The sequence below is a fragment of the Bufo gargarizans genome, chromosome 3 (assembly GCF_014858855.1).
Source record: "Bufo gargarizans isolate SCDJY-AF-19 chromosome 3, ASM1485885v1, whole genome shotgun sequence".
In the NCBI taxonomy this organism is placed as follows: Eukaryota; Metazoa; Chordata; class Amphibia; order Anura; family Bufonidae; genus Bufo; species Bufo gargarizans.
Genome location: NC_058082.1, coordinates 561,217,437 through 561,361,615, shown reverse-complemented (window position 1 = coordinate 561,361,615; position 144,179 = coordinate 561,217,437). Strand labels below are relative to the sequence as shown.

Below are 144,179 nucleotides of genomic sequence, written 5' to 3'. Positions count from 1 at the left end.
CATTGCCAGACACAATCAGTGCTCCCATAACATTGCCAGACACAGTCAGAGCTCCCATAACATTGCCAGACACAGTCAGAGCTCCCATAACATTGCCAGACACAGTCAGTGCTCCCATAACATTGCCAGACATAGTCAGTGCTCCCATAACATTGCCAGACACAGTCAGTGCTCCCATAACATTGACAGACACAGTCAGTGCTCCCATAACATTGCCAGACACAGTCAGAGTCCCCAAAACATTGCTAAATACAGTCAGTGTCCCCAGAACATTGCTAGACACAGTCAGTGCTCCCATAACATTGCCAGACACAGCCAGTGTCCCCAGAACATTGCCAGCCACAGTCAGTGCTCCCATAACATTGCCGGACACAGTCAGTGTCCCTATAACATTGCCGGACACAGTCAGTGTCCCTATAACATTGCCAGACACAGTCAGTGCTCCCTATAACATTGCCAGCCACAGTCAGTGCTCCCATAACATTGCAAGACACAGTCAGTGCTCCCATAACATTGCCAGCCACAGTCAGTGCCTCCATAACAATGGCAGAGAAGGGCAGTGCTTTATCAGTCATAGTCTGTACTCTCATAACAATGTCAGTTACAGACAGCTCCCCAGAATGTTTTCAGTAACAGTCAGTGCCCCCTTATCATCGTTCAGCACAAAAGTACATCCATAATAGTGCCAGTCATAGGCTGTGACCTCAATAACAGTGTCAATTAAAGAAACTGTCCCACAATATTTCCTCGTAACATTGCCAGCTACAGTCTGTGCTTCCATAACTAGAGATGAGCAAATAAAAAAAAATTATTATTCAGCCGGGTCGCCAAATTTGTGGGAAAAATGTGGTTCGATTTGAATTTATTTAAGGCGAATCACGCAAAAAAAACCCAGCAATTTCCTGGCTGCAGAGAGCCTGTATAGTGGTGTAGAACACTGTGCCTTGCAGTAAAACACATAGGGAGTCTGCTGTGGTAGTGAAATAATACTGTGAGTCCGTATGACATGCAGATGACAGGCCTAACGCTGGGTTCACACCTGAGCGTTCGCGATGGAGCGCTCTGTATGCGCGATTGTACGGGCGTTTACAATCGCGCATACAGAGATAAGCGAACGCCCATTGTCGCGCGTTCCCGAATGTCTATGTACGGGAACGCGCGACAAAGCGCCCCAAAGAAGCTCAAGAACTTTTTTGAGCGTCGGGCGTTTTACAGCGCGATCGTACGCGCTGTAAAACGCCCAGGTGAGAACCATTCCCATAGGGAAGCATTGGTTTCTCCTTGTTGAGCGTTTTACAGCGCGTAGGAACGCGCTGTAAAACGCTCAGGTGTGAACTTAGGGTTACAGGTCAATGTTAGCATAAAAAAAAAAAAAAAGTGCACTCCTTTTACACCGTCGGCAGCTGATTCCACATAGGTGTCTACAGAACCTGTTCTATTAAACGCTTATACAAACAAAATAATAGCTGATCTTAAGGAGACCAGCTAAAGAAAACAGCATGGAGCCTCATTTAAGAGTCTCAACACAGCAATCCAAATTGCAAAGCTTCCTGGGAAACAGTAATATGCAAAATACCTGTGGAGCCCCAGTTATGGGTCTTAGTGTTGATCACGAATATTCGAATTTCGAATTTTTATCGCGAATATTTTGAAGTTATATATATTCGTAATTTCGAATATTCGAGAAAAAATAAATTCCCTTTTTTTTTTTTTTTATTCGATTAATTTTTTTAATCAGTACACATGATCCCTCCCTGCTTCTAGCTTGTGGGCCAATAAGAAGGCTGCAATATACTTGACTTTAGGAGTAGTAGTGTTTGCGAATTTTGCTCTATATACGTTTTTTTCAAATATTCGCTATATTGCTATATATTACGAATATTCAAAAAAACAAAGTTATAGCAATATAGTGAATATTCGAAAAAAAAGAATATAGAGCAATTTAGCTAATATAGTGCTATAATTATTTTTTTTATAGTTGTAATTTTTTTCCAATCTGAACTTCAGATGAGAAAAAAATTACAGCTATTAGACAAAGAAGATTATAGCACTATATTAGCTAAATTGCTCTATATTCGTTTTTTCGAATATTCGCTATATTGCTATATATTCTTGTTTTAGAATATTACGAATATTCGAAAAAACTAAGTTATAGCAATATAGCAAATATTAAAAAAAAACAAATATAGAGCAATTTAGCTAATATAGTGCTATAGTCTTCTTTGTCTAAGGCCTCATGCACACAACAGTATTTTTTCACTGTCCGCAAAACGGGGTTCCGTTGGTCCGTGATCCGTGACCGTTTTTTCGTCCGTGGGTCTTTCTTGATTTTTGGAGGATCCACGGACATGAAAAAAAAGTCGTTTTGGTGTCCGCCTGGCCGTGCGGAGCCAAACGGATCCGTCCTGAATTACAATGCAAGTCAATGGGGACGGATCCGTTTGAAGTTGACACAATATGGTGCAATTGCAAACGGATCCGTCCCCATTGACTTTCAATGTAAAGTCTGGAGTCCCTTTATACCATCTGAACAGAGTTTTTTCCAATCCGATGGTATATTTTAACTTGAAGCGTCCCCATCACCATGGGAACGCCTCTATGTTAGAATATAGTGTCGGATATGAGTTACATCGTGAAAACTCATATCCGACAGTATATTCTAACACAGAGGCGTTCCCATGGTGATGGGGACGCTTCTAGTTAGAATATACTACAAACTGTGTATATGACTGCCCCCTGCTGCCTGGCAGCACCCGATCTCTTACAGGGGGCCGTGATCCGTACAATTAACCCCTCAGGTGCCGCTCCTGAAGGGGTTAATTGTACTATCATATCCCCTTGTAAGAGATCAGGGGCTGCCAGGCAGCAGGGGGCAGACCCCCCCTCCCCAGTTTGAATATCATTGGTGGCCAGTGCGGCCCCCCCCGCCCCCCCCCTCCCTCCCTCTATTGTAATAATAGCATTGGTGGCAGTGTGCGCCCCCCCTCCCTCTATTGCATTAACATTGGTGGCAGTGTGCGCCCCCCCCACCCCTCCCCTTCCTCCCTCTATTGTTTTAATACATTGGTGGCAGTGTGCGGCCTCCCCCCCCCCATCATTGGTGGCAGCGGAGTAGAAGCATTATACTTACCTGACTGCTGCGATCTCTTTGTCCGGCCGGGAGCTCCTCCTACTGGTAAGTGACAGGTCTGTGCGGCGCATTGCTGTCACTTACCAGTAGGAGGAGCTCCCGGCAGGACGCAGACATCGCAGCAGCCAGCAGGTAAGTATGAAGCTTCTACTATTGCTAAGGCTAAGTAACCATGGCAACCAGGACTGCAGTAGCGATTAAACTGGGACTCCGATCGGAACTCCGCTGCCACCAATGATCTGGGGGGGAGAGGGGGGGGGGAGAGGGGAGGCCGCACACTGCCACCAATGTATTAAAAGAATAGAGGAAGGGGGGGGGGGGCGCACACTGCCACCAATGTTAATGCAATAGAGGGAGGAAGGGGGGGGCGCACACTGTGCCACCAATGCTATTATTACAATAAAGGGAGGGAGGGGGGCCGGGGGAGGGGCGCACACTGTGCCACCAATGTTAATGCAATAGAGGGAGGAAGGGGGGGGCGCACACTGTGCCACCAATGCTATTATTACAATAGAGGGAGGGAGGGGGGCCGGGGGAGGGGCGCACACTGTGCCACCAATGTTAATGCAATAGAGGGAGGGGGGGCGCACACTGTGCCACCAATGCTATTATTACAATAGAGGGAGGGAGGGGGGCCGGGGGAGGGGCACACACTGTGCCACCAATGTTATTAATACAATAGAGGGAGGGAGGTGGGGCGCACTGGCCACCAATGAAATTTAAACTGGGGAGGGAGGGGGGTCTGCCCCCTGCTGCCTGGCAGCCCCGGATCTCTTACAGGGGGCTATGATAGCACAATTAACCCCTTCAGGTGCAGCACCTGAGGGGTTAATTGTACGGATCACGGCCCCCTGTAAGAGATTGGGTGCTGCCAGGCAGCAGGGGGCAGTCTTGTACACAGTTTGTAGTGTATTCTAACTAGAAGCGTCCCCATCACCATGGGAACGCTTCTGTGTTAGAATATACTGTCGGAAATGAGTTTTCACGAAGGGAAAACTTAGATCAGAAAAAGCTTTTATGCAGACGGATCTTCGGATCCGTCTGTATGAAAGCAACCTACGGCCACGGATCACGGACACGGATGCCAATCTTGTGTGCATCCCTGTTCTTTCACGGACCCATTGACTTGAATGGGTCCGTGAACCGTTGTCCGTCAAAAAAATAGGACAGGTCATATTTTTTTGACGGACAGGATACACGGATCACGGTCTCGGCTGCAAAACGGTGCATTTTCCGATTTTGAAAGTCAATGGGTCCGCGAAAGTCAATGGGTCCGCGAAAAAAAACGGAAAACGGCACAACGGCCACTGATGCACACAACGGTCGTGTGCATGAGGCCTAATAGTTGCAATTTTTTTCTCATCTGAAGTTCAGATTGGAAAAAAATTACAACTATAAAAAAAAAGATTATAGCACTATATTAGCTAAATTGCTCTATATTCGTTTTTTTTCGAATATTCGCTATATTGCTATATATCCTTGTTTTAGAATATTACAAATATTCAAAAAAACAAAGTTATAGCAATATAGCGAATATTCGAAAAAAAATTATAATATAGTGCTATAATCTTCTTTGTCTAATAGTTGTAAATTGAAAAATTTGCATTAGAAAATTTGAATCCGAAAATTTGAATTATGAAAATTCGCATATTACACAATCATTACCTTGCCGATTTTTCGAGTAAAAAAAATCATAGAATATAACGAATATTCGAATTTGCAAATATTCGACGAATATTCTACTAAATATTTGCGAAATATTGCAAATTCGAATATGACCCCTGCCACTCATCACTAGTCTTCAACACAGAGAAAGCCAGATATCCTTCAAAGGAAGGAAAACCGAGGAAAGGGGTGTCTCCATTACAGAGATCACCAGATACACCATATTAAGTGGCCCCTATGTCAAGATCCTGCTCTTTTACAAGCTTTAAGGATGTGACGGGGAAGACCTAAGCCGGTTATCCATCCACAGACAGCTGTTTCGGGGTGTTGCCCCTCATCAGTGTGGAGTAGGATTCTGGCTAACCAGGAGCAATGCCTTGGAGACTACTCAAACAAAACAATAGCTGATCGTAAGGAGACCAGCTAAAGAAAACACCATGGAGCCTCATTTAAGAGTCTCAACACAACAGTCTAAATTGCAAAGCTCCCTGGGAAAAAGTAATTCGATTCGGTCGGTTTGCCAAATATAGATTCAATCCGAATTAATTTGTGGCGAATCAAGTTAAAAAAAAACCTGCCATTTCCTGGCTGCAGAGAGCCTGTATAGTGGTGTAGAACACTGTGCCTTTCAGTAACACACATAGGGAGTCTGCTGTGGTAGTGAAACAATACTGTGAGTCAGTATGACACGCAAATGACAGGCGTCGCTCTTAGAATCACTGCACACTTCACTTCTTTGAGCAATTACGGGGCCAAAACTGACCAAATAACTCAAGTGTGAACTCTGCCTTACAGGTCGATGTTAGCGCCAGGTATACTACTATAGCGTGAAAGAGCGCACTTCTTTTGCATCGTCGTCAGCTGATTCAACATAGATTTCTACAGAACCTGTTCTATTTAACGCTTATACAAGTAGAGCCCCCCGACAGAGTGGAGAGGGTGTCAGCAGTAAGTTTGTGTCGACGTCACTGGTTATTTTGCCCTTCCTTTGATCCGTCAGAACAAGAACACCCAAAAAACTGATCCTGTCTGTGGAGCATCCGCCTTCACTTAGTCAGCATTTGGTCAGTAATCCATCAATATTGCTTAAGCCCAAAAAAACAGGAGTGGATCCAAAACAGAGATCACACGTGAATGAAATATTTTCATGTCTACTGTGGTTTGTTCCCACTCCTGCTTTTGGCTACCAAATCATAAGCCAATTCTGATGCAAAATAGGGACCATGTCATGCAGGCCTTACATCTGTTACATAGACAGGATCCGTTGTGCGTCTCATTTTTCCTTGCTTCTGACAGATCAGAAGAAGGGTCAAATAAATGATGATGTCCACCATACCGAAAGGCAAAATAGTGGCCCAGTCATAAAGTGGGGAGGGTGGGAACAGCATGAGAAGTCCACAGAGTGACCCTATGGCATAGTGGTGAGGTGGAAGCAGCATGAGGAGACCACAGACTGGCACAATGACAGAGTCTGGAGGTGGCGGCAGCTGCAGCATCAGGAGGAGGCCACAGAGTTGAACAATGACAGAGTCTGGAGGTGGAAGCAGCATCAGGAGAAAGCCACAGAGTGGCACAATGACAGAGTGTGGAGGTGGCGGCAGCAGCAGCATCAGAAGGAGACCACAGAGTGGCCCAATGACAGTGTGGATGTGGCAGCAGCAGCATCAGGAGGAGGCCACAGAGTTGAACAATGACAGTGTGGAGGTGGCAGCAGCAGCAGCAACAGGAGGCCACAGAGTGGCAAAATGACAGAGTGTGGAGGTGGAGGCAGCAGCATCAGGAGGAGGCCACAGGGTGGCACAATTTCAGTGTGGAGGTGGCGGCAGCAGCATCAGGAGGAGGCCACAGGGTGGCACAATAACATTGTAGAGGTGGCAGCAGCAGCATCAGCAGGCCACAGAGTGGCACAATGACAGTGTGGAGGTGGCAGCAGCAGCATCAGGAGGCCACAGAGTGGCACAATTACAGTGTGGAGGTGGCAGCAGCAGCATCATGAAAACTGAGTGGTGAGGTGGCAGCAGCATCAGGAGACCACAGAGTGACCCGTTGACAGAGTGGGGAGGTGGGTGGCAATACTAGTACCAGCTGAAGATGGTGGGTGAAAGAAGGGGCACTTGACATCAGATGTGTGGCATCAGGTGGGTGGCAGCATCAGAATAGCAGCTGAGGCAGGTAGCCAGAAGAAACCGGTCTCTTTTGTCAAAGTGTTGGTGTGGCACAATAGATTATCTAGTCTGATTCATCAGGCATTGGTGGGTGGAAATCATGGGTGATCCACGCCTGATTCATCTTGACAAATGTCAGTCTCTCCACATTTTGCATGGACAGGCGAGTTCTTCTTGGGGTAACTATGGCCCCCGCCGCACTAAACGCCTGCTCTCATGCCACACTACTGGCTGGGCAGGATAGCGGTTCCAGGGCAAACCCTGCCAGTTGTGGCAACAAATCCAGTTTGGCTGCCCAGTAGTCCAGCGGATTTCCAATGTGGGGTGGCAGGGTGCTGTCCAAGTATGCCACCACCTGCTGGTTCAGGTCCTGCTCCAGGTCTAGATGCTGCTGGTGAGGGGTTCACCCCTTTGTCCTGGTGACTGATAAATAACATGGCATCCTCAGGGCATGAGCAAACGGCAGGTGTTACTCATGAGCTGCCACTGGCTGACATGGAAGTTACACAGGGGAGTACTCCTGTCCGCTTGGATCATCAAGAAATTGTTTATGGCCTTTCTCTGTTCGTATAGACCAGCGGTTCTCAACCTAGGGGTCGCGACCCCTTTGGGGGTCGATCGGCCCTTTCCGGGGGGTCGCCTGAGGGCTGCACGATTGTAGCGTTACATTACCCTACTACATGAGATTTCCCTACCTCCTGACTTCCCGTCGCACTGCTAATGACGTGAGGAGGCGTTCCTGAGTTTTGACGATCTGCGCATGCGCAAACCGACAGTTTATGAAAAATCTCAGCGGAGTTCAGCTTCACACCGGGACACTGCGCATGCGCCGGCCGGAGTTATCCGCGCTTGCGCACTGGGCCGTAATATTTCCCTACTAAGGCTCTCCTGCGCATGCGCAGTGTCCCGGTGTAAAGCTGAACTCCGCTGAGATTTTCCATAAACTGTCGGTTTGCGCATGCGCAGATTGTCAAAACTCAGGAACGCCTCCTCACGTCATTAGCAGTGCGACAGGAAGTCAGGAGGTAGGGAAATCTCACGAGGTAGGGTAGTATAACAGTACAAATAGGAGAGAGATTGTTTCACACAGGAGTAACATACTTTACACGCAAAGACAGTTATGTGCGCAGTTTAGGACACATGAGGGGACACATAGGGCCATGAGGGGGACCAGCATAAGATGCTATATGTTTTATGCTGGCCCCCCTCATGGCCCTATGTGTCATAGCACACATCCCCTATAACAGCGTACTCCACAGATCCACCCCATAACAGTGCCATCCACAGGTCTCCCATAAGTGTCCTTCACAGATCCCCCATAACACTGTCCTCCACAGATCCCCCATAACAGCATCCTCCACAGATCCCCCATAACAGCGTCCTCCACAGATCCCCCATAACAGTGTCCTCCACAGATCCCCCATAACAGCGTCCTCCACAGATCCCCCATAACAGCGTCCTCCACAGATCCCCCATAACAGCGTCCTCCACAGATCCCCCATAACAGCGTCCTCCACAGATCCCCCATAACAGCGTCCTCCACAGATCCCCCATATAACAGCGTCCTCCACAGATCCACTATATAACAGCGTCCTCCACAGATCCCCCATATAACAGCGTCCTCCACAGATCCCCCATATAACAGCGGCCTCCACAGATCCCCCATATAACAGCGCCCTCCACAGATCCCCCACAACACAGCGCCCTCCACAGATCCCCCACAACACAGCGCCCTCCACAGATCCCCCACAACACAGCGCCCTCCACAGATCCCCCACAACACAGCGCCCTCCACAGATCCCCCACAACACAGCGCCCTCCACAGATCCCCCACAACACAGCGCCCTCCACAGATCCCCCACAACACAGCGCCATCCACAGATCCCCCACAACACAGCGCCCTCCACAGATCCCCTACAACACAGCGCCAATTACAGAACTACCTAACACCTTGTAATAGACTGGCATACATCCTGCATATCAGATATTTACATTACAATTCATAACAGTAGCAAAATTAGTTATGACGTAGCAAGGAAAAAAATGTAATGGTTGGGGGTCACCACAACATGAGGAACTGTATTAAGGGGTCACGGCTTTAGAAAGATTGAGAACCACTGGTATAGACGGTCCAACATATGCAGGGTGTAATTTCAACGGGTGGAAACATCGCATATCAGCCTATGTTGGGGGATGCTATTCTGCCGCTGCAGCTCAGGGAGGGTGCACTTTGCCGTCTACGAGTGGCTGAAGTGCATGCAAAGTTTCCTGGCCATTTTTAGGATGTCTGCAGATGGGTGGAAGACTTCAGGAACCTCTTGACAACCAGATTGAACATGTGTGCCATACAGGGCGCATGGCTAAGCCGTCCTTGACGCAGCGCCGACACCATGTTCTTCCCGCTGTCGGTCACCATGGTTCCGAGTTTGAGTTGTCGCGGAGCAAGCCAGGATTCAATTTCTTGATGAAGGACATGGAGCAGTTCCTCCACTGTGTGACTCAGTTCGCCCAGGTAATTGAGGTGCAGAACAGCTCTGTGCACTGCACATGTGGTATGCTGGAGGGGCACTGAATTGTACCTGCAATGGAGGCTGAGGACACAGTTGAGGATGCAGACATTGTCGCAGGACCAACGGCGTCAGAACGTGGAGGCGGAAGCGGCGTCACCTGGCCAAGTTGCTGGTGTGGCTGTGCAGGAACCACATTTACCTAGTGGGCCGTAAAGGACGTGTATTGTCCCTGACTGCAGTTCCAGCTCCACACGTCGGCGCTGCCGTGCTCTTTGGCAGACACTGACAGGCTCAAGGACTGGCCCACCTTCTGTTCTACATACGTGTGCAGGGCTGGTACTGCCTTTTTGGCAAAGAAATGACCGCTTGGGACTCTCTACCTCTTCTTGTCATTAGCCATCAGTTCTCTGAAAGGTGCAGAGTCCAGCACCTGAAAAGGGAGGGAGGGCAGCACCAGCAACTTGGCACATTCAGCTTCTGCGCCATTGGATGAGGGAACGCATACTGTTGTCTCTTGGCAATCGCTTCGGTGATCGATTGCTGACGGAATGTCTGACGAGGAGAAGGAGGAGCATCAGGACCAGCAGATGATGGGAAGGACAGACAGCTCCCTTCGGCTGAGGTGGTGGAATCTTGACTACCTGAAATCGGGTGCGTACCACTGGGTAATGCAGCGGTTGCTGCGGCAGGATAGACCACCACATCGGAGCCACAGTTCTCCCAGGCCACTTTATGGTGACACTGCATATGTTGATGCAGTGCCATGGTGCCACCATTGGCACCCTGGCTACACTTCACCTTCTGCCCACAGATTCTACAAATGGCCATGTTCACCTCATCCGACGGCTTAACAAAAAACTGCCACACCGCCGAGTAGGTGATTTTACCCCCAACACTCCACACTGACTGACTGTTACTGCCGCTGCTTCCGTGAACTGCTGCATCACTACTTTCCGGGCAGGTAGGCTCCTGCAAAGTGCCTCACGGGCAAGCTGCCACCCTCTTCTCCCGATGATGATGAAGCCCCTAATTCACCCGGCTCCCAAGTGCGATCAGCTACATGTTTATCGTCGAGTACTGTCTGCACGTCACTGATGTCCTCTTTAACGGTCTCTGGGTCAGGAGTCTGACCGCTCGCAACTTGTCCGCCTACCAGAGGAAGCGGTGGATGTCTCCTCCACATCTTGGCTGGCCAGTAGCTGCTGACTGTCCTCTAGTAGCTCGTCCTCGCTGTGTAGTGGGGCTGAGCCCACAGCATCTAATACTTCTCTGGCTGTGGGAACAGAAAAGGACAGACACAGGTTGAGGACAGGTGAGGGCACAGGGCCTGCTCCCGGGCCATGCCAACTAAGGGTTGTGTCTGAAGAACCCACAGACTCTTGGTTGGGGGTGTCTGATTTCACTTGGGATGAAGTGGATGACCGAGTCAACCATTCAAGAACTTCTGGATTGCTGGTCAAGACACGACCGCTAGATGACACCTGGAGCTCAGGCCTCTCGCGGCGACTCCTGCTGCCATGCCCCCTTACTCTGCTGCGACCTGTGCCTGCGCCAGAAACATTTAGGCCTCTGCCACTCCCCTGTGCAGGGCCTGGCACTTCTCTGTCTGACATACTGTTAGATCAAATAAATGAAAAGGAAATTAAAACATCCCAAAAAAAGTCTTTAATTTTCTCACCACCACACAACGGCTTGGGCTACTTTCACACTAGCGTTTCTGGGTCCGCTTGTGAGATCCGTTTCAGGGCTCTCACAAGCGGCAAATATATGTTTTTTTGCCACTAATACACGCCAAAGAGGGCTGTAATTTTCTCACTGCAATTTGGATCCCAAGTAAGTGCAGCAAGGTGTAATAGGATTGTTCCTATTACCCAGGCTGTAACCTCCCCTACTAAACCCTGTTCTACATAAATGCTGTGGAATGATTCCTCCCTATCCTTTCCCTGAACTTCTATTCAGCAAAATACAATTTTTAAAGTCTTCCCTAGCACTGTCTCTAGCGCCTGCTGACGTCTCTCCCTGCACTAAGTACACTGGAAAATGGCAGAATCCAGGATGGCTGAGGCTATTTATAGGGCTGTGACATCACAGGGCTGGCTGCTGATTGGCTGCATGCATGGCATTATGGGTGATCCCGCCTTCCCAGAGTTCCTTGCTCCATGTCCTAACGTGCAGCAGCCATTCTAGGAAAAATTGCGATTCGTTACCACAAAGCGTAAGGAAATTCAGATTCGGTGCGAATCAAATTTTTCCTGAAATTCGGATCGAATTCCTCTTCGTCAACTTCTATTCGCTCATCTCTACCCATTACATTATCTAACACCTAAACGGCCCCATGACATTTTCAGTCTCAGCGCCCTTAAAACCTCGCCAGTTACTTATGAAGCCATTGTTTCTCTCCGTGCCACCGAATTATTGGCAGGTATTGTCATTACCCCATAATGCCATATAACGGGCTTCCTTCCTCCCTGTTACTGCCTTGCTCTATTCTGTATAGGCAGAAGGTTACATATTGAGGAGAGGGGGGTACTTATCTGATGACTTGTAGCCAAGGTTGACACAGGAAAGACGTGATTAATGGATCTCATGAGGGTGTCACCATAAGACCTTGGAACAGGAGCAGAAATCCAGGACCACCCCACTGAACCAGGGAAACGTGGGAGACATTTCTTACGAAAAATGTATCTTGTTTGCGGAACTAACAGGAGGATCAGCAAATCAACCATCACTCTCGAGGAGACATTTCAGGTACTTACCATATTAAAGGCTCCCACCCACACATGATGGTATGTTCGCTTCTTTTATCATCAGATCTCTGGTCCATGGACCTTACTCCGTGTCTGTAAATTTCCAGCAGATGTGGAAATCACCATTTTTGTTTTTGTTTTGATTTACGTGATTAAATCAATTCATGCATTTAGTGTGCAACTTTTAAAAAAAAAAAAAAGGTCATCAATATCATATCTGTGGGGTCCGGGATCTGGGACCCCTGCCGATCAGCTATTTGAGGAGGCTGCGGTGCTCGGAGCACATTGGCCTCCTTGTAGCTTACCAAGCATGGCGACATCAATTGAATAGTTGCTGCGCTTGGCATTGCAGCTCAGCCCCATTTACTTGAATGGAATTGAGCTGCGCCGAGGTCATGTGACCAATAAACGTGACATCACTGGCCTAGGAAAAGGCCTAAGCGCTCAACAGAGCGCTGCAATGGCTGAAGTTATCACTTGCATAAAGATTAAAATGTGGGAACCGATTTTCACAGGACAGGTATCATTTTAATCAGCAGGATCAACCCCATCAGACAGTATGCTTGGTTTATTAGGGTTGAGTCTTCTGACAGGCACTCTTTTAATGGGCTAAAGTAATAAATTATGAGAAATGAAGGCAAAAAGTAGGCAAGCTTAATGGAAATTTGGGAAAATGGCATGGTCATATAAGGCAGTTTTAATCTTAAAGGGTTAAAGGAAATTAGTTTATTGCTTAGAGATGAGGGAATTGATTTTAATCAAATCCAATTTGACCCGAATTTTCCAAAAATTTGGGTCAAATTTGAATTGGTTATTTGATTCGGATAGGAGTCAGCTATTTTTCACATCACGAAACTAAAAAGAAGAAGATAAAGGATCACATGACCCCAGATTGCGTATGCACATTTGCTGACAAAAATGTAAAAATTCTGAGACAATTGAAAATAAATTAATAAAAAAGCAGTTTGTTTTTGAAGAATCGGCCATGCGTTTACCCATTGTTATAACTGTCACCGTCACAGCTTACTGATGCTAGCTTGGCTTTAAAGAGCTTGAAATGAGTTGCATACCATCCTAGGAGACCTCCGAGTGTCATGTACAACTTTAAAGGCAATTGGAGCTGTTTCAGTTTGGGGTGAATTTATTCAGACCCATATTGAAGCGCCTGACAGATCTGGCTGAATCGAATCTGAATTAAATTTCAATGAAGTTGCTTATTAGTTACAAAGCTCATCAACTAACCCAATACAGTTGTGGCAAATAGAAACTACTAGAATTACACAAACATGGAAGTGACATAGCTACAGCTTTACTGAAATAACTCAAAAGTGAAAAAATGCTGACGTGAAGAGTTTTTTGGAATGTACGGCACCAGCAAATTGTTGGTTGCCAGTACTGATGCTGTAAACAAAACGGAACCCAGAGCCACAGTTGCTAGAAGCTTCCCTTTTTTATTGACTTTCAGGCTTATACTAGCAACCTTGTGAAGATGCTTTAGTTTTTGGAATTGATATTCAGCAGTAATAACCAAACTCTGAAATGTAATCCACACAAGAAGATAAAAGTCTGCAGACTGCAATCAGGAAGTAGAGTGTGTGGCTGAGACCACATGGTGTGCCTTGGTTGTCTATGCAGCTCCGACATAAGAGCGGTGCCCGCCAGGGAAAAGAAGCTGATCCAGCAGAGTAGAGAGACAATGGGAAGGCAGAGACAGATTCCTGATCCTATTAAAGTGGACTGGGTGTATCAACATCACCAGAGTGCTAAGAACTTGGACAAACACTTAAAATACCTTTGCTATGAGACACAACTCTCCCATCTGTTAAAGGGAGGTCTAAGTACTGGACTGGAAGGTTTGCCAATGCTGGAGTTATTCTACCGTTGTGGACTGTTAATAAAAAAAAAAAGGAATGCGTTAATAATAATTAGTGTTGATCGAGCACCAAAGGGCTCCAGTACAACACTTTGGGATGCTCGGGTGCTCTACAGAAGTTGATGTGCTAGCTGATGGTGCTTGCGAAAGTCCAGGTGCAGGGTGGGAGGCATCCGGGTCTGTGTGTTGGACAGGGGATTGGCCAGCACTTAACACAGGGGAAGAGGAGGCAGTGGTGTGACCCGCAGAAACTGATTGTGGACCCAGGAGTCCAGCCCACCTATTAGGGTGCTTTGATGCCATGTGGCAGATCATGCTGGTGGTGGGGAGGTTGCTAGTTTTCATGCCCTTGCTCATTTTGGTACAGCACAGGTTGAAAATGACAATTCTTTTATCGTCCGCACTTTCCTCAAAAAAGCACGAGACTGCAGAACACCTACCCCTTAGCAAGTGAGATTGCTGCAAGAGTGTGCTCCGGGGAACAGTTGTGGGCCTGTTTGGTGTGGCCCGCCTTCTCCCTTTTGCTACCGCACTGCCTCTTCCAGCCTGTTGCAGTGCTTCGGATCCCTCCCCCTCTGTACTGCTGTCCTCGCTTAGCTTGCCACCTTCCCAGGTTGGGTCAGTGATTTCATCGTCCACCACCTCCTCCTCCACTTCCTCACTCTGGTCATCCTCCTTACTTATTGACCTAACAAGAACCTCACTTATTGACAACTGTGTCTAATCCTCATCATGTACCTCTTGAGACACTAATTGCCGTTGTCTTATTGGCAACTGTGTCTCACCATCATCATCATCCACCTCGCGAAACACTAATTGCCGTTCCCCACCGTCATCTATTTCTGACTGTGGATGCTCAAGAGTTTGGGAATCAGTGCACAAGATCTCCTCATGTCCCTCTTCAAGCGGGCTTGGCGAGAGGGCAAAATCAAGGAATGGCGAGGAAAAGATCTCCTCGGAATATACGAGTGTGGGATCACTTGTTTGCCAAAACTCTCCATGGTCGGAGGAAGGAGGATCAGGGTGAGGATTCTGTTTACCAGACTCTTGACTACTGAGACTGGACTTTGTGGAAGACAGGGTGGTGCTTAACCGACTGGAAGCATTATCTGCTGCAATCCAACCGACCACCTGGTCGCACTGGTGTGAGTTTGAGAGTGGTGTCCTGCACCGCCCTGCAAACTGGGACATGAAGCTAGGTATCGTGGATGAGTGTGTTTCTTGTGCTCTGGCAGCAAGCACAGTTTCACTACGCCCAGGGCCACAGCCTCTGCGTGCACCATCAGCAGCACGGCCACTTCCCCGTCCCTTACTGCTCGCCTTGAGCATATTAAATGATCTATATGTGCTTGCAAGTATGTCACACGTACAGTAGCGCAGGTTTTGGAAGTGTATGCGCAAAATAATTAAACTAAATGTCACAGATATTTAGGATGCGCAAACGTTATACAGAAGAGGTAGCACAGGTAATGTCGCTGTCACTAGCCGCGAAAAAATTTAACTGAATATCACTGATATTTATGATGCGCAAACGTTATACAGGAGATGTAGCGCAGGTAATGTTGCTGCTGTCAACAGCAGTAAAACAATTGCACGCAGTTTAGCGCACGTTGCGCTAATATATTTCACAGCCAGATAAAACAATAGTCCCTGAAAGGACTGTTGGGTCTCTAACACCTTTCAACACTCAAAACTCCCTAAAAAAAAAAACACAATTCCGGTCCCTACACTATCTGTCCCTTCTGCTGCAGCTCGCCCTGACTAAGTCTGAGCCGAACCATGTGTCATCGGGTGCTATATAGCACCCGATGACGCTTTCCGGCCAGCCAATCACTGTAATGCCAGTAACCAACATGGCTACAGCATTACAGTGAGTGGCACTACTTCCCCGCACGTTTGGCCAGGAGACTCGAGAAAACACATTGCTAAACACCGCAATGTGCCGAGCAATGCGATGCTCGAGTGGAAAAGGTTTTCGGCCGAGCATGCTCGCCCAACTCTAATAATAATCTGTTAAATGAGAGTTAGCTGTTTTTTTTTGGGTTCCTCATGCTATAGATCTGCTTTTGCCTACAAGGGCCTAGGCAGCAGAGATATGAGCTGTCCTTACTCTTTAGGGCTGCTTGTGCCAACAAAGGTTTTGGGAGCTAAGATATGACCAGTTGTTTGCTGATTTCCTCACTGCCGAGCTGCTATTGCTTGTAAGAGTCTAGGAAGCTAAGATATGAGTAGTTGTTTAGTGAGATCCTCACACCTTACAACTGTTGCACCCATCTGAGAAGCTGCGATATGAGCAAATATTGGTGGGTTTCTCTCACTGTAGAGCTGTTTTACTTATAAGGGTCTAAGAAGCTGAGAAACATGAAATGGTGGGTTCCTCAAACTTTAGTGGTGTTTTCACTATATGAGTCTCAGAAGCTGAGATATGAACAGTTGTTTGATGGGGTTCTTACACTGTAGAGTAACCAAAAAGTATCTTGGGAGCTCATATATGAGCAGTTGTTTGGTTGGGTCCTCATACTAAAGAGTTGCTTTTGATGACTCTACAACAACAGAGGTATTCCAATCACAGACAATGGGGGCATATCGCTAGGACACAATGGGAATGGAGCAGGGAGAGCTGTGGCTGGAGGACCCCAGATTCCCCAGGGTCCCTCCACCACCAAGCGCTCCCATAACAGTGAATGGCAGCTTGTCTATTTTCGGCTGCCCCATAGAAATGAATGGGTGCAGTGCGCCCCCCGTTCATTTCCCCGCTTTAAAAGGCATTCCGTTTTGCTTTACGTCATAATAGAAGTCTATTGGAATCATAACGAATCCATCCGGTTCCCGTTATGATTTCCATAGACTTCTATTATGACGGTTCAAAACGGAATGCCTCTTACAAGCTTCTGTTTTGACGTCCGTCTTATGGAATCCATTATTTTCTGCTATAACCATGTTATAATGGAAAGCCATAACGGAATACATAACGCTGATGTGAACCCAGCCTTAATGCTACTGTACACAATCACATTCTAGAGAAAAATGTGCTTCCAACTTTGTGGCAACAATTTGGAAACTCCCTGACAATTTTTATTTAGCCTGAGAGAGCTCCAAGGAAAAACGAGTCTTGACTTGCCTGCAAAAAGCCCTGACTTCAAGCTCATTACATTGACTACACGCCACATCAGACCTTGCTAATAAATTAGTGGCTGCAAATCCTCACAACAGTATTCCAGAAACTATTGGAAAGACTTCTCAGAAGAGTGAAATCTGAAGGAGTCCATACATTTGACGTAACCCTTAGGCCTCTTTCACACGGGCATTCCGGATTTGCTCCCGATGCGTCGCATGTGCATTGCGGGAAAACCGCGCGAGTGAGCACGCAATTGCAGTCAGTTTTGACTGCAATTGCGCTCCGATGTTAAGTTTTTTCCGCGTGAAAAAACCCTGAATGTGGTACCTAGACCCGAACCCAGACTTCTTTACTGAAGTTTGGGTTTAGGTTAGGTGTTCTATTCATTTTATTATTTTCCCTTATAACAAGGTTATAAAGGAAAATAATATCATTCTTAATACAGAATGCTTAGTAAAATGTGGATTGAGGGGTTAAAAAATATAAAAAAATTAACTCCCCTCATCCAATTGATCGCGCAGCTGGCATCGTCTTCTTGCTTCTTCTTTCAGGACCTGCAAAAGGACCTTTGACAACGTAATCTTCTATCTTCATTCAGCAGGACCTGCACTGACGTCACCGCGCTCACCACGTCATCAAAGGTCCTTTTGCAGGTCCTGAAAGTAGAAGCAAGAAGACGATGCCGGCTGTGCGAACAAGTGGATGAGATGAGTTATTTTATTTTTTAACCCCTCAAGCCACATTTTAGTATTATTTTCCTTTATAACCATATAATAAGGGAAAATAATACAGTAAATTGACTTTTATCAATTTACTAACATCATCTCCTAGCAACCATGCGTGAAAATCGCACCGCATCCGCACTTGCTTGCGGATGCTTGTGATTTTCACGCAGACCCATTCATTTCTATGGGACCTGCGTTGCGTGAAAAACGCAGAATATAGAACCTGCTGCGATTTTCACGCAACAAACAAATCACCGCTCATCTGAACAGCCCCATTGAAGTGAATGGGTCCGGAATCAGTGCGGGTGCAATGCGTTCACCTCACGCATTGCACCCGCGCGGAATTCTTGCCCTTGTGAAAGGGGCCTTAGAGGGTCAGACAATTTACTGCTTTTTCATTTTTGTTTTTTCTCTTTATCTTCCCAGAGCCATATCTTTTTTTTATTTTTCCATTCACATGGCTATATAAAGGCTTGTAAGGGACAAGTTGTAATTTGTTATGGCACCATTTTCTATTGCATACAATGTAGTGGGAAGATGGAAAAATTCTAAATGGGGTGGAATTGGATTGTTTTTACAGCGTTAACTGCAGTAAAAGTGACCTGTTACCCTCTGGGTCAGTACAATTACAGCAATATCACGTTTGTATAGTTTTCCCTGAAATACTTAATACTGATTTAAACTTTTTTTTCTTTTTGTTGCCATTTTCTGACCCCCATTACTTTTTTATATTTATGTCTATGGAGCTGTGTGAGGGATATTTTTTTTTTGTGGGGGATCTGTACATTTCATTGATAATATTTTGGGGTGTGTATGACTTGATCACATTTAATTCAATCTTTTTTTTGGGAGGTGAAATGACAAAAAAACGGCAAATTGGCTATTGCGAATTGCATTCTGTAAAGGATATTTATCCATTACAGAACACAGCATTCAGTATATTACAATGCAGTGCTGCCACCTGCTGGTCACAGTTAACCACAGCATCTGAGGGGTTAAATGTCGCCGTTATTGTCAATCGCAGATATTAGCCCCGTGCCTCTACTGTTTGAAACAACGGAAACCCAGCAACTATGGCGCCTGCTGCGTTCACGAGCAGGAGCTATATTTAAAGTGACAACTTCTTCTGTACATGTTTGGCAGAGGTTGTCAAGGAGCAGAGGCGTTGCTAGGGTCTCAAAAGATCCGGGGCCCAAGCCCCAATGAATATGGCCCAATTCTCTGTCGACCAATATTCCTCCGTTTACTGTCCTCAGAAATTATAATTCCTCAGCCCCTCCACCCATGTAAATAACATTATTTTTCTCCTCCGCCATAGAGTCCCTAATAAATACCATCACACATCTCTCTAGCCCCCTCCAAAATATAGACCCATGTAAATAACATCACACCATCTCTCCAGCCCCCTCCAATATACAGTCCCATGTAAATAACATCCCTCTCTATCTACAGCCCTCTCCAAAATACAGTCCTATGTAAATAACATCATCTCCTCCCCAGCCGCCATCAACATACAGTCCCATGTAAATAACATCACCCTCTCTATATTCAGTCCCATGTAAATAACTTTCCTCCCTTTAGCCCTAACATACAGTCCCAGTAAAGAACTACAACTCCCAGCATTGCTCTGCCTCTCCCTTCACTTACCTCTCCTCATGTAGCAGACATCACCTCAGCTTCTTCCCAGGACTTCTCATCCCTGCTGAGCCGTCCTCTCCTGCACTGGTCACATGATGGTGACATCATCACAGGTCCTTTTCAGCTACTGCATTTAGAACTGATCACATGGACTATGATGTCCTTCAGCTCTTGCAGGGCATTAGATTCAATTGTATTGCCGTACTGAGGATGGCAATATAGTTTGGTCTATCTGGCAGGCAGGACATTCGGGGCCTGGGACAAAACATCAGGGGCCAGGGCCCGAATGTTTTAACCTAGCAACGCCCCTGTCAAGGAGTTAATGAAAAACATCAAAAGCAATCAAATCTCAAAAACTGTTTATACTGTACTATATATAAATGCAGATTTTGAACTTTGTGTATGAAGTAAAAGTGTGTTTGCTGATCGGACAACCATTCATCTTCCCAGTACAGTTTTAGAAAAGACACTTCTTGGTGGTTACAATGGTCCTCAAAAACAATGTTTTTTGAGGCCCATAGAGTTGAGAAATTAGCAATAACCTCTTCCTCATGTCTAATAAAAACCCTGGCATCATCAGTTTTACAAATTTAGAGTTGTGGTGAAATTATTTTATCATACAGACATTTTAGAAGTTAACAGAATATTTTTAATATACTCTACCTTGGAGGTCCTCTCTATAGGATCCTCATTTTTAGCCAGAGTGGAGAGCATCTCTTGATCTGGAGGACCTGTCCTGTCCTGTATTATACAGACAACCCAAGGATGTGAATGAGCTCTGTGTAATGCTTCATTTCACCTGTGGGGGCACTACAGGTCAATTGTACACTTGTGCCCAGATTTTCCATCACATTTCTGAGGACCTCAGCAAGGAGACAATTTGTGATCGGCTTATTGTAGAGATTATCCAAACAGGACAACCATTTTTAGCAGATCATTCCAATGGTAATGCCAAGTGTCCTTGATTTACAGTATATAGCAGGACAGAAACCATTTAGGAACAAATCTATAATAATGGTAATGCTCCGAGCAATTCATCTTTGCATTTTGTTCTGTAGCATTTCTCAATAGATCTGGAATGAGAATATGTAATATTATTGCGAAACAATGCTAAAAATAATTTTAAAAAGTTCTGAGTACATTCCCCTGATATCAAAACAGTGTACCACTTACAGAAGTTTCATCAGACGAGGCAACCCCTCCGAGAATGCAGTCACGACAGCAATTAATAGATGGTCATGGGACCAAGCCTCTGATGTAGCCATCTGATTTTTCTGGTGAAACCCTTGTTGAATTAGCCAGTTTCATTGCAGTGGTTGGCAATTAGCCATCTAGACAGTATGTGCTTGAGTCCACCAGAGTGTCTCATAGAACATGGAATACATCAAGGGCTTGAGTTTCGTCTGACTCATAGACGGTTGTCATGAAAGGAAAAGGTCATGCCCATTATGATGTCAATGTATCCTACAAGGGCATATGGACAGGGATTGCCTTTATGAGATTATCCTCACCCTTGAAATATTAGGATTTTACACTGCCCATCTTCTGATTAGGCCTCATGCAGGTGACTATATCCATTTTGCGGTCTGCAAATCGTGGATTCTCGAAACATGGATACTGGCCGTGTGCATCCCAACATTTCTTTTTAACTCCTGTAGAAATGTCCTATCCTGTTATATCTTTTTTTTGCGGGGCCGCAGAATGGACATATGGATGCAGGTAGCATACAATGTGTTTTTCGCATCCTTTGCGGACCCCTTGAAATGAACGGGTCTAATCTGCACAAAATGCGGATGTGGACTGACTATACGGTAGTGTACATGAGGACTTATTGTTGTCCTTTCTCTCCAGATAGAACCACATACCTTAAAAAAAAGTTAGCTAAGATCCATAATATCCCTCATGCACCTAGCCCCCACATTTTTATCCAATTTCTAAAACTTGTGTTACTGTTGTATGATGGTTCTATTGTCAAATGTTGGATTTTCCTCATGCCAAACATGGTGGGATCTATGTTCCCCAAACAGTTCAACTTTTCTACTGCAAGAAAATTTACACTAGCACATCCAAAGTCACAGGTGTACATCCATAAAGCTAACATACAAACAGCAAACAATATATGGCAGCACACTGTTATACATGCAAAGAATAGAACTAGGAATTAGAGATTATTCTAAATTACCGTGGTACTATATCTACTTTACATGAAAAATTGAAGCTCTTTGCGACCATTTTTGATCAAACGTGTGTCGAGCCCATCTACCAACATCAAGGTGGCTTCTGAAAATGGGTACCTAACACTAACAGAACTGCCTCTTCTAGGCCTAACTTAAGCCTACAATGTTCAGGGTGGTAGTAGATGGGCCCAACACGAGTTTGATTTGCATTTTTCATATATAGTAGGTATAGTACCACTGTAATCCAGAATAATATCAAGTGTACCATGGGTCCTGGGCTGATATCCAGCAGCACCACTGTTTTGTCCCGCATTTTTACGTGCAAGGGTGTCTGAGCTGCGGCCACGCAATTACCCGTTAGATGACAGACGTGATTGACAGCCACTCTCCTCTACCTCTAGCAGTAATGGATAGAATCTGAGAAAACTCAGATTCCATCCATTTTACCCTTTCTGCACCATGATTATTGCAGAAAGAGGGATCAGGCTTTATATATACTCTCTCTCTCTCATATATATATATATATATATATATATATATATATATATATACACACTCCTAAACATTGAAATTGAAACAGCAAGAAAGACAAAGTAGATGTGTGTAGGCAGCAGTAATGATGGTCGTAATCCTCCCTGAGTCTCACTGTAGATACACTTTACGGTCTTTCCAAACAACCACGGGAATGCAATTCCATTTTTATTAACACTTTCTTTGGATGGCCAGTCTGTCTTTCCACTTACAGTAAAGCCTTTTGCCATAGATGAGCATTACTTTACTGTCTTAATTCTGTGCAGCCTTGGTTCTCAACCATCTGTTCTCTATCCCTTAGTCTTTCAGTTCAGTTGCTTCTCTGGCAGTTTTCAGTCTCAGTCCCCTGGAGCACACACATATACATGCTCACTTTAGACCTGCAAAGCCTCTCTAGGCTGTTACTACCAAGGATGCAGCCAGACTGGTCCGTGAACCAGCCACAGCACCAGAGGAGGTAGGACCAGCCTAACCAAGACTGCTAGTTTTAACTGTATGCTGCCCCTACATAACCATTAGGAATTAACAGTTCAGAATTGAAAAGAGAACATGCTACCATTTCAGTACTTAGGCAATAAAGTACAACATTTAACTTTTTAGCATGGAATTGACTCTTTAGCAGTGAGCTGCTGGGTCACTGCACCACCTCTTTCAAAGGCTATAATGGTGCACAGTAAGGAGGCTGGAATGGAGATATAGTCTTTTCAGCGATGAGTAGAATTGAGCGAACCTGCATTTTGGCAGGTTTGGGTTTTAAGTGAATTACATAATGGATTCCGTTCTCACAGAATCCATCGCATAAGTCAATGTCGGCATGCCGCATAATGCAAGTGTATGACCAGCTCCGAGGGCTCCGTTCTGCTGGCCATACACTTGTATTATGACGCATGCCTCTTAAGGTATTCCGTTTGGCATGCCAGCATTAAGTTACGTTATGGATTCCGTGAGCACCTGTGGACCTCTGGCTGTTGCAAAACTACAACACCCAGCATTCCCGAATGGCCTACAGTTATCAGCCTACAGCAGGGCATGGTGGGAGTTGTAGTTTTACAACAGCTGGAGGGCCGCAGATTGAGCATCTCTGCATTACGTAATTCACTTAAACCCCGAACCTGAACCCGAACTAGAACCTGCCAAAAGGCAGGTTCGCTCAACTCTAGCGATGAGTCCCGCTTTTGTCTCGGAAGCAGTGATAACTGGAGCTTGGTCTGGAGACCACATGGGCAATGCCATGAAAAGGCCTTCACAAGGGAACGTCACACCGTGGAGTATGCGGTGACATAATATACAGTAGCCAGACCACTATAGTCCTCATTTTAGATACACTAACATCTCAGTGTTACATTGATTTGGTTGTAGGGTCTTTTTCCAGAAGGACAAGACCAAGCTGCATGTTGCTCTGAGCAGCCTGCATGGTTAAACATGCTACCATGGTGTCCACCATTTCATGAATCCATCACAGCTTCAATTCCATTTTTCTGCTAATATAAAGGAACAGAAAAACGCAATTCATGTGTGGATGTGAACTCAGCTGTAGTGCTACAAAAATGTATTAAAATAAATTCGTTTTTTGATGAGGATGAAAGTAACCTTTAACGGAAGACATCAGGCAAAACGTATACAATGTGCTATACCTAGTGCTAGACTCGAGGGGGAGGAGCACGACACAGGTTCAAATAACGCCAAAAAGAGAAATCCTTTGACGACCAATAAGAAATTATTATAGGAAATAATTCAAGGGGGAAAATACAATGAACACATACTTTTTGCCCTCTATACTTCTTAAAGGTTTAGCAATGATAATCGTCTGCATTTTATCCCCAGTTTAGCGAGTTTAGAGAATTTAGATAAGATTCTCCTAAGGCAGTGTTTTGGAAGGTATTGTGTTGGTGTATGTATAATGCATAGGGGGATGCCTATATGGAATATCCCTTAAATAGGAGAAGTGTCTGACCTTGGAGTTTAATGTCTAAGAAAATGCACTAGATTCCAAAGTTATAGTGTTGGGCGTGGATCCTTGCCCCGCCCCTTGTTAAGTCTAAAGAGTTTTAGTTTGGAGTTAGCTAGGAGAGAAGAGTGAGAAAACAACTCCACGTACTCCATTCCTTACAAGAATGTACTAAAGCTACAGAGACTCGGCAATCTCTGAATGATCTACAGAAAGAAGGAAAGAGAGAAAGGTATCCTGCTAACTAAGCTATATAGACTTTACTGCAGTGAGGGGAATACTGTTAAGATACTCTTCATACCTGGTCATGACTTGACCACTAATATCTTAAAAACATGTATGTGCGAATTACAGGCAGGATTGCAAAAATGAAATTGCCAGCCATAGGTTCTGCAGGAAGAGACTTGAGAGTGACAGAGAGGAGATCAGAAAAAGGAGTTCCGGCACTGGATAATTATTTGTTGCGTTGTCTTCATTTTTCCATTTCACATTAGGTTACATATGATGGACATCCCCTCCCGCCACCTCCGGTTAGGTCGACATGTTTCGAACTGCAATGTTCTTAATCATAACCTCGTGGTGTATCCGGTTTCAGGGAATCTTATGGACCTCATCCTCCAATAGAAAGTTACTGAGAGAGAAGGGTGGAAAAGAAATCTGGTTAGTGGGGGAAGGGCGCACAGACCAGGTGAAGGGGATGAACAAAAAAAGTAATAGAAGGAAGAGAGAGCTATGATCTCCGAACCCAACACATCACACCCAGAATCCTATAACACCAGCTCTATTTATACATTGTGCAAAACATATGCATTTATCGCAATAAACATAAGTAGAAAAACCAGCAAATACAGCTAAAAACTTCTCCATATGTACTTAACAGTTAACAATTACTCCTGACCGTTGTGCACGTCTGATCTGCAACTACAGGAAACGTTTGGTTGAAGTTATTGCTGCCAAAGGAGGTTCAACCAGTTATTGAATCCAAGGGTTCACATACTTTTTTCACCTGCACTGTAAATGTTTACATGGTGTGTTCAATAAAAACATGGTAACACTTAATTCTTTGTGTGTTATTAGTTTAAGCAGACTGTGATTGTCTATTGTTGTGACTTAGATGAAGATCAGATCACATTTTATGACTAATTTGTGCAGAAATCCATATAATTCAAAAGGGTTCACATACTTTTTCTTGCAACTGTATAGAGCTGGTGTTAGAGGATTCTGGGTGTGATGTGTTGGGTTTGGAGATCATAGCTCTCTACTTCCTTTCTTGTTCATCCCCTTCACCTGGTCTGTGTTCCCTTCCCCGACTATCCAGATTTCTTTCCCACCCTTCTCTCTGAGTAACTTTCTATTGGAGGATGAGGTCCATAAGATTCCCTGAAACCGGAGGTTATGATTAAGAACATTGCAGTTCGAAACATGTCGACCTAACCGGAGGTGGTGGGAGGTGATGTCCATCATATGTAACCTAACCGGAGGTGGTGGGAGGTGATGTCCATCATATGTAACCTAACCGGAGGTGGTGGGAGGTGATGTCCATCATATGTAACCTAACCGGAGGTGGTGGGAGGTGATGTCCATCATATGTTACCTAACCGGAGGTGGTGGGAGGTGATGTCCATCATATGTTACCTAACCGGAGGTGGTGGGAGGTGATGTCCATCATATGTAACCTAACCGGAGGTGGTGGGAGGTGATGTCCATCATATGTTACCTAACCGGAGGTGGTGGGAGGTGATGTCCATCACCAGTACAGCTAAAAACTTCTCCATATGTATTTAACAGTTAACAACATTCTGTGTTCTGTAAAATAAACGCACAATGTGAATATAATCCAAACTTCGATTAGGACTAAAAACTCAGGGGAAACAAACAGTAAGAGGGACACCCCTGCAAAATGTGAAAATTTGCGGTGCAAACAACTGAGTTTGATAATTTCATACATACCGACACTTTCTCAATTGGAAGTCACATTAATTGTAACACGACAGGTGTGATTTATGCCATAAAATGCTCTTCATGCGATCTCATGTACGTGGGAAGTACAAGTAGACAATTCAAGGCAAGGTTCCGAGAGCATCTTAAATATATCGTCAACCGCCTAGTGACAGGCATAGCTAATGCAGCAAACCATTTTATAGTGGAACATAATCACAATACAAATAGCGTATGCATTTGAGAAAGTGACAGTTCCTCCAAGAGTATCAAAAGAAAGACCGACACTTCACTCTTGGTCAAAGTAGTGAACTACTTTGAACAAGAGTGAAGTGCCGGTCTTTCTTTTGATATTAAAGTGGGTCCTCCTACCCTGGACGCGAGCACCACGATTCTTGAGAGGAGTGCCAACTGTTTGAACTTTTGTGCATCTAGTTCCTAACTTCAAGAAAAAAAAAATACTTTTACGTGAGACATACTGGATTTTTAGATTAAACACGAGGTTTCCATCAGGACTCAATTTAAAAAAAGAATTGATGCACTTCTATTAAATGTTGCAATATTTTATTTATAATGACCGATATGGGAAATCAATCCTACAGGCCATGTAGTGTCACTGTTAACTCAGAGAGAGAACTACACAGGGAGTATGTTTTTATTCTCTCTTACTGTTTGTTCCCCCTGAGCTTTTAGCTGTTAATCCTAATCGAAGTTTGGATTATATTCACATTGTGCGTTTATTTTACAGAACAGAGAATGTTGTTAACTGTTAAATACATATGGAGATGTATTTTCTGTACTTGAATTTTCATTTTTTTCTACTTATGTTTATTGCAATAAATACATATGTTTTGCACAATATATACAGTTGCAAGAAAAAGTATGTGAACCCTTTGGAATGATATGGATTTCTGCACAAATTAGTCATGAAATGTGATCAAGTCACAACAATAGACAATCACAGTCTGCTTAAACTGATAGCACACAAATAGGGATGAGCGAACTCGAACTGTATAGTTCGGGTTCGTACCGAATTTTGGGGTGTCCGTGACACGGACCCGAACCCGGACATTTTCGTAAAAGTCTGGGTTCGGGTTCGGTGTTCGTCGCTTTCTTGGCGCTTTTTGACGCTTTCTTGGCGCTTTTGTGACGCTTTCTTGGCGCTTTTTGAAAGGCTGCAAAGCAGCCAATCAACAAGCGTCATACTACTTGCCCCAAGAGGCCGTCACAGCCATGCCTACTATTGGCATGGCTGTGATTGGCCAGAGCACCATGTGACCCAGCCTCTATTTAAGCTGGAGTCACATAGCGCCGCCCGTCACTCTGCTCTGATTAGCGTAGGGAGAGGTTGCGGCTGTGACAGTAGGGCGAGATTAGGCAGATTAACTCCTCCAAAAGACTTGATTAATTGATCGATCTGCAGCTGTGGGTCATTGAGCTGCTGAAATTCAAATGCTCACTGTTTTTAGGCTGCCCAGAACGTTTGTCAGTCACTTTTTTCTGGGGTGATCGGCGGCCATTTTGTGTCTTGTGGTGCGACAGCACAAGCTGCGACCAAGTGCATTTAACCCTCAATGGTGTGGTTGTTTTTTGGCTAAAGCCTACATCAGGGTAAAGCTGTCACACCAAGTGCATTTAACCCTCAGTAGTGTGGTTGGTCAAGCTGTCACACCAAGTGCATTTAACCAGCAATAGTCTGTTCATTTTTTGGCCATATACTACATCAGGGGCAAGCTGCGCCCGTCACCAAGTGCATTTAACCAGCAATAGTGTGGTTATTTTTTGGCCATATCCCAGTCTAATTCTGTCAGTAAATCCATACCGGTCACCCAGCGCCTAAATACTAGGCCTCAAATTTATATCCCGCTAAATCTGTCATTACCGCTGTACTGTTGTGGCTGGGCAAGTTATTTAGTGTCCGTCAAAGCACATTTTTTGTTCTGGGTTGAAGTACAATTCCCAATTTAGCAATTTCATAATTTAGTGGTTTCTGCTGTATCAGAGCTATTTGAAATTTATCCCTAAAAGGGTATATAATATTCAAGGTGCACATAGGGTCATTCAGAATAACTTCACACACACGCTACTGTGCATTTCCAAGTCTAATTCTGTCAGTAAATCCATACCGGTCACCCAGCGCCTAAATACTAGGCCTCAAATTTATATTCAGCTGAATTTGAATACAATACATTGGGCCAAATAATATTTTTGTTGTTGTGGTGAACGATAACAATGAGGAAAACATCTAGTAAGGGACGCGGACGTGGACATGGTCGTGGTGGTGTTAGTGGACCCTCTGGTGCTGGGAGAGGACGTGGCCGTTCTGCCACATCCACACGTCCTAGTGTACCAACTACCTCAGGTCCCAGTAGCCGCCAGAATTTACAGCGATATATGGTGGGGCCCAATGCCGTTCTAAGGATGGTAAGGCCTGAGCAGGTACAGGCATTAGTCAATTGGGGGGCCGACAGTGGATCCAGCACGTTCACATTATCTCCCACCCAGTCTTCTGCAGAAAGCGCACAGATGGCGCCTGAAAACCAACCCCATCAGTCTGTCACATCACCCCCATGCATACCAGGGAAACTGTCTCAGCCTCAAGTTATGCAGCAGTCTCTTATGCTGTTTGAAGACTCCGCTGGCAGGGTTTCCCAAGGGCATCCACCTAGCCCTTCCCCAGCGGTGAAAGACATAGAATGCACTGACGCACAACCACTTATGTTTCCTGATGATGAGGACATGGGAATACCACCTCAGCATGTCTCTGATGATGACGAAACACAGGTGCCAACTGCTGCGTCTTTCTGCAGTGTGCAGACTGAACAGGAGGTCAGGGATCAAGACTGGGTGGAAGACGATGCAGGGGACGATGAGGTCCTAGACCCCACATGGAATGAAGGTCATGCCACTGACTTTCACAGTTCGGAGGAAGAGGCAGTGGTGAGACCGAGCCAACAGTGTAGCAAAAGAGGGAGCAGTGGGCAAAAGCAGAACACCCGCCGCCAAGAGACTCCGCCTGCTACTGACCGCCGCCATCTGGGACCGAGCACCCCAAAGGCAGCTTCAAGGAGTTCCCTGGCATGGCACTTCTTCAAACAATGTGCTGACGACAAGACCCCAGTGGTTTGCACGCTGTGCCATCAGAGCCTGAAGCGAGGCATTAACGTTCTGAACCTGAGCACAACCTGCATGACCAGGCACCTGCATGCAAAGCATGAACTGCAGTGGAGTAAACACCTTAAAACCAAGGAAGTCACTCAGGCTCCCCCTGCTACCTCTTCTGCTGCTGCCGCCTCGGCCTCTTCTGCTGCTGCCGCCTCGGCCTCTTCCTCCGCCTCTGGAGGAACGTTGGCACCTGCCGCCCAGCAAACAGGGGATGTACCACCAACACCACCACCACCTCCGTCACCAAGCATCTCAACCATGTCACATGGCAGCGTTCAGCTCTCCATCTCACAAATATTTGAGAGAAAGCGTAAATTCCCACCTAGCCACCCTCGATCCCTGGCCCTGAATGCCAGCATTTCTAAACTACTGGCCTATGAAATGCTGTCATTTAGGCTGGTGGACACAGACAGCTTCAAACAGCTCATGTCGCTTGCTGTCCCACAGTATGTTGTTCCCAGCCGGCACTACTTCTCCAAGAGAGCCGTACCTTCCCTGCACAACCAAGTATCCGATAAAATCAAGTGTGCACTGCCCAACGCCATCTGTGGCAAGGTCCACCTAACCACACATACGTGGACCAGTAAGCACGGCCAGGGACGCTATATCTCCCTAACTGCACACTGGGTAAATGTAGTGGCAGCTGGGCCCCAGGCGGAGAGCTGTTTGGCGCACGTCCTTCCGCCGCCAAGGATCACAGGGCAACATTCTTTGCCTCCTGTTGCCACCTCCTTCTACTCGACTTCCTCCTTCTCTTCTTCCACCTGCTCATCTAGTCAGCCACACACCTTCACCACCAACTTCAGCACAGCCCGGGGTAAACGTCAGCAGGCCATTCTGAAACTCATATGTTTGGGGGACAGGCCCCACACCGCACAGGAGTTGTGGCAGGGTATAGAACAACAGAACGACGAGTGGTTGCTGCCGGTGAGCCTCAAGCCCGGCCTGGTGGTGTGTGATAATGGGCGAAATCTCGTTGCAGCTCTGGGACTAGCCAGTTTGAAGCACATCCCTTGCTTGGCGCATGTGCTGAATTTGGTGGTGCAGAAGTTCATTCACAACTACCCCGACATGTCAGAGCTGCTGCATAAAGTGCGGGCCGTCTGTTCGCGCCTCCGGCGTTCACATCCTGCTGCTGCTCGCCTGTCTGCGCTACAGCGTAACTTCGGCCTTCCCGCTCACCGCCTCATATGCGACGTGCCCACCAGGTGGAACTCCACCTTGCACATGCTGGACAGACTGTGCGAGCAGCAGCAGGCCATAGTGGAGTTTCAGCTGCAGCACGCACTGGTCAGTCGCACTACAGAACAGCACCACTTCACCACCAATGACTGGGCCTCCATGCGAGACCTGTGTGCCCTGTTGCGCTGTTTCGAGTACTCCACCAACATGGCCAGTGGCGATGACGTCGTTATCAGCGTTACAATACCACTTCTATGTCTCCTTGAGAAAACACTTAGGGCGATGATGGAAGAGGAGGTGGCCCAGGAGGAGGAGGAGGAGGAGGAAGAGGGGTCATTTTTAGCACTTTCAGGCCAGTCTCTTCGAAGTGACTCAGAGGGAGGTTTTTGGCAACAGCAGAGGCCAGGTACAAATGTGGCCAGCCAGGGCCCACTACTGGAGGACGAGGAGGACGAGGATGAGGAGGAGGTGGAGGAGGATGAGGATGAAGCATGGTCACAGCGGGGTGGCACCCAACGCAGCTCGGGTCCATCACTGGTGCGTGGCTGGGGGGAAAGGCAGGACGATGACGATACACCTCCCACAGAGGACAGCTTGTCCTTACCCCTGGGCAGCCTGGCACACATGAGCGACTACATGCTGCAGTGCCTGCGCAACGACAGCAGAGTTGCCCACATTTTAACGTGTGCAGACTACTAGGTTGCCACCCTGCTGGATCCACGCTACAAAGACAATGTGCCCACCTTACTTCCTGCACTGGAGCGTGATAGGAAGATGCGCGAGTACAAGCGCACGTTGGTAGACGCGCTACTGAGAGAATTCCCAAATGTCACAGGGGAACAAGTGGAAGCCCAAGGCCAAGGCAGAGGAGGAGCAAGAGGTCGCCAAGGCAGCTGTGTCACGGCCAGCTCCTCTGAGGGCAGGGTTAGCATGGCAGAGATGTGGAAAAGTTTTGTCAACACGCCACAGCTAACTGCACCACCACCTGATACGCAACGTGTTAGCAGGAGGCAACATTTCACTAACATGGTGGAACAGTACGTGTGCACACCCCTCCACGTACTGACTGATGGTTCGGCCCCATTCAACTACTGGGTTTCTAAATTGTCCACGTGGCCAGAGCTAGCCTTTTATGCCTTGGAGGTGCTGGCCTGCCCGGCGGCCAGCGTTTTGTCTGAACGTGTATTCAGCACGGCAGGGGGCGTCATTACAGACAAACGCAGCCGCCTGTCTACAGCCAATGTGGACAAGCTGACGTTCATAAAAATGAACCAGGTATGGATCCCACAGGACCTGTCCGTCCCTTGTCCAGATTAGACATTAACTACCTCCCCTTACCCATATATTATTGTACTCCAGGGCACTTCCTCATTCAATCCTATTTTTATTTTCATTTTACCATTATATTGCGAGGCTACCCAAATTTGAATGAACCTCTCCTCTGTCTGGGTGCCGGGGCCTAAATATATGCCAATGGACTGTTCCAATGTTGGGTGACGTGAAGCCTGATTCTCTGCTATGACATGCAGACTGATTCTCTGCTGACATGAAGCCAGATTGTCTGTTACGGGACCTCTCTCCTCTGCCTGGGTGCTGGGCCTAAATATCTGACAATGGACTGTTGCATTGGTGGCTGACGTGAAGCCTGATTCTCTGCTATGATATGAAGACTGATTCTCTGCTGACATGAAGCCAGATTCTCTGTTACGGGACCTCTCTCCTCTGCCTGGGTGCTGGGCCTAAATATCTGACAATGGACTGTTGCATTGGTGGCTGACGTGAAGCCTGATTCTCTGCTATGATATGAAGACTGATTCTCTGCTGACATGAAGCCAGATTGTCTGTTACGGGACCTCTCTCCTCTGCCTGGGTGCTGGGCCTAAATATATGCCAATGTACTGTTGCACTGGTGGCTGACGTGAAGCCTGATTGTCTGTTACGGGACCTCTCTCCTCTGCCTGGGTGCTGGGCCTAAATATCTGACAATGGACTGTTGCATTGGTGGCTGACGTGAAGCCTGATTCTCTGCTATGATATGAAGACTGATTCTCTGCTGACATGAAGACAGATTCTCTGTTACGGGACCTCTCTCCTCTGCCTGGGTGCCGGGGCCTAAATATCTGAGAATGGACTGTTCCAGTGGTGGGTGACGTGAAGCCAGATTCTCTGCTATGGGACCTCTCTCCAATTGATTTTGTTTAATTTTTATTTATTTAATTTTTATTTTAATTCATTTCCCTATCCACATTTGTTTGCAGGGGATTTACCTACATGTTGCTGCCTTTTGCAGCCCTCCAGCCCTTTCCTGGGCTGTTTTACAGCCTTTTTAGTACCGAAAAGTTCGGGTCCCCATTGACTTCAATGGGGTTCGGGTTCGGGACGAAGTTCGGATCGGGTTCGGATCCCGAACCCGAACATTTCCGGGAAGTTCGGCCGAACTTCTCGAACCCGAACATCCAGGTGTTCGCTCAACTCTACACACAAATAATTAAATGTTACCATGTTTTTATTGAACACACCATGTAAACATTCACAGTGCAGGTGGAAAAAGTATGTGAACCCCTAGACTAATGACATCTCTGAGAGCTAATTGGAGTGAGGTTTCAGCCAACTGGAGTCCAATCAATGAGATGAGATTGGAGGTGTTGGTTAGAGCTGCCCTGCCCTATAAAAAACACACACCAGTTCTGGGTTTGCTTTTCACAAGAAGCATTGTCTGATGTGAATGATGCCTCGCACAAAAGAGCTCTCAGAAGACCTACGATTAAGAATTGTTGACTTGCATAAAGCTGGAAAAGGTTATAAAAGTATCTTCAAAAGCCTTGCTGTTCATCAGTCCACGGTAAGACAAATTGTCTATAAATGGAGAAAGTTCAGCACTGCTGCTACTCTCCATAGGAGTGGCCATCCTGTAAAGATGACTGCAAGAGCACAGGGCAGACTGCTCAGTGAGGAGGAGAAGAATCCTACAGTGTCAGCTATAGACTTACAAAAGTCTCTGGCATATCCTAACATCCCTGTTAGCGAATCTATAATACGTAAAACACTAAACAAGAATGGATTTCATGGGAGGATACCACAGAGGAAGCCACTGCTATCCAAAAAAATCATTGCTGCACGTTTGCAGTTTGCACAAGAGCACCTGGATGTTCCACAGCAGTACTGGCAAAATATTCTGTGGACAGATGAAACCAAAGTTGAGTTGTTTGTAAGAAACACACAACACTATGTGTGGAGAAAAAGAGGCACAGCACACCAACCATCAAAACCTCATCCCAACTGTGAAGTATGGTGGTGGGGGCATCATGGTTTGTGGCTGCTTTGCTGCATCAGGGCCTGGACGGATTGCTATCATCGAAGGAAAAATGAATTCCCAAGTTTATCAAGACATTTTGCAGGAGAATTTAATGCCATCTGTCCACCAGCTGAAGCTCAACAGAAGATGGGTAACCACCCAAAGCATAGAAGTAAATCAACAACAGAATGGCTTAAACAGAAGAAAATACGCCTTCTGGAGTGGCCCAGTCAGAGTCCTGACCTCAACCCGATTGAGATGCTGTGGCATGACCTCAAGAAAGCGATTCACACCAGACATCCCAAAAATATTGCTGAACTGAAACAGTTCTGTAAAGAGGAATGGTCAAGAATTACTCCTGACCGTTGTGCCCGTCTGATCTGCAACTACAGGAAACGTTTGGTTGAAGTTATTGCTGCCAAAGGAGGTTCAACCAGTTATTAAATCCAAGGGTTCACATACTTTTTCCACCTGCACTGTGAATGTTTACATGGTGTGTTCAATAAAAACATGGTAACATTTAATTCTTTGTGTGTTATTAGTTTAAGCAGACTGTGATTGTCTATTGTTGTGACTTAGATGAAGATCAGGTCATATTTTATGACAAATTTGTGCAGAAATCCATATAATTCCAAAGTGTTCACATACTTTTTCTTGCAACTCTATAGAGCTGGTGTTATAGGATTCTGGGTGTGATGTGTTGGGTTCAGAGATCATAGCTCTCTACTTCCTTTCTTGTTCATCCCCTTCACCTGGTCTGTGTTCCCTTCCCCCACTATCCAGATTTCTTTCCCACCCTTCTCTCTGAGTAACTTTCTATTGGAGGATGAGGTCCATAAGATTCCCTGAAACTGGATACACCACGAGGTTATGATTAAGAACATTGCAGTTCGAAACATGTCGACCTAACCGGAGGTGGTGGGAGGTGATGTCCATCATATGTAACCTAACCAGAGGTGGTGGGAGGTGATGTCCATCATATGTAACCTAACCGGAGGTGGTGGGAGGTGATGTCCATCATATGTAACCTAACCGGAGGTGGTGGGAGGTGATGTCCATCATATGTAACCTAACCGGAGGTGGTGGGAGGTGATGTCCATCATATGTAACCTAGCCGGAGGTGGTGGGAGGTGATGTCCATCATATGTAACCTAACCGGAGGTGGTGGGAGGTGATGTCCATCATATGTAACCTAATGTGAAATGGAAAATAAATACAACTCAACGAATAATTATCAAGTGCCGGAACTCCTTTTTCAGATTTTTTACATATGGAGAGCTAGCCTTGGCTCGTCTTATGCACGGAGGATAGTAGGTGAGCTGGACTTATTTCATATATCCGATAGAGAGGAGAGTATGATCATTTCCATCCTTGCTTAAATCCATACTAAATCTGGGGAGATTTGCACTTTATATTGTGGGAACAGTTTTTCCTCTCTTTGGATGTACTACAACTCTCATTTTGCACTACAGTAAAGAGAGACGTTTATTCTGTTAAATCTGGCCTGCTTACTGAGTACTGCACCGTACGCCGGCATTTTACTGTACACTCTCTACCTTGCACCCATACAAACACTCAACATCATGGGTTCCCCGACTACCATCAGGCAGGAACCCCAAACATCAGGGTAAAGAAAGGGTGTGCCCACCTTTCACTGCACATCCCCAGGGAGCAACAGTGTGAGTAAAGCTACTGTGAGGAATATTTGACTCCTAGGTGGCCCATATGTGATCCTACAAGGAGGTCTGTATTTATCCCACAGGTAAGCTACGTTTATGCCTAAGTGAACACAGTATGGAAAATTGGCCCAGTAATCACCAGATTTTCCCTATCAAATAGTTGAGAGATTATGTTCATGGGAAAGACTATGTTGGTGTGCAATTACATCAATGCTTAGAGTGTAATTGTAGAGCAGATCAGGAGGTTTTATTACATTGAGAACTTTCTTTATCAATGATATGAAAAGAAAAGGAGAAAAACTCTACAAAGTCTGGTCAGGAAAATCCATTGTGAGTTAAGGGGATATTTCAGTTTCATGATAGCGATGATGTGTCATCAATATCAGATTGGTGGGGTCTGACTCTTGGCACCAATCAGATGTTTGTAGAGGCTGTGGTGCTAGTGTGAGAGCTGCAGTCTCTTCAGTGTTTACCTGCTTGCTGTCTACGTTGGAGTGGTGGTGCAGTGTAATTACAGCTGTCTCTGTAATGGGAGAAGAAGGAGTAATTCTCCTGCACCACTGCCACAAGCGAGACGGTGGGAAGGTAAAGACTGAAGAGGACTAAGCGCTCCTGCAGTACCCCAGACCTCAGGGTATCTGCAATTTCTGTTATGTATTATTATGTATTTTCATATGTGTAGGCCATTCATTCCAGCAGAGAAATTATGGTTGGCAGCGGTTGGCAAGTACCTGGCTACTAACTACCCTCTTCCTCCTCTCTTGGTAGGAGTGGTCTGGTCCTGCTTCCTGCCAGAAAGGAGAGTTCCTGAGTAGACAGCAAGGAGATAGGAAGCAGATGGCATAGCTCCTACTCCTAATCCATATTCAGTTCTCCTGTGAGACCATCACTCCAGAGGGGTCATCAGAATCAAGAACACTGCTTCCCAGAAGCTTCAGTGTACAAAGAAAGCAGAGTGATCAGTGAAATCACAGCTTTACAGACCCTGCTGCAGTTGAGGGACTATTGGTCAGACACCCATCGCTTAAACAATCACGAGGTCAGACTAACATGAAGCCTGTAACACAGTGGACACCTATATCCACAAAGTGCCTTCAAGTGCCATTAAATTGCCACATAAACAGCCACCATAACCTTCTGATCTGGTGCCAAAAACGGTACTTTGTAATTAATATTGTTGGATATGCCACAAGTTCTAGTTTGCACTAAATAAAGAGACACTTTAATACTCTTAGTTCTGGCCTGCTTCTTCAAACCAGTATTCCACTGCACTGATCCTCAGGTAGAGGTGGCCTGAGGGAGTACACAGTGACACAACACCTCATCAGGGCCACTACTACTCCCATACTCTGCACCAACTCCTCAGGGGCTTGCTGCATGAAATTAGCATCACAAACAGGATTGTAGATAAAGAGAAGGAATCGGAACAGGATTGTGCCTCCGGGCCTCACTATTGATGGCCTAGACCAGGGGTGGCCAACCTGTGGCTCTTTGCTTCTTCAAGTGAGGCTCTAGCTGTGAAGCCAGGAAGCAGTCAGACTGGCTGACTCTCCACCCCATGCTCAGATCTCTTTTCCTGATTGGACACTGTTACTACTTTGCAGCTCCAGCTCACTCTCCACTACGTCCTGATGCACACAGTGTGAGAACGTAGTACGTGGCGATACGCACTATGACCTGACCTTGTGCTCATCAGGTCACAGTGGAAAGCGTGTCAGACCAACAGAGTAGCAGGTGCCCGAGCAGGAGCCCAGTGCCTGATCAGAAGAGGGAAGAGATTTTTTTAAATTATAGAACTGAGCATGCGGGCCTGATCTGAGCATAGGGGGGTCCAGATCTGGGCATTTGGGGTCTGATCTGAGCATGGGGGGGGTCCAGATATGAGCAATGGGGGTCTGATCTGAGCATGAGGGGGAAGATCTGAGCATGAGGGTTCAGATTTGAGCATGGGGGGTAGATCTGAGCATGGGGGTCTTGTTTGAGCATGGGTTGGTCAGGTCTGAGCATGGGGGGGCAGATCTGAAAGGGGGGGATATCTGAGCATGGGAGGGGGAGATCTGAGCACTGAGGGTCTGACACTATGAGTCTGATTTGTGTTGTCTGATCCAAGCATTGAGGGTCTTATTTTGGGGGTCTGATTTGGAGGTCTGATGAGGTTTGGGCATCTTATTGTAGGTCAGATAAGGATTGGGGATCTGATTTAGGAGCCTGATCTGAGGTTTGATGAAAAATATATTTTTAATTTTTTTCTCTGCTAATGAACAATAAGAAATAAATATTTTAGTAGACCTCAGATCAGATGAAAAATATATATTTTTTAATCTTATTTTTCTTTGTTAAAACCTAGGGCAAAAAATACGGTGACTTTGTGTAAATGTATAGTTTGTGGCTCCTGGTAGTCATACTTTTTTTGGGGGGCTCTTTGTGTATGTAAGGTTGGCCACCCCTGGCCTAGACAGCAGAGTAATCAGGGAAATTACAGCTTTACAGACATTGCTGTAAGGTGAGGGACTATGGCCTAGACACCCATCATCTAGCTAACATCAAGCCTGAATCACAGTGGGCACCTATGTCCACAAGTGCTTGTTAGTGTCAATCTATTGCCATACAACCAGCCACCATACCTCTTTATCTGGTGCCATAAACTGCACTTTGTACCTAATATTGTTGCTATTGGATGTACCATAAGTTATATTTTTCACTAAGTAAAGAGATACATTTAATTTTGGTCTGATTCTTCAATACTACATTTCCACTGCATCGATCCCCAGGGAGCTACGGCCTGAGTGAGTGCACCATGACACAACATCTCATCAGGGCCACTACCACTCCCATCCTCTGGATCAGCTCCCCAAGGGCTCGCTGCACTCACACTACCATCACAGACTCTTCAAACAGCTGATTGGTGGGGACCTCGACCAATCTGAAAATGATGATCTATCCTCAGGATAGGTAATCAATTTTGGAGCATTTATTCCTACAATTCTATGTTGTACCATTCCTCTATTATTCCTACTAGAGATTTATGGAAAAATTGCCAACTTCCCCATACCATTCCCCTCCTCAAAGGTGTGTGTCCCTGCACAGTCTGCAGCACTGATTGCACAGTTTCAGACTGTGCAGGGCCACATTTGGTCAGTGGCCAATTTATCCATACAACTCTAATAGGAATAACAGAGGAATGACACCCCATAGAGTCATACGAATAGAGGCACCAGAATTGTCATGTCATGGAATAAAATGTGAGTACTAAAACAGGTATGCCAGGTGGTGACAGGTCCGCTTTAAAGGGAACCAGATGCTTTGCAATCTATGGGCAGCGAGTGATAGAGCAGGAGGAACTGAGCAGATTGATAGATAGTTTTATGGGAAAAGATTCAGTAAAACTTGTAATTTATTGATCTAAATCCTTGCTCTTAGGAGTCCGGTAGGCAGTCCTATCAGTGATTGACAGCTATTTCTCTACATACTTAGCTACTCATACACATCCACAGATCAGTCGGCTAATATTGACTCCACAACATATATGTGTATTCAGTGGGGAAAGAGGAGAACGCCACTGCCTGACACCTCCAGCCATAGCTTATCTCATGAGAGGACAAAACGATCGGGCAAAAAAATTCGGCCAACATATTTGGTAATAATCTAGAAAAGTATTATAAAGATGGTACATAAAAATTGATAGGTAACTGTAGGATCTAATGATACCTAATACTCTCCAATATTGAGTAATCACTGCAATCGGGCCGATATCACACAGGAACATACCTGGTATACTGTAATATAACCTTCAAAATCAAGGTCAAAATTATAAAGCTGTCCCAAAGAACTTGCCCTACACCTGGCTTATTAGGGGACTATAACCAAAGGACAGACAGAAGTGCTTCCTGTCTGACCCCAAAGACCATCTCTCTCTCTGGAGGACCCGAGGTGTCCATGTGTTACACTAACAGCCCATTGATTTGAAGGGACACTGTGTAACGCTTCATGTCCCCTGTGATGGCGCTGCAGGGAAACTGAACACTTACTGCCAGGTTCTCATACTGATCATGGCTGATTGCTGGAGCAGGACAACCTGTAATCAGTTTATCACCAGAGAACCTTTGTACCAGAAAGGGACTGTCCGGTGTGGGGAACCCCTTTAATCATATGATTTCACAGCAGAGAACAGAGTGCTGAGAATCTAGAATGAATTAGGAAGCTCGGAAACATATGTATGTAATGGAAAGTTTGACCTCTGGTAACTTCTTCCAACACTTAGCTTGTCGTGTGAAAGCATCACTACATAAACATGGTGATAAGAGGATTATCTTGGAAGGGTCCAGCATGTCTACTGTCCTTCTGTTTAACAAATCAAGGTCGATGGTATAATCATCTCCTGGGTTTCTGTAGACACAGTAGAGCATAATAACGTGCAAGACAAAACACCCGACTTCCTGTTTGAGTTGTTCCTTCACCTCCTTTGGACACAGCAATTGTTTTAGTTTCATTTTCCTGACTATTGAAGACGGAATCGAGACGAGACCATAGATTTCTATTGAGCCCGTCCCCTGCAGGGGAAGGGGGGGGGGGGGGGGCAGAGAGAGCGATATGTGAGTGCTTCTCTCTCCTCTTTTCAGCAATCGGTGGGACTCTCAGCACCCAGACCCCCACCAATCAAAACTTTTGATATGTCTCTGTGACATATAAAAAAAAAAATATTTTGAAAACCCAGTGACCCTTTAATTTTATTTTTGGGAGGGGGAATAAATAAAGCAAATTTGCAATTTATGGGGTTTTGTTTTATCACGTTTTTTTAGTTCTCTCTGTGTGGTATAAATTACATTTATTCTGTGGGACAGTACGATTACAGCGATATCAAATTTATATATATTTTTATGTTTTACTATTTTTAAACTATACAAAGACTATAATAAAAGTTTTTGTGTCGCTGTATTTGGAGAGCCATAACTTTTTAAAAATTTTTCCAGGGCTTGTTTTTTGCGGGATGTGGACATCTTGATTGATAATGTTTTATGTACATATGACATTTTGATCACTTTTTATTACACTTTTCTTTTGGGAGGGAGATAAAGAAATAGCAATTCTAGCAAAGTTTTTTTTTAAAATTATTATTATTATATTATTTTATTTATAGCATTCTCATGCTGGTTACATAATAATTTTATAGTTTGGGTCATCATGGAAATAGTGTATGTGTTGTTGTTTTTTGTATATATTATATATATATATATATATATATATATATATATACTGTGTGTGTGTGTATATATATATATATATATATATATATATATATACAGTACAGACCAAAAGTTTGGACACACCTTCTCATTCAAAGAGTTTTCTTTATTTTCATGACTATAAAAATTGTAGATTGACACTGAAGGCATCAAAACTATGAATTAACACATGTGGAATTATATACATAACAAACAAGTGTGAAACAACTGAAAATATGTCATATTCTAGGTTCTTCAAAGTAGCCACCTTTTGCTTTGATTACTGCTTTCCACACTCTTGGCATTCTCTTGATGAGCTTCAAGAGGTAGTCACCTGAAATGGTTTTCACTTCACAGGTGTGCCCTGTCAGGTTTAATAAGTGGGATTTCTTGCCTTATAGATGGGGTTGGGACCATCAGTGGCGTTGAGGAGAAGTCAAGTGGATACACAGCTGATAGTCCTACTGAATAGACTGTTAGAATTTGTATTATGGCAAGAAAAAAGCAGCTAAGTAAAGAAAAACGAGTGGCCATCATTACTTTAAGAAATGAAGGTCAGTCAGCCGAAAAATTGGGAAAACTTTGAAAGTAAGGGCTATTTGACCATGAAGGAGAGTGATGCGGTGCTGCGCCAGATGACCTGGCCTCCACAGTCACCGGACCTGAGCCCAATCGAGATGGTTTGGGGTGAGCTGGACCGCAGAGTGAAGGCAAAAGGGCCGACAAGTGCTAAGCATCTCTGGAAACTCCTTCAAGACTGTTGGAAGACCATTTCAGGTGACTACCTCTTGAAGCTCATCAAGAGAATGCCAAGAGTATGTAAAGCATCAATCAAAGCAAAAGGTGGCTACTTTGAAGAACCTAGAATATGACATATTCTCAGTTGTTTCACACTTGTTTGTTATGTATATAATTCCACATGTGTTAATTCATAGTTTTGTTGCCTTTATAGTCATGAAAATAAAGAAAACTCTTTGAATGAGAAGGTGTGTCCAAACTTTTGGTCTGTACTGTATATATATTAAGGCATTTTTATTTGGGAAAAGGGTATTCAGTTTTGTTTTTGTCTTTTTCATTTTGATACTTTTTTTAACTCCCACTAGGGGACTGATTGTGATCTTCTGTACTGCAGTGTATCATTTCTCTAGCAAAACCTTGCAGGTGCACTTCGGGGCATTCATCAGGCTTCCATGACAACCCATTGGTACTTCAATTGAGTGCCAATGGGGTAACAGAGGGAGGATAACAAGAAGGGCATTACATTTTATTTCTTCTAAATGGCACCTGTCAAGTCTGCTGGCAATTTACAGAAATTAGACTTGTTTGACTCAACTTGTCAATCTCCAAGTTGGCGCCAGAAGTCAAGACTATTAATCCCTCAATGGTTCCAGGTAGTGACATTACAGATTATGGAGTAATGATCTTTATACAGAGCTGCATACAGGAGATACAAGGAGACCCTACTAGTCCATGCCTGGAACTCCATATAGTGTGCTACCATATGGTGCACTGTATGGCACCAATCAGAAGAATAATGAGAAGTACAAACCGGATTCCAAAAAAGTTGGGACACTAAACAAATTGTGAATAAAAACTGAATGCAATGATGTGGAGATGGCAAATGTCAATATTTTATTTGTAATAGAACGTAGATGACAGATCAAACGTTTAATCCGAGTAAATGTATAATTTTAAAGGAAAAATACGTTGATTCAAATTTTCACGGTGTCAACAAATCCCAAAAAAGTTGGGACAAGTAGCAATAAGAGGCTGGAATAAGTAAATTTGAGCATAACGAAGAACTGGAAGACCAATTAACACTAATTAGGTCAATTGGCAACATGATTAGGTATAAAAAGAGCTTCTCAGAGTGGCAGTGTCTCTCAGAAGCCAAGATGGGTAGAGGATCACCAATTCCCACAATGTTGCGCAGAAAGATAGTGAAGCAATATCAGAAAGGTGTTACCCAGCGAAAAATTGCAAAGACTTTGCATCTATCATCATCAACTGTACATAACATCATCCGAAGATTCAGAGAATCTGGAACAATCTCTGTGCGTAAGGGTCAAGGCCGTAAAACCATACTGGATGCCCGTGATCTCCAGGCCCTTAAACGACACTGCACCACAAACAGGAATGCTACTGTAAAGGAAATCACAGAATGGGCTCAGGAATACTTCCAGAAACCATTGTCAGTCAACACAATCCACTGTGCCATCCGCCGTTGCCAGCTGAAACTCTACAGTGCAAAGAAGAAGCCATTTCTAAGCAAGATCCACAAGCTCAGGCGTTTTCACTGGGCCAGGGATCATTTAAAATGGAGTGTGGCAAAATGGAAGACTGTTCTGTGGTCAGACGAGTCACGATTCAAAGTTCTTTTTGGAAATCTGGGACGCCATGTCATCCGGACCAAAGAGGACAAGGACAACCCAAGTTGTTATCAACGCTCAGTTCAGAAGCCTGCATCTCTGATGGTATGGGGTTGCATGAGTGCGTGTTGCATGGGCAGCTTGCATGTCTGGAAAGGCACCATCAATGCAGAAAAATATATTCAGGTTCAAGAACAACATCTGCTCCCATCCAGACGTCATCTCTTTCAGGGAAGACCCTGCATTTTTCAACAAGATAATGCCAGACCACATTCTGCATCAATCACAACATTATGGCTGTGTAGGAGAAGGATCCGGGTACTGAAATGGCCAGTCTGCAGTCCAGATCTTTCACCTATAGAGAACATTTGGCTCATCATAAAGAGGAAGGTGCAACAAAGAAGGCCCAAGACGATTGAACAGTTAGAGGCCTGTATTAGACAAGAATAGGAGAGAATTCCTATTTCTAAACTTGAGAAACTGGTCTCCTCAGTCCCCAGACGCCTGTTGAGTGTTGTAAGAAGAAGGGGACATGCCACACAGTGGTGAAAATGGCCTTGTCCCAACTTTTTGGGGATTTGTTGACACCATGAAATTCTGATTCAACATATTTTTCCCTTAAAATGGTACATTTTCTCAGTTTAAACTTTTGTTCCGTGATTTATGTTCTATTCTGAATAAAATATTAGAAGTTGGCACCTCCACATCATTGCATTCAGTTTTTATTCACGATTTGTATAGTGTCCCAACTTTTTGGGAATCTGGTTTGTATATGAATACCGCATAATGGTTCTTATCAACACAGAGGTTCTAAAAAGCTGTCAAAAATTGGTATGCATGACCCCTTACAGTCAGTATAGTCCTCTCCCCCAGTATCTCTTGTACTACCATGTGTTCTAGGCTGGGGGTGCTGTCACTATGGTTCTTAACGCTTGCCCCACAGAGTATTAAACCATTCACTGGAGATAGGTTATTGAGGAGAGGTCTAATGAGATTTTTGAAAGTTACGGATTACGTGAGAACATTTTGAGAATTATTTTAGAAAACAGAGATTCTTATATAACTTTTCTTGGAAGCCTTCTTCTCTAACAAAGGTCCTCTGTTCTCCACATCGTTAGGATTTGGCTCTCATTGGAACACTTGCCTGTTCTTTGTGGCCTATAGAGATCCCCAGGTGGTTTGGGGGCGTAAGTTGTGCACTCCTGGTCTATGTAGCCCTATGGGCCTCAATTCAATTTCTCCAAAAGGGCCCCCACCTACCACATGCCATATATAACACTGGTGTCTCCTTATGTTGCAGAGGTGCCCCTTGATGCATCAAAGAACCCCTTTAACTACACCTCTGCTACATAATAAAAATTGTAGATTGTTTTTAGAGTAATTTATTTTCTTTACTGCACCCGATCACTTTTCCTACGAAAGAGGTGATGTTACTGGCACTCCTGAGCCATACAATTATAGTATTTACCGCAGAATGTAAACTGATAAACTTCCCATTTCCAAAGAAACCTGGTTATTACTTCCTTAAAGTGTACCTACAATTAAAAAAATTCACTTACCTAGATCCTAATTTGCAACATTTTGGTGCAGCCTGGTTCTTGTAAGCCCAACTCTCCGTACCTTTGTTTTCCATGGCCGGGACAGAAGCAGCAGCTATCATGGTGGCCAGTCATATTAGCTCTCGTTGGGCTTTTTTTTCAGTCACCTGGACACCCAGAAGGTCATGAAATATTATTTCTTGCATTACATGCACTTATATATTCATATGCATCAAAGCCTGTCTACCCGCAGGTACACGTTAGAGTATAACTAAGTAGAGATGAGCAAATTGATTCTGTAGAATCAGTAATTGACTCAAATTTTCGAATCAATTTGGGTCCAAATCGAATCGGATGGTCGATTTTGTCAAATCAGACCCAAATCAAATTTTTTTAAATTTAGTTATCTCTAACAGGCCTTTTCTCAGGACAGCCCTGGGGCCTTGGTGAGAGACGCTCCTCCCTTTCTTAATGAAGTTAATGATAGACATTGATTGCAGTATCTCAGGTGTAGGCAATGCCGTGGGTGGCGAGTGTCAATCACGTCCACAAACATGAATGTGTCCCAAAAGTTGCATGTTTATTTCAATGAGGGTGACGGAATAATTATCTCCTGTGGGATCGGGTGTATTGAAACCCACCATGATTGATTCCCCTTTTCCCTCAACATCTGCCGTGAAGAGCAGACTAGAGGCCCCTATGTACATGAACTGATGGTTTTGGTTGACTTGGTTTCTCTTCTATATGTCACCAGTTTTAGACAGCTGCGGTCTCTCTGCCACATTAGGGAGACAGCACTATTTCCTAAAATGCCACACATAGACTTTTATAGAATAAACATCAACTGACACAATATCGCAACACTGATTTTGTTTCAAAAGTCTGGTCATCTCGATATACGCATATCAGGACATGTCCGCCCAAGAAGAAAGGTAAGGAAGTCATATCTGTAGATGGAATCCACAAGATAGCCAATGACATGACTATGCATTTCGAACTTGGCAGAGTCTGTTTTCAAAAAGAACGAAAAACAGGTTCAAAACACGCAAGCCTTTAAAGGGGTTGCCCAGCATTTTTTGGGCATTATTCATTTTCGATAGCAGCCTGATGTACCTGTTGAATAAATCATACTCACCTGCTTGCCTTTCTGACTCCCTGGGGGTCTTGCGGTACCGCCAACATCCTTAAGTAGCCCGCCACTGCTGGGTCATATGCAACTTGGGTACACGTCACCACTGAGGCCACTCATTGGCTACAGTGCGGCAAGTGACCTAGTTGATCTAGAAGTTTTCAGGGCAGAGACCAGAAGATTGCTGAAGGGAGCCTGGGAAGTGGAACGGGGTGGCAGAGAGCAGGTCAGCATAATTGTTTTTTTAACAACCTAACTGTTTTGCCTCGATTCCAGCTCGGTCAGAAAGGGAAGGGGGGGGGCACCTGATTTAGCAGCTCATATTTGCTTATTGGTAGAAGCTAGAAACATAGGCCTGGTCTTGTTTGAAAGCTGGAATTCCAGGCTTTCATACAAGACCAAAGATAGCATTAGAAGAACATCAGCAGGAGGTATCGCTGTTAGAAATCAGTAAGTAATAAACACTTAAAACCTGCCTTTACTTTCACTTTCAGCTGCATTCACTGCATCCCAATTTCTAACAGCGATATCTTTCCATGTAGTGAAGATAATGCTATGATTTTGGTTAGAGATGAGCGTTTTTTTTTTTTTTCATTCAATCCAAATTTATTTGCGACGAATCGCGTTGAAAAAGGCTATTTCCTGGCTGCAGTGAGCCTTTATAGTGGTGTAGAACACTGTGCCTTGCAGTAACACGCATAGGGAGTCTGTGGTAGTGAAATAATACTGTAAATCAGTATGACCTGTAGATGACAGGCGTCGCTCTTAGAATCACTGCATACTTCACTTATTTGGGCAGTCATGGGGCCAAAACTGACCAAATAACTCAAGTATGAACTCAGCCTTACATGTCGATGTTAGCGCCAAGACGAAGCGCACTTCTTTTACACTATCGTCAGCTGATTCCACATAGATGTCTACAGAACCTGTTCTTTTAAACCCTTATACAAGTAGAGCCCCCCGACAGAGTGAAGAGGGTGTCAGCAGTAAGTTTGTGTTGACGTCACTGATTATTTTGCCCTTCCTCTGATCCGTCAGAATAATAACCCCCAGAAAACGGATCCTGTCTGTGGAGCATCCGCCTTCACTCGGTCAGCATTTGGTCAATAATCCATCAGTATTGCTAAAGCCCAAAAAAACAGGAGTGGATCCAAAACAGAGATGACCGACTCAACCATTCAAGAACCGCTGGGTTGCTGGTCAAGACACAACCGCTAGATGACACGGGAAGCTCAGGCCTCTCGCTGAGACCCCTGCTGCCATGGCCCCTTACTCCGCTGCGACCTGTGCCTGCGCCAGAAACATTTAGGCCTCTGCCCCTCCCCTGTGCAGGGCCTGGCACTTCTCTGTCTGACATACTGTTAGATCAGTTAAATAAAAGGGAAATAAAAACACCCAAAAAAAGTCTGTAATTTTCTCACTTCACCACACAGTGGCTAATACTTTTTTGTGCCACTAATACACGCAAAAAAGGGCTTTAGAACATATAACTGAATCGCTGAATGGCAAATATATTTTTCTTTTGCCACTAATACACGACAAAAAGGGCAGTCATTTTCGCACTTCACCACACAACGGCTAATAATCCCTTTTTTCCAACTAATACAAGCCAAAAAATTTTTAGAACATATAACTGCACCGCACAAGGGCAAATAAGACCAAGAAATATTTACTTGCAATAAACCCTGTTAATGGCTGTATCACACAGCACTTGCCCCCAATAACAAGAACGGTTTTCTGGAATTACAGAGCTGTATAATGGCAACTTGGATCCGCAGTCAGTGCAGCAAGGTGTAATAGGATTGTTCCTATTACCGAGGCTGTAACCTCCCCTACTGAACCCTGTTCAACATAAATGCTGTGGAATGATTCCTCCCTATGTTTTCCCTACAGCTTGAATAATCTTTCCCTGAACTTGTAAATAAGCACAATGAAGTCTTTCCTAGCACTGTCCCTAGCGCCTGCAGACGTCTCTCCCTGCACTAAGTACACTGGAAAATGGCTGAATCCATGATGGCTGAGGATATTTATAGGGCTGTGACATCACAGGGCTGGCTGGCTGCTGATTGGCTGCCTGCATAGCATTATGGGTGATCCAACCTTCCCAGAGTTCCTTGCTCTATGTCCTCACATGTGCAGCAGCCATTTTAGGGAAAAATTTGATTTGTTACCATGAAGCGTGAGCAAATTCGGATTCGGTGTGAATCAAATTTTTTCTGAATTCTACTTTTCAACTTTTATTTGCTCATTTCTAATTTTGGTATTTTCTGAAAGCTTGGAAAAACTGCTTTTAAACCCATATCTCTAGCTGCTACCAATCCAGAGATATGAGCAGCTAAAGCAGCCACCGCTTCTCCTTTAGGCTGGAGGAGGAGGAGGGGAAGCAGTTGCAGAGCTGACAGTGTGCAGGAGGAAAGGAAAAATAATAAAAACATATATAGAAATGTGGCATTATCATAATTGTACTGACCCACATAATAAAATTATGTTAGCTATACCACACAGGTACTGAGGAAAACTGCCACAAAGTTACATCATGTCCTACTGAAGGGTGACTAGCTTAAAACAATTTTCCCAGATCCTCCCTTACTATGTTACTGACAACCTTAAAATCTGAGAAATATTCTATAAGAAGTTCATGGCCATGTACCACACAAAAAAGAACTCACCCTTATAAAAAGATGCAAAACCTGTTCTCATATAGAGAAGATCCGGATCCCCAACACACAGCAGTTCTACAGCCAAGGTTGTGAACCTGATCATCTGCACTAAATGTCCTGTTGGGGGTCTCTATGTTGGAGAAACAGGACAGAAACTTCATGCAAGGATGAGGTCCCACTGCCATTTACCTGTGGCTAAGCGTTTCTGTAGCCCTTTACACAATGAAGAAGACATGGAAGTTCTCATATTAAAAGGTAATTTAAATTCTCAAAGAGCTAGAAGAATTTGGGAATACACATTTATAACACTGCTTGACATCTTGAATACTGGACTGAATTTGTCCCAGGGATTTATGGCGCACTACAAGATCTAAGAGTCTTCTATGGACATAAAGTAGTGGAGGCACCAGGTCCCTGAGATAACATCAATTTAGAGACCATAAAACCTTCACACCCCTTATCTGTAAGATAGTTCAAGGGGTTTTGTCACTTCAGCAAATGGCATTTATCATGTAAACAAAGTTAATATAAGGCACTTACTAATGTATTGTGATTGTCCATGTTGCCTCTCGTGCAGGCTGGATTCATTTTTCCATCACATTATATACTTCTCGTATACGGGGGTTATGACCACTCTGCAATCCATTAGTGGTGGCTGTGCTAGCACACTAAGGCTACATGGACACGACCGTTGTGTGTTTTGCGGATCCGCAAAACACGGATGGCACCCGTGTGCGTTCCGCAATTTGCGGAACGGCACGGACAACCATTGATATAACTGCCTATTCTTGTCCGCGAGCCCGTGCCTCAGCTCTCTAAGACGTACAGTTCCTGAGATATTCCCAAATAATGTATTAGCCAATAGGAGCTTGCAGCTTCATCCACATTCTAACTGCCATTCACACAGTCACATGACCCTTATTATCCAGTAGAAACTCACAGGTCCTTCCGTCTTGATTCACAGTTACACCAGGTTTCCATAACAGCCATTTTTCTTCACCGTTAGAGGTCACTGTTAAGGGGGCATGGTCCTGTGGCATACCTCCCAACCATCCCGGATCCAGCGGGACAGTCCCAGATTTCAGTGGCTGTCCCGTGGCTCCGGGCGGGGTTTGTATGTCCCGCTTTCAGCTGTCTCAGCTTCTATAGGACGCAGAGACAGCTGATCGTATTGGTGAAGTAGGGAGCCCTCTGCTTTTCCCACTAACCTCGTCCTCAGGAGGGAAGGGGGGCTGTGGAGGGTCCTCCTTTGTCTGCAGTCACTGAAGGACCTGGAATGACGTCAGTAGGCGGAGCTCAGCAGTTGAAGGACCTGCGATAATGGCACTGTGGAGGGTCACTGTTAAGGGGCAAAGTGCTATGGATGTCACATTTTAAGGCGGCAGGGTACTGAGGAAGTCATATTAACAGGACAGGGTGCTGTGAAGGTCTTATATTAAGGGGGCGTGGTTCAGTGAAGGGTCACTCTTAAAGGGGAGGGCCCTATGCAGGTCAATGTTAACGGGGCAGGCTTCTGTGGAGGTCACTGGGGGCGGGGTCACTGTTAAGGTGGCAGGCCGTTGTGTAGGTCACTGTTAAAGGGGGAGAATGCTGTCAAGGTTACTGTTAGGGATGCAGACCACTGTAGTGGAGGGTCACTGTTAAGGGGAGGGCTGCTATGGAGGTCAATTTTTAAGGGGGCGGTGCCCTCTGGTGGTCACGGTTAAGAGGTAGATCGTTGTGGAGGGTCACTGTAAAGGGGGCAGGCCACTGTGGAGATCTTTGATAGGGGGCAGGTGGTGTGCTGTGGAGGTCACATTTTTAGGGGTGGGGCAGTGCTAAGGGGTTGGCTGCTGTGGAGGGCACTGCTAATGGGGCGGGGTGCTATAGAGGTCAATGTTATGGGGGCAGGGCCCTGTGGAGGTCATTGTTAAAGGGGTGGAGTGATGTGGAGCTCACTATTAACGGGGTGCTGTAGAGGTCACTGTTACGGGGGACACTGTAGATATAATGACAAACGCAAACATTAGAAATAGATGAAATTTACCCGTGCAAAGCCACGTCATCCTGCTAGCTGTATATTGCTGTTTCTTCATACATCCTCTACACGCCTGATGAAGGGACTGATGATGTGACATCATTGCTTCTACGCTTGTTGGCCATTAAAAGGCATCAAACCTGCAAGACTCTTATTTTGTTTCTCTTAATAAGACCAATAAACTTGTTACACCACACAGTGAACGCCGTAATTACATTTCACAAAATAATGTAAAAATTGCAGTTTTTTTTATTTGTCCCCCTAAAATGAGACAATAAAAGTTATTTAATACAATATATATACCCGAAAATGTTTCCTGAAAAACCTACGACTCATCCCGCAAAATAAAAAATGAGAAGGAAACATTAAAAAGTTATGACTGCTGGAACTCAAAGGGAGAACATGTCACTGGTCCTGATTCATGAAATTAATTAATCTACAATAAAACGTGATATTTTGGGGAGAGTTTTGTGAAGAGGTTAAACAAGTACTGGAAATCAAAAGGCTAAAAAAAAAAAAAAAAAAGCTTCTTTAAGAACATCAAAACAAAGCAACTTTATTGATGGCAACAAATTTTTAAGGAGTTTGCAAGAAAGCTTTGGATTTTAATCCGGAGGAGAGCAGGTCTTTTCTTTATGATGAGGCCCACGCCCCGCCATAGGACCCTGAAGACAGAACTTTCTGTCTGATATCCACCAACCCTACACCCCGTTGCCAGTTATATCCCATAGCCAGTCTATGCAGTAGACTTATATACAGGTACAGGAAACACCTCCAGGAGAGGGCGCTGTCACATAGTAGGAGGTACTGTACTAGGGTGCACTTACTTTTTCCATATCAGTAATTGACATTGTAACTACTGTATCTATAACTTGACAGAAACTATTAAAAAGTCTAGTTATACAGTTTTATACCTATCTCAGACGTTGGTGGCATATCGCTAGGATAGATGTCAGATAGGTGTGGGCCCCACCTCTAGGACCCATCTCGATCTCCAGAATGGGGCCCCCAAAGTGAAGCAGAGTGCACCACGATTGCACTCCCACCTCTCCATTCACTGCTATGGAACTTCTGGAAATAACCAGGGCAATGCCTATAGAGTGGCCGCGCATGCATGGAGCGCTCTCCTTCACTTTACGGGGCCCCACTCTGGTGATTGTAGCTGGAACCTGCACTATCTGACATTGATGGTATATCCTAGTCGCTGTTTGAGATGGGAATACCCTTATCATTTTTTTCTGTGTATTATATCAAGACAAATACTGATACATCTGTTTATTTTTGTTTCATTTTGGTTCATTTCATGTTTCATTTTGATACTTTTTAAAAAAAATTTTTTTTTTTTTGCTTTGTTACATTCATTTTCCTGCTGTGTGAACAGCAATCAGCTATGGATCCACTCAAACATTATTTAAAAAAATGCCCGTGGGGCGTGCTTACTTCTTTGGCATGACTGTATACCCACAGGAATGTGATTTATAGATTATGAGAGTTTTAGATCTGTTCCAAGTTTTATTCAGGACGAGAGGGGAAATTCTCAATCACAAGAGGAACCTCCTCCCACTCGATGAGAGACGTCACAGAAGCTTCAACACTTCCTCACATAAGTTTCATCAATGTCTTATCTTCCAGACACTTCGGATTTGGATTTTCACTCGGAAGCTTTGTGGTAGTCTGACTTGGATATTATAACAGAGGACAGATCCTGAAACGCGTGAGTATTTACAGCTCTTACTTATCAACAAGAATTCAGTTTTTTCTTGTCTAGGGATTACTCATAAACCTGAGCTGGTTTCTGTAGCACTTCTATGACAGTTGTAAAACTAACTCCCAGCATGTCTTGGCATTGTGGAAGTTATAGTTTTTGGATATTAGCAGCGTACAGCAAATGCGTTTTCTAAAATAGACTGGGCTTTTAAAGTTCTCTTCCTATACAGAAGTAGCAGGGCTGAAATTTTTATTAAACTCATTGGAGCTGCACTATAAAACAGAAAGGGTTATGTCGATACAAAAACCTCTTAGGGCATATGGACGTCTTAGATGGTGGCCCCCCCACCCAAGACCTCCATATTTCATCCATTACAGAGAGAAGCAATCACTCTCTCAGATTACACAAGGGGCCATTCATGACTGCTCGTAAAAATGTATGTGGGGGGCAAAAATCTGCTATGTTCAGGGGGCGAAGGACTACAGTATATCTGTATATGGTAATGCTATGGTCTGTAAGAAGACAATCCTTTAAGATAATGCAGTAGGTTTATAACTAGAATGTGATAACACTATGGGTCGTGACCAATGACCACCATCATGGAAACATGCCAAAAGATGGGGGTACGTAAACTGAAACCCCCCTAATTTATGGAGAAAAGAGGCCACGGCTATTAGTAAACCACCCAAACTTCTCCAAGTCTGGTTGGTGGTTTCCATGAGTTGGTATCAATGGTACTTTACTTTTTGGGAATACCATCTTCATGTGATTGTCTGGCTTGGTACCAGAGAAATGTTTTACCGAAATCTCTGCTAAATCTGACAAGGTTTTGGTTGGAGAATTGTTGGTGGTTGTCACTGATCTTTGGTCTTCTCATATTCTTGTTGGTCTTCTGATCTTGGTGTCATTGACCATTGTCTTGGTTGTGTATTGGAGGTGGTGCTACACTGCCGCTCTGCATGGGCCCAATCTGCTGACAACTGGGTGACTACATCAGACATGCAGACCAATGGGGATCTGTCTCTGTCTTCCTCGTGGCAGGTGTTTCTAGGCAGCAGTCGCGCTTATGGAGAAGGTGTCTGAAGATCTTGGGACTCAGCAGCTACAAATTGAGAAGTCTACATTCTCATGATGTTCTGCCCATGCTCGTTCCATCTGATATTTTACAAAGGCTAATAATCTGGTACTTGTTTACAGAACTTTTATCTAATGCTTTAAACTTCACAACACTTTAAAAATTGAAGAAATGTTTCTGTTTCCATTTTACTTTCTGTACAGCAAAGTTATCATCTGATAGTCCAGAATATTTGATAATCCGGCACCAGTCCCCTTGACCTATTGAAACTAGATTAAAGGGGTTGTCTTAAATTCTGATATTGATGGTCTATTCTCAGGATGGGTCATCAGTCTAATTCTTGGGGGTACGACTATCAGTTTCTATAGGAAGAAACCTCTTTCTAGGCCAGTGACGTCATGTTCATCAGTTACATGGCCTAGGTGCAGCTCAGCCCTATTCAAGAGACTGGGCCTGTTCAAGCACAGCCACTATCCAATGGATGGCTCTGTGCTTGGTGAGCTGTGAGAAGGCCACGACACAGAGTCCTCAAAGGTCGACGAGGGTCCTGGGTGTCGGACCCCCACTGAATTGATATTGGTGACCTATCCTGAGGATACATCATCAATATCAGAATTTTGGAAAAACACATTAAAGCAATGTCATTATTTTATTTTCAATATCTGACATCTGACAATATCTGCATAAAGTAGACTGTATACTGTAGACTGTTGCTGTCTACTGTAAGAGCAGACACACTATGGAGTCTTTTCTGTGAGAGCAGTCACACTATGGAGTTGTCTACTGTAAGAGCAGTCACACTATAGAGATCCATATTGTAAGAGTGGTCACACTATTGTGCTCTCTACTGTAAGAGCGGTCACATTATGGAGTCTTTACTGTAAGGCTATTTTCACACTAGCGGCACGGACCTCCGGCAGGCTTGCGATTTTCACAATATAGAGACATCAGTCCCTTCATCAGGCGTATAATAAAAAAGCAAAATGTGAAACAAAAGGTGAATTGACCCTGTACTGATACTACTACAGTCATGTGAAAAAATTAGGACACCCTTTGAAAGCATGTGGTTTTTTGTAACATTTTTAATAAAAGGTTATTTCATCTCCGTTTCAACAATACAGAGAGATTAAAGTAATCCGACTAAACAAAGAAAACTGAAGAAAAGTCTTTTCAAGATCTTCTGTAAATGTCATTCTACAAAAATGCCTATTCTAACTGAGGAAAAAGATAGGACACCCTCACATGTATTCCCTCTTAAATTGGCTCAGATCTCACACAGGTATATCACACCAGGTGCACATAATTAGTAGATCGTTACTCTGCATGTTGAATGAGGCTTGCCCTATTTAAACCTCAGACATTTAGTTTGGTGTGCTCCTGACTGTTGAAGTGAGAGTGAGCACCATGGTGAGAGCAAAAGAGCTGTCAGAGGACTTCAGAAAAAAGATTGTAGCAGCCTATGAGTCTGGGAAGGGATTTAAAAAGATCTCAAAAGATTTTGAAATCAGCCATTCCACTGTCCGGAAGATAGTCTACAAGTGGAGGGCTTTCAAAACAACTGCCAACATGCCCAGGACTGGTCGCCCCAGCAAGTTCACCCCAAGAGCAGACCGCAAGATGCTAAAAGCGGTCTCCAAAAACCCTATCTCGAGAACTACAGCAGGCTCTGGCTACTGTTGATGTAGAAGTACATGCCTCTACAATCAGAAAGAGACTGTACAAGTTTAACTTGCATGGGAGGTGTGCAAGGAGGAAACCTTTGCTTTCCAAGAGAAACATCGAGGCCAGACTGACAAAGACCAGGACTTCTGGAATAATGTTCTTTGGACAGATGAGTCCAAAATTGAATTATTTGGACACAACAGCAGAGGACATGTTTGGCGTAAACCAAACACAGCATTCCAAGAAAAGAACCTCATACCAACTGTGAAGCATGGAGGTGGAAGTGTCATGGTTTGGGGCTGCTTTGCTGCAGCAGGACCTGGTCAGCTCACCATCATAGAATCCACGATGAATTCTACTGTGTATCAGAAGGTGCTTGAAGAACATGTGAGACCATCAGTTAGAAAATTAAAGCTGAAGCGGAACTGGACCATGCAACATGACAATGACCCAAAACATACTAGTAAATCAACCAAAGATTGGCTGAAAAAGAAGAAATGGAGAGTCCTGGAATGGCCAAGTCAAAGTCCAGATTTGAATCCCATTGAGATGCTGTGGGGTGACTTGAAAAGGGCTGTACGTGCAAGAAACCCCTCAAACATCTCACAGCTGAAAAAGTTCTGCATTGAGGAGTGGGGTAAAATTTCCTCAGACCGATGTCGAAGACTGGTAGATGGCTACAAGAACCGTCTCACTGCAGTTATTTCAGCCAAAGGAGGTAACACTCGCTATTAGGGGCAAGGGTGTCCTATCTTTTTCCTCAGTTAGAATAGGCATTTTTGTAGAATGACATTTACAGAAGATCTTGAAAAGACTTTTCTTCAGTTTTCTTTGTTTAGTCGGATTACTTTAATCTCTCTGTATTGTTGAAACGGAGATGAAATAACCTTTTATTAAAAATGTTACAAAAAACCACATGCTTTCAAAGGGTGTCCTAATTTTTTCACATGACTGTATATAATATAGACAGTGCCCATGCATACTGGTAAAAAGTCACTTTAATTAATTGTCATGGAGCTGTTACACACAACAATTGTCACTGAGATCATAGAAAATATTTTGGCAAAGATCTCGGTGTGCAGAGGAAACCCTTTAATCACACATGGAAGATCATTTGGGATGTAGCCTATTTAGTATAAACCCAGTTCGACACAGATTTATTTCTTATACACTGATGGTTTTGGAGGAAACAAGTTGCATTTCTAAAGCCTCATTCACACATCAGTGTTCCACATACGTGTGCTCTTCATGTTCTCCACGGACAGCACACATCCCCATTTATTTTAATGTGTGTATTCACTAGTGATGAGCGGCAAGGGGCAATATTTGTATTCACGATATTTCACGATTATTTTGCTTAATATTCAATTTAAATTCGCGAATTTGAGAATTCACAATTATTTTCTTGATTGCGAAAATCTGCAATGTAATATGCGCGTATTGCGGGCGCAATACAGACGAGGGTCACTTTTGCTACATTTTCAAGTTGCTAGAACTTTCCTGAGACTGGAGAAAATGGTTGGCACTGCAGAACATTACAATAGCTTTATAGGCAGATAGAGTGAAGTGCTCCAATATATTCGAGATTGTGCAAATCGGCAATTAATGATGCACATATTTTGGTGCAATACGTGAAACTTCACATTTTAGCAGGTCTGACTACATATTACTGATTAGTGCACTAAGTATTGTGACATCACAGCACTATGTCTGTAGCTTGTATGTATGGACAGCAGACAAACAGTAATCCCTATCACACTACCTAACACCCTGCACTGGAACCTATCAGCTACACTATATCACTATCTAACCTACACTGACTATCTCCCACTAACTATCTGTATTATATATATGAGCTAACTAACTAATGTAATTACACAGCAAAGCACAGAGCACAGCAATGACACTGCTCTGTCTCTCTCAGAACTGCAAAAAACTACAGAAAACGGCTGCTGGGGAGGTTCTTATATAGTAGGGGGTCGGCAACTTTCCTATTGGTTGCTAGGGATGTTGCTAAGCTCAGACAAAGGCATTGCAGCCTTCTCATTGGCCCACAAGCAAGAAGCAGGGCGGGATCATGGGTTAAAAAAAAAAAAACTAGAATATTCGCAGATATGAATATATAGCACTATATTCGAAATCTTTGCGAATTCTCGGAGTGGCGATATTCGCGTTTAAAATTCACGATTCGAATATTCGCGCCCAACACTAGTATTCACACATCAGTTCTTTATCATGGTCTGTGGGTCCGTGTTTTAGCACGGAAGCATGCTGTATTTTGTCCGTCATGCCTATTATAGTCTATGGGTCTGTGAAAACCCCGGATGCCGTCCGTGTTTCATCCGTGTTTCACTGATGATCAGGAAGAGATGCTTTAGAAAATTATTTTTTAGCTGCACAGTGTCCGTGAAAAACAGATAATACGCACAGCAAAATACGGACACCTGGACCACACACAGATTCTTGATAAACAATCTCAGAAGCATCACTGACCACCTTTTCACAGATTTGAGCATGGACATGGAAGTGTGAATAAGGCTTTATCCTTTAAAACCACTACCTTTCAGAAAATCTGCACAGCAAGAGATTTTCACCTGAGTAAGCTCGTTGAAATGGCTTTCCTCATTCTGTACAGGAATCTGCTTTCTCCTCTGTGTGAGTTTTCAGATGTTCCACAAGATCTGATTTATGGTTAAAACATTTCTCAATATTTCAACACTGGAAAAATACGTATCTGGTAGTTGTATACAGAATTATCTATCACAGAAGTCAACTACCTAAAATATAGCTTTTATTTAAGTAATATTAAAAAATTACCGTAAATCCCTCACATGGGGAATAATGAACTAGACAGACAAACAAACAAAAATGGGCTAAATTAAGGACAGGGGGGTAGGTAATGTTGGTGGAAGGAGGGGGTTGATGTTTGCATTCTTCCGCCGCATGCTCTGCTTATACATCTTCCTCTTAGTTGCATTATCTTTGCACAATCGTTTGTATGTCTGGCTGCTGGACATCGTGCTGCGGGTGCTCCAGTATCTTGGTTTATTTTGTTTTCTTTTTTGGATTGTCATTGTGTATACACTGTGGAGTGGCAGCGTTTCATTTTGTTGTTCTCTAGTTGTCTCCTGACGAACCTAATCTACAAGGGGAAACGCGTTGAGACGAGAACCTTCAGTTTAGACAATCATTTTGTATTTATTTCTGAATTGTATTATATGACCCGGGCATCCATAAGGGTCCATTGTGTGTTGTAGGGGTTTTTAAGGACAGTCAGGTTAGGTACGGGGACAGAGTGCTCCCACCATCTGGGTGCATCTCTGGGCTGAGTATGAGTAAGGGACACCCTAGAGCTGTACTAGGGACCCCTTTTGGCCTGCTCTCCTTCCACCAACATTACCTACCCCCCTGTCCTTAATTTAGCCCATTTTTGTTTGTTTGTCTGTCTAGTTCATTATTCCCCATGTGAGGGATTTACGGTAATTTTTTAATATTACTTAAATAAAAGCTATATTTTAGGTAGTTGACTTCTGCGATAGATAAAACATTTCTCACATTTAGGCCTCTTTCATACGGGCATCGCGTGTTGCGTGAGTAAAAAAAGCGTTTTAATGCGTTTTGCACGCGCGTGAGAAAAATCGCCATGTTTGGTACCCAGACCCGAACCGGGATCAGTGTTGTGTAGATTTTATTATTTTCCCTTATAACATGGTTACAGAATGCTTAGTAAAATGTCCATTGAGGGGTTAAAAATAATAAACAAATTTAACTCACCCCATCCACTTGATCGCATAGCAGATCTCCGCTTCTTTCTACTTTCTTCAGGACCTGGCTAAAAGACCTTTGATGACGTCACTGCGCTCATCACATGGTCCATCACATGGTCTATCCCCATGTGATGAGCGCAGTGATGTCATCAAAGGTCCTTTAGCCAGGTCCTGAAAAAAGTAGAAAGAAGAGGAGATCTGCTACGCCATCAAGTGGATAGGGTGAGTTCAATTTGTTTATTATTTTTAACCCCTCAATGGACATTTTACTAAGCATTCTGTAACCATGTTATAAGGGAAAATAATAAAATCTACACAACACCGATCCCAAACCCGAACTTCTGTGAAGAAGTCTGGGTTCGGGTCTGCCGAACATGCCGATTTTTCTCACGAGCGCCAAAATGCATTAATACGCTTTGCACTCGCGCGGAAATATTGCACATTTTCCTGCAATGCACCCGCATCTTGTCCGGCCCTCACAAACGACGCCCGTGTGAAAGAGGCCTAAGAGCCGTAGCAGCACAGTGCTTTATTCACAAAGATACATGAAAACACTGGAAACATGAATAAAAGTAAATTGTATTACTGCTATATTCACTGTATGAAAATTAGAATCTCCAGGGATTTGTGATCACAAATGCTCCCAAAGGTATCCATGATTATAACACATTTAAAATTACATTTTACATTTAGAAATGAACTCACCCATAGCCTGTTAGTTAAAAATCCTTCTCGGTTACTGGTGGTCGCTGACAGTACAAACTTCTCTGTGCTGTCATCCAAGATTTAATACTACAACTAGAAAAGGTACAATTTCTGGGGAAATTGTGTGATGTGTTCTTGCCTCCACCAGTAGCTTACAACTGGAGTGGGCGGAGTAACTGGGTGGAGTGTAGACTCCGCCCACTTTTATAAATTTTGACCTTTGTCTCACACTGACCCACCTTGCCGAGTTTGGGTGCTGTGAGAATGACAGCTGTTTAAAGGTTTCTTATTGAAGTCAATAGGGAAAATCTGATTGGTTGTTTTTGGCCCCGCCCACTTTTCTGAATTTTAATCCTAATCCTAAATTGTCCAACTGTACCAAGTTTGGGGATCCTGCCATTAACAGTCTAAGAGCAGCGGCAGTTTTAAATTTTCCCATTAAAACATATAGCTGAAATTTGATTGGCCGTTGTAGACCCCGCCCACTTTAAAACATTTGAATTCTAGTCACCTATTAACCGAATATATTAAGTTTAACAACCCTGCCATTAACAATGTTGAAATGGCAGCAATTTAAAATTTTCTCATTGAAGACAATAGGGAAAATCTGATTTGTTGTTGTTGGCTCCGCCCACTTTTTAAATTTTTGAATCCAAATTAATCTATCACCTGATTTCAGAGATTTGAAGCCCCTGACATCAATCATGGAAGCATTTTTCAATTTTCTGCATTTTCTTTTTTCCACATTGAAATCAATGAAAGAAATCTGATTGGTTGTTTTTGGCCCCGCCCACTTTTCAAAATTTTAATCCTAATCCTAAATTGTCCAACTGTACCAAGTTTGGGGAACCTGCCATTAACAGTCTAAGAGCAGCGGCAGTTTGAATTTTTCCCATTTAAACAAATGGCTGAAATTTGATTGGCCGTTGTAGACCCCGCCCACTTTTTAATTTTTTTTGACCCCAGTCACCCAATGACCTACGGTGCCAAGTTTGGGTATTCTGACTTAAATATTGTGAGAATGACAGCAATTTAAAGGTTTCTCATTGAAGTCAATAGGGAAAATCTGATTTGTTGTTGTTGGCTCCGCCCACTTTTTAAATTTTTGAATCCAAATTAATCTATCACCTGATTTCAGCGATTTGAAGCCCCTGACATCAATCATGGCAGCATTTTTCAATTTTCTGAATTTTTTTTTTTCCATATTGAAATCAATGAAAGAAATCTGATTGGTTGTTTTTGGCCCCGCCCACTTTTCAAAATTTTAATCCTAATCCTAAATTGTCCAACTGTACCACGTTTGGGAAACCTGCCATTAACAGTCTAAGAGCAGCGGCAGTTTGAATTTTTCCCATTTAAACAAATGGCTAAAATTTGATTGGCCGTTGTAGACTCCGCCCACTTTTTCATTATTTTTTTAATCCAGTCACCCAATGACCTACGGTGCCAAGTTTGGGTATTCTGGCTTAAATACTGTGAGAATGACAGCAATTTAAAGGTTTCTTATTGAAGTCAATAGGGAAAATCTGATTGGTTGTTTGTAGCTCCGCCCACTTTTTAATGTCCCCAAAATGTGACAGAAATTTCCAGGTTGACCCCATGACTGAGTGACCCAAGTTTGGTGAGTTTCACTCCGAAGCTGTATGAGTGACAAACATTTGCATTTTTCCAATAAAACTCTATGGGAGAAAAAAAGAGGTTTTCGGGGGCCCGCCCCAGGGGCCCGGAGGGTGGGATCGGTTAACAAAGCACAAGCAAGATACTCGGGTATGTGCCGACCAAGAGTGCAAAGTTCGGTATTTATACTCCTAAATCTGTGGGAGGAGTAGCAATTTGAACGTCTCATTGTAGTCAATGGGGAGAATTTGATTGGTTCTGTGTGGCCCCGCCCAAATTTTCCGGTCTCCGAAATGTGCTAACAAATTGCGCGTTGACCCCATGACTAAGTGACCCAAGTTTGGTGACTTTAGTTTAAAATCTGTGCGACTGGGAGCGATTTGAAAATTTTCCCTGTCAAAGTCAATGGGAAAAACTTGGATTTTGGGGGCCCTGTCCCAGGGGCCCGGAGGGTGGGATCGGGTAACAAAGCACAAGCAAGGTACTCGGGTGGGTGCCGACCAAGTCTGCAAAGTTTGGAATTTGTACTCCTAAAAATGTGGGAGGAGTAGCGATTTGAAGGTCTCATTATAGTCAATGGGGAGATTTTGATTGGTTCTGTGTGGCCCCGCCTACATTTTGGGGTCCCCGAAATGTGCCAAAAATTTTCGGGTTGAGCCCATGACTAAGTGACCCAAGTTTGGTGACTTTAGCCTCAAAGCCTGGCGAGTGGGAGCGATTTGAAAATTTACCCTGTCAAAGTCTATGGGAAAAAAGGGGGCTTCCGGGGCCCGCCACGGGGGCCCCGGGGGTGGGATCGCTCCACAAAGTAATAGCAATCCGATCGGGCACAATCTGCACGTTTTGGTAAATTTTTGTCTATGTAGTGTAAAAACTGTGGGAGGAGTTAGGGTGGCAAATTTGGCTATAATAAGAATAAGAATAATATATATGTGAGATAACAATATGTGGTCTTGCTATGCAAGAACACATAATTACTAACTCCAAACACCCCTATGTATAGGACTCACCATATGGTTTATGGTAAATCTACTGTTCTGTATCTGCCGAGTGGGGTGCTTTGGTGGCTCAACACACACATTGAGTGGCCACTACTGGCTCCTGCCTCCAACACTGGGCCTGACACAGCCACAGTGTTGGAGCTGAGAACAGATAAGGATGATGGTGGGGAGAAGACTTAGAAGCTGGTCCAACAGCATGGTGGAACGTTTACAGTCAGACCTACCTCAGAAAGAGAGGGATTTTGAAAGTTGGCAAGCCTCCCTTTGATTTTGGTGGACTTTTCCCTTATGTTTTGGACACTCTGCTTTTTTCCCCAAAAAAATAGAGATATGTTTAGTTCAGTTTGTAACAGACTGCTTTCATACGTACTTTACCATAAGCAAAATTCTCATTTTCCAGATGTCTCTGATGTGACGTAGAAGTAAAAAATTCTGGTAGGAAAATTTGAAAATGCTGGCAACCATATATGATGGAGGTTGAGAAAGCTACCAGAGATACCTCTGAGAAGACAATGTGATATTTATTCTATCCAGTGCTATATGTGATTTCAGTTAGATTTATTCACACCTCATTTTTAAGTGTTTTAGAAACTGTCTTGTTGAAAAATTACACAGGATTTGCATATCTACCCCAGTCACTCTCTTAGATTTTAAGAGAGGGAAAAACATACACGTCCAGCCAACTTTCCAACTCTTTTTGCCTGAAGCTGATTTCTGAATGACAGTGGTACAGTGATATGCTTGGAATTATTATTATTATTTATTCGATTTAATAAACAAGGAACTATTAACAGACTGGTACAGAGGGTTAGAAGACACTGCCTTCAAGAACTTACAATCTACAAGGGAAGGGGGAAAAACACAGTAGGTGACGGTATAGGCTGCTCTTTTGGCTGCGTGGTGGCAGCATGCTTATTGCAGGTTGTAGGCTTTCCTGAAGAGGTGGGTTTTGAGGTTAATTTTGAAGGTTTGGATGTTAGGGGAAAGTCTGATGTGTTGGGGTGGTGAGTTCCAGAGTATGGGAAATGCACATGAGAAATCTTGTAGTCGATTGTGTGAAGAACAGATTAGAGAGGAACAGGGCAAGAGGTCCTGTGAGGATCAGAGATTAAGTCAGAAATGTATGGAGGGGATAGGTTGGGGACGGCCTTATATGTAATTGTATTTTATACTGAATTTGCTGGGCAATGGGGAGCCAGGGAAGGGATTGGCAGAGTGGGGAGGCAGAGGAGAAACGAGAAGAGAGGTGAACTAGTCGGGTGGCAGAGTTGAGAACAGATTGGAGAGGAGCAAAAGTGCTGGATGGGAGGCTACACAGGAGAATGTTGCAGTAATCAAAGCGAGAGATGACGAGGGCATGCACTAGCACGTTAGTTGACTCAAGGGTGAGGAAGGAGCGAATATGAGATATGTTCTTAAGTTGAAAGTAACAGGTGGCGGTGAGGGTTTAGATGTGTGACTTAAAGGACAGGGACTATTTATATAGTACTGCCATGTTGTCCTGATGAATAATAGTACCACATTGCTAATGCCTTTAAAATAACAGTGCCAAACACAGTGACTTTCAAGATATTGCAATATACAGTGTCCTCCATAAAAGTGAAGCTTCCTAGATCCAAAGGTGAAGGCCCCTGGTCATGAATTTCTTTCCCCCTTTATGCTGTCAGTCTGACCTATTTTGGTGTTTGAGAGGTATAGGAGTCTAGGTTGGCAAAAGTCTGTTGGTAATGCCTTAGGGAAAATGTTAGCAACTGTTTTCACATTTCAGATTTATAGGGTATGCCCTACATTCGGTAAAAAAAAGTTCCCCTAGTCATTGGGTTTCTGAAATCTTGAGTAACACTGTCATTGATGATGTCAATACTCAATGTCGCAGGGACATTTGAGTGGCCACAGAGAATGTTTTGAAAAGGGAAGTGATATTTTGAGGAAACTTGAGGAAAAGAAGATCCATTAAAGCTAGTATTACACTTGCAGATACAGCAGGCGATTGTCGGGGGGGATAATACCATCGTTCTTCCCCATACTGACTAGCTGTTTGCTGGCCGCACGATCTGTCCCCAGCAAACAATGCATCGGCTATCGGGCATTGGGAGATCGACGGCAGTATTACACTGCCAGATCATCGCTAATGAGCATTCCTGTAAACACTTATTATACTTCTCACAGAAAGGGTTTAATCAAGTCACCAGCTATGTAGACATGTCAGTTATCTCCACCATAGTTTCTTTTCCTATTGCTGCCAGTAGAAAAATGAGTCCTCCTGAGGCTTGGAGATTTATTTTTTATATACAGGGTGGCCTACAAAAATGTAGCCCATAGTATAACAAGATGAACGAGCAAGTGAATTTTTAATTTTTTTTAAAGATGCTGATAGTGGTTCCCGTTCAGGTCTCTGCCTGATTGGGCAGGTCGGGTTCTGTTGGCTGATACTGCTTGTGATGCTGCAGAAGGTGTTTGTGATGTTCTCCTTGAGTTCATCCAGGGGATGTGGATTTAAATTTCTGAGAAAATTAATAGCCTAAGGCTATAGTGATTCTGTTTTTGGCCTGGTTTTATACGTGATAACTTTTATTATCTCTTCTTTTAAAACCAAAAAAGAAAAGAAAAATAGAAAAATAAAGCCCTAAATACTATTAACAAAGGGCAGCTGCATTTACTGTGATGTTACGTTATTATCATATGTTTTTTGCTTTTCAGATACCGATACTGATTTGACCGTGTTTTAGCAGTAGAAGTGTTTATTTTCACACTATGGCCTCAGAGAAAACGGATCCGTCCCCATTGACTTACATTAAGTGTCAGGACAGATCCGTCTTGCTCCGCACCACATCGCGGAGAGAAAAACGTTGCTTGCACCGTTATTCTGTCCGTGATGGAGACACAACCAAATGGAACAAAATGCATTCTGGTGCCCTCCGTTTAGTTCAGTTCAGTTTTGTCCCCATTGACAATAAATGGGGACAAGACTGAAGCGTTTACCTCCCCCTTCCCCTGCTATTGAGATCCTATGATGGATCTCAGTAGCGGAAAGGGAAAGTGCAGGTGTGAAAGTAGTGCTAGTGTTGAAAAATAGTGTCTGACTTGTTACTTATGTAGGAAGCAAAGAGACTCAATCTGTTGACCATATATGCAGAGATGGTGTGAACATAAACACTTCTACTGTTAAAATGCGATCAAATCAGTATCGGTATCTAAAAAGGAAAAAACATATAATAATAACATAACATCACACTAAATGCAGCTGCCCTTTATTAACAGTAATTAGGGCTTTATTTTTCTTTTCTTTTTTTGGTTTTAAAAGAAAAAATAATAAAAGTTACGTCTTATAAAACCAGGCCAAAAACAGAATCATTACAGCCTCAGGCTATTAATTTTCTCTATTATTGACATTTTCGGGTCTCTTTTTTGATGAGGATTTAAATTTCGCCACAGATAAAAATCGCATGTGGGCAAGTCTGGGGATGTGGTGGCCATAACCCCTTGCTCACAGTTCGCTCCTCCGTAAACAGTCCATGCACCCATGCCAGTGAGGTCCGTGAGGTGCAGTCTGTTGCCCCATCTTGTTGGAAAAAGCAGGACATTTTTTATTCTGCAGCATCGCTGTTGAAGAGCTGCAAGCAGTATCAGCCAACATAATCCGACTCGCTCAAAAATGCAGAGACCTGAACGGGGACTGTAGTTTTGATATGAACGTCAGTGTTGTAGGTTCAGCACAAAGTATTTACTCAAACCACTAAAAGGGTGTAGAGGTAAACCTCAGGGGATGACATGGCTGGTGCCAAGCTGGTAAAATCCCATAATGGAAGCCTGGGGCAACAATATCAAGTGTAGAGCAGAGATGAGCGAATTTCCTAAAATTCATTTCGGGCTGATTTGTCCAAATTAGGCAAGAAATTTGGTTCAGGTACAAAATCAATTTCTACCTGAATTGAAAGTACTGTAAATCCCCGTAAATACCTCTCTCAAAAATACTACTCAATCAAATCTGAAGAAATTCTGATTCTCCCAAATCAGAATAAAAAAATAATAATTCAGGTAGAATTTGGATTTCGATTCGCTCACTGCTAGTGCAGAGTAAAGGGCAAAGAGGTCCCAGATGTTTATTAAAGCAAGAAAAAAACACATAAGATGCTGAAGGGTGATCAGTCACAAACAGGGGTGTAGCTACAGGTTTAGGGGATGCTGAAGTAGCATTCGACTCAGGCCCTGGTGCTTGAAAAGCCAAACTAGTAGTAAGTATTCCTATACAGCAGAAGTCTCATATTATTATTTTTTTTAAGTACCTGTCCATGCAGCTCTGTAGTAGTGGTTAACATTCTGGGCTGTAATGTGGAAGGTTGTCAGTTCAAATCCCATCAGAAACTTTTCAGAAATAGAGGCTAAATTTAATTTAAACATATATACAGTACAGACCAAAAGTTTGGACACACCTTCTCATTCAAAGAGTTTTCTTTATTTCCATGACTATGAAAATTGTAGATTCACACTGAAGGCATCAAAACTATGAATTAACACATGTGTAATTATATACATAACAAAAAAGTGTGAAACAACTGAAAATATGTCATATTCTAGGTTCTTCAAAGTAGCCACCGTTTGCTTTGATTACTGCTTTGCACACTCTTGGCATTCTCTTGATGAGCTTCAAGAGGTAGTCACCTGAAATGGTCTTCCAACAGTCTTGAAGGAGTTCCCAGAGATGCTTAGCACTTGTTGGCCCTTTTGCCTTCACTCTGCGGTACAGCTCACCCCAAACCATCTCGATTGGGTTAAGGTGACTGTGGAGGCCAGGTCATCTGGCACAGCACCCCATCACTCTCCTTCATGGTCAAATAGCCCTTACACAGCCTGGAGGTGTGTTTGGGGTTATTGTCCTGTTGAAAAATAAATGATGGTCCAACTAAACGCAAACCGGATGGAATAGCATGCCGCTGCAAGATGCAGTGGTAGCCATGCTGGTTCAGTATGCCTTCAATTTTGAATAAATCCCCAACAGTGTCACCAGCAAAGCACCCCCACACCATCACACCTCCTCCTCCATGCTTCACGGTGGGAACCAGGCATAGAGAGTCCATCCGTTCACCGTTTCTGCGTCGCACAAAGACACGGTGGTTGGAACCAAAGATCTCACATTTGGACTCATCAGACCAAAGCACAGATTTCCACTGGTCTAATGTCCATTCCTTGTGTTCTTTAGCCCAAACAAGTCTCTTCTGCTTGTTGCCTGTCCTTAGCAGTGGCTTCCTAGCAGATATTCTACCATGAAGGCCTGATTCACACAGTCTCCTCTTAACAGTTGTTCTAGAGATGTGTCTGCTGCTAGAACTCTGTGTGGCATTGACCTGGTCTCTAATCTGAGCTGCTGTTAACCTGCGATTTCTGAGGCTGGTGACTCGGATGAACTTATCCTCCGCAGCAGAGGTGACTCTTGGTCTTCTTTTCCTGGGGCGGTCCGCATGTGAGCCAGTTTCTTTGTAGCGCTTGATGGTTTTTGTGACTGCACTTGGGGACACTTTCAAAGTTTTCCCAATTTTTCGGACTGACTGACCTTCATTTCTTAAAGTAATGATGGCCACTAGTTTTTCTTTACTTAGCTGCTTTTTTCTTGCCATAATACAAATTCTAACAGTCTATTCAGTAGGACTATCAGCTGTGTATCCACCTGACTTCTCCACAACGCAACTGATGGTCCCAACCCCATTTATAAGGCAAGAAATCCCACTTATTAAACCTGACAGGGCACACCTGTGAAGTGAAGACCATTTCAGGTGACGCTCATCAAGAGAATGCCAAGAGTGTGCAAAGCAGTAATCAAAGCAAAAGGTGGCTACTTTGAAGAACCTAGAATATTACATATTTTCAGTTGTTTCACACTTTTTTGTTATGTATATAATTCCACGTGTGTTAATTCATAGTTTTGATGCCTTCAGTATGAATCTACAATTTTCATAGTCATGAAAATAAAGAAAACTCTTTGAATGAGAAGGTGTGTCCAAACTTTTGGTCTGTACTGTATAAGTTTTCAGCCATAATATATTTACATATATTATTATATATTTTGAATATATAATATATTATAATATATGTAAATATATTATGGCTAAAACATCAGTAGTAGTTTCCCACATATTATGCATTCATATACATATATATATATATATATATATATATATATATATCAGAAGTATGATTATATATATATATATATATACATATATATATATTTATATGTATATATATATATATATATATATTAGTAACTACACATTTTTTACAATTACTAAAAAATATATAAATTTAATTTAGCCTGTATTTCTGAAAAGTTTCTGGCAGGATTTGAACTCACAATGTAGAATTACAGCCAAGAACCTTAACCACTACGCTATAGAGTTGTATGGCTATTTACAAAAAAAAAAAAAGTATGAGACTTCTGCTGTATAGGAATACTTACTAATAGTAACTGGACATGCAGCTCTATAGGGTAGTTGTTAACATTCTTGGTAGTAATGTGGAAGTTTGTCAGTTCAAATCCCGCCAGAAACTTTTCAGAAATAGAGACTAAATTATATTTAAATACACTGACTCTAGCATCGCGCTCGAGCACACGTGATATTTGGCGTTCGGCCAAGCATACTCGCTCAACACTTATAACCACTTAAGACACCAGTATTATGAATGCGCAGGGTAGGGGGTGGCCCTAGTACAGATTTAGCATTGAGCCCAGTGAGACACTACATCTACTTGCTGTGTTGAGTACGTCCCCTGAGGCATCAACTCTTCCTGATCTCACAGCTTGGTGTTGCAGCTCTTCTGCTGGGTTCTCTGTTCATAAGCAATACAATTGTTTCAAGCCTCCAGGCTCTTACTCATAACTGTTGAGGTTATATTGGCAATATAATTTTCGCATGCGCAAATACCCAAATGCACTATATGTACCCGAATGCACTATAAAGAAAGTATATTGGTGTATAACACCCCGCTTCAATCAGTTTTTTGGGGGAGACTATCACACCAGTAGAAATTATTTGTTCCAATAACGCTTGTCCCTCTATATACCTGCAGTATCGCAGCAGAACCGCACACAACTGCCGCACAATACAAATGCACTATAATATACCGTCTAACATAGAAAGGATATTATAACATTGTACAAGGAAGGCAATCCATTAGAATATACATAAAGATAAAACATAACCTTTAATAATGTTACTATGAGGGTCCATTCACACGTCTGTAAGTGTTTTGCGGATCCGCAAAACACGGAAACCGGCAATGTGCATTCCGCAATTTGTGGACCGCACATCGCCGGCACTATAATAGAAAATGCCTAATCTTGTCTGCAATTGCGGACAAGAATAGGACATGTTCTGTTTTTTTGCGGAAACTGAAGCACCGATGCGGATGCGGACAGCACATTCCGGCCCCATTGAAAATGAATAGGTCTGCACCCGTTCCACAAAATTGCAGAAAGGATGCGGACCGATTTTGCGAACGTGTGAATGGAAAACATATCCCTCAAAATGAAAATAAATAAAATTATTAAAGTTAAGCAAAAAGCATAGATGTGGTAGGCAATAACAAGTGCTCGGCGGCACTAAATCAGGTGCTCGGCGGTACCAAATCAGAAACCATATGTCCTACCACAATCCGGGGGGTTCCAGTGCACATCCATGAATCCCGGAGGGGAAGCAAAAAACATCCATCCCTGGGCTAGATGATGATGTGGTATTGAAGGACAGGGTGGGCAAAGAACTGTCCCTGATATTGCCCTACAGGGGGGTGCTATTCTGGCCCTGATAGCCTAACCACAGACCACCCCCGTCCGGAACCTTACCCTATATAAAAATGGCCCTAGTAAGCCCCCAGCCCCTAGCCCCTAGTCCCCTGACTTCCAGGTGATCACTATATAGATCTATGTGTTTTTGACTCATTATAAAAGTATATTATAAGTATACCGCACCCCTCTGTGTATCACACCTATCGATAGCACACCTATACCAGTCCTTAAAAGGACTTTTGTGGCCCTATTAGCTAGCATTTGGTGTCCCTAACAGCCTGTCCCTGCTCCACACAGCAACCTCTCCCTACACTGGCAAAACACTGAATGTAAAATGGCGGCCAGATCGGGTTTATTTATAAGGTAGGGGGTATGTCCATGTGCTGAAACGTCTCAATTGGCTGTCCTGTACCACCTGATGGATGTGTCATGGGTCAAAGTTCTTAACAATGTAAAAGAATATGGCGGGCGCGAATATCTCCATATGTTCGCATGTTCGGCGAATCGCGAACACGCAAAGTTCGCCACTAAGCGTCCGCAGGGCGAACCGCAAGGCCATCTCTTCTAACCACTATAACCAGAATACACTTAGCTTCAAAAATTGCATAATTGTGGATAGTCCAATGATAGGCAAGATGAGTTTTAACCTCAAAATATGGCATGGGGCCCTTTCTGAAAGGCAGGCTTTAAGATCCCATGTACAGTGGATATTCCTTAAATGTCCATTGTTGGAATACCCCACTATGGAGTACTGTAACTGGTCTCGGTCATAACCTGTTGGTTGTGCCTATGGCCAGGCTGCAGCAAATGACACCTGGGCTCAAGTCCTGTGCATCCAGTATTGGATAGCTCCTGGATCTTATATATAGCAGATGAATCTTCAAAAAGGCACACAAATTTAAACATTTCTACAGTACTTCTGCAGAGAACATTGCTTTCCTTGATGCAGAGACTTCTGTGATGATGAGTCATTTATGATTCATGCATATTTCATCATATATTCTGATCATGCAATCACAGCCTTCCAGTATCATCCAGAGTGTCCAATTAAACTTTAAGGAAGTGTGTTATACTTTCAGTGCACACAGATTCCAAATTTGTAAAAAGAAAATGTTCCTCTGGCTTTTTTTCTCGTGGTTCCTCGTAATTTAGTGGTGATGGGAACCAGGCTTTATTTTCCAGTTTACCCCTTCTTAGTATGAAGCCACATGGGCCATCAGCTGATCACTTCAGGTCCAAATTCTCTAATTTGCTCTCATCACTCGGTGGGGTGGGGGTAGGCAGGGAAGCTGTGTAACCATATCATACACTGTTCAGTTGGGTCAACCAGGGCTGCAGCTCTCTGATCTAGCTCATGGAAGGGAATTCTGAGCAGGAAACTCCCCGCTAGCAGAACTTGGGCAACCACTTTCATAAAATCATAACATACATTCCATAAGACAACTCAGATTTCTCCTGTGACCTGTGAAGCTCTAGCTCCCCTATAGTTTTATGAGAAAACCATTTCATGTTCATTGCTGCAGAAGATTTCTTTCTAAGCATGCAAAAATCTAAACAACACACAATCACAGCACTATATCCCATAATGACTAAAGGGGAATAGGTTAAGAACATATAATATTTATCATGAGAGTGTCACGACCATGGTCATGGTCATGACTCCTTGGGACCCGCATGCATTTGCCCGCGGTCTGGTATTGTTGTCAACCACAGGTGAGGGCTAGTATCTTGCCTCACGTGTGGTTGCCGCTGGCAACTTGTGGTTGTTGGGCAGTGGAGCAGCCTGAGCTGGTTGCTGGGCGGCTCGATGTCCATGCATGCGGTTGTGTTTGGCAACGTGTGTTTATGTGTGCACTTTCCCTGTCTGGTGTGCACGGGGTTTATTGTGTGTTATTCCCCTTTTAGTTGCTGTCTTCCCTTCCCTGGTGTGTGAAGGGTTAATTCCCTTCCTAGTCTGTGAGCACTGGGTGTGTCTGTGTGGGTGTGGCTACATGGGCTATTTTACCTCAGTTGAGACCTGAGTTCTGAGGGGTACTCCAGCCTTGTAGTAAGCAGTAGGCACTCTCCTGGTCCCATATACCATCTGCCAGTGAGGGCCACCCTTGTGGTCATAAATTGTTATACTATATGTTTATGTCATGTTAAGTTTATATGGTGTCTGTTATTATTGCAGCTATGGTTCTGTGTCCCTGTGTGTTCATGTGTGCTGTGTCCTTTTATGTTTGTGTGTGGACAGCCAGCACTTGTGTCCAGGGATCCAGTCAGTGTGTCTGTGGCAGGTAGAGGTGGAAGTCTTTCACTCTCCTGCCATATCCATAGTCTGTTTATGGTTATATCCCATTGCAGCTCGGTCAGTTTAGACTCCTGTTTCTCTGCATCCAGGAGGACCAGGTGGTCTACCCAGCTCCTAGTTCAGGGATCGGCGGAGGGTGAGTAGGGATCCGAGGTTCCTGAGCATGGGCCATCCTACCTCCAAGGTCGGCTCATGCAGCTAGGAGTCAGGGTCGGATTAGGGATGCGATAGGAGGTGACCTTATTCTGTTGTCCTGGCCGAGCAGCCACTAACATCTCATGTCATCACACGGCTGAGGGTTTTCCCCATCCTCAGCCGTGACAGAGAGAGGTTCAGTGAAAAGCTAGTCATAGACTTCAACCAATCAGGAATCTCCTTTCAGGTCATGTGATGCATGATGCACTGGCAGAAATCCAATGCTTCAGCCCAATACACATAAGATCCTCAACTAATCTGCCAATTTTTTTGGTCATGTTCCTGGTCGGTTTTACACTAATACTTAATTATATTAGTGTGGCCCCCATACATACTAGACTATTGTCAACCAAACCTGCCAATTTTGATAGGATATGCCATAAATGTCTGACAGGAACAGGTCCCACTTCTAGGATCTGCTCCTATCTCAACTCAAGAACTTGGCCCTTCCGTTAATAGAGAGTATGCTGCTCATGCACAATGTCCTCTCCATTCACTGCTATGGCGCTTCCAAAACAACCTGAGCTATTTTCAGAAATCCCATAGCAGTGAATGGAAAGCAAGCCACGCACATGCAACCACCCTTCCATTCACTTCTATTGGACTTCTGAAAATAGCCAAACCAGAGCTCTGCTATTTTTGGAAGTTCCACAGCATTGAAAGGAGAAAGCTGCGCATGTGCGTCTCGCTCTCCATTGACTTTGGGGCTCTGTTCTTAAATAGGAGCGTGTCCCACAGGTGAGACCTGCACCTGTTGGACATTTGTGGCATATCCTATCAATATGTCATAAATATCACAGATGGGAATAAGCTTTTACCGTGTTTGTGTGCACTGAAGAAAATATTCCTAGCGGATTCTAGATCTCTACTCAAGGTGTGCTCAGACTATCTGAACGTTTTCTCCTATCAACTGTGCACCGATGTTGGGTAAGAATCAAGGATCACCCGATTGTCCGTTCTTCTGTAAGATGTGCCTTGTAATGCCTTAAAGGGGTTTTCCAGGAGAAGAATATTGATGACCTATCAAGTCAACGTGGATCAATACCTGATGAGTGGGGGGGGGTCCGAAATATGTTGTTTATGGGGAAGTCAGGGAGTAGGCTGTAGCTAATAACTATTTCATGTATATGGGCAATTGTGGAAGGCAGATGCCAACAAATTTTGGACTAAAGATTAAAGAACACTTGTCAGCCGGATCAACCATATTCCACCAGGCATTGCATAATCTTTATGTAAATCAGGACTTCAGTGCACCAAAGGGTGTGTCCTGATCACTCAGTGTACCTGAGCTCCTCAGTTTTCCAGTGATTGCCACACCCTTTGGTGCAAAGAAGACCATATTGGCAGAAAGAATACAATTTAATTTATTTTTTTAAAGAAAGCCACAACTGATTTTCACAAAGACAGGTATCATTTCAACCTTGCCAGGCATGATACCTGGTTTAATGGGATTCATCCCACTGACAGGTGCTCTTTAAGTCTATGAGCATCTTTGACATTACTGGTGATACTCATGATAGTTCATTCAATTGAATCTGAGTGGTTTTGCATCAAGTTCTTGGAGTAGTTCAGTTTTTTTCATGTCTATATATTTCTTAGGGTGGGTTCACATCAGTGTTATGTATTCCGTTATGGCTTTCTGTTATAGCATGGTTATAACGTAAAATAACGGAATCCATAAGACAGAAGTCAAAACGGAAGCCTTTAAGAAGCATTCCGTTTTGATCCTTCATAATTCAAGTCTATGAGGAGCATAACGGATACGCCATTATCAGGAGTCCAGTCCTGCATAACGAAAACCAGGACGGATCCGTTATGCTGCCCATAGACTTGCATTATGATAAAATGCAAAACGGAAGCCTTTAAAAGGCATTCCATTTTGCTTTCCGTCATAATAGAAGTCTATGGGAATCATAATCGGATCCGTCTGGTTCCCGTTATGCAGAATGGACAAAAAAGTCCTGTCGACAGGACTTTGTTTTCCGTTTTGCATAACGGGAACCAGACGGATCCGATATGATTCCCATAGACTTCTATTATGACAGATATAAAAAGGAATGCCTCTTAAAGGCTTCCAGTTTTGACTTCCGTCTTATGTATTTGGTTATTTTCCGTTATAACCATGTTATAAAAGAAAACCAGAACGGAATACATAACTCTGATGTGAACCCACCCTTAGTATACTGTATAGGTTTTGTCAGTAAAAATACCTAATTACTGGCCATGAAACTGTGACTATAGGAATATTATATGTGTCTGTTAATTATTACCAAGAATAGAGTGAAGCAGGGCAAGGACTTGTTGTTCTACACTTCTTGGAAAACCCCTTGAGGTCATCACAGTCTTACTAAGCCTTGTAACGACTCGTGCTCATATGAGTGTATTACGTATGTGTCACTTCATCAGATGTGATTTCGATTCTTCAGAGTCACCAATGACATGTTCCATGCAGCCATTGAGCTGAATGGAATACCTGGTTTCAGTATCAGATGACGTTACAAGTCTAGAGAGATCAGCTTGATTTTAGTGACTATGGAGGTACAGTACAGACCAAAAGTTTGGACACACCTTCTCATTCAAAGAGTTTTCTTTATTTTCATGACTATGAAAATTGTAGATTCACACTGAAGGCATCAAAACTACGAATTAACACATGTGGAGTTATATACGTAACAAAAAAGTGTGAAACAACTGAAAATATGTCATATTCTAGGTTCTTCAAAGTAGCCACCTTGTGCACACTCTTGGCATTCTCTTGATAAGCTTCAAGAGGTAGTCACCTGAAATGGTTTTCACTTCACAGGTGTGCCCTGTCAGGTTTAATAAGTGGGATTTCTTGCCTTATAAATGGGGTTAGGACCATCAGTTGCGTTGTGGAGAAGTCAGGTGGATACACAGCTGATAGTCCTACTGAATAGACTGTTAGAATTTGTATTATGGCAAGAAAAAAGCAGCTAGGTAAAGAAAAACGAGTGGCCATCATTACTTTAAGAAATGAAGGTCAGTCAGTCTGAAAAATTGGGAAAACTTTGAAAGTGTCCCCAACTGCAGTCACAAAAACCATCAAGCGCTACAAAGAAACTGGCTCACATGCGGACTGCCCCAGGAAAGGAAGACCAAGAGTCACCTCTGCTGCGGAGGATAAGTTCATCCGAGTCACCAGCCTCAGAAATCGCAGGTTAACAGCAGCTCAGATTAGAGACCAGGTCAATGCCACACAGAGTTCTAGCAGCAGACACATCTCTAGAACAACTGTTAAGAGGAGACTGTGTGAATTAGGTCTTCATGGTAGAATATCTGCTAGGAAACCACTGCTAAGGACAGGCAACAAGCAGAAGAGACTTGTTTGGGCTAAAGAACACAAGGAATGGACATTAGACCAGTGGAAATCTGTGCTTTGGTCTGATGAGTCCAAATTTGAGATCTTTGGTTCCAACCACCATGTCTTTGTGCGACGCAGAAAAGGTGAACGGATGGACTCTACATGCCTAGTTCCCACCGTGAAGCATGGAGGAGGAGGTATGATGGTGTGGGGGTGCTTTGCTGGTGACACTGTTGGGGATTTATTCAAAATTGAAGGCATACTGAGCCAGCATGGCTACCACAGCATCTTGCAGCGGCATGCTATTCCATCCGGTTTGCGTTCAGTTGGACCATCATTTATTTTTCAACAGGACAATAACCCCAAACACACCTCCAGGCTGTGTAAGGGCTATTTGACCATGAAGGAGAGTGATGGGGGTCTGCGCCAGATGACCTGGCCTCCACAGTCACCGGGCCTGAACCCAATCGAGATGGTTTGGGGTGAGCTGGACCGCAGAGTGAAGGCAAAAGGGCCAACAAGTGCTAAGCATCTCTGGGAACTCCTTCAAGAGAATGCCAAGAGTGTGCAAAGCAGTAATCAAAGCAAAAGGTGGCTACTTTGAAGAACCTAGAATATGACATATTTTCAGTTGTTTCACACTTTATTGTTATGTATATAATGCCACATGTGTTAATTCATAGTTTTGATGCCTTCAGTGTGAATCTACAATTTTCGTAGTCATGAAAATAAAGAAAACTCTTTGAATGAGAAGGTGTGTCCAAACTTTTGGTCTGTACTGTAAGTCTTTGAGCTTTTACTCTGAACTTTTCATCAGAAACAAAACAATTTGAAGCTGAAATTTTATATATATTATTTGGGGAAATTGGCATCTTTCCCGCGGGTTGTGAGTTCTGCTTTACAGGCTTGTGGGCGTTATGCAAATATTCAGAAATCTCCTTAGTCAATAATAAATTAGTATGAAATAACATAGTAACTAAAGAGACAGAAAAGAGGAAAAAAGGGCGAGGATGGGTATGTGGTTGCAGCATATCATCCTTAGTGTCTGAGTGAAAGTCAAGATGTGAGAGGGGAGAAGTTGCCCAAAGTAAGGGCGCAGCATGGAGCACACCTCATAGGACACAACAAATTTGGCTGAACTCCGTCTAATACACCTTCATCCACCATCCATTATGATGCAGTAGGTACTCTTAGTACATAATATTGACATTGATATTTTTCTTTGTGAAGTCTAGTTCTAATGTGATGTCTGTGCACAAGTCTTATGAGTCAAGCCATGGAGTCATATGCCAGTGATATGGTTCTGAGGTCCATCTGCCAGGGAATATGTTCTGACTGGCAATGTGCAAATTTTAGGAAATCCGATTTGGGTCCAATTCGACCTAATCTGACATCTGATTACTTTCAGACCAGAATCGAAAAAATGCTTCAAATGCCCTGATAAGCAGTGGATTGCATAGTATTCTCTCATTCTCTCTCTCCCCCAAAACTTTGAGTAGGAATCAAATTAGCAAAAAGTTGGACTCTTGGTTTTTTGAAAAATTTGGGTCAACTTTTGATTCTACGGAATCGAATCGCTAATCTCTAGTTCTGACCCCTACTTACTAAAGCTAGTTTCACACTAGTGTTAGATATCTCCGGCAGTCTGTTCCGGCAGGGAGCAGCCTGCTGGAGATATCTGGATTCGGCACTGCCGAACGCTACCTTACACCCGCCAGCCCATTAGCTATAATGGGGACCAGCAGAAATCCAGTCACAACGCGGCACACATGCCGAGAAATGGCTGGACTAAATCTGCTGTTAATGTGGCCTGGCAATGCGGTAGCTTCCGGCAATGTCTGAATGCAGAGAGATCCGGCAGGCTGTTCCCAGGCAGATCTAAAAGCGCTAGTGGGAAACTAGTCTAAAATGTTGTGGTGTCCTTTGTTGCATTTACAACCCCGTTGTGTTGTTGATACACGCTGTTGATCTTTTTGGTTCGACTGTAATATAGATAATGAGTTCTGAAGATTTCACCTTGTTTTCAAAGTAGGAGGGCTGCTGATATTGTGGAAATTCCTCTTTTCTGAGAATCTCTCTGCTGCTTGAGTAGGAAATTCAGGTGGTTGGGTGAAGTCTAGAGAGTAGCTCAGTTTCATTCTGGGTTTGTCGAACATCACAAATTCCAAAAAAACTCTACATAAGTTCTTCCTAAGAGAAGGAAACTTCAGCTAAATGCGAGGCCCAATTTTCATATTTTCATGGGACCCTGCTTCTATGTATGGAAGATTTTTTAAGAACATTTTATACTGGCTGATGAACAGAAAAGAAGCCTTGTAGGAACGTTCATTCAGCCGATCACCAGCTTATATAAACACCCCATTCTGATTGGTTGGCTTATCGGATGTCAGCATGAAAATACTTGCCCTTCTTATACCATCCCATGTAAACAGAGGATAGTTTACTGACATCTTACTAACAATCATTTGGTCCCCATACAGTATAAATTCTAATGCTTTTTGACTGGTGCTCCTTATGGCCCTGCATAGACATGAAAAACTACTGTATTACATAGATCACAGCTCAATTATAACATCCGTTTTCATTACAGATAAATTTCAAGATGATTCAGAGGATGGCGGCTCTGTTGGCATTCCTCTCTTTTATCCTGCCAGGTAAGTAAAAGGTCATCTGGATCAATGGTGTCCATCTGTAGAGCCACAGGTTGACCACTGATATGATAACTGAGGGGCAACCATTAGTTCTTGAAAATTGTGTTTCTGACCAATCTTAAAAGTTTAAAGTGAATTCTTCTACGGGTATTTAGAGATTAATATCTTCCAAATTGTCATAAATGTTCGTAAGAAAATCAAGGCAGGTCGGACCTCATTGAAATTCCGAATTATAGGATCCTGGCACCAAATGTACAGTAGAGTCAGTGGAAACAGATTTATCTGAATTTAAAATGATTATCTAGATTTTTAAGACAATTTTTAATTGCAAACTAACATGTTCTTAAAGGGAACCTGTCGCCTCCCCTGAAATGACTGTATTAGTAATTGCTTCCATTCCCCAGGCAACAACGATTCTAGAGCATCTAAACGGATGCTTAAAATAAAGATTTTTATTTTATTTTTTTATTCTGTTCTTCTGATGGATTGTAAGAATGGAAAACAAAATGGTCATGCAAACTAACCTTTAGATAGTTCTGACATTTTCTGCAGCACTTCACAGACGTTATTGTTACCCTAATGGAGCTCACAATCTAAGTTCCCTATAACATAGGGAGAACATACAAACTTGATGCAGATGTTGTCCTTTATTATATTTGATCTTAGGACCCCAGTGCTCCAAGGCTCCAGTGCTAACCACTGAGCCACCATGCTGCTTTTAGTATAAGTACAAACCGGATTCCCAAAAAGTTGGGACACTATAGAAATCGTGAATAAAAACTGAATGCAATGATGTGGAGGTGCCAACTTCTAATATTTTATTCAGAATAGAACATAAATCACGGAACAAAAGTTTAAACTGAGAAAATGTACCATTTTAAGGGAAAAATATGTTGAATCAGAATTTCATGGTTTTAACAAATCCTGAAAAAAAGTGGGGACAAGGCCATTTTCAACACTGTGTGGCATCTCCCCTTCTTCTTACAACACTCAACAGACGTCTGGGGACCGAGGAGACCAGTTTCTCAAGTTTAGAAATAGGAATGCTCTCCCATCTTGTCTAATACAGGCCTCTAACTGTTCAATCGTCTTGGGCCTTCTTTGTTGCACCTTCCTCTTTATGATGCGCCAAATGTTCTCTATAGGTGAAAGATCTGGACTGCAGACTGGCCATTTCCGTACCCAGATCCTTCTCCTACGCAGCCATGATGTTGTGAAAGAGATGACGTCTGGATGGGAGCATATGTTTTTCTGCATTGATAGTTCCTTTCCCGACATGCAAGCTGCCCATGCCACACGCACTCATGCAACCCCATACCATCAGAGATGCAGGCTTCTGAACTGAGCGTTGATAACAACTTGGGTTGTCCTTGTCCTCTTTGGTACGGATGACATGGCATCCCAGATTTCCAAAAAGAACTTCGAATCGTGACTCGTCTGACCACAGAACAGTCTTCCATTTTGCCACACTCCATTGTAAATGATCCCTGGCCCAGTGAAAGCGCCTGAGCTTGTGGATCTTGCTTAGAAATGGCTTCTTCTTTGCACTGTAGAGTTTCAGCTGGCAACGGCGGATGGCACGGTGGATTGTGTTCACTGACAATGGTTTCTGGAAGTATTCCTGAGCCCATTCTGTGATTTCCTTTACAGTAGCATTCCTGTTTGTGGTGCAGTGTCGTTTAAGGGCCCGGAGATCACGGGCATCCAGTATGGTTTTACGGCCTTGACCCTTACGCACAGAGATTGTTCCAGATTCTCTGAATCTTCGGATGATGTTATGCACAGTTGATGATGATAGATGCAAAGTCTTTGCAATTTTTCGCTGGGTAACACCTTTCTGATATTGCTCCACTATCTTTCTGTGCAACATTGTGGGAATTGGTGATCCTCTACCCATCTTGGCTTCTGAGAGACACTGCCACTCTGAGAAGCTCTTTTTATACCCAATCATGTTGCCAATTGACCTAATTAGTGTTAATTGGTCTTCCAGCTCTTCGTTATGCTCAAATTTACTTTTTTCAGCCTCTTATTGCTACTTGTCCCAACTTTTTGGGGATTTGTTGACACAAAAAATTTGAATCAACGTATTTTTCCTTTAAAATGATACATTTACTCGGATTTGATCTGTCATCTACGTTCTATTACGTTCTATTACAAATAAAATATTGACATTTGCCATCTCCACATCATTAGCATTCAGTTTTTATTCACAATTTGTTTAGTGTCCCAACTTTTTGGGAATCCGGTTTGTAACATAGCTAGAGATGTTTCTATGCAGTAAGGTGCAATTAAATGAGTGCATGACAGTGGTGACGGGTGGCAGATTGTAAAAACTAATATTCAAATACTATATACAGCAATTTAATTGACTTTTTGTCATTCCAGGTCTAGGAGTGTCAGTCTACGAAATAACCGCCTATGTCTCTGGGATGGCAGAGTTTAGATGTTACTTCGACAATAAAAAAAATATTTCAGTTAATCAATTAATTTATAGTTGGGAAAAACAAACAAGGAATGAAAAACAGGAAAAACTTGTAGTAGCCGAGTTATACATGGGAGAAAGAAAATACAACCATATCAGCGAGCGTTACAGGAACCGCTTCATGGAATTCATGCCAAACGGAGACCTACGGATGTTCAATATTACACTGGAGGATGAAGGGGTCTACCACTGTTATGTACGATACAAATTAGTAAACATAATCTTGATGGGTGAAACAGAGCACAAGCTCAATGTACTGGGTAAGTATATTAAATCAAGTAATCTGATTGTATCGTGACTTGTACGGTCAGCTACTGCTGTGCGGTGTAGTATAGAGGATCTGTCAGCTGTGCTGTGCGGTGTAGTATAGAGGATCTGTCAGCTCTCCTGTATGGTGTAGTATAGAGGGTCTGTCAGCTCTCCTGTGTGATGTAGTATAGAGGATCTGTCAGCTCTCCTGTGTGGTGTAGTATAGAGGGTCTGTCAGCTCTCCTGTGTGGTGTAGTATAGAGGATCTGTCAGCTCTCCTGTATGGTGTAGTATAGAGGGTCTGTCAGCTCTCCTGTGTGATGTAGTATAGAGGATCTGTCAGCTCTCCTGTATGGTGTAGTATAGAGGGTCTGTCAGATCTCCTGTGTGGTGTAGTATAGAGGATCTGTCAGCTCTGCTGTGTGGTGTCCCTGTGCAAGTAGCTGACAATTAGGCTTCTATTCAAAAGGACTACAGATTGGGTTGTGTGAGCAGGTGGATTAGGGTAGAAGGAGGAGGACATCTAGGTCCCCGGCGCCTGTACTTTGCGCCAAATAACATGAATCTATAAGGAAAGAAAGTAATGGGTATTTTTTGGAAGACATTGTTTGCAAAGAAAATCAATCAAGCACTGAAATGCAAAAATAGAGACCTTGAGTCCTGAAAGAGTTGACTCAAACATGAAAATAGAAAGGGCTCCATTTTGGAGCTGGTGAATAATTGAAGAAGTTCATCTCTTCTTCAGTCTCCGACTGTTGCTCTTTGGCTCTTACATGGGGTCTGTGGGAATGTTCACTCTAATGCTCTTTGTTTCCTTGGTTGTGTGGGTGTGACTGCCACGAATCTCAAACGGGAAGAGCAGGAAAAGGAACATCACTCTCGTCCAGGAAGGTCCAGTCATTGATTTGGACTTCAGTAACCTTGAGCTTACTTAGGACTGGAGCAAGGTCTTCAGGAGTCCTTATTGTATAGGTTCTACTCTGATGAGTGATGAGAAGGCTTAGTGGAAAGAGCCAACGGTATTTGATATTCTTACTTCTAAGCTCTTTTGTCAACGGTTGAAGTATGGTAAGGTGAAACGTGAAAGAATGACACATTTGATTCCCGGGCATGGGAAGGTATTTATGAATTCCAAATGCTTTGATAGAGATTACCTCAATAATGACTAGACGGGGGGGTCGCTCTTTTTGGTTTCACCTTCAGAGGACACTACTTTTTCTGATGTAAAATTTTTCTTTTCCAGCTAACTTTAGTATTCCCCAAATCACCAACAAAAGCCTAGACGGTGAGGAGGTCGATTCCGATGTGAAATTTCACTGCTCATCTACAGATGGTTTTCCAAAACCTGATAAAGTATTATGGGTGGTTTCTTATGGAAACGAAACAGAATTTTACCACCCGCCGTGTGATATTAAAGAAAATTCCAGAACCTTCAACATCTCAAGTTATTTGACTGTGAGGGTGAAAAGTAACACTAGCGTCACCTGTACAGTGTTGGCTCATCATAACTTCACCTCCAGAATTCACCACATAGGTTAGTACTGTAGTTAATAATTTATACTAACTAAAAGTAATAGCCTTTTTAAAAAAAAAAAAATCATACAAGTTTGTTTTTATGTAAAAATTTTCGTTATCTCCAATTCTTAACTGTATATTCCAGGAAAGTTTTAAAAGCTATCGACAGTTTTTCAGCATTTTTTAAATTTCTTTGGCTGCATTATGGGATAACACACAAAGTTACCTTTGATATTTATAGAATTTTTTTCTTTGCTTGTTTTTTGCAGCGTGCATGTATTCTCTTACAGTACAGACTGATCAGTTCCATTAAGTGTAAAATTTATCAGATGAGCTCTCTGATTGCTTGGTGTGTAGCCCTTCTCTCTTTGTTCTCCTGAATGCTCAAAAAGTTGACACCTCTTTCGGTTTAATTTTTTTTTGTTTGTAAAGATGTGATATTAGATTTGCATTGAGGAGAGCATAGGAAAAGTCTTTGGATTGAGCCATCCGAGAGCTCATCTGATGCATTTCACACTGATTAGGGCTAAACAACAAGCAATGTATGAGAATATATGCTGGCTGCAGAAGACAAATGGCGCACACTTGCCATGCAAAAAAATGTAAATATGTTTTTATCTTATAATACAACAGATGCAATGAAAACATTAACCCAAATGCTGTCCATAACGTTTAAGCCACAGTTTGAAAGTCCATGAGGAAATATCATTTATTTTTTTCAAAATGTTTAGCTGGTAAAGATCCAGTATGCAACTCCACCAAAAGTCAGGGCCCACTGGTGTCCTATGGTATCTCTACCTGTCAAGCCAAATGAGGTACACAAAGGTCCCACTTTAACTCCATAGTCCAAGGGCCCACTATAAACAGTGGGCGAAATAAGTATTTTATAGACTGGCGATTTTGCACCTACAAAAAATGGAGAGGTATGTAATTTTTTTCGTAGGTGCACTTCAACTGTGAGAGAGGATCTAAAGAAAAAAAATCCAGAAAATCACATTGTATGATTTTTAAATAATTAATTTGCATTTTATTGTATGAAATAAGTATTTGATACAATAGAAAATCAAACTTTATATTTGTTATAGAAACTTTTGTTTGTAATTACAGAGACCGGACGTTTGCTGTAGTTCTTGACCAAGTTTGCACACACTGCAGCAGGGATTTTGGCCCACTCCTCCATACAGATCTTCTCCAGATCTTTCAGGTTTTGGGGGCTGTCGCTGGGCTACATTAAATTTCAGCTCCCTCCAAAGATTTTCGATTGGGTTCAGGTCTGCAAACTGGCTAGGTCACTCCAGGACCTTGAAATGATTCTTATGGAGCCACTCCTTAGTTGCCCTGGCTGTGTGTTTTGGGTCATTGTTATGCTGGAAGACAAAGCCACGATCCATCTTCAATGCTCTTACTGAAGGAAGGAGTTTGGCCAAAATCTTGTGATACACGGCCCCATCCATCCTCCATTCAATACGGTGCAGTCGTCCTGTCCCCTTTGCAGAAAAGCACCCCCAAAGTATGAGGTTTCCACCCCCATGCTTCACGGTTGGGACAATGTTATTGGGGTTGTACTCATCCTTCTTCCTCCTCCAAACACAGCAAGTGGAGTTGATACCAAAAAGTTCTATTTTGGTCTCATCTGACCAGATGACCTTCTTCCATGTCTCCTCTAAATCATCCAGATGGTCATTGTCGAACTTCGAATGGGTCTGCAAATGTTCTGGCGTGAGCAGGGGGACCTTGCGGGCCCTGCAGGATTTTAATCCATGACGGCGTGGTGTGTTACTAATGGTAATCTTTGAGACTGTGGTCCCAGTTCTTTTCAGGTCATTGACCAGGTCCTCCCATGTAGTTCTAGGCTGATTCCTGACCTTTCTCAGAATCATCCTTAACCCACGAGGCTAGATCTTGCATGGATCCCATCACCGAGGAAGAATGACAGTCATCTTGTGCGTCTTCCATTTTCTAATAATTGCATCAACAGTTGTTGCTTTTTCACTAGAGATAAATTAATTTTTCTAAATTTTGATTCGTCCTGTTCGCCCAATTTTTGGGAAAAATTTGGTTCGATACAAATTTATTTGCGGTTAAAAAACAGCTATATTCTGGCTGCAGAGAGCCTTTATAGTGGTGTAGAACACTGTGTCTTGCAGTAACATGCATAGGGAGTCCGCTGTGGTAGTGAAATAATACTGTGAGTCAGTATGACATGCAGATGACAGACGTCGCTCTTAGAATCACAGTACCAAGAAGAAGCGCACTCCTATTACACCAACATCAGCTGATTCCACATATATGTCTACAGAACCTGTTCTATTTAACGCTTATATAATTAGAACCCCGACAGAGTAGAGAGGGTGTCAGCAGTAAGTTTGTGTTGACGTCACTGATTATTTTGCCCTCCCTCTTATCCATCAGAACAATAAATCCCCAATCCTCAAAAAATAGATCCTATCTGTTGATCATCCGCCTTCACTCAGTCAGCATTTGGTCAGTAATCCATCAGTATTGCTAATGCCCAAAACAGAGATGACACGTGAATGGAATATTTGCATGTCTTCTGTATTTTGTACCCACTCCTGCTTTTGGCAACCAAATCACAAGCCAATTCTGATGGGACAATACAGTCCTTACAGTTGCTACACAGACAGGATACATTGTACGTCTAATTTTTCCTTCCTTCTGACAGATCAGAACGAAGGGTCAAATAAATGATGATGTCAGCAAGGCCGAAAGGCAAAATAGTGCCCCAGTCATGATGTGGGGAGGGAGGGAACAGCATGAAAAGTCCACAGAGTGGCTCTATGACATAGTGGTGAGGTGGAAGCAGCATGAGGAGACCACAGAGTGGCCCAATGACAAAGTCTGGAGGTGGCGGCAGCATCAGGAGAAGGCCACAGAGTGGCACAATGACAGTGTGGAGGTGGCAGTAGCATCAGGAGGCCAATGAGTGGCAAGGTGACATAATGTGGAGGTGGCAGCAGCATGAGGAGACCACAGAGTGGCAAGATGACATAGTGGCAAGGTGGCAGTAGCATCAGAAGACCACAGAGTGGCAAGGTGACATAGTGTGGAGGTGGCAGCAGCTTCAGTAGACTACAGAGTGGCAAGGTGACATAGTGTGGAGGTGGCAGCAGCATCAGGAGAAAACAGAGTGGCAAGGTGACATAGTGTAGAGGTGGCAGCAGCATGAGGAGACCACAGAGTGGCAAGGTGACATAGTGTGGAAGTAGCAGCAGCATGAGGAGACCACAGAGTGGCAAGGTGACATAGTGTGGAGGTGGCAGTAGCATCAGGAGAAAACAGAGTGGCAAGGTGACATAGTGTAGAGGTGGCAGCAGCATGAGGAGACCACAGAGTGGCAAGGTGACATAGTGTGGAGGTAGCAGCAGCATGAGGAGACCACAGAGTGGCAAGGTGACATAGTGTGGAGGTGGCAGTAGCATCAGGAGACCACAGAGTGACCCGGTGACAGAGTGGGGAGGTGGGTGGCAATACCAGTACCAGCTGAAGATGGTGGGTGAAAGAAGGAGCACTTGGCATCACATGTGTGGCAGCATCAGAATAGTAGCTGAGGCAGGTAGCAAGAAGAAACCGGTCTTTTTTGTCAAAGTGTTGGTGTGGCGCCATGGATGATCTAGTCTGATGCATCAAGCATTGGTGGGTGGAAATCCTGGCTGATCCACGTCTGATTCATCTTGACAAAGGTCAGTCTCTCCACATTTTGGGTGGACAGGCGAGTCCTTTTTGGGGTAAATATGGCCCCCGCCGCAATAAATACCCGCTCTGATGCCACAATACTGGCCGAGCAGGACAGCTTTTCCAGGGCAAACTCTGCTAGTTGCGGCCACAAATTCAGTTTGGCTGCACAGTAGTCCAGCAGATCTTCAATGTGGGGTGGCAGGGTACTGTCAAAGTATGCCACCTCCTGCTGGTTCAGGGCCTGCTCCAGTTCTAGCTGCTGATGCTGGTGAGTAGTTTCTTCACTTGGCGAGTGAAGAAAACTGCTCATCAGCGACTCTAGACTCAAGTTGCTGCTGATGGAGCTGGAACTGCTCCTACCCCCCCCCCCCCCACCCTGCCACAGCAGCCATGGCAGAGGAACTACAGGGCCGCCCAGGTCAGACCTGAGGATGGACGATGGCGCAGATAGACAGTGGCCAACTGACTACATAGGATGTCTCTATAGTAGTTCAGTTTGTCCTCCCTCTCAGCGGGCGTAAAAAAAGCCCCTATTCTGGACCGGCAGCAACGGTCCAACAAAGTGGAGAGCCAGAAGTCACCCCCTTTGCCGAATGGTGACAATTCAGCTGTCACTACGCAAACAAGTGAGCATGCATCGGGCCATTTGTGCAAGTAAGTGACTCAGAGGGACTCCCTGACTCCATCTCAACTGCATACTGCCACAGTGTGTCTGGGTCCTCTGCCTCGTCTCCACCTCGGCTCAGCACAAGCCATCAGTTCTCTGAAAGGTGCAGAGTCCACCATTTGGAAAGGGAGGAACTGCAGCACCAGCAACTTGGACAGGAGCACATTCAGCTTCTGCGCCGTTGGATTAGGGAACGCATACTGTTGTCTCTTGGCAATCGCTTTGGTGATCGATTGCTGATGGAATGACTGACAAGGAGCTGGAGGAGGAGCAGGACCATCAGGACCAGCAGATGATGGGAAGGACAGACAGCTCCCTTAGGCTGAGATGGTGGAGCCTTGACTGTCTGAAACCGGGTGCGTGCCAGTGGGTGATGCAGCAGTTGCTGCGGCAGGCTGGACCACCACATCAGAGCCACGGTTCTCCCAGGCCACTTTATGGTGATGCTGCATATGTTGACGCAGGGCCGTGGTGCCAACATTGGCACCCTGGCCACGCTTCACCTTCTGCCCACAGATTCTACATATGGCCATGTTCACCTCCTCCGTCGGCTTAACAAAAAACTGCCACACCGCAGAGTAGGTGATTTTACCCCGAACACTATGCACTGACTGACTGCTACCGCCGCTGCTTTCGTGAACCCGTGCACCACTACTTTAAGGGCAGGTAGGCTCCTGCGAAATGGGTGGTCTACCCCGGGCACGTTTGGCTCCTGACCTCCCACTGCTGCCACCCTGCTGACACCCGGCAATGCTAGCGACTTGCTGGCTCCGCCGCGGCCTCAGAAGCAAGCTGCCATCCTCTTTTCCCGATGATAAAGCCCCTTTATCATCTGGCTCCCAAGTGCGATCAGCTACATCATCATTGAGTACTGTCTGCACGTCACTGATGTCCTCCTCAACCGTCTCTGGGTCAGGAGCCTCACCGCTCGCAACACCAGCTCCCATGCCACTCTCCTCATCACTACTTGCCTGCCTAGTGGAGGAAGCAGTGTATGTCTCCTCCACATCTTGGCTGGCCAGTAGATGCTGACTGTCCTAATGTAGCTCGTCCTCGCTGTATAGCCCACAGCATGTAAAACTTCTCTTGCTGTGCACTTCTCTTGCTGTGCAAGGACAGAGGCAGGTTGAGGACATGTGAGAGCACAATGCCTGCTCCCAAGCCATGCCAACTAAGGGTTGTGTCTGATGAACCCACCGACTCCTGACTGGGGATGTCTGATGTCACTTGGGGCGAAGTGGATGACCGAGTCAACCATTCAAGAACTGCTGGGTTGCTGGTGAAGACACGACCGATAGATGACATTGGGAGCTCAGGCCTCTCGCTGCGACTCCTGCTGCCACGCCCCTACTCTGCTGCGACCTGTGCCTGCACCAGAAACATTTAGGCCTCTGCCACTCCCCTGTGCAGGGCCTGGCACTTCTCTGTCTGACATACTGTTAGATCAAATAAATGAATAAAAAGGAAACTAAAACACCCCAAAAAAGTCAGTAATTTTCTCACTTCAGCACCCAACGGCTAATAAGCCCTTTTTTTCCACTAATACACACCAAAAGGGCTGTAATTTTCTCACTTTACCACACAACGGCAAATACTTTGTTTGTGCCACTAATACACGCAATAAAGGGCTTTAGAACATATAACTGCACCGCTGAACAGCAAATATATTTTACTTTTCCCACTAATACACGGCAAAAATAGCTTTAGAACATATAACTGCACCGCTGAATGGCAAATATATTTTTATTTTGCCACTATTACACGACAAAATGGGCTTTATAACATATAACTGCACCGCTGAACGGCAAATAGACCCTTATTTTTTTCCACTTATAGACGCCACAGAATGCTTTAGAACATATAACTGCACTGCTGAATGGCAAATCTATTTTTATTTTGCTACTATTACATGAAAAAATGGGCTTTAGAACATATAACTGCACCGCTGAATGGCAAATATATTTTTATTTTGCCACTATTACATGACAAAAAGAGCTATAGAACATATAACTGCACCGCTGAATGGCAAATAGGCCCTTATTTTTTTCCACTTATACATGCCACAGAAGCCTTTAGAACATATAACTACACCGCTAAATGGCAAATATAATTTACTTTTGCCACTAATACACAGCAAAAAGGGCTTTAGAACATATAACTGCACCACTGAACGGCAAATATTTTAAACTTTTTTTCCACTTATACACGCCACAAAAGGCTTTAGAACATATAACTGCACTGCTGAACGGCAAATATATTTTTCTTTTGCCACTATTACATAACAAAAAGGGCTTTATAACATATAATTGCACCACTGAACGGCAATTAGACCCTTATTTTTTTCCACTTATACACGGCACAGAATGCTTTAGAATATATAACTGCACTGCTGAATGGCAAATATATTTTAATTTTGCTACTATTACATGAAAAAATGGGCTTTAGAACATATAATTGCACCGCTGAATGGCAAATAGGCCCTTATTTGTTTCCACTTAATATGCCACAGAAGGCTTTAGAACATATAACTGCACCGCTGAACGGCAAATATATTTTAATTTTGCCACTTATATATGGCAAAAAAGGGCTTTAAAACATATAACTGCACCGCTGAATGGCAAATATATTTTTAATTTGCCACTATTACATGACAAAAAGGGCTTTAGAACATATAACTGCACCGCTGAACGGCAAATAGGCCTTTATTTTTTTCCCACTTATACACGCCACAAAAGGCTTTAGAACATATAACTGCACCGCTGAACAGCAAATATGTTTTTATTTTGCCGCTAATGCACAGCAAATTGGGCTTTAGAACATATTACTGCACCGCTGAACGCCAAATACGCCCTTATTTTTTCAACTTATACACGCCACAGAATGCTTTAGAACATATAACTGCACCGCTGAACAGCAAATATATTTTTATTTTGCCACTATTACATGACAAAAAGGGCTTTAGAACATATAACTGCACCGCTGAACGGCAAATAGGCCTTTATTTTTTTCCCACTTATACACGCCACAAAAGGCTTTAGAACATATAACTGCACCGCTGAACAGCAAATATGTTTTTATTTTGCCGCTAATGTACAGCAAATTGGGCTTTAGAACATATTACTGCACCGCTGAACGCCAAATCCGCCCTTATTTTTTCCACTTATACACGCCACAGAAGGCTTTAGAACAAATAACTGCACAGCTGAACGGCAAATATATTTTACTTTTGCCACTAATATACGGCAAAAAAGGACTTTTGAACATATATCTGCACTAATGAACGGCAAATATATTTTTCTTTTGCCACTAATACACGACAAAATGGGCATTAGAACATATAACTGCACCGCTGAACAGCAAATATATTGTACTTTTGCCACTAATACACAGCAAAAAGGGCTTTATAACATATAACTGCACCACTGAATGGCAAATATATTTTTATTTTGCCACTAATACATGCCAAAAAGGGCTTTAGAACATATAACTGCACCACTAAACGGCAAATATATTTCTCTTTTGCCACTGATACACGACAAAAAGGGCAGTAATTTTCGCACTTCACCACACAACGGTTAATAAGCCCTTTTTCCCACTAATACAAGCCAAGAAATGCTTTAGAACATATAACTGCACAGCACAAGGGCAAATAAGACGTAGAAATATTTCCTTGTAATAAACCCTGTTAATGCCTGTATCAAACAGCACTTGCACCCCAATAACAAGAACAGTTTGCTGGAATTACAGAGCTGTATAATGGCAATTTGGATCCCCAGTCAGTGCAGCAAGGTGTAATAGGATTGTTCCTATTACCCAGTGTGGCGAAACCAACCTCGCCACAGTGTTTTGGAGGGGGCTGTTTGAAGGCCTCTTGCCTCAGGATTATGGTCCCTTAAGTTATTGGGTCTTAACCCCTTAAGGACCAGGCTCATTTTCACCTTCAGGACCAGGCCATTTTTTGCAAACCTGACCAGTGTCACTTTAAGTGCTCATAACTTTAAAACGCTTCGACTTACCCAGGCCGTTCTGAGATTGTTTTTTCGTCACATATTGTACTTCATGACACTGCTAAAATTGGGTCAAAAAAGTTAATTTTTTTGCATAAAAAAATAAATTTTTTACCAAAAATTTTGAAAAATTAGCAAATTTCAAAGTTTCAGTTTCTCTACTTCTGTAATACATAGTAATACCCCCAAAAATTGTGATGACTTTACATTCCCCATATGTCTACTTCATGTTTGTAGAATTTTGGGAATGATATTTTATTTTTTGGGGATGTTACAAGGCTTAGAAGTTTAGAAGCAAATTTTGAAATTTTTGAGAAATCTTCAAAATCCCACTTTTTATGGACCAGTTCAGGTTTGCAGTCATATTGTGAGGCTTAGATAATAGAAACCTCCCAAAAATGACCCCATTCTAGAAACTACACCCCTCAAGGTATTCAAAACTGTTTTTTCAAACTTTATTAACCCTTTAGGTCTTCCACAAGAGTTGATGGCAGATGGAGAAACAATTTTGAAATTTCTATTTTTTGGAAAATTTTCCAATATAATCAATTTTTTCCAGGAGTAAAACAAGGGTTAACTGCCAAACAACACTCAAAATGGGTTGCCCTGATTCTGTAGTTTGCAGAAACACCCCATATGTGGTCGTAAACTACTGTTTGGCCGAACGGTAGCACATAGAAGGAGGGGAACACCATATGGGTTTTGGAAGGCAGATTTTGCAGGACTGGTTTTGTTTATACCATGTCCCATTTGAAGCCCCCTGTTGCACCCCTAGAATAGAAATTTCAAAAAAGTTACTCCATCTAAGAAAGTACACCCCTCAAGGTATTCAAAACTGGGTTTACAAACTTTGTTAACCCTTTAGGTGTTCCACAAGAGTTAATGGCAGATGGAGAAACAATTTTGAAATTTCTATTTTTTGGAAAATTTTCCAATATAATCAATTTTTTCCAGGAGTAAAACAAGGGTTAACTGCCAAACAACACTCAAAATGGGTTGCCCTGATTCTGTAGTTTGCAGAAACACCCCATATGTGGTCGTAAACTACTGTTTGGCCGAACGGTAGCACATAGAAGGAGGGGAACACCATATGGGTTTTGGAAGGCAGATTTTGCAGGACTGGTTTTGTTTATACCATGTCCCATTTGAAGCCCCCTGTTGCACCCCTAGAATAGAAATTTCAAAAAAGTGACTCCATCTAAGAAAGTACACCCCTCAAGGTATTCAAAACTGGGTTTACAAACTTTGTTAACCCTTTAGGTGTTCCACAAGAGTTAATGGCAGATGGAGAAACAATTTTGAAATTTCTATTTTTTTGAAAATTTTCCAATATAATCCATTTTTTCCAGGAGTAAAACAAGGGTTAACTGCCAAACAACACTCAAAATGGGTTGCCCTGATTCTGTAGTTTGCAAAAACACCCCATATGTGGTCATAAACTACTGTTTGGCCGAACGGTAGCACATAGAAGGAGGGGAACACCATATGGGTTTTGGAAGGCAGATTTTGCAGGACTGGTTTTGTTTATACCATGTCCCATTTGAAGCCCCCTGTTGCACCCCTAGAATAGAAATTTCAAAAAAGTGACTCCATCTAAGAAAGTACACCCCTCAAGGTATTCAAAACTGGGTTTACAAACTTTGTTAACCCTTTAGGTGTTCCACAAGAGTTAATGGCAGATGGAGAAACAATTTAGAAATTTCAATTTTTTGGAAAATTTTCCAATATAATCAATTTTTTCCAGGAGTAAAACAAGGGTTAACTGCCAAACAACACTCAAAATGGGTTGCCCTGATTCTGTAGTTTGCAAAAACACCCCATATGTGGTCGTAAACTACTGTTTGGCCGAACGGTAGCACATAGAAGGAGGGGAACACCATATGAGTTTTGGAAGGCAGATTTTGCAGGACTGGTTTTGTTTATACCATGTCCCATTTGAAGCCCCATGTTGCACCCCTAGAATAGAAATTTTAAAAAAGTGACTCCATCTAAGAAATTACACCCCTCAAGGTATTCAAAACTGGGTTTACAAACTTTGTTAACCCTTTAGCTGTTCCACAAGAGTTAATGGCAGATGGAGAAACAATTTAGAAATTTCTATTTTTTGGAAAATTTTCCAATATAATCAGTTTTTTCCAGGAGTAAAACAAGGGTTAACTGCCAAACAAAACTCAAAATGGGTTGCCCTGATTCTGTAGTTTGCAAAAACACCCCAAATGTGGTCGTAAACTACTGTTTGGCTAAACGGCAGGACATAGAAGAAGGGGAACGCCATACGGTTTTTGGAAGGCAGATTTTGCTGGACTGGTTTATTTACACCATGTACCCTTTCAAGCCCCCTGATGCACCCCTAGAGTAGAAACTCCATAAAAGTGACCCCATCTAGGAAACTACGGGATAAGGTGGTTGTTGTTTTGGGACAATTTTTGGGGTAAATTAGATTTTTGGTTGCTCTATATTACTCTTTTTTGAGGCAATGTAACAAAAAAATTTAATTCTAAAATTGTTTCTACATTCGCTATTTAGTTTTGTGGAACACCTAAAGGGTTAACATAGTTTGTAAAGTAATTTTTGAATACCTTGAGGGGTGTAGTTTCTTAGATGGGGTCACTTTTTTGGAGTTTCTAGTCTAGGCTACATCAGGGGGGGCTTCTAATGGGACATGGTGTAAAAAAAAAAAACTGTCCATCAAAATCTGCCTTCCAGAAACCGTATGGAGTTCCCTTCGTTCTATGCCCTGCCGTGCGGCTATATAGCCATTTACGACCACATATGGGGTGTTTCTGCAAACTACAGAATTGGGGCAATAAATGTTTAGTTTTGTTTGGCTGTTAACCCTTGCTTTATTACCGGCAAAATGGATTTAAATTTAAATTTTGCCCAAAAATAGGTGTTTTGGCACCGTTTTTATTTTATATTTTTAACACCTTTCATCCGAGGCGTTTGGTAAAAAGTTATTTTTATAGGGACGACTTTTACGCACGCGACGATGCCCAATATGTATGGCTCTCAGACTTTGGAGACACTAAGCTACATCACATCTTGCCCCCTGGAGGCCTCACACCACAACAGGTGCATCTGGACCTGCTGACTTGGAGTTGTGCCAGCTAAGTATATTCGTTACTGGTATTTAAGTCTGTGTTTATACACATAGTCATGTACGGACTTTCTCTATTGTCAGTTTTCTGACCCTTGGGTCTGTTGGTGGGTGGCCTTCAGATTGATCCGTTTTCGGCTGATATCTGTCAGACGACTGTTGAACATTTTATATGTTCGATGGACCCTGTTTTTGTCCCCTGAAGAACCCCTTTAATGAGAGGAAGGGGGGAAACGCGTCGGGACACGTGACTATCCAAACAATATCTTTTCTTATACACTATTACCCGGATATCCATATGGGATATTGTATAAAGGGCAATTTAAGGATAGACAGTACAGGTACGGGGACGGAGTGTGCCTACCATCAAGACACCTCTCCGGGCTGAGGATAAGTTTTTAAAGGGATATTGTAGGGATTGAGTGGGCCATGGCACGGGTTGCCCTGGCGCGTTCCCCCCCTTTCTTCCTCTCATACTAACCTACCTGTCTGATCTTGCTCGTTCGTGTGGTTATTGTTTTGTATGTATATAAATTTTTTGTGTGTTGCGGTACAAGGTGTCCCTCATTCAGGGAATTTTAATTGACCTAAATAAATGTTAAATTTTAGGTAGTCGTAATTCAGTGATATTGACTTAAGCAGGCATCCTAAAACTGCGGCCCTCCAGATGTTGTAAAACTACAATTCCCACCATGCCCTGATGATGGCTGTAGGTTGTCTGGGCATGCTGGGAGTTATAGTTTTACAACATCTGGAGGGCCGCAGTTTGAGGATGCCTGCACTAAAACTAATATTTTTGGGGGAAAGAAAAATTGTTTTCGTGTCTCCAAAGTCTGAGAGCCATAGTGTTTTATGTTCTCTAGTGAACTGTTGGGGATTATAAAAATTTAGTACTCCATGGAAGTGTGATACTCCCTGAAGCAATCGATAATGCAGAGGCCCGGATGATCGGGGCACGTGTCACATTGAGTTGTGGTGTCCTTCCGTATCCCCCTCTTGTGACACACTCTGCACTTTTTTTGGGTTCGTCCCTTCTTTCCAGTATGGGGGGCCACACCTGGAAAGTGTTGGCCAGGGACGATCCGGGCGCCTCCAGTTCCCGAGGTACTCCGGCCTGCTCTTTCCCGGTCCGAAAAGATCAGGTCTTTGAGGACTGCCTCATAGAATTGGAGGAATGTCCCTGTGCTGCCAGCGCTTCGGGATAGTACAAAAGAGTTGTACATGGCAACCTGCACCATGTAGACCGCAACTTTTTTGTACCATGCCCGGGTTTTGCGCATGGCGTTATATGGCGTGAGGACTTAATCAGAGAGATCAACTCCTCCCATATACCGATTGTAGTCGACGATACAATCGGGCTTGAGGACCGTTGCCGCGGTACCTCGCACAGGGACTGGGGTGGTGCTGTTACCGTGGATTGTGGACAGCATAAGGACATCCCTCTTGTCCTTATACCTGACCAGCAACAGGTTTCCACTGGTAAGTGCACGGGTCTCACCCCTGGGGATAGGTACCTGGAGGGGGTAGGCAGGGAGGCCGCGTTGATTTTTCCGCACGGTCCCACAAGCGAACGTGGATCTGGCAGCAAGGGACCTGAACAAGGGAATGCTGGTATAAAAGTTGTCCACGTACAAGTGGTAACCCTTATCCAGCAGTGGGTACATAAGGTCCCACACGAGTTTCCCGGTAACACCCAGAGTGGGGGAACATTCTGGTGGTTGAATCCGGGAATCTCGCCCCTCGTACACACGAAATTTGTAAGTGTACCCTGAGGTACTCTCACAAATTTTGTATAGCTTCACGCCATACCTCGCCCGCTTTGTGGGAATGTATTGGCGGAAACTGAGTCTCCCCTTGAACGCAACGAGAGACTCATCAACCGCGACCTCCCTTCCAGGTACGTAGGCCTGCTGAAATGTGGCCCCAAAGTGATCGATGACCGGCCGTATCTTGTACAGCCGGTCATAGGCAGGATCACCTCGGGGTGGACATGCTGCATTATCGGAATAATGCAGACATTTCCGGATGGCCTCAAACCGGTGACGTGTCATGACCATACTGTACAGTGGGGTCTGGTACAGGACGTCCCCACTCCAGTATTGCCTGACACTGGGTTTTTGGACTAGACCCATATGCAGCACGAGGCCCCAAAATGTCCTCATCTCGGCTGCACTGACCGGCGTCCAGCCACCGGGTCTAGCCAAAACTGAGCCTGGGTTTTGAGCGACGAACTGTTGGGCGTACAGATTCGTCTGCTCCACCATCAAATTCACCAGTGGGTTACTGAAAAAAAAACTAAAAAAGTCTATTTGAGTAAACCCCACTGTGGGAATCTGGATTCCAGGATTGCCAGCGAAATCCCGAATCTCAGGCTCAAAGTCCACTGGGGGACACCAGCTAAGTTCATCGGCAGGGGGCTCCGGTGAACTTATTTGGTGGGCCGGGAAACCAGTACGAACCCCAGGGCGGCTCGTACTAGGATGGGCCACAGGATCCCTAGCATGTGTGGCCCCTGGCTCCGCCTGGCGGCGTCTCCGCTGCCTTGGTGGCTCATCGTCATCCGATGATGATGAGGAGGATGCGGATGACAAAAGGAACGTGGGGTCATCCTCATCCTCACTGGGGCTCTCAGAGTCGGAGGCAATCTGGGCATATGCCTCCTCGGCCGAGAACACCCGGCGGGCCATGGGTGTGTGTGTGTGCGTGTGTATGTGCGTGCGTGTAAACCTTTATTCTATGTGCGTGTGTGTGGGGGCACGGGTGTTCACGTACTAAAAAGTCCAGGCAAAAAAAATGGGCAAGTGTTAGGAAAAAAAAAAAAAAAAAAAGTTCAAACTTGCTGATCAGCGGTTCAACGCTGATCAGCGGTCGGTGGGGTGGTGGGGCGGGCGATGCGCTAACAGTGGACGGACGCTAAAAAGTGCCGGCCAGTCAGCGCACGCAGAAAAAAAAAAAAAAGTGGTGGTGGGGGAAGGGTCTGGTGGTGGGGGGAGGGGGTTGGTGGGTAGGGGGGGGGGGGCTGGTGGTGGTGGGGGGGCTGGTGGTGGGGGGGATGCGGGGGGGGCAAGTGGCAGGGGGGGTCTGGGGTCTGAAAGTTGAAAAAAAAAGTTTGGAATAAATGTGCTTTTTTTTTTTTTTCTAACTTTTCCCTTCTATCCCTGCCTAAAGGTGCCTCTCCCTCACTGACCCTAACCTACCTGGGTGGCAATGGGTGCAGGAGGGTGATGGATGCCGATTTAGGGGGACACAGGAGCTGGTGCTGGACGATGCTGCACGGTCAGGGTGCTGGACAGGAAGAGGAGGGGAGAGAGGAGCGCAGGAAGTTTGAATCTCGCGCCTCTCTCCCCTGCACCAATCAGCACCCTGGACAGCGGCGTTCAGCACCAGGGCCAGCTCCGCCTCTGCAAATCCTCGGACTGCGATTGGTGGTGTAAAATTACGCCACCGATCGCAGTCTTTTTCCGGTTCATCGGGTCACAGGACACCCGAATGGACCGGAAACGCAGAAAACTGCAGGTCTGAATTGACCTGCGGTTTTCTGCGATCGCCGATACGGGGGGGTCCAATCACTCCCCCCTGCGTTGTTACGGGATGCCGGCTGAATGATTTCAGCCGAAATCCCGTTTCGATTAACCCCCGCGGCGCCGGAATTCAGATTTTAAGTCAGGACGTACCGGTACGTCCTCGGTCCTTAAGGACTCGGGAAATAGGGCGTACCGGTACGTCCTCGGTCCTTAAGGGGTTAAGGCACTTGGGACGGAGCCCTCTGTCCCTGGATTGAATCCTCTGCCTTACTTTCTTGGATGAAGCACATGGTGAGAACAATAGATAGCGGCCATTTTAGCTCACAGACACTGTTCTGACTTTTCAACACGGTGCTATCTTGCCTGTATTTGGTGCACAGAGACATCATTCAGTAGTTTGAAACTACCAAACAGGGGACACATTTATTAGTGACTATTTTCGGTATAACTTGTATATTTTCAGTGTAACTGTATCTTCCAAACTACTGAACGGATGTGGGTGAATTTTGGACATGTGGTTCACCCAGATCCCCCGGATCCGAGGATATATTGGTTATGCGGTTATTGCATGTTTTGGGGTTCCTGTGATATGTTTTATAAAACTGTATTTCTCTGCCTTTGATAATTATATTCGCCCTTGTGTTCAATAATCATCATCGGCAGAGGGGAGGATTTTGTGTGGGTGTGTTTCTATTGTCCCATTGTGTGTTTAAATGGTGATGTCTGTCCTGTTGTCTCCACATGTGTATTGGCGATCTCCCCTTTGTCCTTAGAGATAATTGGATTGCTCTCGGTTGTCTCCCAGGCAGAGAGGAGGAAACCATGATGCATTGTGGGGATGTGTTGTATCTGTTCTGTATTTGCAAAACTGTAATAAAAACCAGGCTGGGTGTGCCAGCACGTGAGACCACTGCTGACCCTCAAGACGGAGCCTTGTCTCGTTATTGGGGGGATTCCCTGTATGCTGTTGGAGACTGATTGCCAGGAGTGTAAGCTGACTGATACGCTTTTCCTGTTCGTCTGCCGGCAGCTATTCGCAAGGTTCCAGTTTGGAGTGCTATTTTGTATCCAGTTCGGGAGTTTGGTGTTCTGCAGTAGCTGTGCCTGTCTCTCAGAAAGGGGCATATCTCCTAAACGGATTTTAACCCCTTGTCTGCTGAAACGGTGCCGTTACACCCAGGCTGTAACCTCCCATACTGAACCCTGTTCAACATAAATGCTGTGGAATAATTCCTCCCTATCCTTTCCCTACAGCTTGAATAATCTTTCCCTTAACTTGTAAATCGCTTTTTTAGCACAATGAAGCTTTTTTTTTTACCATTTTCCCTAGCGCCTGCTGATGTCTCTCCCTACACTAAGTACACTGGAAAATGACGGAATCCAAGATGGCTGAGGCTATTCATAGGGCTGTGACATCACAGGGCTGGCTGCTGATTGACTGCATGCATGGCAGGTTATCGCGCCTTCCCAGAGTTCCTTGCTCCATATCCTCACACATGCAGCAGCCATTTTAGGAAAAAATGTGATTCGTTACCACGAAGCGTGAGGAAATTTGGATTCAGTGCAATCAAATTTTTCTCGAAATTCGGATTGAATTCCACTTCATCAACTTCGATTCGCTCATCTCTACTTCTCACCAAGCTGCTTGCCTATTGTCCTGTAGCTCATCCCAGCCTTGTGCAGGTCTGCAATGTTGTCCCTGGTGTCCTTAGACAGCTCTTTGGTCTTGGCCATGGTGGAGAGGTTGGAGTGTGATTGATTGAGTGTGTGGACAGGTGTCTTTTATACAGGTAACAAGTTTAAACAGGTGCAATTAATACAGTTAATGAGTGCAGAGTAGGAGGGCTTCTTAAAGAAAAACAGGTCTGTGAGAGCCATAATTCATGTTGGTTGGTAGGGGATCAAATAATTATTTCATGCAATAAAATTCAAATTAATTATTTAAAAATCATGAATGTGATTTTCTGAATTATTTTGTTTTAGATTCTGTCACAGTTCAAATGTACCTCCGATAAAAATTACAGACTTTTCCAGTCTTTGTAGGTGGGAAAACACCAGTGTATCAAATACTTATTTTCCCCACTGTATACGGAGCCGGCTCAAGGTAGATAGATGGAACAAGTCCATCCATCACCACTCCCCTCTCTCCTCGAAGACTAGGGTTGAAGTATGAACAACATTGATCTTCAAATAAATGGCCATTTTGGTCTGAAAACCCCAGATCCTACAGGGTCCTTGTGGTTTTGACAGACTGAAAAGTATCACAAAAAGTGCCTTTCTCTCTCTCTCACTGGAGAACCTGTCTTATCCACTTACTAATTGGACAACTTATGATTTCAATGGGCGCTAGGTGATACTTGATTTCCCCTGTGTACAGTAAAAACTTTCATCGTTGTTCCACTTCAGATTGCAAATGATTGTTGGTGGACTCCACAGCAGGAAAGTCATCTGCTTATTTTCAAGAGACCATCCTACCAAAAAAAGAATTGTTAAAGTTGGATAACTCCATTAAATACTGGAAAGTCACCTCATCTCTTTGATCCATTAGTCTTAAAGTGGTTGTCTCATCAGAGACCACCCATTTTAAATACTTCTTATATAACCATTATATTTTTCTAGGGGCACATTATTTTATTTTTTTATTAACCATGATGACTTTTTATTACAGTTATAAAGAATGGACCCATAATGGAAACACCTGAGATGAATGACCATTTAAAATACATTTTACCATGTGGAATCCTCATCTCCTGCGCTGTCGCATGCCTCACATATTATTGTTATTGGAGGAAGGGAAAGTCTAAATCAGGTAAGTAAATGTGAGTTCAAACATCATACTGATTTATTTGATTGAATCTACACTTATGGATTGCTCTGATGACTTCTTCAAAGGTTTGTCAACTATGAACAATCCCTTTTTCTTAAAAAGTTGCACTAAAGATAAGAAAGTCACTGTCACGACCATGGTCATGGTCGTGACTCCTGTGTCCGCATGCTATTGCCTGCGGTCTCGTGTTGTTGTTCAGCCACAGGTGAGGGCCGCTAGTATGTTGCCTCACTTGTGGTTGCCGCTGGCAACATGTGGTTGTTTTGCAGTTTGGCAGCCTGAGCTGGTGCTGGGCAGCTTGCTGCAATGTGCATGCGGTTGCACCTGGCAAGCTGCCTTTATATGTGTGCACATTCCCTGTTTGGTGTGCACAGGGTTTGAGTTGTGTGCACTTCCTCTTGCACTGGGTGTGTCTGATTGTGGGTGTGGCTACATGGGCTATAAACCCTCAGTTAAGACCTGATGTCTGAGGGGTACTCCAGCCTTGTAGTAAGCTGGAGGCACTCTCCTGGTCCCATATACCATCTGCCAGTGAGGGCCACCCTTGTGGTCATAAAATGTGATACACAATGTTCTGAAGATGTGTTTGTGTTATGCTTATTTATTGCAGCGTATGGTTTCCTGGGTTCCTGTGTGGTGTGTGCTGTGTCTCTTGTGTTGTTGTGGACAGCAGCACTTATACATGGGTTCCAGGCTCTGTGTCTGTGGCAGGTATGTGTGGTACTAGTTGCACTTACCTGCCATTGCCATATGTCTGTTTCTGTTCCCCTTTCTTTATAGCTTGGCCAGTGAGACTCCTGTTCGTCCGTGTCTAGGAGGAACAGGTAGTCTTACCCAGCTCCTAGTCCAGGGCCACCCTGAGGGCTAGCAGGAATATCAGGTTCCGGTGTATGAGCCCTCCTAACTTCAGGGTCGGCTCATACGGCTAGGAGACAGGGTCAGAATTAGGGATTGATAGGAGGTGACCTGCTCCCTGATTCCTGTCCTGGCCTTGCACTGACAATCCATCTTCTCGCATCGCACGGCTGAGGGTTTTCCCCATTCTCAGCCGTGACAGTCACAGGGTGTTCTGCAGCTGAGATCCCCTATCGATCAGCAAGTGTTTAACTTTCCTGCAGCAATCCCGCAGGATAAATGAAGCATTACACTTTCTCTGATTGAAATCAATGGGCTATCTGTGTAATGTCAGGTCCTCCAGAGCAAGAGATGCTCTTTGTAGCCTCTCTCTGCTACCCCTGAATTGGGGGGCTTCTCTCTATAAACTTAGAAATACCCAGCTGAGCTTTCAACACCAGGCAACTCATTTCATAAGGAGAGATAGAAAGCAAATAGGATTAAAAATAAGAACAATTCTGCAAGGACTCTCGTCATTAACCCCTTAGTGACCAAGCCTGTTTGGGCCTTTATGACCAAGCATTTTTCTTCCTTTTTTCATGGTCTCGTTCCAAGAGCTATAACTTTTTTATTTTTTCGTCTATATAGCTTTATGAGGGCTTGTTTTTTACGGGACAAGTTGTAGTTTTTAATGGCACCATTTTGGGGTACACATAACTTTCTGATTAACTTTTATTAACTCTTTCTGGGAGGGAGATGGGGAAAAATAGCAATACTGCCACTGCGTTTTTACATTATAAATTTTACGGCATTCATTTTTCGGTACAAATAACATAATATCTTAATTCTCTGGGTCAGTACGATTACAGTGATACTAAATACTTATAATTCTTTTTACGTTTTAATACTTTTTTTTTCCAATAAAACCCCTTTTATTAACCAAAAAAATGATTTTGCATTGCCACTTCACAAGACCCATAACTTTTTTTTTTCTTTTTCTATGGAGTTGTGTGAGGGCTTTATTTTTGAGGGACAACTTTTATTTTTCATTTGTATCATTTTGGAGCAAATGGCGCTTTCTGATCGCTTGTTATTACGTTTTTTTTCGGTGGAAACTAAGAATAAATTAGAAATTCTGTCTTTTTTTTTTTTTTTTTTACGGCGTTCACCATAGGGGATAATTTATGTAATATTTATGTAGTCCAGGTCGTTACGGATGCGGCAATACCAAACATATGGAGGATATTTTCTTTTTGCAATTTTTTTCATTGAAAAGCGTATTTTCAATGGAAAAAAATTAATATTTTTTATTTTATGGAATTTTTTTATTTAATAAATGTGCATTTTTTTGGTATTTTTTTTACTACTTAAAAGTCCCACAAGGGGACTATAATATACAGTATTTTGAACTGAACTGAAGCAAGGTAAACTTCCGAACACATCAGCACCCCGCGATTGCATTTTTGGGGTGCTGATGGGAGACAGAGGGAGTCCGCTCCCTCTGTCACCACTTTACATGCAGCGGGTGCCATTGCGCCCGGCATGTAAGGGGTTAAACAGCCCGGATCGGCACTTCTGCCGGTCCGGGCTGTTAGAGCCGGGCCCTGGCTCTCATGTGAGAGCCAGGTCCGCGCTCCCCGCTGCACAGGGGAGCCGTGCAGCGCTTAGACCGGGCCGCCGTAAAAATGCGGAGGCCCAGCCTAAGGCCCCTTAGTGACCGCCGTAAAAACACGTATGGGTGGTCACTAAGGGGTTAAAGGGATTATCCCATGACTAATGTAAAAAATAAAAATCAGACATTTCATAGCACACAGCAACCTCTTTCTAACAAAGCTAGAACCAGAGCTATACATACATGGATCCAGAGATCTCCCCATTAATTGCTCTGCTAGATTTATATCAAGCTGACTCAAGGGGAGGGTCTTTTCTGCTGAAGCTAAGGGGGCGTGTCCATGCACTACCTATCACAGCTCAGGAGGCAGTGGAAGGATTGACAAAAAATAAGGAAAAAAAACAAACAGCAGGTGGCGCTATACAGATACATTTTATTGAATAGGTCACTGGCTATACTAAATTTTTTATTACATGCAAATACAAAATTATTCAGATCAATATGTGGACTATGCTTTGTGGCACAAACAACTGAATCGATAGTAAGAACTTTTAGCAATTTCAAAAAGGCTTTTCCAAAAGAACAGCACTGTTTTAATGGCGAGGTGCCCCAGCAATCTGTTCAACTTATGCTGAGGTGCAATGGTAGCAGTTGCACCCCAGGCCCTGGTGCCTGAGGGATCCCAAAGATACATTTTGCACAAGGACCCAGGAGATTCAAGTAAAGACTTTTGCTTTGGTGCCCATCAGAACAGGAAAATGATATATGGTTTCTTCTATAAACAGCACCACTTTTGTCTACAGGCTTTATGTGGTATTGCAACTCAGCCCCATTCAAGAGTATCGTTGACCTGTAATACCAGACACAGCCTATAAGCAAGAGTGGAGCTGTTTCTGCCAGAAGAAAAACATGTTTGTCTATTCCCATACTTAATAGCTGTACACCTGCATTACATTAGGAGGACTACAAGATAGCACAAGACCAGGAAAATGCAGAGGTCCAGAGGATGGGAAGGGCTAGTCAAATTTCTAAATATCTAATCTAGGGGACATAATGACATCCCTGCACAAATGGACATTACATTTGCTTTAGGTTTTAATCTTCAGAAACAGATGTGCAAAATACTAACACTGCAGAGTATTTCACACGTGAAGAAGTACGGGGAATTCCAGAAGCTCGGGCAAGAAACTCCTTATTATCTTCTGACTCTTCAGCATAGCTGGGGTAAAAGGGCATGTGTACACAGCACACGGTGAAAACTTATGTCATATCAGTTATAGATATGTAAACGATGATGTAAAGTATGCGAATCGATTATGCAACCTATGGAACTGTAAATTATGTAATGATCAGTTATGTAAAATGAAGCATTTACAAACAATAGAGGCCAAAAAAATCTGGCAGAGCTTCATTAAGGAAACGTGCAGTAAATATGTCTTGTCTTGGAGGATTTTAGGGGGTATTCAGATTCCTTGATATTGAAGACATATCCTAAGGACAGGTCACCAAAACCAGTTCGCTGGGGGTCTGACTCTTGGCACCGAGGGGGTGCGGCACTAGTGCGAAACTAGCATCCTCTTCGATATTTACCTGCAGGCCGTTCACGTTGTAGTGGTCATGTCGGGTAATTATAGGTCTTCATCCCATTTAAGTGAATGGGAGAGGAAGCCGTAAGTACCATGCGCCGCCAACGGCGTGCAGGTATATATCGAAGAGGATGCAGCTCTCGCACTAGCGCGGCAGCCACTTCAAACAGCTGATCAGTGGTTGTGCCGAATGTCGGACCCCTGCCGATTGGATATTGATGTCCTACATCTGAATGGAAAGATTTCCCTATGACAGTTTCTCCATTCTCTCCTTCTTGCACATACTCTGTCTCTTAGGGGGAAGGGTCAACTATGAAATAAAGTCCTAAGATATAAGATATCTTGAGTGGGCCCTTCTCAGGGAGATGTTCGTTGCAACTATTATTGGAGGATGCAGAAGACGTAGCTGGGGACAAGGGTGTTGTAGCTGACAATAGGGAGACCAAATGCTTATATATATTATGACAGGTTTGGCACTTCAGCTGTAGTGAAACTACAACTCCCAGCATGCTCCATTCACGTTGATTTGAGTTCCAAAAACAGTTGCTGACCCTTGTATTATGATGAAGAGAAAGTCAATGGTGTAGAATAACTCAGTGGTTAACTTCATGACCATCTAAATTGATCTGTTGATTTTGGCAGGACCATCGACAAATGGAATCGTATCTCCTACCACGACAGCCCCAGACAACGGCTCTACTCAGCAGAGGTTTGTAGTCCTTTATTAATGTAATATCTGTTTATCCACACCATCCAAGTTTCAGAAAACGACATAGGCTGAGAATAGTTTTGAGCGAATCAAAGTATCCGAAGTGGACTTCGATCCAAATTTCTGGAAAAATTTGATTTGCCGCTAAGCCGAATTTCCTTGTGCTTCGTGGTAACAAATCAATTTTTCTTAAAATGCGGTGAGCGCGATTACCTCATTACCTCATGTGATCACTCTGGGCCCGCGGACATCCTCTCTGCAAGCAAGTGAATGATTATCCCTTGAACAGCTTAATGTGAGTCACAGATGCCGTGATCAGCGTTGAACGTGGCACCTGAGGGGTTAAATGATTAGGGGGTAGCGCAACCACCATACCCGATCATTGCCCCCACTCCCTACAATGGAAAGTGATTAGTGACAAAGTAGTTTGTATCAAATCGAATTTCTTGTTAAAGTTCAGCGAAGCATCGAATCTAATTTTTCAAAACCTCGCTCATCTCTAAATTAGATATTTGGCATGGAAATCAGAAACATAAGAAATATATTGGGTGCAAATTAATAAGATCTAGAAGTCTGTGGTTTATGAGCTCCTCCAAGATAGAAATTTTTGGAGATACATTTCATAGTATTGAGCCATATAACCAGTAGTGTTGATCGCGAATATTCTAATCGCAAATTTTTATCGCGAATATTGAAACTTCTAGAATTTGCGAATATCTAGAATATAGTGCTATATCTTCATAATCGCGAATATTCTTGAATTTGTTTTCATCAATACCTATTATCCCTCACTGCTTTTGCTTGTGGGCCAATGAGAAGGCTGCAATATCTTTGACTTTAGGAGCAGTGTTGATCGCAAATTTTCATATTGCTAATTTTTTATTGCAAATTTTCCCAATTACCGATTTTCGCAATCAAGAAAATAATGAATGGAGGTTGCGAATACTAGAATTTGCGACTATATGACAAATATTCGACCAAATGTTTGCGAAAATCTTCACTGATTCACTCGTAGCTCCAGGGTTGTTTGTGTTTTTAGTTGTTTTTTTTTTTAGTTCTGCAGTTTGTAATTGTGGAGATGTGGAGGGTTATGTCTTAATTTTGGTGGAATGAGTCTACTGCAGTATCCCATCTGTAAAAGTATAACTTACCTGGGTTCCACCATGGATGAGATTAGTCTGGTTCACTTATCGTGAGTAACATCTACTAAGGCCCATTTCTTTTGGAAGAACCTGGCCTTGGCACATTCCTGGTATTCACCTTTTAACCTCTGTACAGGGTTCTGGACTTCGTTGCAGGAAACCAATCAGTCCGCTGCCTTATGGAGTAGTCCTGGTATAGTTGACAAAGATACCGGTGCAAAGAATCAAGCGTAGTCTGAACACAGTCCAAGGTCAGGGCAGGCAGGGTATGTGAGTAGTCCAGGTGGCAGTTCAAGGTATAGTACACAAGTAGTCAGACAGACTACGAAACCACAAAGCTCAGGCTAGGACGGGGGACCACAGCCCAGCTAAATAGGGAGGCTGAGTAGCACCTTAATCAGCAGCTGGACAGGGAGCAATAAGAAAGGATTAACTCTGTCAGTGCTGTAAGAACGTTCACTGAGCACTAGTCTCAATTCACACGTGCCACCAACATAACACACTGTGATCAGCTCTGATAGCAATCAGGATCTGCTGCCTTTAAGGGCTGCCAAAAGTGATGGAAATTTCCATTTGCTGTGTTAAGTTCATGGCACAAAGGCTATGATCTACATAACTAAAGGGACCTTCTTGAGAGAGATGAATTTTAGTTTTGTTAAATGTCTCGCCATAAAACTGGATTTTTCACACAGTTTTTGCTGTTTATAGTGGTCATCCGTTTTGTATACTTTATTTTTGTTAAAAGGGTTCTACAAGTGATCTCGTACGCTTTAGCTGTAATCTGAGGGGAATTCTGGTAGTAATTGATTAATTTTGATACAGCACCACTGCAGGGGAAATGAAGGATTACATGGTGTGGAGTCCTCCAGTGCATGCTCCTTTGTACTATTCTCTTTTATGATTTATAGATTAGAGTCCTGAAAAAGCAATATGGCTCTATCAACAGGGACAGGGTATTCCATTATAAAAAAAAGTAAAACTGTGTACTGGCCATCGTCTCTGTGTACCTGAGGGTATCACCCTTACTATTATCGATCTATTGGGAGTGCAAGTATACATTGATGTAGCGACAAAATAAGTGACAATTTAACCCTTCAATAGTAGAAAATGCAAATGTCCAACTATGATATAAATATGATATATATATATAAAAATGAGTTTCTGTCTGGACGTCTGGACGTCTGTATGTCTGTTCTTTATGCGCGACCCAATGACTGGACGAATCTTTACCAAATTTGGCACACCGATACATCGGGTTTCCGAGAAGGTTTTAGACGTACCGTTCCTGAAATATTCCCCAAAATGTACCTGTATTAGCCAATAGAAGCCTGCAAGTCACTAACTGCCATACACACGGTCACAAGTCCGTTATCAGCCGATAGAGCTCGCAGGTCCTTCCTCTCCACATAGACACAGTTTTACTGCAGGTTTTCATAACAACCCTGCCATTTTTCTTCACTTCTGCAGGTCAGCTTTAAAGGGGCAGGGCGCTGTGGATGACACTGTTAAGGAAGCAGAGTGCTATGGAGGTTACAGTTCAGGGGACAGGTAGGGTGGCCATTCAAGCCACCCTAAAAAGGTGGACTTAAAACCCTGTCCCCAGGTCCCGCAGTGATGCCTCTGATACAGTTAGGCCACGTCCCCTCCCACTCTGCAGCCGACAGGGGGTGGGAGGGGCGGTTACTTTCTTCCTGCAGCTCACGCTCACACAGTACAGTGCTGCTGTCTTAGATAAGTTCTCCCACAAATTATCCCAGATATTACAGGAAGTCCTTATCAATAAAGTGATAGATCGGGAAGAATTTGAATATCTTGCACCATCTTTCCCAAAAATAACTACGTTTTATGCTCTTCCGAAGATCCACAATGGGTTTAATCCCCTCAAGGGACGCCCAATTGTGTCGGGAATAGACAGTTTGACTCAATGTGCTGGCACATATATCGACCAGGTACTTCATCCTTTTGTTGAAGCCCTACTCTCATATTTACAAGACACCACCAACCTTTTTAAATGACTTGAGGGTATTACCATCGAACCAGATATGTGGTTGTCCTCAATTGATGTGGAGGCCTTGTATACCTCAATTCCCCACAATAAAGGGGAATATTTTTTGGATTCCAGATCTAATGATTTTTGTCAATTATTGAATTTTATACTCACCCACAACTATTTTGTATTTGACAACCAGTTCTACCACCAGCTCAGGGGCACCGCAATGGGTAGCCCTTGTGCACCAACTTATGCCAACTTGCTCCTGGGCTGGTTGGAAGATACTATGGTGTTCTCAGAGTCCCAGACACATTGGACTAAATACATCACCCTATGGTCCGGATTTTGTGATTACTTTTTTTTTGCTGTGGTCCGGGACTTTATTGCTGTGGTCCGGATTTTGTGATTACATTTTATTGCTGTGGTCCGGGACCGACTTCAGAATGTTCATGGGTGACCTTAATTCTAATCACATAGGCCTTTACTTTACATATGAACTACAACGGGACTCGGGGTAAAGATAACTTCTTAAGGACTTATTTATATCGTAAACCAACATCCACTAATAGTCTCTTGAGATGGGAAAGCTTTCACCCATTACCTCTTAAGAGAGGCATACCAAAGGGGCAGTTTCTGCGGGTTCGCAGAAACTGCTCGGATCAAGAGGTATTCATTAGGGATGAGCGAACTCGAACTGTATAGTTCGGGTTCGTACCGAATTTTGGGGTGTCCGTGACACGGACCCGAACCCGGACATTTTCGTAAAAGTCCGGGTTCGGGTTCGGTGTTCGTCGCTTTCTTCGCGCTTTTGTGACGCTTTCTTGGCGCTTTTTGAAAGGCTGCAAAGCAGCCAATCAACAAGCGTCATACTACTTGCCCCAAGAGGCCATCACAGCCATGCCTACTATTGGCATGGCTGTGATTGGCCAGAGCACCATGTGACCCAGCCTCTATTTAAGCTGGAGTCACATAGCGCCGCCCGTCACTCTGCTCTGATTAGCGTAGGGAGAGGTTGCGGCTGCGACAGTAGGGCGAGATTAGGCAGATTAACTCCTCCAAAGGACTTGATTAACTGATCGATCTGCAGCTGTGGATCATTGAGCTGCTGATCCTCAATTGCTCACTGTTTTTAGGCTGCCCAGACCGTTTGTCAGTCACATTTTTCTGGGGTGATCGGCGGCCATTTTGTGTCTTGTGGTGCGCCAGCACAAGCTGCGACCAAGTGCATTTAACCCTCAATGGTGTGGTTGTTTTTTGGCTAAAGCCTACATCAGGGTGAAGCTGTCACACCAAGTGCATTTAACCAGCAATAGTCTGTTCATTTTTTGGCCATATACAAAATCAGGGGCAAGCTGCGCCTGTCACCAAGTGCATTTAACCCTCAATGGTGTGGTTGTTTTTTGGCTAAAGCCTACATCAGGGTGAAGCTGTCACACCAAGTGCATTTAACCAGCAATAGTCTGTTCATTTTTTGGCCATATACTAAATCAGGGGCAAGCTGCGCCTGTCACCAAGTGCATTTAACCCTCAATGGTGTGGTTGTTTTTTGGCTAAAGCCTACATCAGGGTGAAGCTGTCACACCAAGTGCATTTAACCAGCAATAGTCTGTTTATTTTTTGGCCATATCCCAGTCTAATTCTGTCACTAAATCCATACCGGTCACCCAGCGCCTAAATACTAGGCCTCAAATTTATATCCCGCTAAATCTGTCCTTAGTGCTGTAGCTGGGCGAGTTATTTAGTGTCCGTTCAAGCACATTTCTTGTTCTGGGTTGAAATACAATTCCCAATTTAGCAATTTCATAATTTAGTGGTTTCTGCTATATCAGAGCTATTTGAAATCTATCCCTAAAAGGGTATATAATATTCAAGGTGCACATTGGGTCATTCAGAATAACTTCACACACACCCGCTACTGTGTATTTCCAAGTCTAATTCTGGCACTAAACCCATACCTGTCACCCAGCGCCTAAATACTAGGCCTCAAATTTATATCCCGCTAAATCTGTCCTTAGTGCTGTAGCTGGGCGAGTTATTTAGTGTCCGTTCAAGCACATTTCTTGTTCTGGGTTGAAATACAATTCCCAATTTAGCAATTTCATAATTTAGTGGTTTCTGCTATATCAGAGCTATTTGAAATCTATCCCTAAAAGGGTATATAATATTCAAGGTGCACATTGGGTCATTCAGAATAACTTCACACACACCCGCTACTGTGTATTTCCAAGTCTAATTCTGGCACTAAACCCATACCTGTCACCCAGCGCCTAAATACTAGGCCTCAAATTTATATCCCGCTAAATCTGTCCCTAGTGCTGTAGCTGGGCGAGTTATTTAGTGTCCGTTCAAGCACATTTCTTGTTCTGGGTTGAAATACAATTCCCAATTTAGCAATTTCATAATTTAGTGGTTTCTGCTATATCAGAGCTATTTGAAATCTATCCCTAAAAGGGTATATAATATTCAAGGTGCACATTGGGTCATTCAGAATAACTTCACACACACCCGCTACTGTGTATTTCCAAGTCTAATTCTGGCACTAAACCCATACCTGTCACCCAGCGCCTAAATACTAGGCCTCAAATTTATATCCCGCTAAATCTGTCCCTAGTGCTGTAGCTGGGCGAGTTATTTAGTGTCCGTTCAAGCACATTTCTTGTTCTGGGTTGAAATACAATTCCCAATTTAGCAATTTCATAATTTAGTGGTTTCTGCTATATCAGAGCTATTTGAAATCTATCCCTAAAAGGGTATATAATATTCAAGGTGCACATTGGGTCATTCAGAATAACTTCACACACACCCGCTACTGTGTATTTCCAAGTCTAATTCTGTCACTAAACCCATACCTGTCACCCAGCGCCTAAATACTAGGCCTCAAATTTATATCCCGCTAAATCTGTCCTTAGTGCTGTAGCTGGGCGAGTTATTTAGTGTCCGTTCAAGCACATTTCTTGTTCTGGGTTGAAATACAATTCCCAATTTAGCAATTTCATAATTTAGTGGTTTCTGCTATATCAGAGCTATTTGAAATCTATCCCTAAAAGGGTATATAATATTGAAGGTGCACATTGGGTCATTCAGAATAACTTCACACACACCCGCTACTGTGTATTTCCAAGTCTAATTCTGGCACTAAACCCATACCTGTCACCCAGCGCCTAAATACTAGGCCTCAAATTTATATCCCGCTAAATCTGTCCTTAGTGCTGTAGCTGGGCGAGTTATTTAGTGTCCGTTCAAGCACATTTCTTGTTCTGGGTTGAAATACAATTCCCAATTTAGCAATTTCATAATTTAGTGGTTTCTGCTATATCAGAGCTATTTGAAATCTATCCCTAAAAGGGTATATAATATTCAAGGTGCACATTGGGATATTCAGAATAACTTCACACACACCCGCTACTGTGTATTTCCAAGTCTAATTCTGGCACTAAACCCATACCTGTCACCCAGCGCCTAAATACTAGGCCTCAAATTTATATCCCGCTAAATCTGTCCTTAGTGCTGTAGCTGGGCGAGTTATTTAGTGTCCGTTCAAGCACATTTCTTGTTCTGGGTTGAAATACAATTCCCAATTTAGCAATCTCATAATTTAGTGGTTTCTGCTATATCAGAGCTATTTGAAATCTATCCCTAAAAGGGTATATAATATTCAAGGTGCACATTGGGTCATTCAGAATAACTTCACACACACCCGCTACTGTGTATTTCCAAGTCTAATTCTGGCACTAAACCCATACCTGTCACCCAGCGCCTAAATACTAGGCCTCAAATTTATATCCCGCTAAATCTGTCCTTAGTGCTGTAGCTGGGCGAGTTATTTAGTGTCCGTTCAAGCACATTTCTTGTTCTGGGTTGAAATACAATTCCCAATTTAGCAATTTCATAATTTAGTGGTTTCTGCTATATCAGAGCTATTTGAAATCTATCCCTAAAAGGGTATATAATATTCAAGGTGCACATTGGGTCATTCAGAATAACTTCACACACACCCGCTACTGTGTATTTCCAAGTCTAATTCTGGCACTAAACCCATACCTGTCACCCAGCGCCTAAATACTAGGCCTCAAATTTATATCCCGCTAAATCTGTCCTTAGTGCTGTAGCTGGGCGAGTTATTTAGTGTCCGTTCAAGCACATTTCTTGTTCTGGGTTGAAATACAATTCCCAATTTAGCAATTTCATAATTTAGTGGTTTCTGCTATATCAGAGCTATTTGAAATCTATCCCTAAAAGGGTATATAATATTCAAGGTGCACATTGGGTCATTCAGAATAACTTCACACACACCCGCTACTGTGTATTTCCAAGTCTAATTCTGGCACTAAACCCATACCTGTCACCCAGCGCCTAAATACTAGGCCTCAAATTTATATCCCGCTAAATCTGTCCCTAGTGCTGTAGCTGGGCGAGTTATTTAGTGTCCGTTCAAGCACATTTCTTGTTCTGGGTTGAAATACAATTCCCAATTTAGCAATTTCATAATTTAGTGGTTTCTGCTATATCAGAGCTATTTGAAATCTATCCCTAAAAGGGTATATAATATTCAAGGTGCACATTGGGTCATTCAGAATAACTTCACACACACCCGCTACTGTGTATTTCCAAGTCTAATTCTGGCACTAAACCCATACCTGTCACCCAGCGCCTAAATACTAGGCCTCAAATTTATATCCCGCTAAATCTGTCCCTAGTGCTGTAGCTGGGCGAGTTATTTAGTGTCCGTTCAAGCACATTTCTTGTTCTGGGTTGAAATACAATTCCCAATTTAGCAATTTCATAATTTAGTGGTTTCTGCTATATCAGAGCTATTTGAAATCTATCCCTAAAAGGGTATATAATATTCAAGGTGCACATAGGGTCATTCAGAATAACTTCACACACCCGCTACTGTGCATTTCCAAATCTAATTCTGTCACTAAACCCATACCTGTCACCCAGCGCCTAAATACTAGGCCTCAAATTTATATCCCGCTAAATCTCTCGTTACCGCTGTCCTGTTGTGGCTGGGAAAGTTATTTAGTGTCCGTCAAAGCACATTTTTTGTTCTGGGTTGAAATACAATTCCCAATTTAGCAATTTCATAATTTAGTCGTTTCTGCTATATCAGAGCTATTTGAAATCTATCCCTAAAAGGGTAGATCATATTGAAGGTGCACATAGGGTCATTCAGAATAACTTCACACACACGCTTCTGTGCATTTCCAAGTCTAATTCTGTCACTAAATCCATACCGGTCACCCAGCGCCTAAATACTAGGCCTCAAATTTATATCCCGCTGAATTTGAATACAATACATTGGGCCAAATAATATATTTGTTGTTGTGGTGAACCATAACAATGAGAAAAACATCTAGTAAGGGACGCGGACGTGGACATGGTCGTGGTGGTGTTAGTGGACCCTCTGGTGCTGGGAGAGGACGTGGCCGTTCTGCCACATCCACACGTCCTAGTGTACCAACTACCTCAGGTCCCAGTAGCCGCCAGAATTTACAGCGATATATGGTGGGGCCCAATGCCGTTCTAAGGATGGTAAGGCCTGAGCAGGTACAGGCATTAGTCAATTGGGTGGCCGACAGTGGATCCAGCACGTTCACATTATCTCCCACCCAGTCTTCTGCAGAAAGCGCACAGATGGCGCCTGAAAACCAACCCCATCAGTCTGTCACATCACCCCCATGCATACCAGGGAAACTGTCTCAGCCTCAAGTTATGCAGCAGTCTCTTATGCTGTTTGAAGACTCCGCTGGCAGGGTTTCCCAAGGGCATCCACCTAGCCCTTCCCCAGCGGTGAAAGACATAGAATGCACTGACGCACAACCACTTATGTTTCCTGATGATGAGGACATGGGAATACCACCTCAGCATGTCTCTGATGATGACGAAACACAGGTGCCAACTGCTGCGTCTTTCTGCAGTGTGCAGACTGAACAGGAGGTCAGGGATCAAGACTGGGTGGAAGACGATGCAGGGGACGATGAGGTCCTAGACCCCACATGGAATGAAGGTCGTGCCACTGACTTTCACAGTTCGGAGGAAGAGGCAGTGGTGAGACCGAGCCAACAGCGTAGCAAAAGAGGGAGCAGTGGGCAAAAGCAGAACACCCGCCGCCAAGAGACTCCGCCTGCTACTGACCGCCGCCATCTGGGACCGAGCACCCCAAAGGCAGCTTCAAGGAGTTCCCTGGCATGGCACTTCTTCAAACAATGTGCTGACGACAAGACCCGAGTGGTTTGCACGCTGTGCCATCAGAGCCTGAAGCGAGGCATTAACGTTCTGAACCTGAGCACAACCTGCATGACCAGGCACCTGCATGCAAAGCATGAACTGCAGTGGAGTAAACACCTTAAAACCAAGGAAGTCACTCAGGCTCCCCCTGCTACCTCTTCTGCTGCTGCCGCCTCGGCCTATTCTGCTGCTGCCGCCTCGGCCTCTTCCTCCGCCTCTGGAGGAACGTTGGCACCTGCCGCCCAGCAAACAGGGGATGTACCACCAACACCACCACCACCACCTCCGTCACCAAGCGTCTCAACCATGTCACACGCCAGCGTTCAGCTCTCCATCTCACAAACATTTGATAGAAAGCGTAAATTCCCACCTAGCCACCCTCGATCCCTGGCCCTGAATGCCAGCATTTCTAAACTACTGGCCTATGAAATGCTGTCATTTAGGCTGGTGGACACAGACAGCTTCAAACAGCTCATGTCGCTTGCTGTCCCACAGTATGTTGTTCCCAGCCGGCACTACTTCTCCAAGAGAGCCGTGCCTTCCCTGCACAACCAAGTATCCGATAAAATCAAGTGTGCACTGCGCAACGCCATCTGTGGCAAGGTCCACCTAACCACAGATACGTGGACCAGTAAGCACGGCCAGGGACGCTATATCTCCCTAACTGCACACTGGGTAAATGTAGTGGCAGCTGGGCCCCAGGCGGAGAGCTGTTTGGCGCACGTCCTTCCGCCGCCAAGGATCGCAGGGCAACATTCTTTGCCTCCTGTTGCCACCTCCTCCTTCTCGGCTTCCTCCTCCTCTTCTTCCACCTGCTCATCCAGTCAGCCACACACCTTCACCACCAACTTCAGCACAGCCCGGGGTAAACGTCAGCAGGCCATTCTGAAACTCATATGTTTGGGGGACAGGCCCCACACCGCACAGGAGTTGTGGCGGGGTATAGAACAACAGACCGACGAGTGGTTGCTGCCGGTGAGCCTCAAGCCCGGCCTGGTGGTGTGTGATAATGGGCGAAATCTCGTTGCAGCTCTGGGACTAGCCAATTTGACGCACATCCCTTGCTTGGCGCATGTGCTGAATTTGGTGGTGCAGAAGTTCATTCACAACTACCCCGACATGTCAGAGCTGCTGCATAAAGTGCGGGCCGTCTGTTCGCGCTTCCGGCGTTCACATCCTGCTGCTGCTCGCCTGTCTGCGCTACAGCGTAACTTCGGCCTTCCCGCTCACCGCCTCATATGCGACGTGCCCACCAGGTGGAACTCCACCTTGCACATGCTGGACAGACTGTGCGAGCAGCAGCAGGCCATAGTGGAGTTTCAGCTGCAGCACGCACGGGTCAGTCGCACTACAGAACAGCACCACTTCACCACCAATGACTGGGCCTCCATGCGAGACCTGTGTGCCCTGTTGCGCTGTTTCGAGTACTCCACCAACATGGCCAGTGGCGATGACACCGTTATCAGCGTTACAATACCACTTCTATGTCTCCTTGAGAAAACACTTAGGGCGATGATGGAAGAGGAGGTGGCCCAGGAGGAGGAGGAGGAGGAGGAGGAAGAGGGGTCATTTTTAGCACTTTCAGGCCAGTCTCTTCGAAGTGACTCAGAGGGAGGTTTTTGGCAACAGCAGAGGCCAGGTACAAATGTGGCCAGCCAGGGCCCACTACTGGAGGACGAGGAGGACGAGGATGAGGAGGAGGTGGAGGAGGATGAGGATGAAGCATGGTCACAGCGGGGTGGCACCCAACGCAGCTCGGGTCCATCACTGGTGCGTGGCTGGGGGGAAAGGCAGGACGATGACGATACGCCTCCCACAGAGGACAGCTTGTCCTTACCCCTGGGCAGCCTGGCACACATGAGCGACTACATGCTGCAGTGCCTGCGCAACGACAGCAGAGTTGCCCACATTTTAACCTGTGCGGACTACTGGGTTGCCACCCTGCTGGATCCACGCTACAAAGACAATGTGCCCACCTTACTTCCTGCACTGGAGCGTGATAGGAAGATGCGCGAGTACAAGCGCACGTTGGTAGACGCGCTACTGAGAGCATTCCCAAATGTCACAGGGGAACAAGTGGAAGCCCAAGGCCAAGGCAGAGGAGGAGCAAGAGGTCGCCAAGGCAGCTGTGTCACGGCCAGCTCCTCTGAGGGCAGGGTTAGCATGGCAGAGATGTGGAAAACTTTTGTCAACACGCCACAGCTAACTGCACCACCACCTGATACGCAACGTGTTAGCAGGAGGCAACATTTCACTAACATGGTGGAACAGTACGTGTGCACACCCCTCCACGTACTGACTGATGGTTCGGCCCCATTCAACTTCTGGGTCTCTAAATTGTCCACGTGGCCAGAGCTAGCCTTTTATGCCTTGGAGGTGCTGGCCTGCCCGGCAGCCAGCGTTTTGTCTGAACGTGTATTCAGCACGGCAGGGGGCGTCATTACAGACAAACGCAGCCGCCTGTCTACAGCCAATGTGGACAAGCTGACGTTCATAAAAATGAACCAGGCATGGATCCCACAGGACCTGTCCGTCCCTTGTCCAGATTAGACATTAACTACCTCCCCATAACCATATATTATTGGACTCCAGGGCACTTCCTCATTCAATCCTATTTTTATTTTCATTTTACCATTATATTGCGAGGCTACCCAAAGTTGAATGAACCTCTCCTCTGCCTGTGTGCTAGGCCTAAATATATGCCAATGGACTGTTGCAGTGGTGGCTGACATGAAGCCTGATTCTCTGCTATGACATGCAGACTAATTCTCTGCTGACATGAAGCCAGATTGTCTGTTACGGGACCTCTCTCCTCTGCCTGGGTGCTGGGCCTAAATATATGCCAATGGACTGTTGCAGTGGTGGCTGACGTGAAGCCTGATTCTCTGCTATGACATGCAGACTGATTCTCTGCTGACATGAAGCCAGATTGTCTGTTACGGGACCTCTCTGCTCTGCCTGTGTGCTAGGCCTAAATATATGCCAATGGACTGTTGCAGTGGTGGCTGACGTGAAGCCTCATTCTCTGCTATGACATGCAGACTGATTCTCTGCTGACATGAAGCCAGATTGTCTGTTACGGGACCTCTCTGCTCTGCCTGTGTGCTAGGCCTAAATATATGCCAATGGACTGTTGCAGTGGTGGGTGACGTGAAGCCTCATTCTCTGCTATGACATGCAGACTGATTCTCTGCTGACATGAAGCCAGATCGTCTGTTACGGGACCTCTCTGCTCTGCCTGTGTGCTAGGCCTAAATATATGCCAATGGACTGTTGCAGTGGTGGGTGACGTGAAGCCTGATTCTCTGCTATGACATGCAGACTGATTCTCTGCTGACATGAAGCCAGATTGTCTGTTACGGGACCTCTCTGCTCTGCCTGTGTGCTAGGCCTAAATATATGCCAATGGACTGTTGCAGTGGTGGGTGACGTGAAGCCTCATTCTCTGCTATGACATGCAGACTGATTCTCTGCTGACATGAAGCCAGATTCTCTGTTACTGGACCTCTCTCCTCTGCCTGTGTGTGTGCTGGGCCTAAATATATGCCAATGGACTGTTGCAGTGGTGGCTGACGTGAAGCCTCATTCTCTGCTATGACATGCAGACTGATTCTCTGCTGTCATGAAGCCAGATTGTCTGTTACGGGACCTCTCTGCTCTGCCTGTGTGCTAGGCCTAAATATATGCCAATGGACTGTTGCAGTGGTGGGTGACGTGAAGCCTCATTCTCTGCTATGACATGCAGACTGATTCTCTGCTGACATGAAGCCAGATTCTCTGTTACTGGACCTCTCTCCTCTGCCTGTGTGTGTGCTGGGCCTAAATATATGCCAATGGACTGTTGCAGTGGTGGCTGACGTGAAGCCTCATTCTCTGCTATGACATGCAGACTGATTCTCTGCTGTCATGAAGCCAGATTGTCTGTTGCGGGACCTCTCTGCTCTGCCTGTGTGCTAGGCCTAAATATATGCCAATGGACTGTTGCAGTGGTGGCTGACGTGAAGCCTCATTCTCTGCTATGACATGCAGACTGATTCTCTGCTGTCATGAAGCCAGATTGTCTGTTACGGGACCTCTCTGCTCTGCCTGTGTGCTAGGCCTAAATATATGCCAATGGACTGTTGCAGTGGTGGGTGACGTGAAGCCTCATTCTCTGCTATGACATGCAGACTGATTCTCTGCTGTCATGAAGCCAGATTGTCTGTTACGGGACCTCTCTGCTCTGCCTGTGTGCTAGGCCTAAATATATGCCAATGGACTGTTGCAGTGGTGGCTGACGTGAAGCCTCATTCTCTGCTATGACATGCAGACTGATTCTCTGCTGTCATGAAGCCAGATTGTCTGTTACGGGACCTCTCTGCTCTGCCTGTGTGCTAGGCCTAAATATATGCCAATGGACTGTTGCAGTGGTGGCTGACGTGAAGCCTCATTCTCTGCTATGACATGCAGACTGATTCTCTGCTGACATGAAGCCAGATCGTCTGTTACGGGACCTCTCTGCTCTGCCTGTGTGCTAGGCCTAAATATATGCCAATGGACTGTTGCAGTGGTGGGTGACGTGAAGCCTGATTCTCTGCTATGACATGCAGACTGATTCTCTGCTGACATGAAGCCAGATTGTCTGTTACGGGACCTCTCTGCTCTGCCTGTGTGCTAGGCCTAAATATATGCCAATGGACTGTTGCAGTGGTGGGTGACGTGAAGCCTCATTCTCTGCTATGACATGCAGACTGATTCTCTGCTGACATGAAGCCAGATTCTCTGTTACTGGACCTCTCTCCTCTGCCTGTGTGTGTGCTGGGCCTAAATATATGCCAATGGACTGTTGCAGTGGTGGCTGACGTGAAGCCTCATTCTCTGCTATGACATGCAGACTGATTCTCTGCTGACATGAAGCCAGATTGTCTGTTACGGGACCTCTCTCCTCTGCCTGGGTGCTGGGTAGTGTTGAGAGCGAATATTCGAAAAGCAAATTTTTTTCGCGAATATCGCAACTTCGCGATTTCGCGAATATTTCGAATATAGTGCTATATATTCGTAAAAACGAATATTCGTTTTTTGTTTTCCCCCCCCCCACAAAATTACAGTACACATATAATTGATTGTTTCCCAAAGGTCCAACAGCTCAGATCTTACTCACATTGCCTAGAAAGTGATTGAGGCGCGAATCTTCGTAAGGCGATTTTATTAGCGCACATGCGAATATCGGCACGTCCCAGAACAGAGGCAAAGGGCTTTGCATTCATACATTAGTGAATTGAGTTGCGAATCTTCGTAAGGCGATTTTATTAGCGCACATGCGAATATCTACACTTGTCCCAGAACAGAGGCAAAGGGCTTTGCATTCATACATTAGTGATTGAATTGAGCTGCGAATCTTCGTAAGGCGATTTTATTAACGCAAATGCAAATATCTACACTTGTCCCCAGAACAGAGAGGCAAAGGCCTGTGCATTCATATAGTATAGCACCATATTCGCGAATACGTAGAACTTCGTAAAATTCGATTTACGAATATTCGTATTTTTTATTTTACTTTCCACCTTACAGATTACATTGATCTGTACTCTGTCAACTACTGTCATCACCCCCCACTGTATCTCGATTGATTCCCAAAAGTCTCACATTCCCTAGAAAGTGATTGAGGTGCGAATCTTCGTAAGGCGATTTTATTAGCGCACATGCGAATATCTACACTTGTCCCAGAACAGAGGCAAAGGGCATTGCATTCATACATTAGTGATTGAATTGAGTTGCGAATCTTCGTAAGGCGATTTCATTAGCGCACATGTGAATTTTGCATAGCATATGTATTATGCGATGCGAAAATTCGAATTATCGCATATGCGAAATAATAACGAATTTGAATAATCGCGAATATTTTACGAATATTCTTTCGAATATTCACAAAATTTCGCGAATTCGAATATGGGACATGCCGCTCAACACTAGTGCTGGGCCTAAATTTATGACAATGGACTGTTGCAGTGGTGGCTGACGTGAAGCCTCATTCTCTGCTATGACATGCAGACTGATTCTCTGCTGACATGAAGCCAGATTGTCTGTTACGGGACCTCTCTCCTCTGCCTGTGTGTGTGCTGGGCCTAAATATATGCCAATGGACTGTTGCAGTGGTGGCTGACGTGAAGCCTCATTCTCTGCTATGACATGCAGACTGATTCTCTGCTGACATGAAGCCAGATTCTCTGTTACGGGACCTCTCTCCTCTGCCTGTGTGTGTGCTGGGCCTAAATATATGCCAATGGACTGTTGCAGTGGTGGCTGACGTGAAGCCTCATTCTCTGCTATGACATGCAGACTGATTCTCTGCTGACATGAAGCCAGATTCTCTGTTACGGGACCTCTCTCCTCTGCCTGGGTTCCGGGGCCTAAATATCTGAGAATGGACTGTTCCAGTGGTGGGTGACGGGAAGCCAGATTCTCTGCTATGGAACCTCTCTCCAATTGATTTTGGTTAATTTTTATTTATTTAATTTTTATTTTAATTCATTTCCCTATCCACATTTGTTTGCAGGGGATTTACCTACATGTTGCTGCCTTTTGCAGCCCTCTAGCTCTTTCCTGGGCTGTTTTACAGCCTTTTTAGTGCCGAAAAGTTCGGGTCCCCATTGACTTCAATGGGGTTCGGGTTCGGGACGAAGTTCGGATCGGGTTCGGATCCCGAACCCGAACATTTCCGGGATGTTCGGCCGAACTTCTCGAACCCGAACATCCAGGTGTTCGCTCAACTCTAGTATTCATGCAGGAAGCCTCCAAACTTTATAATCGCTTCAAACAAAGAGGATACGCCAATGCATGTCTCTTTAAAGCATGGAATGTGGCTAAGTAGACTGATCGATCTTCCCTATTGCAGTTTAAAAAGAAAGAATATGCACAACAAATTATTAGAATTATTGGAATTTATGACATGGAATCTCAACAGATTAAATCAGATCCGGATCTGGAAAAATGTCTTTCTGACAACCCGGCAATCACATTTAGACGAGGACGCAGTGTAGGGGATACACTAGTACATAGTCACTTTGAGGCCCCTGAAAAAAGCAGCTGGCTAACTAGTAGAAGGATGGGCACCTTCAAATGTGGTAAATGCAAAGCATGCCACTTTATTGGGGGATAGTTTTTCCAACAGCTCAGAAAATAAAATATATAAATCTCACAGTTTTGCAAATTGCAACACTGTTGGAGTTGTATATCTTGCACAATGTGTATGAGGATTAAAATATGTGGGCAAGACGTGTAGGATGTTCAAGAAAAGAATTATTGAACACATTGGCGATATATGTAACAAACGAGACAAACCACCTACTACGGTAGGCATATATGGCAACATCATGCTGATGACATCAAATCAGTACGTTTTTCAATGATTGAAACAATTAAACATTCTATCAGAGGTGGGGATCTGGATGGAACCCTGAAACAAAAAGAATCCAGATGGATATACATTCTTAATACTGCAACACCCTTGGGATTAAATGAATGCAATGATTTGCATGCTTTTTGTAATCCACCAGCCAACTATCCGTTGTTGAGAGCCCTATTTGCATATATTTTTTCATCTTTTTCCGCTTTTTTAATTATTGTATAATTTATACAAAGCCAATTTGTACTTTAGCCACTCCCCATAAAAAAACTGGCCCCCTGCTGTTAGATACTTAAGCATCCCCCACGCGTCTTCTCGTCTCACCTGAGCTCGGTGACAGGCCAGCATTATCCACAATCCTGATGCCACAGACCAGCATCAGGACATTCTGTGTGTGCGGAGCTAACATAGCCCCGTCCCCCCATCCTTTGCCTGCACTTGCTCCAGGCTGCAAGGCCCATACGTGAGACTGGGTGACTGGGCCTTCTGCTGTGTCCAACCCACAGGTTCTGACCTCAGCTGCCGGACTGCAGGAGCTCCCAGGACCCTCCTATTAAGAAGCATGCAGCAGTGTCTGTGGAGGGGGTGCAGGGCTGCTGGGTTCACACTATCATTGTAGCAGCCCTGCACTGCCCTCAACTACTGATGGTCACTGACCTGTGAGTTCCCAATGTCAGCTCTGTGTTTCCCCTGTGCCCCCTCCTGTGTGGTCCCTGTGCCCCCTCCTGTGTGGTCCCTGTTCCCCCTCCTGTGTGGTCCCTGTGCCCCCTCCTGTGTGTTCCCTGATCCCCCTCCTGTGTGCTCCCTGATCCCCCTCCTGTGTGCTCCCTGATCCCCCTCCTGTGTGCTCCCTGATCCCCCTCCTGTGTGCTCCCTGATCCCCCTCCTGTGGGCTCCCTGATCCCCCTCCTGTGTGCTCCCTGATCCCCCTCCTGTGTGCTCCCTGATCCCCCTCCTGTGTGCTCCCTGATCCCCCTCCTGTGTGCTCCCTGATCCCCCTCCTGTGTGCTCCCTGATCCCCCTCCTGTGTGCTCCCTGTGCCCCCTTCTGTGTGCTCCCTGTGCTCCCTCCTGTGCACTCCCTGTGCCCCCTCCTGTGCGCTCGCTGTGCTCACTGTGTGTGCTCTCTGTGCCTGCTGTGTGAGCTCCCTGTGCACGCTGTGTGAGCTCCCTATGCCCCCTCCTGTGTGCTCCCTGTGCCCCTCATGTATGCTTTCTGTGCCCCCTCCTGTGTGCTCCCTGTTCTCACTGTGTGTGCTCTCTGTTCACGTTGTGTGAACTCCCTATGCCCCCTCTGTGTGCTCCCAGTGTGTGATCCCTGTGCCCGCTGTGTGCTTCCTATGCCCCCTTTGTGTGAACCCGCTGTGTGCGCTCCCTGTGCCCTCTCTGTGTGTGATCACTGTGCCCCCTGTATGACCCCACTGTGTGAGTTCCCTGTGCCTCTGTATGAGTTTCTGGTGTCCTGTGGGCTCTTTGTGACTCCAGGGACAAACAAACGGCATGCTCGTGTGGTGCTTGTGATGTAGCCGTGCTTCGTTCAATTACCGCATGGCTGTCTGGGCCATAGAGCGCTCTAGGTGAACTAATGAACACAACATTGTTTAGGTGGTCTGCATTGTTAAGACCAATTGTTTAGACCCCCCCATAACAGTGTCATCCACAGGTCCTCCATAAGTGTCATCCACAGATCCCCCATAACAGTGTGCATGCGCAGGATAATCTCCATTCACTGCTATGAAATTTCTAAAAATAAGAGAGCCAGTGATCAGCTATTATCAGAACACTCATAGTATAATGGTATGATGACCGTGCATGCACACTGTGCTCTCCCTTCACTTCAGGGGCCCGGATGGGACAACACCTTTTTTTCAGCTTGTGGTTTTATAAACTGCACCATGGAAAAACAGAAGTGCCTCGGCCATTCATAACGCGTGGTCCATGTCCAGAATTCCCATTGAAAATGGGAAGGAATAAAAATCCACGCCACAACTGCATCAAAAAGTGTTTTATAAAATTAGTCAGAAAAAAACCACATCCAAAAAAAAACTGATGCTCTGTGTGAACATACCCAAAGAGGCTGCAGGATCAGCAGCTTACAGTGGAAAGGCTAAAGAGATATAATGTGGCAGTCTACACTCAGCTGCTGTGGTTGCAACCGCTGTCCGTGCCTTCTGTCACACTGCTAGTCCAATATTTCAGGATTTGGGGCCCCAATTTTAAATTTTGCCCAGGGTCACACCTTGTCTAAAAAACAGCCCTGGTCCCCACTCACTTACAGGTGGGACACCATCGTGGACGCCTGACTGAACTGCATCCCCTTCCCTCCCTGACGTACTGGCCATCGTCTCTGTGTACCTGAGGGCATCACACTTACCATTATCGATCTATTGGGCATGCAAGTATACATTGATGTAGCGAAATAAGTGACAATTTGACCCTTCAATAGTAGAAAATGCAAATGTCCAACTATGATATAAATATATTATAGGACTCATACAGGGAGGGGTAGGGAATGACATAAAACTGAATACCGATAACTATTATGGCCTTTTAGGCCTATAATTTTTTAATGCCAATTACTATTGCTGGAGATATACAGTACAGACCAAGAGTTTGGACACACCTTCTCATTCAAAGAGTTTTCTTTATTTTCATGACTATGAAAGTGTAGATTCACACTGAAGGCATCAAAACTATGAATTAACACATGTGGAATTATATACATAACAAAAAAGTGTGAAACAACTGAAATATGTCATATTCTAGGTTCTTCAAAGTAGCCACCTTTTGCTTTGATTACTGCTTTGCACACTCTTGGCATTCTCTTGATGAGCTTCAAGAGGTAGTCACCTGAAATGGTCTTCCAACAGTCTTGAAGGAGTTCCCAGAGATGCTTAGCACTTGTTGGCCCTTTTGCCTTCACTCTGCGGTCCAGCTCACCCCAAACCATCTCGATTGGGTTCAGGTCCGGTGACTGTGGAGGCCAGGTCATCTGGCGCAGCACCCCATCACTCTCCTTCATGGTCAAATAGCCCTTACACAGCATGGAGGTGTGTTTGGGGTCATTGTCCTGTTGAAAAATAAATGATGGTCCAACTAAACGCAAACCGGATGGAATAGCATGCCGCTGCAAGATGCTGTGGTAGCCATGCTGGTTCAGTATGCCTTCAATTTTTTAAAAATCCCCAACAGTGTCACCAGCAAAGCACCCCCACACCATCACACCTCCTCCTCCATGCTTCACGGTGGGAACCAGGCATGTAGAGTCCATCCGTTCACCTTTTCTGCGTTGCACAAAGACACGGTGGTTGGAACCAAAGATCTCAAATTTTGACTCATCAGACCAAAGCACAGATTTCCACTGGTCTAATGTCCATTCCTTGTGTTCTTTAGCCCAAACAAGTCTCTTCTGCTTGTTGCCTGTCCTTAGCAGTGGTTTCCTAGCAGATATTCTACCATGAAGGCCTGATTCACACAGTCTCCTCTTAACAGTTGTTCTAGAGATGTGTCTGCTGCTAGAACTCTGTGTGGCATTGACCTGGTCTCTAATCTGAGCTGCTGTTAACCTGCGATTTCTGAGGCTGTTGACTCGGATGAACTTATCCTCCGCAGCAGAGGTGACTCTTGGTCTTCCTTTCCTGGGGCGGTCCGCATGTGAGCCAGTTTCTTTGTAGTCCTTGATGGTTTTTGTGACTGCACTTGGGGACACTTTCAAAGTTTTCCCAATTTTTCAGACTGACTGACCTTCATTTCTTAAAGTAATGATGGCCACTCGTTTTTCTTTACTTAGCTGCTTTTTTCTTTCCATAATACAAATTCTAACAGTCTATTCAGTAGGACTATCAGCTGTGTATCCACCTGACTTCTCCACAACGCAACTGATGGTCCCAACCCCATTTATAAGGCAAGAAATCCCACTTATTAAACCTGACAGGGCACACCTGTGAAGTGAAAACCATTTCAGGTGACTACCTCTTGAAGCTCATCAAGAGAATGCCAAGAGTGTGCAAAGCAGTAATCAAAGCAAAAGGTGGCTACTTTGAAGAACCTAGAATGACATATTTTCAGTTGTTTCATACTTTTTCATATACTTTGTATATAATTCCACATGTGTTAATTCATAGTTTTGATGCCTTCAGTGTGAATCTACAATTTTCATAGTCATGAAAATAAAGAAAACTCTTTGAATTAGAAGGTGTGTCCAAACTTTTGGTCTGTACTGTATATTATTTATGTATCTGTACCAGTCTCCTATTAAATAATGTTAATATGTCCCCTGATGAGCCCAGTGATTCAAGGCATGAAACACGTTGGGACGGGGTCATCATTAATGATAAGAACTTGAATAACATCTGATAGTGATTTTGGATACCATTTTGTTAGGCTCGTGGGTTGTCCCCCTTTTTTTTGGATAATTTTTTGGTACCTTATGGTAGTCTATCAGCCAATTGATACTAATAGGCGTTCAGGACCCCCCTACGTGGCCCTAGGACGGCCCTGATAAAGGGATCGCCCCTATCAGAGCGGCCATTCCGTTTTGTAGGCAGGGTATCGAAAAATAGGGTGAGACTTAGGGACAGTGTCCCATACACAAATCAGTCTACACCTGCGCAAACCGCTATTCCCTACAATTTATTTTCTTCTTTTTTGTTATTAATTTTTCCTTTTTCATATATTTTGGGGGGTTATTTTAATGTGACTGAAAAAAAGGCTACCGTATATACTCGAGTATAAGCCGACCCGAGTATAAGCCGAGGCCCCTAATTTTACCCCCAAAAATGGGAAAAATTAGTGACTCGAGTATAAGACTAGGGTGGAAAATGCAGCTATAATGCAGAGTGTATGTGTATATAATGCACACACTCTACATTATATAAACACATCTGCAAGAGGGTGACTCAGATTGATGGGAGTCTGACTCTGACTCCCTGTATTTAATGCAGAGTGTGTGCATTATATACACACACACTCTGCATTAAATACAGGGAGCCATCCACAGATCTCCCCCCTAAACAGTGCCATCCACAGATTCCCCCCTAAACAGTGCCATCCACAGATCCCCCCTCCCCTAAACAGTGCCAGGATGGCACTGTTTAGGGGAGGGGGGATCTGTGGATGGCACTGTAGGGGGATCTGTGGATGGCACTGCCATCCACTAGATCCCCCTACAGTGCCATCCACAGATCCCCCTCCCCGACGCTCACAGCAGTATATTTATAAATTAGTATTCATCAGTATTCTTTAACTTTGGATATCTTACTTTGTCTTTACTCCGGTAATAGCAGCCGCAGGCAGTGCGAGGAGCGGCGCTCATTCACTGACGTCACGCGCCTGCTCCCACTAGGCGGCGCAGGCGCGTGACGTCAGTGAGTGAGCGCCGCCCCCCGCACTGACTGCATTACCTGGAGCAAAGACAAAGTAAGATAGTAGACTCGAGTATAAGACGAGGGGGCTTTTTGAGCACAAAAATTTGTGCCCAAAAACTTGTCTTATACTCGAGTATATACGGTATGTTTTATAGGTGGTAGTCTGTGAATTTGTTTTGAAAATGCTGCTTAAGCACAAAAAAACATGGCTCCCCCACCACCGTCATACCAATGCTTCCCAGTCCCTCATCACTCTTTGCTTGCTGTGATGTTCAAACACAGGGGCATGTAACTGCTACAGCCACTCATCATCTGCAGCCAGTGGTCATACGTCCCTGTGTCGGAACGATATCACCATCAAAGCGGGTCACTAGACAATGGTATGGAAGTGGCAGAAATATCCTTTTAAGTACAAATTTAGAAATAGTTTTTCAGAACCAGACAACCCCTATTAAAAAATTTGACAATATTTAGGAAAATTTCATTTTTTATGTTTCCATTTACAATCTAATTTCTGCACTCTGTTTTTCCATCAGAGAGGAGACAACATCATTCATCGGAGATAACGTGGAAGTCAATGTTTCTTGACAAGTCTACAGAAATTTTTCTCCAGACCATTTCAAAAATACAGTACTCTACTGACATCACCAGGGGATACAAAACTACAAATGGTTTCACCGAATAATCGTTTCATGATTGCTTTGAAGTTTAAATCTTATTGACAGAAAATTCTCCCATGACTGGAACCACGTGGATTTTAGAGGTTCACATATGCCAATATATTTACATGGTATGGGGCATAAGGTGAACTTCTGAAATATGTCTGCCTTTTAGTACGTTGGCGCATTCTCACTTCTGAAACATGGAAATAAGACCTTAATTACCAAAGAAAGACCAAAAATGTCAAGTCTATTATGAAAAGAGTGAGCTTCCCATACTCATTGGGTTCAGTGATAGCTGATGTTTTTATAATCAGGTGAAGATACCATGGAGTAGAAGATTTTTTTTAATTTTGGTGGACCATCAACATCTGACAGTAGGAGTCCAGATAATCTGGAAAATGAAGGAATTAGCACTTAAAAATACAGAGTCGAGAAGCAGATTGTCTGGTCCTGTTGCTCTCTTGCCTCTTATTTAGCTATTGAATGTATAGCCAGTATTTGTAGACAAGTCTATGCTGGACTACGAGAAGAATCAGTGTGAAGTCTGTAGATAAGCTTTCTCTTTGTCATTTACAAACCTTTTTCTTTGAACTGCTCATATAGGCTTCTATTTGGGCTGCAGTGCTTTTTTATTTTTTGTAGCAAGAACTGACTGTTTTTATATATTTTTTTATTTTATTTTTATATGTAAAATGAGGAAACGGAATGAGGAAATAAAAGTGGTTGTCAAAGTTTATGTCTTTTAAAGGGAACCTGTCATCAAATTTATGCTGACCGTACCGAGGGCAGTATAAAGTAGTGACAGAAATGCTGATCTCAGCGCTGTGTCACTCATGGGCTAAAAGTAAGTGGTTGCCGAGAACCAGCATCATAATCATTGCAGCCCAGGCCTTGAAAACCTACCTGAGAAGAGTCACCTACAGAATTCCTATACCGCCACCTACGGTATTCCTACTCTCCTGCCCACCTGCTGATGATTGACCGTCTTCTACCTGTTTTTTTCCTTTTCTGTCTAGGAGAGAACTGCCAATCATCAGCAGATGGACAGGAGAGCAGGAGATTATGAATAACCAGGACTCTTCTCAGGTAGATTTGACTCTTTTCCAGGCCAGGGCTGCAATGATTATGATGCTGGTTCTCGGCAACCACTTACTTTTAGCTGATGTGTGACACACCGCTGAAATCAGCATGTCTGTCACTATTTTATACTGCCCTCAGTACGGTCAGCATAAAGTTGATGGCAGGTTTCCTTTAAGGCTTCAGGAAGAAAATCAATTTACTGTCTCACTTGCAACTGCTATTTTATTTTTCATTTTCACATCTATATATAGGAGGTTTTAGGGATCCTCCAGCAGTATTAGATAAATTTTTTTATGTACGGCTCACACTGGGTACGAAAAAAACCAAAAACACCCTCACCGATTCCACTTCCTGGCCCCGGCTCAACATGCAGGAAATGTCAACCAGCCAACCGCAGACTAAAGTGGGTCAAGACTATGGCCAGTGATTGGCTGAGCAGTCATCTCAAGGCATTTCCTTTGTTGAACCAGGAAAACGTCAGAAGGACAATGGTTGGTGAAGGTGAGCATGGCTTCTTTTTATTTACTTATTTGTAACCTACCGTGAACTACATATTAAAAAGTAATACTGAAGGACATCCCTGGGAAGGTATATGTGACAGCCTTTTTTTTATTTGTCACCTACTGTGAACTCACATCCCCCTTATGGTAAGGTATATGTTATAGCCATATGAAATGGCGTTCTGTTATATTCTATTTCCTATTTTAAAGGAAAAGAAAAGCACTATGATATGTCGAAGGCTTTAGGCTTCCTACGTTTATTGTTACAGTATGGTTTCTACATATTAGTAGCTTGTGGCTTTTATCTCCATTATATAAGCCATGCGATACCAGGAGAAATACGGACTTGCAGTATATCGTTTTTGCTTTTCCGTACACATGCATCACATGGCGGCTGAACAGTATGATGCAATGTAAGGCCTCATGCATATGGCCGTTGCCCTGCCATGCCCGTACTGCGGCCCGCAGACAGCACACAGGCACCAGGCCGTGTGCACACTGTATAACGGATGCGGAGCGCCGCAGAATGGAGGTACAGAACCTCACAGGAGCACTACGGAGTGCTTCCATGGGGTTTTCTCTCTGTGCCTCCCCAACGCCCAAAAACGGTTCTATTTTTTAGCGGTGCGGATGGATGATGGACCCATTCAAGTTGAATGGGTCTGGATCCATCTGCTGGCAACCACACGGATAGTGCAAGGCATTGGGGACGACCGCAAATTGTGGTCCCTAATGTACGGAACGGCCGGCACATCGTGTGCATGAGGCCTAACAGGGAAGCTCCTCCTAGGGTAGGGAACCTATATATATATATATATAAAGCTGCAGTGCTATAGTGGTTGTAGGCTATTACTATTGTGCATTGTACTATTGTATCTTATTGTAAGAATGCTGTAAGAATTATTTCAGATTTTTTTAAGCACACTTCCTGAATACTACTGAAACTATGTGTAATCTAAAAAAATACCCTTAAAAGGGGTTGTCCGCCTTGTCTTTTTTTTTTTTTTGCAACCTTTTCCCCCCTCCTTCTGTGCAGACCTGCTTCCCTAGCGCTTGGTCTCGGCTCCTTCACTTCCCGGCTTCCGCTGTCAACATCTGCTTTGACACCTCTGCAGCCAATCGTTGGCCGCAACAGTGACTTGTTCCCATTGCATCATGTCAATTTGTCACATGATGCGAGGGAGCAGGTTACCACCATGGTCTGCAGGGGTGTCAAAGTGGATGTTGACAGTGGGGGACCTGAGTGAGGCAGCCAAGGCCGGGGAGCCAGGACCCAGCAGTGAGAATCAGGTAAGTATGCTTCCCTTTGTAGGTCTTCCCAGGAGGGTAAACAAATCCCCCCCCCCCACCAAAAAGTTACATTCTAGAGCCTCAAGAACACACTTCTCAAATGATCAGTCCCATGTGCCCTATTGTTTTATGTTGCTTCATCCAGTGCCACAGGACTAAGTCAGTGGTTGGAGGCACAAGGATAGTGACAAATTTAAATTGAATGAATAATTTCAATATATTGGGCCGTAGAGGATGCAGCGATACAATTATGCTTATATATTACTTTTTTATATGCATATGAGACATGGGAAACTTTATTCTTTCTTGTAATTTATTTAAAAACTCTATTCAACTTTTTTTATTTATTTTTTACAATTTCTTTTCTTTTTCGTTAAGGGACTTGAACCCTGCAATCCCTTGTTCGCTTGTACTATACATTATAGTACTCCTGTGCGTCCTCCCGCTGCCAGTCACTCCGATGCCCGTTCAGATTTAAAGGGAACCTGTCACATTGAACATGCAGTCCAATCTGAGGGCAGCATCCTACAGAACAGGAGGAGCTGAGCAGATTGATATATAGTTTTGTAAGAAAACATTCTATATAACGTATTATTTATTCATTTAATCCCTGATCGTTCTGCGCTTGGGTCCAGTGGGTGGTCCTATCAGTGAATGACACTTACTTTACTCCGCCTACTGGACTCCTAAGCTTTAAATTAATATATGACAAGTTATCCTAAACCTTTCCCTGCAAAGTTATACATGAATTTTCTCAGCTCCTCCTGCTCTGTAGCATGCTACCCCCATATTGGACATCATGCTCAATACATTTTATTCCATTCAGTCAGAATGCTAATATGCGTACAACCTAACAAGCACAATAAGGTTACATATATGGAAGTCAACTTGGATGATGCAAGATTTAGTGTTTTTTTTAGACAATCCGTTGTGTTTTTCCTTTTTATTATATATTTTACATGCATTTTAAATAAGTGATGTTTTGCATAAATTAATTTTTTGTAATAAAACTATTTAACCTATTTGTCTTGTTTTTCTTTCTGCACATCCTCTTACTCAAGACTTATTCATAAGGAGCAAGAGAGCATGTTGAGCTCGAAGCGCGTCAGGGGTTTCCAACTTACGGCAAAAATGTGATTTTATTCTTATGGATTAAAATGTTGGATTTCATTTTTCCCTTGCTTTTTTTTTCCATCCAGAATAGCGCCAGGATCTGATATTAGAGTTCCACCGAATTTACTGGAGTTGCAGTTCCAAGAACTTCCAAATAACAATATTAGCACTGTTTCTGTTTTAAATAATCATATAAATCCATTTAATGACAATGAAGGAACAGCACCTCATGTATGCATAGGCTGTGTAGAGTACTGCAGCTCATACGTGTGAATGGAGCGGAGGTATATAACTGGACATGGACTACGGACTAGAATAGATTCGATTCTTGGGGAAAAACAACCCTTTTTTTTAAATCTTAGACTACCCCTTACAGAATTTTGAGGAATTTACTACCTAGTAAATATTTAAAAGAATGTATATGAAAAAAATATTTATTTTATGATATCCAATTTAGCTTCTATTCAAAGAGATTTCCATATTTAAATAACATATAAATCTTTATTGTGGTGCTTAATTACACAATCCCATCTCTGTCCCCCATTTTGATTTGTCAGTTTAAACTATGTAAGAAAATTGTTTCTATACCGCCACCTACAGATGGCAACCCTAAATGTCAACATACAAACCATTACATGACTAGGGATGTGTCACGTTAGGGATCTGTGAGGCCCTGAACTTTGCGCTCATCAGTGTCCCTACCTGCTTGCACAATCCTCCCTAAATGACGGCCCGCAACTGGACGGTGGTCCCTTCCTAACTAAGTACAGGGGCCTACAGGAAACAAAACAGGGACAAAGTAACAAACAAAGTAACAAACAAGGTGACAGGTATACAGAGCAGATACTGAGGAAATGGGTCATACCCATAACAAGAAACCAATGGATAAGAGCAGAGTCGTACCAACCAATACCAGGAAAATCAAATCTAAAGCCAAATCATAAACCAGAATGCAGAAACGTACCACGCCAAGAAGTCAAATCAGGAAGTCACATAAGGTCCAAATCATCAGGCAAAGGGATAGTATACAAAACATGCCTTGGTCCAAGGAATCCGGAGCTTAAAAAACACAATAAGCAGGGTATAGCAGTAACACCTTAATCAAAGGCAACTGTGGCGAGCAGTTGGCTGTTTAAATAGGCTGTCCACCCATGTGACCTGTGACATATTACAGACCTTGATCCCCCTGATTGACTGGTGCTCCAGTTCATGGAATCTGGCCTATTGCTGGTCAACAAGTCTGCAATGGAGCGCACCTGCCAGCAATATCCTGGGGTGGTAGCAAGCAGAGCACCCTTGCTGGCCAGGAAGCTAGTTACTTAGCAATGGGATGCTGGCAGCGTAGGACCAGGAGAGCGCTCTGGCACCCTTAGGCTGGCAGGATATCAGCCAAACTAGAGACATCCATTTTGTTTGCCTAATATTCCTAGTCATGTTTCAATGCTCTTATATGGGTCAGATATTGACGTACAGGTTAGCTACCTATGGGTGGCACTAGAGAGATAGCTTTCTTCCTTCTGTAGGAGAGCTAATTTGCATACCATTTTCCAGTGAGCATTGCCTGTATTACTCCCTACACCAGCTGGATCTCCTCTACAAGAATCAGAACCTCCAGAGACTTTAATTCTAGCATTCTGTTCATGAACCTGGATTATTCTGCTAAAGTGTGTCCATCTGTAGGAGACAATAAAATCTAAATGGTAAGAAGATCACAAACTTTACAATCCTCGGTAATTTCTGTATAGCAATTGCAATCTTCTGGACTAGTGATGTCACTCTTCAGATGTTATATTTATGGTCTCATATGTTTGCCTGGTCATCTCCAGGCTTTCTCCTGTGAACATCGACAGACTTAGGGTACTTTCACTCTTGCGTTAAAGTTTTCCGGTATTGAGTTCCGTCCTCGGAGCTCAATACCGAAAAAAAACTGATCAGTTTTTTCCTCATGCATTCTGAATGGAGAGCATTCCGGTCAGGATGCATCAGTTCAGTCCCTCTTACATTTTTTGAACGGAGAAAATACCGCAGCATGCTGCAGTTTTCTGTCCGGCCAAAAATACTGAACACTTGCCAGAATGCCGGATCCGGCATTAATTTACATTGAAGTGTATTAGTGCCGGATCCGGCATATACACCACGAGACGCGTCGAGCTCATCCAATAAAGGATACCTTGCATAATACTTGGAGTCCACCGGGTCATCTATTCACAGGACCACAAGGGGATCCAACATTCTACAGGCGATCTCGGCGAGGGGGGGTTCTGGCGTCAAGTGTCTTGAGCTTTATCTTGCACCACCTTCCCTGGTGAAGTGAGGAAAAATATATGCGTATGTATGCTCCTGATCAAAGTCCAATATTACATTAGTAATATTTTCATACACAGTTTTTTATCTGTATACGCTTTTAAGAAAATCTGTGATAGTGGCACCTCTAGCTTAATCCTATATAAAAAACACAGGAGAAGGGGCAGGGAAGGGGGCGCGGTTACCTTGACTTGAAGCAAGGAGGCCGCTGCCCGCTTGACTTCAAGAGTGACTCGAAAATAGCGCGCTCAGGGGATAAAAGATAGTTTTTTTCTGCTTTTACCGCATCTGACTGCAGCAAAAAAATCATCATTAGAAACACACTGCCGGCTACTTGAAGGTACTCCTGGCAGATTGGTGTGGTTTTTGCCGCTGACAGGTTCCCTTTAAGCACTGGAAGAAGGCATTCTGGTCTGACGAATGACATTACATCATGTTGACTGCTGGTGTGCGCGCATCACTTACCTTGGGAAGTTGTGGTACCAGGTGCTCTATGGTAAGAAGACAAGCCAGTGTGGTGCTCCGGGCACTGTTCTGCTGGCTTTGGGTCCTGGCATCATGTGATGTTACACACGTTACTCATCTAAACATTGTATACTACACCCATCATGGCAGTGGCCTCTTTCAGCAGGATAATGCCTCAACCGCACTGCAAAAACTGTCCATGAATGAGGAGCATCATAAAGAGATCGAGGTGGTGACTTGTCTCCGAATTCAAAGATCTTAACCAGATCATCATTGGTGACATGTGCTGGAAAAACAAGTCCCATCCATTAAGGGCAACTTACAGGATGTGTTGCCAATGTCTTGTGTCAGATACCACAGAACGCCTCAGAGGTCTTCTAAAGTCCATGTCTGAATGGGTTAAAGTCAAAGTGGTTTTGGTGGAAAGAGAGAAACTGCACAACATTAGGCAAAGCTGTTGTTGTGCTCTATGGGAAGAAAGCAGAGTAGCCACCGGAAGCACACAAATACATGAAGACAAAAGAACAACCCCCATCCAGATGTGGCCCCAGAGTGTGGATTTATTATAGATGGCTGAATCATAGAAAGATATCTGTTTATGTTTGCAAGGAGTTCAGCATTTTAGACTGGTTATAGTATGGAGGGGTACCAGCTCTCGTCAACCCCATGTTTATTATCTTCTGCATACAAGAGGAGCCCTATGGACTTATTGTGATTTCCTCCAGTGTTTAGCTACTTGTATGCGTTAACTGCTGCTGAGGAGCCATAATAATGTCAGCAGCACCACTGATAAATCAACTGCAAACGAGTCTCGAACAGTCTTTTCTTGTGTTATGACTAGTGATGAGCAAATTTTTTTAAAATTTGACTTGGTTGCTTCGCCGAACATCAACAAGTAATTCAATTAGTTAGAAATTACTTTTTTTATGAATCGCATTCCATTGTATGGAGCAGGCAATTATGGGGAACAGCGATCACGCCTCCCCCCTGTCATACAACCCCTCAGACACTGAGTGCAACGCTGATCACAGCATTTAACAGTCACATTTAGCCTATCAGGAGGTTAATCAGGGGTTAAAACAAAAAAATACATACCTTATCCATTTGATCGCGGAGAGGCAGTCGTGGCCATCTTAATTGAAGAAAACAAGCCGATTCTCGCACGCGAGGACATCACCGCGTCATCACGCTGGGCGGGCACGGTGACGTCATCACTGATTATGCTGGAGAAAGGCTGCCATGTAGCCGAAGCGTTGCATTTGTTACTGGTGCGTTTATACACTTGCTTTTCATGGACCCACTGTGAATAAAGAAGCTTTTTTTGTATGGAGATGCTGCGCAATGTCTCTAACATCCACAAGCTCCGTGATGTTGTCATGGAGGAGTGGATTTGGTATGCTATTCTCATGACCGAATGGATATGAGGTCAAGGACGAGCTGATGCATTCCTGAATACATCTTCAAGGTCATTGGTGCTGCTCTCAAACACAATTTTACTCTCCGTCATCACTGATTATGTCACCACACCCGCCCAATGAGATGACATGGTGACGTGAAATTTGGTGCGTTTTCTTCAATCAAGATGAGTGCGACAGCCGCTCCGCTATCAAATGGATGAGGTGAGTAATTCAGAGCCGGACACAGACAGCAAAGGGCCCTTGTGCAAAGAATGTCCTTGGGCCTCCCCTTCCCTTGATTAGTGGCAAGGAAAGGGGTGCACCTAGCCTCTCTGCTACCAAAGGCAAAAATTGAAATGGCGCCGCCCCATGACAAATTCTCAACCTAACCCCTTCCCTCCAGCACTACTGATAAAGACATAGTTGTAAACCCTTACATACGATGCTATAGAACATACGGGGAAATACAGCCCCACATACCTCTTAGATCCAGTGACATCTCCTCTGATGTAGATGTTCTCTTTCCTTATCTTCTTCATTCAGACCAGACCGCCATGATGACTTCTTTCAGCCATCTCTTCTCTTTGCAGAGTTTAACAAGAAGACGTTAAATAAATAAAATAACAATGGCTAACAAATTTTAAAAAACTGCGCCCAGGAAATAGTATTTCTAGTAGTGTATCCATAATGTCCCCCAAAAATAATTGTGCTAAGCTGATACTGTGCCAGGGTACCCTCCCACAGTAATAGTGCTCCCCAAAGTCCCACCAATAGAAATAATTATCTGCCAGAGTGCACTTAGTGTTAACAGTGCCCCTAATAGTAATAAGGTCCCTATTGTGCCCCAAAAGTAATAATGCCCCCATAATGCCCATGCTAAAAATTATGTTTCCTATAGTCCCCCAGTAGTAATAATTCTCCTTACAATGTGTGCCAGTAGAAAAATGCCGCCTTGTAATGTGCACCAGTACAAAAATACCTCCTATAATGTGTGAGAATACAAAAAATTCCCTGCTTCCTTTCAGATCAGACCCCCATATCAGACCTCAAATCAGATCCCCAAATCAAGCCACCATATCAGATCCTCAAATCAAACCGCCACATCATATCCTCAGACCCCCTTATCAGATCCTCAGACGCTTTTATCAGATCCTCATACCCCTTATCAGATCCTCAGGTGCTCATATCAGATCCTTAGACCCCCTTATCAGATCCTCAGACCCCCTTATCAGATCCTAAGACCCACATATCAGATCCTCAGACCCCCTTATCAGATCCTCAGACCTCATATCAGATCCTCAGACCTCATATCAGATCCTCAGACCTCATATCAGATCCTCAGACCTCATATCAGTTCCTCAGACCTCATATCAGATCCTCAGAATCAAATTTTTTATGAAATTTAAATTGAATTCCACTTTGACTTTGTTTTGCTCAACACTAATTATGACTAATAGATGCTGCAAAAATAACAACAGATATGTCTGCTATGACTACAAGAACTAAGGCTGAGCCCGATATCTGATGTGAATCCACCTGGGGGTTTCTAAATAATTGAGATAATAAAAATCCCCAACTTTTCCCTAGATGTAAGAATATTTGTATCCTTTATTTCCTTGTACTTTCATGAAATATTACACTGTTTGCATTATCCAGTCACCTGCCCACAGTATATGAGGGCACTTGGTGCTGAGCAGACACAAGGCTACCTGATGTGGACAGATCCCTCGATAGGAGTGCAGCACGCCAGACCTGCAGGGTATTGCGAAGTGAGGTCACGGTATGGGCAATCGAGGGTTACTCACTGTTTGAAGGAAAACCCTGGGCAGGCATGCGGCAGTGAAGGAGAGGTAGACACGGTTCCTCTGGGGCACACTCTGGATGTAGGGACCAGGCCTGATGGTGTGTGAGGCGCCCTGGATGTTGCAGGTATTTTGAGTGCCTGGGGCAAGGTCCCTTTAAGGATCGTGACGCCAGTGCCTGTAACGGTGGCACACCGGTTTCCAGTAGCAATAAGTGAGGTACACAGATGGTATGGTGAACCCAACGTTGTTTTACTTATAACAGTCCAACTTTGTACATTCAGATAGTAATGCAGTCCCTTATGTCAATACTCCACAAGCAGGCTTATGATAACAATAGCAGGAAATAATCTTACAAGATACTCGGAGGGTAAATAATCAATGCTTCTCAGACCAGGCTGCACTATTTCACAGATATACTCGCTGGCTGTATCCCAAGGCCCGTATGCCTAAATTCTGGCTTTTATCCTTGGCAATTAATCTTCCTCCCGTTCTGACCCTTGCTCTACCTTGTAGTTCCTCTGCCCATCAGCTTACTTATCTAAGCTGGTTGCACTGGCACTGCTTGGCTTGAAGGAAGCTGCAGGTTGCTCCCAGGAGGCAAAGTCCTTGTACTGGGGTGATTCTTCTGAGCTGAACTTAGACTCAGGAGCTTCAGGCTGACTAGGCTACACTTCTAGCCACCTGGACTGAACTAACTCTTCTCTGTCTGGGCCTGCCTATATATACTTAGGGCTCTCTAGCTCCCTCTAACGTCTGGGAGGCTGAACTACACCCTAACAGGCCTGACACCCAGATAATACAGGAAAATGAACATTTAACATCACATTAATGCAATAGACATGTTAACCCTTGTGTAGTGCCCACCTTTACCTAGTGGGACACTACAGGAGGTTCAGCGGAGGTAACTCCTCTTCCTGAGCAATTTCTACATCTTTCTGAAGACCTTAGCCAAGGATTGTGCTTTATTTATCATTATCTGTTCTTCCCATCCTATGAAGCTGGCATGTGACCATGGATGGATATGAAGAGTTCAGCATCACATGCTTTAAGATCTAGAAAACAGCACTATTGGAATTTACACCTTTCAAGAAAATTTTTATTTGTGTTATTTACTGAGAAATAATCATAAGTGACTTTATATTTTTTTAAAATCTGGCTCTATATGTACAGAGCTATACGCAAGTATTTGGTCATTTTGTGCCATAAGCAACATTGCTAGTGCAGCGAGCCTCTGACGAACCGATGCAGAGAATGGGAGTGGTAGTGGCCCTGATGAGTTGTTGTGTCACGGTAAACTCCCTCAGGCCCTCACTCTATGGGGTTCGGTGCAGTGAAAGTCTAGATTGAAGAATCAGGCCAAAAGTAAGAGTATAAAAAGTCAGATTATACCTTGCAGCACATCCAGCAGCAATAACTACAAAGTGCAGTTCCTGGCACCAGATGAGGTGGTATGGTGGCTAGTTAAAAGGCAATAGGTTGGCACTAGCAAGCACTTGTGGATATAGGTGTCCAATGTAGTACAGACCTAATGCTAGTCTGGCCTAGTGATGGTTTAGGTAGGTGGTGGTGTCTGAGCTGTTGTCCCTCACCTTGCAGCAATAGCTTTCGCTGATCATTCTGCTGTCTTGTATCTCTGATGCTTTCTTGAAGCTGGATTTGTTGGTCTCTCTGTAGTGTTGGTCTCACATGAGAAGAATATCTGGTTCCTGAGTTTCCGGAGTGTTGATCTCACAGGAAAATAAGAAGGGGCATAGCTAGAGTCTCATGGGTCCTGGTGCAAGAGATCAGTTTGGGCCCCCCTTCCCTCAGTGTTTTGTGGTGGCCAGGGGCAGGGAAGCACATTGCCTTCATGCTGCCTGAGGCAAAAATTGAAACTGCACCTCCCGCTCCATATACTTGACCTAACCCATTCCCTCTAGCCAGAAGTGTAACTTGACATGTATGCACTTTCTATAATACCTGTGTCTTTTTATGCAGCACAAGGGTCTTTGGGCCCTTTCAGGTTCCTGGGCCCGGTAGCCACTGCTACTTCTGCACTCCCTATAGCTATGCCCCTGGTAATAAGATACGATTCCTGGGAGTAGGAGACCTGACATGTGCTTCGTCACTCCCCCATTATCACAACAGAAAATCTCTCTCCTCTTCCTCTCTCTGGCTAGACTGGAACTCAACCGATAGGAAGAACTAATTACTACCAAGAGGAGAGAAACGGGGTGGTTAGCACTGTTCCTGCCAACCATGACTTTCTCTGCTGGAATAAGTGGTCAATATAATGAAAACTGCATAACATGTAAAACATTAAACAATCGCAGATACCCTCAGGTCTGGGGTATTGCTCTAGTATTTGTTCTAGGTAAAAATAAAATAATGTTCATAGAAATAAATTCCCCAATTTTTTTATAACACTGGAAATAGATGGGTTAGATTTATCCATTTTATTTATCCTGTGTATATTAAGGATGAGCAAAATTTTTCAAAATTGAAATACTTTGTGATGAATCACATTTAACCGTTCATTTGCAGTGTTCAACACTGATCACGGCATCTGAGTCTCACATTAAGACGTTCAGGGGTTAAAAAAAATTATACTCACCTCATCCACTTGTTCAACGTGATCATGCAGTGAGGTAATCACGCTCACCGCAGGTCCTTTGGCGGGTTTTCTTCAGTCAAGACGGGACCGGACGGCCTCTTCGCGATCAAGTGGATGAGGTTAGTTTTATTTTTTTTCAGCCACCATTTTTGGAAAAAATGATTCGTGAAGAAAAATTTGTCATCAAGCCGAATTGAAATTGTCCTGAAATTCAGATTGAAGTCCACTTCGGATACTTCGATTCACTCACCACTGCTTAATATCCTTAGGGGTTTTCCCGCTAAAAAATATTCTACATTTTTCAAACCAGCACCTGGATCTGAATACTTTTGTAATTGCATGTAATTAAAAATTGTGTAGAGCCACGAAGTTACAAGAAAGTGAACGTTGACAGGGAGGGAGCTGGAGCAGAAGGGACACACCTAATAAGCTTTAACAGGCAGAGACCAGCAGAAAGAGAGGACAGGGCCCTGAGCTGTGACAAGGAGGGAGCAGCAGAAAGGAAACACCTTCTAAGATGTAGGTAGAGTGTTGCAGCAGAATAGACACGCCCCCTGAGCTGTAACAGGGAGAGAGCTGCATCAGAAACGACACACCTCTTGAGCTGTGATAATGAGAGACCTTCAGCTGAAAGGACACGTCCCCTGAGCTGCCAGCTTGGAAAAAAACTAGTCAAGCAATTGGAGCAATGAATGTGGAGATCTCTGGATCCATGTGAGGTACAGGGCTGGTTCTAGCTTTGTTAGTAAGAGATTGTCAAATAGATTTTCATTTTTACATCAATCATTGGATAATCCCTTCAAGGGAAAACAGATATTTTTTGTAAAGAGATTCAACTAAATTAGCAGTGAAAATGCCTAAAGCTGGATTCATACATGGTGACTGCTGCATGTCAACCAAAGGTCTCATCTTCAAAATCCTGCTGCCATTGTACGCATTGGCCGCTGTGGGTGGGGCAGACATTCAGTCGCATGCAGCATCCCCCATGTGTTACCCTCGCCTTAGAAACATCAGGGAGACATCAGACACTGAACTGACCACTAGTGATGAACGGCATAGGCAATATTCGTTTTCGCGATATTTCACAAATTTTTCACATTATATTCGCAATAAATTCGCGAATTTGTGATCTCCAGTGATTCAATCAGCATTAATGAAGCGCATATTTTTGTGCAATGCATGCAACTTCACATTTTCTCAGGTCTGAGTAGATATTACTGATTGGTGCACTAAGTATTGTTGTGACATCCCAGCACTATGTCTGTAGCATGGATGTATGGACAGCAGAGAAACAGTAATCCCTATCACACTACCTAACACCCTGCACTGGAATCAGCTACACTATATCACTATCTAACCTACACTAACTATCTCCTACTAACTATCTGTATTATATATATGAGCTAACTAACTATCTATGTAATTGGATAAGGATTAGGATCCAGATGAAAGCACAGAGCACAGCAATGTCACTGCTCTCTCTCTCAGAACTGCAAAAAAAACAGCACTGCTGGTGGTAGGCAACTTTCCTATTGGTTGCTAGGGATGTTGCTAAGCTCAGACAAAGATATTGCAGCCTTCTCATTGGCCCACAAGCTAGAAGGGAGGTCACTGATAAAAAAAAAAAATAGAATATTCGAGATTACGAATATATAGCACTATATTCTACATCTTTGCGAATACTCGAAGTGCCGATATTCGTGATAAAAATTTGCAATTAGAAAGTTTGTGATCAACACTACTGGCCACTATGGCATTGTTTAGACTTATGAAGGACCCCGGGTCTCCTGTCATTAACCCTTTAACAACCTGCCTATTTTGTGCTTAGTTTGGGATTCCTGACAACTATGCTGGCAAATAGTTTTTATCTTTTAATTCTCGTATTGTAAGAACCATAATATATATTTGTTTTTATTTTTTATTAATGTAGCTTATGATATGTCCTGTGTGCACAGGTTCCTGCATAGTCATCTTGCCTGGCCGTGTCATTCAAGAAGGAGAGGGAGGGGAGGGCAGAGGAAGCAGGAGGAGCAAGGCACAGTGGCTTGGGCCCACCCTAGGTGCACTTAATTGCTCATTTGCATATGTATTTGCATTAAGATCGCTAAGTGAAAGCTATCATTGCACTGAGCTGAGCTAAGTCCAGAGTCCAGCTAAGTCCAGAGAGTCAGGGTCTGCTGTAAACCAGGGTGCTTCTTTACTGGAGGAACTCAAGTGCAAAACAATACAGTTGAGGCACTGGGCTGTATTCTTCAGTCTCCTCTTGGGCATAAGAAGGTTTCGTTCTGAGGAAAGGCCTGTGCTACCCATTCCTCTGTCTCTCAGAAGGTTGGCTCCCTGATCAAAGAGCTGGTGGCCCTATCTCAGCGTCTTCTTCTGGTCACTCATGCAGTCTGGCAGAGTCTCTCCTGGTAAGCACTGGTGTCTATCTGCAGACTACTAAGGGCTTTGACTGTTCTCCTAATGTACAGTCTCCATCCTACACAATGAGCACATGACATAAAGCATGTCCACAACACCTGTCGGACTCAAAAGGTATTACCTCTTGATTGCTATGTGACATATGTAGAGGTCATTGTGCAGGTGGGGAGAGTAGCTGATTTTTTTATCACCTACTGCCTGTCAAGGTAATTCCTCAGGTGCAGGACCCCACTATGTCATTATTGAATTTGACTTGGGTTAAACCGGGAGCGAATTGTAAATAATTTTTGAATCTTTATCTTAAAATGCCCCTCATGAGTATGTTTCTTATACAGGGAATTTCCAGGTTGCATCCCCAGATATGGATTTAAATACGGCAACCAAATGTTTTGGTAAATGCAGGTTCTGACGCAACCACTCTTAGGGGGAAACCCGTTTGGTCGTCGTCCTCAACCTCATTTGAAGACATGTTGACCACAGAAGTTGAGCTACTTTGATCTGATTAAATCTCTGGTCTATGGTGCTTTCACTGATTTATACCTGTTGGTTAACTTTTTGGGCGATAACTATTTTTTCAGACCTTCCTGTGAAACTTTCATGTTTTGGTTGCTTTTCATTCCCTCTGCAAGTCTGTCATCATCTACTTTAGAGACGCATGTCCATAGAACCACATTGCCAGCATGAGGAGTTTTTTGTAGAGTAAATTATTTAGTGGTTCATGATGTTCGTCTTTTACATTTTTAATGGCCATCAAGGTCAGTTTTGGTCACACCATGTGCTTTTTAGACAAAATTTAGATGTCATATAAAGTTTTTTAATCATTGGTTTCCTGTTAGAAATCCACTGTATATCTGTGACTATACAAGGACTATGGAGTAACAGACGTGAAGAACAGTTGACTCTATTAACCAGTGCTGTGCGACATATGTAATGTGTCATGGGTTGCACTGCTTCAGACTGTGTTCATACTTACATCAGAGTCTCCATTACAACTAGCTCAACACAGCAATATTTTTCCTGATAAAAATAATAGACACCCTGTAGTGGAACCTAATAGACGCTTCTGTTGTGCGGTAGATTCACCCTCCATCCTGGTTTATGTTTATGCATAACTGAATGAAAACTTCTAGGGATATTCCAGGATTTTAATATTAATGTCATATCTCCAGAAAAAGCCATCAATATCTGATCATTGGGGGTCCGACATTTAGCAAACCCACCTACCGTCACCGGAAGTCAGCACTACAACTTCACAGCTCTGCCCATTGTGTACTGGACACATCTGATCACTGCAGAGCTGTTCCCCCTGAAGCAAATACTGTAGTAACTATCTCCATCCACTACACCATCGTTCCTCAATTCCAGTCCTCAGGTCCCACCTGTCGGTCATGATTTGAGAAGATCCCACAGAATGAATACCTGTAGTAAGTCCTAA

The 144,179-nt window shown here is 44.0% G+C and overlaps 1 protein-coding gene across 1 annotated transcript; it reads left to right on the top strand.

Annotated features, from left to right (window-relative positions):
* The first annotated feature begins 52,021 nt into the window (after nt 1-52,021).
* On the top strand, nt 52,022-128,558 carry LOC122932819 (T-lymphocyte activation antigen CD86-like). Its single transcript, XM_044287448.1, has 7 exons — nt 52,022-52,135; nt 78,137-78,200; nt 80,583-80,939; nt 82,172-82,462; nt 100,103-100,243; nt 104,936-105,002; nt 127,651-128,558. The coding sequence occupies exons 2-7, from the start codon at nt 78,149-78,151 to the stop codon at nt 127,700-127,702; spliced, it is 960 nt and encodes a 319-aa protein (XP_044143383.1). The 5' UTR covers nt 52,022-52,135; nt 78,137-78,148; the 3' UTR covers nt 127,703-128,558.
* Nucleotides 128,559-144,179: the final 15,621 nt, after the last annotated feature.

Excerpts from the sequence above, each read along its gene's own strand:
- LOC122932819 (XM_044287448.1), top strand. The coding sequence starts at position 78,149 with ATGATTCAGAGGATGGCGGCTCTGTTGGCATTCCTCTCTTTTATCCTG. Across the intron at positions 80,940-82,171 it reads GCACAAGCTCAATGTACTGG|CTAACTTTAGTATTCCCCAA; the intron begins GTAAGTATATTA and ends TTTCTTTTCCAG. Across the intron at positions 100,244-104,935 it reads GAAGGGAAAGTCTAAATCAG|GACCATCGACAAATGGAATC; the intron begins GTAAGTAAATGT and ends TGATTTTGGCAG.